The 117,175-nt window shown below is 40.9% G+C and overlaps 3 protein-coding genes across 7 annotated transcripts; 1 reads left to right on the forward strand and 2 right to left on the reverse strand.

The window, feature by feature from the left end:
- Positions 1–1,964: 1,964 nt before the first annotated feature.
- CPA2 (carboxypeptidase A2) lies at positions 1,965–23,323 on the reverse strand. The gene is given in 15 exon segments (XM_057732549.1): positions 1,965–2,152; positions 8,897–8,981; positions 11,028–11,066; positions 11,068–11,228; positions 12,799–12,889; positions 14,492–14,561; positions 14,563–14,600; positions 15,928–16,018; positions 17,952–18,061; positions 19,770–19,825; positions 19,828–19,861; positions 20,464–20,603; positions 21,268–21,338; positions 23,255–23,298; positions 23,300–23,323. Coding segments are annotated over 15 exon segments (1,242 nt in total).
- Positions 23,324–43,592: 20,269 nt separating this feature from the next.
- On the reverse strand, positions 43,593–50,187 carry SSMEM1 (serine rich single-pass membrane protein 1). The gene is made up of 3 exons (XM_057733697.1): positions 49,960–50,187; positions 46,032–46,086; positions 43,593–44,432 (listed from the first exon to the last, which is right to left on the reverse strand). Exons 1-3 carry the CDS (start codon positions 50,140–50,142, stop codon positions 43,936–43,938), a joined length of 735 nt encoding a protein of 244 aa, XP_057589680.1. The 5' UTR covers positions 50,143–50,187; the 3' UTR covers positions 43,593–43,935.
- Positions 50,188–52,605: 2,418 nt separating this feature from the next.
- Positions 52,606–89,426, forward strand: TMEM209 (transmembrane protein 209). 5 transcript variants are annotated; one of them, XM_057733423.1, is made up of 15 exons: positions 52,606–52,696; positions 53,621–53,757; positions 53,913–53,971; positions 54,805–54,936; positions 55,391–55,632; positions 61,215–61,416; positions 66,978–67,153; positions 67,770–67,841; positions 69,915–70,011; positions 74,228–74,353; positions 79,577–79,674; positions 80,686–80,800; positions 80,909–81,006; positions 82,685–82,758; positions 87,353–89,426. In XM_057733423.1, exons 2-15 carry the CDS (start codon positions 53,621–53,623, stop codon positions 87,405–87,407), a joined length of 1,683 nt encoding a protein of 560 aa, XP_057589406.1. In that variant the 5' UTR covers positions 52,606–52,696; the 3' UTR covers positions 87,408–89,426. The 5 variants fall into 5 exon arrangements, with proteins under 5 accessions (XP_057589406.1, XP_057589409.1, XP_057589403.1 ...); XM_057733426.1 differs by lacking the exons at positions 52,606–52,696; positions 87,353–89,426 and adding exons at positions 52,713–52,860; positions 83,530–87,344; XM_057733420.1 differs by lacking the exon at positions 52,606–52,696 and adding an exon at positions 52,714–52,860.
- Positions 89,427–117,175: the final 27,749 nt, after the last annotated feature.

The raw sequence follows: 117,175 nt of genomic DNA on the forward strand, positions 1-117,175 counted from the left end.
TTGAAGAGACCAGATTATAAACCTGAGATGAAGTTACCTCTAGAGTAAAAATAAATAAATAAAGACTATCAAAGAAGCCCCAAGCCAACTCTAAGACCACATACTTCACACACTTGACAAGCCCTTCTCTGGTGAGAGCAAGTCATGATGAAAGTTTGTGGCTTCTGTTATGAATTTGACACCTAATTCTTATGACTCCACTAAAAAGGCAGAAATATATGAGGCAAATGGTATAGGAGGAATGTGCTAGTCTGAATAAATGATCAGATTTCTTTGGAATCTGAGCTAAAGATAAGCTTTAATGGTATTGTTAATAATAAGACTTTCTTACATTTACTAGATTCTGAGTCTGGTGTCCTTTCCACCAAGTCAAAAGGAAGACACTCATGATCTCCACGACTTCTTCAAGGAGTCTGGGGCCTTTCAGTCTGTCCTAGGTGCCCCAAATCCCACAAGACTCCTCCCTCTTACTGTCCCCACCATCCACATACTCTCTGAACTTTCTCAATAGGAGTGGATTCAACCAAGGGTCACAGTTGAGAGTATTAAAGAGATGTTATTCTGACACTTGTTACAACTGTAAGGAAGACTTTATTCAAGATTATTACAATAGGGGTCATACAATAGGAGAGAGTAATTGTGCTCAACTTCAAATACAGTAAAGATAGCAGAGCAGGGGGATCGGTGGGTGGAAAATTGTTAAGAGGAGACATCAGGATGGGGGGGATTCTTGCTTAACTGGCCTAATAGGACTCTTGCTAAAGATAGGTCAGGAATTAGACATCAATGGTGGAGGATAAGGAACTTCATTAGATGTCAAGGATTGCAGGATGACTTAGCTGGATTTTTTGCTAAGAATGACTTAGGGCCCAAGGACAACTCTAGTAGAAAAGAGGGCTCAGGGAAGGCTGTCTAAGGTTTGGTCAAGAAGAGTCTTTGTCAGGAGTTGTGGAGCTCTATCAGGGCTCTTTGGTCCTTCCAACATTGAAACTGAACTCCTAGGCCCACCTTGGTCTATCACAAAGGCTGGGCTCTACTTCACCAGGATAGATTGCAGATTTGAAATTAGTAACAAGAGAAGCTGAGGCCTGAATCTGCAACAAATGTGAACTAAAGAATCACGTACCCAGAATTCCAGGCAAGCTGAAATTCACTTCCCACCCTTTTCTCCCAGGGAAAGCCATCAACATGAAGAAAATGTAAATCTCTACTTCCATCAGTGGAAGTCAATGTCTAAAGAGAAACCGAATGGAATCTGAGACCCAGACTTGATGGAGCGGCCTGGAGGAAGGAGTGTCATTGGTCTTATAATGCAGCATACCAGAAATGGAAAAGCAAAAAGCAACATTGAACCAGAGGCTACAGCACCTAACATGATACTTAGCACAATGCGGTTGCTTAATTAGTATTTACTGAGTAAATAAACTCGAGAGTCCCTTTCTAGCTCTAAAATGCTACTCTATTAAAATGAAGGGACTTACATATGCCACAACATGGGTGAATCTTGAAAACATTATGCTAAGTGAAATAAAATAAGCCAGTCACAAAAGGACAAATACTATACGATTCCATTTACGTGTGGTACCTAGAACAGGCAAATTCATAGAGACAGAAAGTAGAATAGAATTACCATGGGCTGGTGAGAGAGAAAACATGGAGTTATTGCTTAATGGATACAGAGTTTTAGTTTGGGATGGTGGAAAATTTCTGGAAAAGGATGGTGGTGATGACTGTACAACACTGTGAATGTACTTAATGCCACTGAATTGTACACTCAATGTTGGTAGCATTTTGCTTAAAATGGGATTAAAAAAGATAAAGGGGTACAGCTCAGTGTTGCTGTGTTTAAGGGCAACATAAATCAAAGATACAATGCTCCTATATTAGGATTAGAAAAAGGAATAATTACAACCCAACTTGGCTTCAAACCAAAGAGCTTTTAATGGTGTTTATTCCCCAGAGCCCTAACAGGGGTGGTCTTGCACATGCTCCACGATTGTCTTCAAGCCGTGCCAGGTCTCTTTCACTGTGGGTAAGATCTGATTGGCCGGCAGGAGGATGTCATATCGACCTGTGTCTCTCAGTTCAAATGCAAATGAGTATCTGATGCCAGAGTCATAGGACCAGTCAATGCTTCCTCCACTGGCTTGGTCTGAAGGGTAAATGAGAATAAGTCTGGTTATACTATTCCCCTGGCCTCTCACAGCTATGTAACCTCTACATTAAGTTCCACCACTAACAAAAATAGGTCAGGCCCCTATCTGCACAGACCTTGAGGACAGGGATAGAGGGCCACGCTTATGAAAAAATACAAGGTGTTATTCAAAAGGACACTATACTTAGCCCTCCTTTGGTGTTCTTAGGAGCCTCTGGCTTCACCTACCCATTTGGAACCCATTTGGAATCCTGCCTGCTCTCCTACGGGCACCTTCTACAGCTTAGGGAGGCTACATCACTTCCTTCTTTAGTTGGGTGCTAGGTGTAAACATTGTTTTCTCTGGTGGGAGGAGAGGAATTACAAATAGAGGAAGATATTTGGTCCCTGCCCTCAGGGGACTCTCAGCATAATGATGGAACAGGCTTTGTTCTAATATCAAATAACATGCCCAGCACCTATATGTGTAGGTAAAACCAACAACGTGCACCTGTGTAATATGTGGCCACTGACGTGACAAGTGATAAAGGAAGGTAGCATTACCCTACAAAGACTTCTGGCAATCATGACTCAGAAGAGCTGAGCAATGGGCCAGCTCTGAGGCCCGACCGAGGGAGGGTGGGTGGAGATCAAATGGAGGAGATGGCTGGGATAGAGATGGGGGAAGTCACCTAGTCCCTAAGAATGGGGCTGGGCAACGGGGAAGACCAGGGAGGTTATACCAGGGAAAAGCAGGACTAGTGGTTAATACTGGGAAATAATACTATAAACTCTTGTGTCTTGTGTCTTTGCAGCTGTGGTAGCACCTGGTAAATAACAAATACGAAGTGGTTGCTGACTTGAATTGAATCTTCCTGGGTACCAAAATTGCTAACTTATACCTTTGGTGTGGCCACTGGCCACATGACACAGATGATCCCACTAAGAGGTCCACAGCGGCCTGGCTTCAGATTGAATCCTGATTCTGCAAATCATTAGCTGGGTGACCTAAGGCAGTCACTTATCTGAGTCCCAAATGCTTCTTCTGTCAAATAGGGATAATAATACTACTTACTTCACAGGGCAGTGAGAATTCAATGGGATAATATAATGTTTAAGATTCTATCACTTGTTGAGTGCTTATTAAATGTGTTGGACATTATGCTAAATTGGTTTATTTAATCTTCACCTGCGTCACAAAGTATATATTAGTATTAGTCCCATTTTACAGGTGAGGAAACTGATTTCCTCTGTCTGAGGGAAAGTGAAGGAGGTGGGATAAGGTGTGCAGAAGCGGCACTCAATAAGTGTCAGTTGTGCTTACGATCATCGTTGCCAGTAAGTGACTAAGATCCCATCCAAAAAGCTGGACCACATTAAGGATCAGAGGTGTCTGGAGGAGAGCAGTTCACCAGGAAACTAACAAGCAACATGTATATAGTGCCTTCGAGTTAGTAAGCTCTTTTATTCTACATTCTAAATTTAGAGCTTCTCGACAATCCATTTCACAGATGAAGAAACCAAGGGAACTTGGTTTGAGTGACCAGGCTTGAGTGACCTGCCCAAGGTTACTTGATTCCAAAGTGATGGAACTATAACTCAAACCCAGACCTCTCTCGCCAAGGTCTGTGTTTCCCCCCGCCCACACACACACCTCTCTGAGAAAGACTCAGCAGCAGCTTCTCTTGGACCAAAGACCTGTTGTAGTGCAGCTCCTCACAGCCCTTTGCAGATGAGAAAGGGCCACGTCTTGGGTGGAGTGAAGCAGGTATTCAGCCCAGAGCTGCATACCAATGCAGGGCAGGAGGCAAAAAGTACTTAATTGGGACTCGTTCTTAGAGGCAGTGTACTTGTCCAAGCTGGAATGAGGCCAGAATCGAGGATGACAGAGTCAGCTCTGGACAGAGATGCAGCCAGAACTTGCTTGACCATTAATGGTCACATTACCAAAGATCAGACACCAAACCCTATACTTGTATGACATTTGCTTACTAGAAATATCTTCAACATCTGTGACTTTACCAAGAAAAACACACTAAATGTCAGTCTTTCAAGGTCTACAGTACTTTTTTTTTTCTTAATTTATTGATTGATTGAATTTATTTATTGGCTGAGTTGGGTCCTTGTTGCTGCACACAGGCTATCTCTAGTTGTGGCGAGCCGGGGCCACTCTTCATTGCGGTGTGCAGGCTTCTCATTGCGGCTGCTTCTTTTGTTGCGGAGCACAGGCTTCAGTAATTGGGGCACACGGGCTCAATAGCCCTGGCTCATGGGCTCCAGAGCACAGGCTCAGTAGCTGTGGCACACGCGCCCAGCCGCTCCGTGGCATGTGGGATCCTCCTGGAGCAGGGATCGAACCTGTGTCCCCTACACTGGCAGGTGGACTCCCAACCACTGTGCCACCTAGGAAGTCCCTACAGTACTTATAAATACCTCAGTTAAGGAAGGTGGAAAGCTAGATTCCTTGTAATAAAATGGCTGAGACCCCATGTGCATGGGGGCAAATGATGCCATTCTACTGACATTCTGAACTCCAGCCTCCACTCAGAGGCAGCCAATCAGAGAAAACATGCATTCCTTAGCCTCAAGTGGCCATCACGGCCTTCTACCCCACTGCCACCACTCAGAGGGCCCTCCTCCATGGAGGCTCCCCCACCTAAGGGGAGGACAATCCCACGTGGAACACAATTTAAAAGGCCTTGGCAACTGTAAGCAGCTCAGTCTTTCCAGAGCATAGCCTAAAAAATATGTAGCTAGAGCTCCAAAGCTGTTCATTACATTTGACTTAGGAACCATCTAAAAGAAAAGGGAGTTTGTGCCAACATGTTCAGAGTAGCACTATTTAGCAAAAAGCTGAAACAATCCAAAGGCCCAATAACTGGAATATAGCAGTATAATGGAATAACAAATACCCAGAGTGAGAATACATAAAACTATGTAGGAAATGTACAATGGAATACTACTCAGCCATAAAAAAGAATGAAATAATGCAATTTGCAGCAACATGGATGGACCTAGAGATCATCATACCAAGTGAAGTAAGTCAGAAAGAGAAAGACAAATGCTATATATCACTTATATTGGAATCTAAAATGTGACACAAATGAACTTATCTACGAAACAGAAACAGACTCACAGACATAGAGAACAGACTTGTGGTTGCCAAAGGGGGTAGGGAAGGGATGGATTGGGAATTCAGGATTAGCAGATACAAACTATTATATAGAGAATGGATAAACAACAAGGTCCTACTGTACAGCACAGGGAACTGTATTCAATATCCTGTGAGAAACCATAATAGAAAAGAATATGAAAAACATTATATACATATGTATAACTGAATCACTTTGCTACACAGTAGAAATTAACACAACATTGAAAACAATTATACTTCAATAAAATACATTTTTTACAGAACTATACAGGAGGGTTTCCCTGGTGGCACAGTGGTAAAGAATCCACCTGCCAATGCAGGGGACACAGGTTTGATCCCTAGGCTGGGACAATCCCACATGCCACAGAGCAACAAAGCCCATGCACTGCAACTACTGAGCCTGAGCTCTGGAGCCCATGAGCCACAACTCTTGAGCCCATGTGCCACAACTACTGAAGCCTGTGTGCCTAGAGCCTGTGCTCCTCAACAAGAGAAGCCACTGCAATGAGAAGCCCGTGCACCACAACAAAGAGTAGGCCCCACTCACCACTAGAGAAAGGCCATATGCAGCAGTAAAGACCCAACACAGCCAAAAAAAGAAATGAATTTTAAAAAAAGAACTATATAGGAAATGATGTTAAATGAAAAAAGTTGAACACAGACATTGATTACAGGTAGATAAATATATTTTGTGTTCATTGACAAAACATTAATGAAATTGAAACTGATAATGAAGCATGATCATTATTAGACTTTTTTCTATGAAGTTTTAAAAATACATCATAATAGCAAAAAAGAGAGAGAGAGAAAACCACAATCTGGGAAAAAGAAAAAACAGAAACTTTCATGATCTGAAACATTACCAGATCAATAGTTTTGGGACTTCCACTAAGTGTTGTAGATATGGTGAGTAAACTATTACTCCTCTGCTCTCCAAGATTCCCATTAAGAAAACCATGACTGGGACTTCCCTGGTGGCCACAGTGGTTGAGAATCCGCCTGCCAATGCAGGGGGCACGGGTTTGATCCCTGGCCCAGGAAGATCCCACATGCTGAGTAGCAACTCAGCCCATGCACCACAACTAATGAGCCTGCAGTCTGGAGCCTGTGAGCCACAACTACTGAAGCCCGCACACCTAGAACCCATGCTCCGCAACAAGAGAAGCCACCATGATGAGAAGCCCACACATCACAACAAAGAATAGCCCCCACTTGCAATAGCGAGAGAAAGCCTGCACGCAGCAACGAAGACCCACTGCAGCCAAATAATTAATAAATAAATAAATAATCCTGAAAAGATAAGAGAAAACCATGACTAACAAGTGTGCACTCCCTCCTACAGATAGAGCTATGTCGGTGCCCCAGCATGCCTGCAGACACTCTCCTCTCGTTCAAGCCTCATCTGCCCACCTCTGCTCATCCCCTTCTTGTCCCTCTTCTCCCCCTCTTTGGAACAGCACTACGTTGGTCACGTCTTCTCTCTCCAATATCTTCCACCTCTCCCTCTCTATTGTTCCTTTTCCCACAGTCAATGAACAAATCTCTTATCTCAAAAACACAACCCTCCATTCCTCTCTCTCCTTCCCTTCTCATCCAGGCTCCCCCAAAGAGTAGTCTCCTGACTCAGCCTCCCTTTTCCCCCATCCCCCATCCCATGTACTCCTCCAGTTACCCTCACTCTTCTGAAACTGCTCTTACAGTCACCATAATCTAGTAATGAAAACCCAATGGTAAATGTTCTGTCCTTGTCACATTTGACTTTTTTGCGATCTTTTTGTCAGTTAACCACTGCCTCCTTCCCAACAATTGCTCCTTCCCTGGTTTCTGAAATGCAAGGTGTGTGACCTCTCTGCCCAGCCCTGCTGCATGCCCTCCATCATTGCTAACCCCTTCTGCTGCCCAGCGATTTCCCCCTTCACATGATCTCCTTGCTCTCCTGTTCCAACCATCCTCTCTATGTCAACGACCCCTAAATCTCTCTCTCTCTCACGAATCCCAAAGCCTACAGGACATCTCCACTTGAAGACACTACAGTTATCTCAACCTCAACATGTCCAGAGCTGAACTCATTATCTTTACAACCCCACCCCTCCTTCACCTTCCTGGATGCCTCCCTCAATTAATGGCACCATTCAATGACATCAGTGAGAAACTCTCCACTTACAAAATGACAAAGCCTTTCGATTTTACCTTGTAAATGTCTCCCTTCCATCCTCACTGGCACTGCTGTAGTGTGGGCCATCATCTCTCCTCTGAACTCTTGCAGCTCTTCTTGTGGGATGTTCCCACTTTTAGTCCATCATCACCCCACCCTCCATGCTGCTGCTAATGTGCTTTATCCCAAACACGATGCCTCAGTGTGCTTACTGCCCTGCTGAAAACTATCCAGTGGCTTCCAGAATCCTTTGGGTTAAAACCTAAATTCTTTAATATGGCACACAAAAACCCCCCACTCCTCATGTTACCACTTTCATTCCTCCCTGTAGTTCACAGAGCCCGTCATGCAGTTTCACACATCTGTGCCTTTGCATGTGCTGTAAATGAGCCAGAATGTCCCATTCCTCTTCCCCTTCTCTAGCCTTCAAAATCCTGCCCTCTTCCTAGATGAAATCAAATCCCCCCCAACTTTCTAATACTTTTGTACCATGTATAGCCTACTATTGCACATGTTATACTAAAGTTTGTTTGTCTTCCCATTCATCTCCCATATTAAACAGTGAGTTCTCTGTGGGTTCGCTGTGTCTCCAGTACCTGAAGACATATATATATAATCATATACAATGATTAGCACTTAGTACATGCTCAATAAAACTGTATTGAACATGGTGGGTACCTACAAGAGCCATTTGTTTCCAAAGGATCCATGGGCATGGGAGCACTAGGGAATTCCTGGGCATTCAGCTGTGGGGTCCTGCTTTTCTGGCTTTGTCCATAAGGAAGTGAGGACATTCCTTTAGGGAACTAAGAATCTGCATGAGGGTGCATTAGGATTTCCAACAGCACTGCATTCATTTCTTGTTCTTATCTCGATTTACTATGGGAAAGAGGAGCATCAGAAAGTCTGACAGGGGCTCCCAAGCTTCATTCCTGCCACTGCTCTTATTCTTGACTTGTCCTCCTCTTTGTTTTCCCAAACTCTGCATGGACAAATGGCTGCAGCAGAGTATATCCATTGAAACCTCTGGGTCCTCGTAAAGGGTTGTACCCATTCTGTCCCCTCACACAGTCCATAGGTTTATTTAGGGTGTGAGCCTCTCTTAGCCAAGAAATGGGTAATTAATAAAAGTGATATCTTAGGTCTGAGTCTTGATAAATGCCCATTTTCAGGCAAAGAAATTCCACACAATGAGAGCAAGCTGTTAAAGATTAGGACAAGCAGAGCAGAGAACACACAACTCAAATATTCAGGAAGTTCTTTGCTCTGAATACCGGGTAGTAAGTATCTCACGGAGGAGACCTAGCCTCACTGAGAAAAATTAGAAAAGTCTGGTTTTCCATGCATGTTTTAAGGCCTATCCATTTCACATCAGGGCATTTAAAGGATTTGACCCCAAATCACATGCCTGCTATCTTAGTGGGTCACTTGTAGAAACGCATTCGATACTTACAGATGACTGAGCAGAGAGGTCCCACTTTGTACTCGGTGCTGTACAGGCTTGTCAGACATTGGGCACCCTTCTGGGCCACATTACTCTAGAGTGAGAGAACCAAGGAAAGGTGGGTGGATAGTGCTTGTCTCTTGGAAGAACAGATGCCCAATAGCAGAATGTAGAGTGGGACAGTCTGATGAACTGGACTCTCTGGTTAATTAAGCCCAACACCCTTTCAGTTTCAACCATTTTCACTGGGAAGTAAACACAAGTTCACTTCTGTTGGCTCTGAAAATACAACAGACCCTCATTGTTTATCCGATCACCCAGGGTTTTGCAATAAATACACCAGAGTCATTATTTTGCCACCAGCTCTCCTTGTTCAGGAGGGTGGATGGAAATAGGGCGGGAGTAAGGGGCTAAAAAGAATGTGTACTGACCCAAGGATGTATCCAGGAATTTGGTGTGTGTGTTTTTTTTAAACTAGATCCCTACATTGGCTTATTTCCCTATGATTGTCTCTTCTTCCAAGAAGTAGAGCTCAACAAAGTATTTTCCATTATTTGAGGGTTCCAATTTTGACTGATTGAGGCTTTACTGTCCTTGCTAGGGATAAATGTAAGGTCCTGAACTTGGGTCCAGGAAAACAACTGTACAATTACCAGATGGGGGAAACCTGGCTCGGCAGAATCCTCAGAGAGCCTGGGGGGTTCAGTTGTCAATGAGCCCAGCATGAGTCAACGGCACGACGCCACTGCCAAAAAACTAATGTGACCCTCGACTACATAAGCTGGATGTGGGCAGTTATGGTCATGCTCTGCTCTGTGCTTGTTAACCCACAACACAAGTTTTACATTCCCTTCTGGGAGCTGCCCTTAAAGAACACAGACAAACCAAAGCACATTCGTAAAATAGCAACCACAAGGGTGAGGGAAGTTGGGAACATATTCCGAGTGCTTGAAGGACAGGGGTACTTAGGAAGGATAAGGAAAAACCTAGGAGAAGCAGGTTAGTAATCTTCAAGTAATTAATGAACTTGTCTTTCGGAGGGAAATAAACTTGCTCTCTGAAGCAAGACAATTAACCAGGGCTGGTACATGAAGACTGTAAGCAGAAGGTTTGAGCTCAGACAATCAAATCTCCCCCAACGTGGAACAGGCTCCCTTGGAGGCAGGGAGCTATCCAATTATAGGTTTGATGACTATGTGGTAGAGATTTAAGTACCAGGTTTAGATAACGTAAGGTTGTCAAGAGCTACTAAAAGTACCTTTGATATTCAACCCTGACATTCTTTTTCCCCTGATTCAACCTTGAGTGATGATATTCACCATCAAAACCCTGAAAACTGCCTTATAGGGGCTAAAATGCAGCTAATGAAATGAACAATGCAGCTGAATTGGAATACTCTATTCCATTTCTGCCAGCTGCTGACAAAAATCTACTTGAAAGTAAATTGACCAAAAGGTCCCATCTCAGGGCTTACCTGTAATATATGGGTTTCAAATACCAAGCCTAAAAGCCAAATTGGAAATATCTGCATGTTCTCTTCAGCTGGGGATAGCACTTGCTCAATTATAAGCAGCCCCCTGAGATGTCATCATCTGACTTAAGGTTGCCACCAGTTTGCTCATTCCTGAAACAGGAAAGATGATGGAGGGTATCACGTGATACCTTAGGGAAGAGTTTTATGCCCAACATACACCAGTGCAGCATGATGGCAGATCATAGAGCCAAAGACACCAGGAACGCATAAGGCAAAGAGCTGGGAAACAGCACTGCTTAGCACAGAGCAACAGACTACAGATCCAAGAGCCTCAGGTCCGAATCCAAGTGGTTATTTCCTAAGCAACAGAAAACACATCCTGGGAATTTATAGTCAAATCAGGGTCCTGCTCATCTAGAGTAAGGCAACAATAATTTCATGAATTCTACTTTCGAAGGAAACTTAATTTAGGCAAGTCCATAACCAGTCTTTCAAACCTTTGCCTGTATCACAGTCTTCTCAGTGGTTGGACATATTATGTCTCATTCATGTTTGTAACCTGTTACTAGCACACCCCCGTCTCAATACCTATCGTTATGACTGCAACTTATTTGTCCACACCATGGATGTTTGTGTCCAAGCCAAAACGAAGTTTCAGAAACTCACCAGCTCATCAAAGTTACGTGACTTGGCACATGTGAACCCAATAGTGGAACATCAGCAGCTGGGAATGGCTGTGGAAGGTAATGAAGGCTTTGACTTTTTCAAGACTCTTGATGAAGTCCACTATGGATTTCACTTCAACTTCAGAGTTGGCACTGGGTCCATGGTATGAATTGGAGCAAAGGTTGTTGCTGGCTCCAGGTTCTGATGGGATGCAGAAGAAGCCAAGTGAGAACAGTGAGCTTTAAGGAAACAGTGTATGGAGGCAGTTACCATGCATCACTCAGTTCCTCCTCTGGAAATCGGAGCAAGATTGTCTTTGTATTAGATTGAGTTACTACCTAAAGACACAGGCAGGAGACCTAATTTAAGAGATTCTGGACACATCTCTCTTCTTTAAAAACATGGTTCCTCTGTATGGCAGAAAAAGATATCAAATTAAATTATCTCCTCTCTGTGGGAGTTATTGGAAGAAAAGCTAGATTTAATATTATAGATGGAATTCCTGCATCAGCTGGGAGTTGAGCAAGCTCATTTTCTGGGATTTCTTCCAATTCTTAGAGTCCCAGGAGTAGAAGATTCTATGCATCTTTACTTCTAAGTCACAAAGCCACAAACGCAAGGACCCTCTGATACCCTTTCTGTGGTGAGGAAGTCACAACTACCTTTGACGAAATGGCTACTTTGGGCCTCATTTTCTCAGCTACTGGAGTTACTCCTGACCACTGTAGTGGGCCCACTGTGGCCTGGCCAGGGCTCTGAATACTAGAGAAACTCTGAGGGGACAGGTAGAGGCTGGGACTCCCCAGAGTCTCTAAACGATACAGACAAAGTATATGTACAACCTGTCACCTCATTTTGAGATTATTTAATAAGAACAACATCCCAGGAAAATTTTTGAATTGCTGGACATCGTTCAATATTTTAGATCTGATGCTTTGATTTTTTTTCTTTCCTACACTAAAAGAAAATTGTAAATGTGATGAATGAAGTTGCCACTTGTCCACATCCTGTCACAGTTCCTTAGTGTATCCTTTCTTGGTTCAATCATTCTCGTTGATTCATTTGTCTTACAAGTCCTTAGTGATCGCCTTCTGTGTGCCAGACACCGTGCTAGGTGTTAGGAACACTGCAGTGGGAAAAAGACAGTTTGTAACTTCACTGTTATCATACCCAGTGAGGAAACACCAAACACATTTTAACTCTGTGATTAGAGAAACATAAGGGGTTTTTAACTGGTGCCTGAAAGCAAAAAGGACCCCCCCCCCGATCAGCCTGGCATTGGACACCGAAAAATTAGAGCTGCAAGTCAACAAAGAGCAGGAAACGAGTATTTTCTCTTTGAATCTATTTTGAAAATCAATTTCTTAATCTTATTTGTACTTCATTTTAGTTTTTCTTTCTCGAAGCCTCCATAGATGATACACTGCTTCTTCTGTGACTAGATCCCAACCCCCTCTAGTGGTTGGTTCAGGGCTTCCTGAGGCTTCCCGCCACCACACAAAGTCTTGCTCTGGAAGCTCAGAAGCTGAGCCCGGATACAGCGTATGGGAAAACCAAGATGTGACACAAAATATATTAAATGCTCCTCCGAGCTCAGTGACAGTGTTGTGCACCCATGAAGGGAATTTAGTGAAGTGTTTTTCAAATAGGTTTTTAAATAGCTTCAATCCTGAATGGGCTTAGCAGGCTGACAGCACTGCAGAGCCATATGCAAATAGCTAGTTGGCCAGACAACATCTGACTGCCCCTGGGGGCAAGTCCCTGGGCTCACCTCCGAAACCTGAGTCCCAGTTCTGGTTAGGATCAACACCAACAATGAGGGTTCCAGATACCTTGAACCGGGGCTTCTGCCACATAGGATTCTCGAGGTATGGGAGGGGGTGGGGGGTGAAGGGGAAACTGAGACGAAGCGAGAGAGTAGCACAGACATATATATACTACCAACTGTAAAATAGATAGTCAGTGGGAAGTTGTTGTATAACAAAGGGAATCCAACTCGAGGACAGGACGGAAGATGCCTTAGAGGACTGAGGCGGGGAGGGTGGGGGGGGACTCGGGGGGGGGAGTCAAGGAAGGGAGGGAATACGGGGATATGTGTATAAAAACAGATGATTGAACTTGGTGTACCCCCCAAAAAATAATAAATAAATAAATTTAAAAAAATATATATATATAATGGGGAAAAAAAACTGGTATTTCTGACTCCTGGGAAAAGAATAGACACTCAATAAATTGTGTTGGAAACATTGGCTTTCTATGTAAAATAAATGATATCCCCTTATCACAAAAAAAAAAAAGCCAATGGAAAGAGAAAACAGTAAAAAAAAAAAAAAAAAAAAAAGGTGGTCATTCTAATGAGACAGTTCCTTTAGAATTCTGGTAATTTCTCTCGTTCCCTCCCGGGAAGGCCCCTTTGGAATTGTGCCCATTTCCCTTGCCCACAGACGTGACCAGTTGTCCTCACACAGGGTTCTGCTTGGAGCTTCCCGGCCGTCTCACGGAGGCAAGAAGTAAATAATCCCCCATCTCCTCAAATGAATGCCTGCCAAACCATGTTCCGTAGAACTGCAGTCCTGTCAAATGTTAACAATACAACAAACAAGAACAACAAAAAACAAAAATTAAAAAACAAACAAAAAAGGTCGGGAGAGAGCAAGGGTTCTGTGATAGAACATTTGGGGAAAACATAGGGTTAAATTGGCTAATTTACTTCAGAACTTCTAAAGGCTTTTTTGGTTTTTGGTTTTTAGTTTTCTTAAATGCTTTAATGTTTTTCATGAAGCTCCAAGAGAGGGATACAGTGGGCGGTATTTCCCAAACTTGACTGTGAAACCCTTTTTTCATAGGGTATCTCATGAGATGAGTACAAGTGTTTGTACAAGTTCCTTTTGAACAGGCATTGAAAAACGCTATCGTAGTCAGCTCTCTCCAAAAATAAACTTGAAGCTCTGATTCATTTTGAGTATACGTGGGGTCACAGTTGCCATAATGGTGTTTTATAATGAGATTTTTAAAGGGAAAAATAAAACTACATAACTCCTTTTCGTGATATAACAGAGGATTTCTTCTAAGTAAAATGCCAGATGCATTGCACTGCCTACCTAAATCCCACAGCAATCTAATTGTCAGCAGGTAACATCCGCCTCCTCTTTTCTATCAATCCTACCACAAAAACACAGAGATAATTGGAACAAATCTCCTAGGTGACTCACGGTGAATACTGAACTCTAATAGCCCAGACTAACAGCTGAAATGGGCTCTGACCAAGGCAATATGGAAAGATATCACGTGTTGGAAAAAGAAATTATTATAAACATTAGTAGATGCCTCAATTCACAGCCACTACTGAGAGATGAGGCATTCCGTTTAGGGTAAATCAAGAACAGAAAGATGATTTTTATTTTGTTTTGAAGTTCCCACACATCTCCTTAGACTCTTGTTGAAGAGAACAAGTCCAGGCTTACTTTGGTTTAAGAGAACACACAGCCATCGGGGTTGGTGGCCGGCAGCGGGAAGATATCCATCGTATCCAATCAAAGTGATGGATGGGTCACTTCCATAATCAGAAGCAATCTGAGCAGAGACAACAACACATATGTTAATCTCACACTCTCCTTTCACCAGGGAACAGAGGCGAGACTATTAAGGTAATGTTTTTTCTAAACATGAACTATTACTGCTGGTCAACAAGAGTCTTCCAGGACCACAGCCCAATCTCCTGTTAATGTGTTTAATATGCCAGTGTCGATACTTTTATTGCCAGTCAGAATAATTTCCTTACAGTAAACAAAAATCAGGTATCACATCCATTCTCTCTCAAAAACAGAATTCTTCCAATTAATTTTGGTGAGGCATTTCGCAATGGTGGGCAACAGTGTATGTAGCTTATAGGAATCTATGAACCAAAGAAATTTTTTCAGTTTCCTTAATCATCACACAGGCTATAGCTTCCCAAAAGTACTCACAACCAACATCAGATTATTTAAATATGCAGAGACTTTTCTAAAGATCCAGAGAACCGGTTAAATTCCATTTGGGGAATTACATTTCTACTTGTGATCAATTGCAGTAGAGCTGAAGTTTCTGCTGGATTAAAATTTATTCATTTCCTGTGCTTAGCCATCCTAAGGCATTATTATTCAACTGTTAAATATCCATTTCATAATACCCTAAAGGTAACCGCATTTTAATTGAAGGGAAAAATGTATCAGCCAGTATGCACGTGGTTGCACATGCTTGAATGAGCTGATGTGGATTGATTTCCTTTGCTCATGAATTAACATTCTGATTTATAGCATGTCATTTTTGAATTACTTAAGAAACACCAGACTAGGTCACACCCAGCACGGTGTCCTGACTGTAATTCCTATGAACATGTGGAAGAGAGGTATCACTACACCCTAACTTTAAATCAGATTTGGAAATTTTTCAGAACAACCCAAAAACCCTTAACAAGTTCCACTTTGGATATGTAAGTCAAAGTAAACTCTTCCAGCATCTGAGCTCCTTTTGTGATTTTATAGATTTCTAGTACATCGTGCCACAACCCTAGCAGCTCCAGGCAGCAAAGCAATTTTCTCTAGTCTGTTCTTATGCTGAAATCTGACTCCTGGGGTCCTTACTTGCCACCCTCTTAATCACTTCTAGCTCTCACAATCTTTTAACAGAGCACACAGTGACCAGCAGGCTTGGGGAGGACGGGGCGGGGGGAGGGGTGCATGCCAGGGTGCTGGATGGGGCAATACCAAATTAAGCTTGAATGGGTCTGTTTCCTGCCTGTGTGACAAGAGAAGGGCTTGGGATGAGACTGTCAGACATAGGGCCACAGTGACCGCTGTGAGAGTGGGTAGGGCCTGACCCCAGAAAGACAAAATAACTGGAGAATTTTGGGTAAAATGACATTATTTGCAGTCCACAGCGCAGTAGCTTGTGTAACCCACTCTCCCGCATGGAGCCCGGCCTCTAGCCAGATGGCCGACTTGTCTCTGGTGCTGAACTACAAAACAAACATGGAAATGTGAATGGCTCCACTGCCTCAGACTCCTTGTCTGTTCCTCTTTCTGTACTTGATGTGGTGAGAAGGAGGGGGTGTAGACAGAGATGCTGTCGATTAACTTTTCATTTAACGTGGGGTTTTTTGGTCACCTTCCTTTAATGTAAACTTAAATGAAGGCTAACAAAGAAGTGCATCCTTTGATGTCTGTAAAAAATCATTGCCAATAATGGGATGACATGAAAATATGTTCATCATATGTTGTAAATTTTTTAAAACAAAGTACCAAATAGTATGATGCCGTTTTTATTTTGTAAAAGGCTAGCTCGTATGTATGTATACACACATACACACACAAACATAGGAGAAAAAGGGAAGGGGGGAAGAAAAGAGAAGAAGAAATAGAAAGACACACGACAAAATGTTAATAGTTATCAATCCCATAGTTTTGGAATTAGTAAAATAGGCATGTTTTTCACTTTTTGTTTGTTTCTCTGTTCTCCATTTTTTGCAGTGATTGTTATTTTTGTAATAAAAATGCTTCTGATAACTTTCAAGTCCTTCATAAAAACAGGGTGGTAGACTCTGGAGGTGCTTTCCAGAGTTTAAATTTTATGATCTAAGTGACTCAGTTTTATTTGGAACAGTGGCTTTGCCAATTGGATCAGTAAATGGGGAGGAAAAGATTATTTTTGCACCATCAACTTCTATCTTCGTTCAGCATTCTAAACATCACAGATAAGGTAAATGAGAAATGCAAATCCTTGCTAAAAATTACTTTTCACGCGTTTTGAGAGTTTTAGTTTAAAATGTTTCATGCTTTTTCCTCCAAAGAGCTCAAATGTAAAAAATGGGGAACTTTGGAAAACAACATTCTCAACCACGAACCGCCAAACCACTGTGGAGAAGGAAAGGCCAGGAAAATTCAAGAGGGAGAAGAATCCTGGGTTTACTGACCCAGTTGTGGAAAAAACAGGGAAAAGGAAATAAAGAGAAAATAAGGTAGTAAATATGAATAAATGTGCCACGGTATCATAAAGTAGGCAAACCACTCCTCCCAGGCCTGCTTTGGGAAAGCCGCTCCAGAGAAATCCATCTGTCCCAGTGAGGCCATTGGTTCTCAGCCATAACGTTTCCAAATTTAGCAGGGAGTTGTGACATTATCTTTTTTTTTTTTCCCCTTAACAAACTCTTTCTAGGAAATCTGGGGAAATAATTTTCACTCTTTTTCGAGGCAAGGCGAAAAAGCTTGAAATTATCACCACTAAGACTGTTGTCAGCGCTTACAGGTTGGAGTAAAACCATAACCTTTTCCGGCTAGCAACTAAAACATGCCTGCGTTTCTGGGCATTTGCCTCTGCCGTTTCGTTGCCCGTCATTCTGCACACCACAAGAACTCCTTTGGTGTTAAATGCGCTCTGGCAAGTACTTGGAGATTTTCTTTCTTTCTCTTTTTTTTTTTTTAACTCCCGGTTTAACAAAAAAAAAAAAAAAAAAAAAAAGGAAAGAAAAGAGGAAAAGAAAAACAAGGCACAGCACTGCTACCTTGATTAATTACAGAGTACCTCCCCCATTCACCCTCGCTCTGCGGCCCCGCACCACCTCCCGCCTCCCCCGCTTACCCAGGGGCCCACCCCACCTCCCCCTTCCTCTATTCCTATTGGCGCTTACGCCTCTGTTTCCCTGAGAGCAAATCTATCAAGACGAGAACAATAATTCACTCCTGCAGACCTGCGTCAGCTTGTGCAGTTAAGAGAAAAGGAAAAGAAAGGAGGGTGGGGATCGCGGGGAGGTGGATACTCAAAACCAGCAAGGGCCGGTTAGGAGGGGGGAAAAATAAAAAAAGAACAGTTTTGCAGGCAAAGGCGAGACTGACTGCCCGCCCGCCTTGGAGGAGCGAGATTCTGGAAGCATCAAAATCGCCAGTGCACCTGTGTATCTTGAGCACGTTCATGGGCTGTTTTTTGAAAGAATAGCCAGTGTTCACTTTGTTCACTAGACCAGGGTGCTCAGCAAGGAGGTTATCCATGTCTTGGAAAACCTGAAAAGTTTAAGATGAAGAAATAGGCATTTGCAAATGAATAATCTGATGCATCTGTTAGTGACTTTTGTCTCCACCGTTTCCATTCCCTCAGGGAATGGAGAGGGCAGCGTGACAGATGCTGTGGGACTGGGGACGCTGGAATCAAAGCTAAGAGATGATGAGTCACTGGGCCTCTGCAGGGGCTGGGAAAGGGGAAGCCATTTTGCTGCTGGGAAGCCAGCTCTTTCCACCTTTGTTCTTCAAACAAAATGGCACTGCTCTGGTTTGCCTGTGGTTTGCCTCAGCCCAGCTCTGAGGTGGAACTTCCCCAGCCAGAATGCTTCTTGCCCTCACTAGCAGAAGAACACAAATGGTAGCAGTACCAAAAAAAAAAAAAAAAAAAAAGGTGGATTTAGAGGCAGCCAGGCTGGTTCAGGCCAGGGGGCAACAGGGGTGCCTGCCTCAGACGCACTTCTGCCACCAGCTACTTCGGCTCCTATTTGCAGGGCTGATTGCAATTCTGTACACCTGGGGCACCCACGCGGTGTCCATTGCTGCGATTGAGACATGCCTTGGCGTGTCTCGATTGAGACCAGCATGAAAACGTCTCCTCCAGCTGTTGCCAGCATTTGCTCTCCATAGGACACAGACTCCAATTTGTGAGACCAGGCAAAGGAGAGAGCACATCCTGTTAAGGTCACTCCCTTTTCTTCCTCACTCTTTGTACTGGTCCAAAGCCCCTACTCTGAAACCCTTAGGGGCCACACATATTCCAAATTAAGAATTGGGGGGGGCGGGGAGGGGGAGTGCATTTTTAGAAAGGTAGGGAGATGTATTTTACACGTGGCAGTGCTCTACAGTCAAGCACATTAATATTTCTGGCAGTGAAACAAATGAGTAGCAAGTCAGTTCAGGTCAGATTTTGCCCCTAAATGAGTTTAGGTCAGGGCAGGGTTTGCCACCAAATAAATTCCAAGGGAAAATTTGTTTTCTGAGTTACTTGCATTTTAGAATTGCCAATTTGGGGAACCAGTACCTACCAGATATCTCCTCTCTGGCTCTTTCCTTCTCCCCCACCTGTCCCCTGAATCTCCTAACCCCCATCTCCTCATCCCCTCCCCCCACCTCCCAAATCAGCTAGTGCAAACAGATCCCTGTGCCCCCTGAGAAAAGCTTTGTGTGGCAAAGAGGCAGATGTAGCACTGTCCAGGTGATCCGGGTGAAAGAAGGAGGCATTCTTCACACCAACAAAACTCAGGAAAGACAGCAGAGAGATTGCACAAGACTTTGCTGCAGTAAGGTCTAGGAGCATTTGGCAGGTTGGGAGACCTTACCACTGGCTGGAAGTCAGGGGTATCAGGGTGTTCCCTGATTCCATCATCAGTGGCAGCCATGAAGCATAGCTCTCAAATGGCTTGTGGGCAGCACGGGTCAGAAATCAGCAAGGGGGCCTTGAGGGGAGTATGAGCATGAGAGGCTGTCTTGTGCTCACTTAAGCCATTCCTGCACACTTCTAAATAATGCAGTGGCTGCTGAGATGGGCAGGTGGGCTTCAGGTTCCAACTGAAGGCAGTGACACTGAAGCTGGCTGTGAAATCCTAGGGAAGCTTGGAGACGTTAGGAGATAATATAAGAATAATTTCCAATTATATCACCAAGTGGAAGCACAGGCCTTATCAGAGGAGAGCATGGCCCATTTCTCTGATGGTCATTTTGAAATACCTACCTCTTCCAAGGTATGATAAGCCTCAAAGTTGAAGTTACCTTTCCATTCTCTTCTCTAAGTAACATTTCTTCATTCTCCTTGTCCAACAGAACCTAGCATAAATCAGTTGCACCCATGATTAGTTTGTAGCAATGCATTTGAATCTACAATTGTGAAGGAAGTGGTGACTCTCAGGTCCCTAGTCCCAAGCATTCTTCTTTCTGTCCTATAGGCTTTGTGGTCATGCCTTTCCCTAATTCTGGCAGCACCCTGAAAGAGAATAGGGCATTAACAGGACTTTGGGCCAGACAAATACTGCAAATATAGGATGATAGTCAGGTGGTTGTCTTATGGCTCATTCTCCCTTCTGGGAACCCAGGGTCGGAGGTTACCTCCAATTAAAAACTAAATGAGTAACATTTTACTTTTACCTACTTTGACTCACTCTTCAGTTTGTACTTTGTATCTCATGCCAGAGACTCTTTTCTGCCCTTTCCATTACATTTTTTATTACCATATCCCACTTGTACCAAATGCAAAAAAGAGAGGGATAGAATCTTCCTACCCACTGCAAGCATAGCCCAGACTCCAGAAAGGCCCTAGTGGCACCCACAGGTTCCTTCCCTGGCAGAGGGTACCCAAAGATAAAAGAGGATGGGGCTTCAGTTCATATGAACCAGCAAGTCTCTGGAAGAGTGGGCTGTGGGATGGTTACTTGAACATCTTCAATCATGAAGGAATAAGCAATTCCCTAAGACTCTAAGGAAACTTTGACTGCCTAGATGCTGACAAAGGGGACATGGGTTGTCTCTCCTGGGACAGTGGGTGATTTCCAGAAATCAAGCTGAAAGGGATAAAAGACCAAGGCAGTGACTGGGTCAGTCCAGGGAAATGGACAGCTCAGCATGGATAGATTTCAAGAAATCAATTCATATCTATTTTACCTCAAGTCTCCAAGACTAGAATCGTTATAGAATCACTATGATGTTGCAAGAAGTTATTTTAAATATCCAAGCATCAGCATATGTGTATATTGTTTTTCCCCCCATATGGTTAGATATTAAAACTGGCAGAAGGTAAAGACTATTTAAGGCAGTTTTTTTAACAGTTGACATTCAAGTGATCCAATTCATTTCATAACAGAATATTAATAGTGTAAATTATTTAGGAGGAAAATAACGTATTAAAGGTGTTCAAAATTTTTTCAAAATAACTTTCACCTTTGATTTCTCTTTTCATTCTTACAAACTACGTGTGAGGTAGAAGAATGGTATATTTATCCTCATTATACTGAACGGGAAAATGAGATGCAGAGAAGGTAGGTGACTTGCCCAATGTCATACAGTTGGGACTAGAGCCCAAGTGTTCTGGATCCCAGCTGCATGAGTTAGCATTCCACACTTCATATCAGAGAAGACAAGAAACAATCCAAAGTAAGAGGTCTCAATCATTGTGTCTAACTGTGGAGTATTCACTCCAGGAAACAGGAGCCCCCTCCAGGACAGATACCTGAAGATATCTTCAGCCTCCAGTTCCACCAGATTTTTTATTTGTTCTTCATTCCTTGGTATGATCTCAAGAACTTGGTCTCTGAAAAATATCAACCACAGACATGACCTTAAAAACAAAACCTGGACTCTGTTTCCTGTTGCCTTCTGCTCCTCTTCGTCTCCACATATGATAGATTAATGCAGCAGTCAGTCATCTCCTTGACAATCGAGAAACTAATAAATAGTATACTGATCCACATCCCCAGAATGAGTTGATACGATGACTTCACTTCCCTCAAGGAAATGTTATATAAATAATAAAGAGCTGTACCTACTCCTAGCAGGAAGTTTGCCAATAAAGTTACCTTTCCTTTAGCTAATGATTATCAAGTAACACCTGCTGCTCATAAAGCATTGGCTTTTAAAACTTGCCTGTTCCTGTTTTTCAGAAATGTTTTTAAAAGGTAGAATAATTAATTTGGTGCTTGTAAGTGCTCAAAAGAGGAATCAAATTTATGTCTCAGTAGACCTACAGTGGTGGTGGTGTTAACTGAAATGTGTCAGAGTTCCATCTCCAAACCCCATTCATTTGGCCCAAACTTGGGGTATTGCTAGAGACAATTGAGACCCAGACAAATCATGGTGTGTGTGTGTATGTCTCTCTCTGCATGCGCGCATGCACGCGCGCGCGCACACACACACACACACACACACAAACACACACACACACACTGAGGAGTGAAGGATAGCAAGGACACCTTGGCAGCAAAGAGAAGTTGCAAAAGAAGCAGACATATACCCTTAAAAAAAACTGCAGTAGTAGAGCTGGATTTCTTATAGCCCTTCCTTGATGACAGAGGTTTTTCCTCTCTCCCTTTCTCTGAGTAGGCTGACTTCCTGAGTCACTGCCCTGCTTATGTGCAGCGGGGAAGGGATTGGTACAGAGTCATAGTAAGGGACCAGAGTCCAGACCCTCTGAAACCAAGCACCATCCAATGTACTCCAGCGGAATATATAAGTGATAGAATGTGAGCTCTTCAAGGCTCTGCGGCCTCCCTGTACCCACTGACCATAGATGATCTGAAAATCTTTCATTTGAGTCTCATTCCTTTTGGTTAATGTATAGACTCCCAGGAGTCCTCCTTTTAAATGGAAAGGCACTGGGAAAAGTAATACATTGGGCTAATATTTCCTGGTGTGTGTTGTAAGGAATAATAGCCCTTTGAGTTGTTTGGTATAATAAACAAACAAACAAATAAATAAAGATGGGGAGGAGTTTGATAATCAAAAAAAAAAAAAAAAAAAACAGGATAGCTGCAGTAACCTAGATCCCCTCATACAGATTTACAATACACACTAATTTAGTAAAAGTAATTTATTTGACTACCCACTTTTTCGGGCCAAATTTATTTGGCCACTTCATTAGTTCCCTGGAACACTCTTCAAGAAATGCTGTCTAAAGCTCTTCATAGAGTCTTGAAACCAAAGTACTTTGGAGCAAAGATGGATCCTACAAAGCTATAAGAGTTGGATTTGGGCTGAAGTCTGCAACTCTGGTCCTCCCGCTTAATGAGATCCCACTGCCTAGACACTAGATCTGAAGATAGGGAGGACTTCAGCTGACATGGAGGATGATGTTCAGAAAGGTAGGGAGGAGGATGGGAGAGCAGCCCATCACTTACTGAGATGACACTGAGAGAAATGACCAAACAGCTTTACTTTCACTGATGTCTGTCATCCCCACATTCTGATCATCAGTGGGGGGAATGATTAAGAACAGAGAGAAATACGGTGCATGTGCTCTGTTTTCACTTTGGGGTGTTTTTTTTTTCCCTTTAAATTCATTCATCTCTTTTTTTTTTAATCATTTCTATTCTTTCCACTACCCCCCTCTTCAAATATAAAAGAACTCTGAAAATGTCGAACACTGACATTCATTATTCTGCAACAATCCAGTGAGATACTCTGTGAATCAGGTAAGCAAAATTCAGATAGGCACCAGAAAGCATAACTTACCCCACAAATGTTTCTTGATGGTAGATATTCCCCCACAAAGGGCACCAAAAAAAATAGGATCAATCTCATAGTCAAGGATCTTCCAAGAGTCCAGAATTTGGTGTCACTCCTGAACTTTATTTATAGGGACCACGGCTGAGGCTGATCTGTTGGCAGTCTAAGAACTCAAGTGAATTCCCACATGGTAAAATTCCCAGCTGCATGTCACATTCTCAAGGTTGTAGACACCCACCTGTGTGATATCACCAATCCATACATTTTACATTCCTACAATGAGATAACAAACTTTGATGGAAAGAAAACAAAATTGCTAGAGCATACCAAGGGCAAACCATGCATTTATGATTTAGAACATAAAGTGCCACTAACTCGGACCAGTGATAGAAGCCAGATTAATAGACCTAGAGGTTAAAGTCTTTTCTGGGTCTCAGACAAAAAAATAGGCACAGCATTTATTGTAATTACTCAGGCATCCTGTCTATCACATTCCATTAGATGGCTCATTTGTTTATTTTTATAATGTTTACCCTGAAACACTGCAATCACTTAGTCCACATCTGCTGAATCTCCCTGTAGATATGGCCCATTCCAGTCCTCACTCTACATTAAAACAAAACAGAAGGCCTTTTAATATTCAATTTTGAACTGTTTCTAAAGTGATCCATCTGCATTTGTACCAAATTGATGTCCCTGTTTCTGTGCTTTTTCCCAAAATGAAAATGTCTTTCTAATTATGACAATGAAATTGCTTGTTACGGAAAGTTTAGATTAAAAGGAAGTGTTTTATTTAATCACCAATAATTCCTCCACCCAAAGAAAATCATTTAGTGTATATCTTTCCAAACTTCTTTCCATGTTTTAGAGCTTTTTCTTAAACAAAGATTAGACCATAATAATTAGACCATTTTTAAACAAAGGTTTTTTTAAACAAAGGTGATCTGTCCTTGTCTATAAACATACATCTACATTGATCTGACTTTGTTCTTCATTGCAAAAGGAGAAAGAAACACCTTTCTATTTTTAGGAATCATATTTTATTATATCTTAGTCTTCACACATTATTTTCAGCCTAGCAAGTATCAACCAACAGACACAAGGAAATTTTCATCTGTCCTCTTGTAACTGAAAGTGGGATCCAGCTGCTCGCCACTCAAAAACCAATAAAGAGGCCAGGTTGGTGGAAAGGAAAGTTTGCTTTGTTTTGGAAGCCGGCACCCGGGGTTGGGGGGAGGGGTGGTTGCCTATCCAAAGGCTGACACTCTCCCCACCCAGCCCTAGACCATCAGGGAGCAAGAGCTTTCATAGGCTGACAGAGGGGGCTACATGCAGAAACAGCACAGTCAGCTCTGACAGTCATCTTGAAATTGGTCATAAGGTGGTCTGATGAGTGTCATCTTGATTGTTTTAAGTACAGTTAATCTTCAGTTCCAGGGTCGGTTTGTTTCCATTTCTTTGAGGCCAGTTCTCGGAATTGTGGCAGCTTATATCATGGCCACAGTCTGGTCATCACGTAGTTAACTTCTTCCACCTGGTGGAGGTTTCAGTATCTATAAGACAGCTCACAGGATATGGCTCAGGATACTCTCTATAGCCCTTGAGAAGGAACTAAATGTCCTTGACTTTGCTTAATGACTAAACTATTATTATTTGGTCTCCTTTGACTATTTTCCTTTGTTTATGCATGTTCTCACTTCTCTGATTAAACTTATTTTTTGGCTAAAGTTTTTCCACAGACAAAAAGCTGGCAGAGGACATGGGGGACAAGGACCACAGGGTCCTGCTCCATTTCACTCTATGTGTCAAATTCTTTATCTGCACACACTCTAAATCCCTGGGTTAGAACTTTCAAGTACCTACTTTAAGGGTGTTTATGGTTTTTTTTCATTCTCTTGGGTGTTGGGGAGAAGAAAGAAACCAAGAGGCAAAGGCCATAATTCATCCTCATGTTCCCAGCACCTATCAAGTAGACAGTAGTCATATGAATTGAAATTAGCGTACTTGTAGAATCAGTAAAAGCTTCCTGGAAAAGCTGGGGCCTTAGCTGAGTCTTAGGGCAGAATAGGATTTGCTGAGGAGAGTATGGATTTCCGGTTGTTGGGAAACATGAGAAAGGTAGAGAACTGGGGGGAAATGGTACATGATAGAGTCGGGAGGAAATTTGCCCCACTGGGGAAGACCTGCCCCTGGGCATGGTGGAGAAGGTAGAATATGAGAAGAAGACACAAGATGGGCTAGGTGGTAGAGGGCATCACAGTCCAAACAAAAGACTTTACACCTGATGAAAGGGGCAAATGAAGAGCCTTGGGAGGTTTCTGAGCCAGTAAGTGACTGCAGTCTTAGGAATGATGAATCCTGCAGGATGGTTGCAGGGCAGAGATACTTTTATCAGGTAGCCAAGCAAGGAGCTTCCTGGAGAAATCCAGATTTTAAAATGCTGCATCTGAGCTGCATGGTGGCTGAGGGAATGCATGAGATGTGCTCAAAGAGGTATTTCAGTGGAAGGATCAGAGTCCCTGGTGAGTGACTGGTGCCTGACTGGGTATAGGAGAAGTCAGGAAAAGGGTACTACATACTAGCGGGTGGGAAAGGAGGGGCACAGAGCAAGCCACCTCCATACCAGCCTCTGAGCATTTCCTCACCCACGTGTCACCGTGTGTGAAGTTCCACTGTAAGAATCTGTTTTATCTCCCTTACAATACAATTTCAAAGAGGAATTTTTGCTGAGAGGTACTACCCAATGAGATGAGTTCACTGTAAGTGTTAGGGACATGATAGCTCTCTTCTCTTCCTGAAAAAGATAGTGGGGATGAGGCTAGAGCCACAATGGGGATCCAGCTGAAGCTTGAACCCCTCGCTCCTGAACTTGGGGCATTCCAAAAAAGAGTGAGGACTCAAGGTTGATGCCTGAGGTAGAAAATGAACATTGCCTGGAGTGGATGAAAACAGTAATTTTTAAAAATGAATAGAAGTTAGAGGAGAAAGCACAAGCCATAGTAGGAAGCTGTAGGGGAAACTCCAGAAATCACTGCTGTTTCTCTCTGTTCCTGACAGTATAAACAGATGCTTATCAGCATAGAGGATCATCCTTTCCACCACCTCATCATTCTAAAAGCTGGATAAAATAAGGTTTTTTAGATAGCTGTACTGACATATACATGACATAAAATAAACTGCATATATTTAAAATTTGCCACTTGAATAACTTTGACATATGTATACACCCATGAAACCATAATTGTAATCCACATCATGAACCTATCCATCAATCGCAATAAAATCTGCTTTTGAGAATCACCGAGAAAATCTCCAGATGGAAAGAGGACATTGAAGCCCCCTTGCTTTGCAGACGGGGAAATGAAAATGAGATCCCAAAAGGGGAAGTGACTTACACAAAGCCCCAGGAGTGATCAAGGGTAGAGCGGGCATCCTCAGACCGTGGGTCACTGCTCCAACACTCTGGGCTGTCCAGTTATCCAAGGTATTTCCACTCAGCTCTAAGAAAAGACCGTTTTAGACCAAACACCTCTTTTTCAACCTGTCCCTGGGGAAGCTATAATTCAGAAAGAGAAAGATGATAGTTGTCTTTAGCAAAGTGCTCTCCTGGCATGATACTTCTTATTAAGGATGATGTTAGGCACACTTCTCATTTTTGCCCTTTAACCCCGGAAAGTGAGTAGCCTAATAGTAGGGAGAGTAAGACACTAAATGGAACCATCGGAGACAGGACTACAAACTAAATCCTTCAGTAGAGTTACCAGACTCCAAGGCACTTCAGATTCAAAACTCTGAGTGCCTTTGCACATAGAAACATTACGATTCATAGTAAAAGAGTTCTACAGCTCTGTTAGTAAACTACTAATGATATATTTCAGAACATTATGGATCACATAGACTTCTGTGTTCCGACTGGAGAATGCACAAAATCACAGTGTCTGACAAAAATGTGCTCCAGGTTTCAATCAACCAGACTTTAAACTTTTGACAAATATTTCATGGTTATGTACATTAGTCCCCTCTTATCTACAGTTGTGCTTTCCAAGGTTTCAGTTACCCAAGGTCAACCAAGGCACAGAAATATTAAATGGAAATTGGCAATTGGGATATGCCAATGGTGAGCCGTAAAGTGCTTCCTTTAGGTGAAAAGTGAAAGTTCTAGACCTAATCAGGAAAGAAAAAAATTATATGCTGAGTTTGCTAAGGCCTACAGTAAGAACAAATCTTCTATCCATGAAATTGTGAAGGAGGAAAAAGAAATTCATGTAGAGAATTGACAATAACAAAAATAGGCAGGTCAACCAAACACACAGACACACAAACACAAATATTTGTGGATTAAAAAAAAAACCTTAATATTCTGTAAAAATTCTTAAATTCCAACATCTGTAGTAACCAAAGAAATGCTATTTTAAAAAATGAGAGTAGCATAGACATATATATACTACCAACTGTAAAATAGATAGCCAGTGGGAAATTGCTGTATAACAATGGGAGTTCAACTCGAGGATGGATGATGCCTTAGAGGACTGGGACTGGGAGGGTGGGGGGGAGTCGAGGGAGGGAGGGAATATGGGGATATGTGTATAAAAACAGATGATTGAACTTGGTGTACCCCCCAAAAAATAAATAAATAAATAAAATGAAGAAAAGAAAAAAAAAATGAGATGCCATTTTTTTTCACCAAATTGGCCAAGTTGTTGAGTTTTTGGCTATAGTAGATGCTGTTTGTTTGCTTGTTTTTAACATTACCCAGAATTGCTGAGGGTTTGCGAAAATGGGCACTAGTGGAAGAGTGTACACTGTTATAGCCTTAAAGGGAAGGATTTAGCAATTCAAATCCAAAAACTTACAAATATGAACCTCTCACCTACTATTCTTAGGAATTTATTGTAAGGAGATCATCATGGATATACACAAAGGTTTACCTAGTATTTATATTGTTTCAAATGGTGAAAAATTAGAAAAATCCTAGTGTCTTCTAATTGGCAATTGGTTAAATCAAACAGAACAAATCCACGCCAACCAAAGATAAGGAGACCATTAAAAATGATGTATAAGAATACTAAGAATATGTTAAAGATGTGGAAAGTTGTTTACAGAATATTAAGGTTTTTTTTCTTAATCCACTTACAAAACAAAACATGCATTCAAAATAATAATTACATAGGAAGGAAATACACCAAAAATTTTAACCAGTGTTTTGGCTATACACTTCTGTGTGGTTAACAGTAACTTTAATTTTCTTCAATTTGCTTATAGTTTACATAAAAAGAAAGAAAAGACCAAACCTTCCTCTAAAGTAGGATGGGAAACCACAAATCCTGGCATCTTTCCTTATACCTTGGTCCCAACTGGGTCTGGCATCCTTCCTGATGCTGTACTTTGTAGCCTTGGCTTTTCCTTTTGGTCTGTGAGTTCCTGATTTGGGTTCACCTTAATACTTCATTTTCCCATCTACGCATTCTTTGGGGCTCCGCAGAGCTCACCACCCTGGCAGCTCTCTGCTGCCCTCACCAGCCACCAGCAGACAACCACCATGCCAATCCAGTGTGACCCAGTTTACATTGGGCCCTGGCCTTCTTCCAAAGACAGCCTTTTCAATTACTTAGGTCTAAAAGTCCATTACACAAATTCTTGTTTATATTAAGTCAGTTGGGAAAAACAAATAGAATTCATAGATCATTTGCTGTTTGCAACATCAAGCTCAAAAACCTCTAGTACAATAATTATTTGTCCTTCCTCAGCTGGAAGATAACCACTCAACACCATATTGTGAAGATCTGTCTTCTCATCCTTCTCTGTCTGCATTAGGTTCCCATTTATGACCACCCCAGCTCAGGTTCCATGAATGGATCCCTCATTTATGGAATACCTACTGTGTAACAGGCACTGTTAAGTTGTAGGACTCCAAAGATGAATAAGATTTTATCATCAAGAGCTCAGTGTCTAGACTAGCACTGTTCAGTAGAACTTTCTGCAGTGATGGAAATGTTCTATATCCGCAGTTTCAAGAATATAGCCACCAGCCACATGTGGTTATTAACCACTTGAAATATGGCTAGTGTGACTGGGGGACTGAACTTTTTAATTTTTAATTAATTTTAACTCAAATTTAAAAACTGAAGCAGTGTAAAATATTCTTCCTTTAAAAACAATGTAATAGGGGCTTCCTAGGTGGCGCAGTGGTTGGGAGTCTGCCTGCCAATGCGGAGGACATGAGTTCGATCCCTGCTCCAGGAAGATCCCACATGCCGCGGAGCAACTAAGCCCATGTGCCAAAAAATAAAATAAAATAAATAAATAAAAACAATGTAATATTTTGGTAGGACATTTTAACTGTTGAAAATTTTAGCAACCAAATTGAGATATGCTGCAAGTGTAAGAATACACACCAGATTTCAAAGACTTAGTATGAAAATTAGAATGTAAAATATGTCATTAGTAAATTTTATAGGACTTCCCTGGTGGTACAGTGGTTAAGAATCTACCTGCCAATGCAAGGGACACAGGTTCAATCCCTGGTCTGGGAAAATCCCACATGCCGCAGAGCAACTAAGTCCACGTGCCACAACTACTGAGCCTGCGCTCTAGAGCCTGTGCACCTAGAGCTCATGCTCAACAAGAGAAGCCACCGCAATGAGAGGCCTGCATACCCCAATGAGGAGTAGCCCCTGCTCACCTCAACTAGAGGAAGCCCAGACACAGCAACAAAGACCCAACGCAGCCAATAAACAAATTAATTAAAATACTAATAATAATTTTTACATTCATTACACATCAAAATGATAGTATCTTAGATATATTGGGTTAATAACATATTATTAAAATTAATTGCACCTGTTTCCTTTTACTTTTTTTTTGATGTTGTTACTAGATAATTTAAAATGACAGGACTTCCTAGGTGGCGCAGTGGGTAAGAATCCGCCTGCCAGTTCAGGGGACATGGGTTCGAGCCCTGCCCCAGGAAGATACCACATGCCGCGGAGCAACTAAGCCCGTGCACCACAACTATTGAGCCCATGTGCCACAACTACTGAAGCCCATGCACCTAGAGCCCATGCTCTGCAACAAGAAAGGCCACCGCAATGAGAAGCCTATGCACCACAATGAAGAGTAGCCCCCGCTCACCACAACTAGAGAAAGCTCGTGTGCAGCAACGAAGATCCAACACAGCCAATTAAATAAATAAATAAATAAAATTTTTAAAATAAATAAATAAAATAAAATGACATATGTGGCTTGCATTAAATTTCTATTTGATAGCACTAATCTAGAGGAAAAAAGAAAGTGATATCTAAACAAAGTCTTCAACTAAAATACATTAAACATTCCTGGAAATGTATATAAAAGTCTAATGGATAAAAGTTAAACAACAGACTTACCTGGTATAACAGGGTGGGGTAGTTAATTCTCAAGGGCTAAGAAATATGATAAAATCCCTAATTTTAATATGCATTAAATAATAGTCCTCTATTCCAATTGCAAAAAAAAAAATTCGTGTTGCTTATTAAGAATTAAAACATTACAGAAATAACTCAGAAGGTTAAGGTATCCCTAGAGATAATTAACAGTTTGAGCTATATAAAAACATACTGTTATTATCGGTTATTTTTGTAAGTGTGAGATGATGCCATACTTGGGGGACAGCTAAACTGTATTCCATGATATGGATATAGTATAATTTACTTAACCAATCTCTTATTTATGACATCTAATTTTTCACTATTTCAAAGCATATCATAAGGAACACTCCTATAATACCTTTGTATACTATTTATTTTTCTGCTTCTACAATAATATTCTCATAGTAAAAACATTCACATATTGCTGAAAATTATTGCAAAAAAGTGACTACGTCGCATGTCACCCCCTGCCCTGTCCCAATCTGTATCTCTGATGATTATTACCAGTTGGGTATACACATCTTATCAGAATTTTTTTCCTGTGTATATATTAATCAGCTTATTTTTTTCTTTTACAAGCCTTTAGAGACTATATATACTGTCCAACTTAAAAATATATTTAGTAAGCAACACGGATATACTGTACAGCACAGGCAATTATACCCATTATGTTGTAATAACTTATAATGGAGTTTAATCTGTAAAAATACCGAATCACTATGCTGTACATATGAAACAAACACAATACTGTAAACCAACTATACTTCAGTTTAAAAATGAGAAAAAAAACACATACATTTGCACACACATGAAGGTGAAATCATTATTTTTCTCAACTCATAGGGAATATCAAGGGTTGAAACCTCAGAGCGCAGGCTTGGCCTTTATAAATCCCTGGGCTTAGTGTCCAATCTACCCTCAGACATAGGTTCTAAAGGTTTCACTAAAACAAATACTTGCTACATTTACTTTTCTACACTTCTTCCTGTCATATGTGGAGAAGATCAGGCTCAGGGGAGATGCCATATATGCTCAAACAGAAGATGCAATGTTGTACTCTATTTCCCTTGAGAAAATCCAAATCCAAAAAGATGTGTTTTTAATTTTTTGGCTAAGCTCTCATCTATACTTTCTCGATGAGATTGTCAAATGATGGTAATAGGTATGTAATTTTTAAAGCTGTGAAATGTAAAGTTTAAATTCATTTGTATATTAAGTTTACAGAATCAAAAATTTTTAAAAAATGGCAGTGACATTACTTACAATTAGAAATTTCCTTTCAAGATCTTCATCAAGATTTTATTTTAAATATCAAGAAAGTTTATTTGAGGAATAAAAAACCTCCTGATTTGCTCAAAAAAATATTATTTGGGTGAAGGGGGTCAAAAGGTAAAAAAGACAAAGAAATTTTGAATCATATTCAAAATTTAAATTTAATGAATTAAGTACGTAAAAGAGTGGATTGCTGGGTCAGAGGGTAACTCTATGTTTAACTTTTTTAGGATCTGCCAAACTGTTTTCCAAAATGAGTGCTGAACATTTTATAGGCATTCTGGAAAGCATAGAAGTGAAGATAATCCCTCATTCCAAAGAGCTCACAATTTATAATAGATGGAGACCTGCAATTAACATGTATACATTAAAAGCATAATTATAATATAGCTTATAATTAAGAGCCAAACCATGCAACTCTTAGTTAAAAGTGGATCTACACACAGTTATACATTCTTAGAGCTGGAAGGGAAGAGAAAAGAAATATATATACATTCTATGTACATATATGTATCTCATTTGGACACCTTTCCATGTCAGTACATATACTTAGGCTACCAATAAATGCTCATCAATAAGAAACTCATTCAATAAGTTATGATACAGCTACACAATGGAATATTGTGTGACTATTAAAAAGATATGAGATAGGTCTTTATGAAATTACATGTAAGATGTCAAAAATATTTTTATAAACAAAAAAGGCAAGTTGTTGAATAGTGTATATCAACATTTTTTTTTGGCCATGCCACATGGCATGTGGGATCTTAGTTCCCCCACCAGGGATCAAACCCACGCCCCTTGCATTGAAGCCTGGAGTCTTAACCACTGGACCACCAGAGAAGTCCCAAATAATGTATATTAAAATTCAACTTTTGAAAAAAAAATTGTACAATTGTCCCTGGCTATCCAAATTTATTTATTTCTAAATTCAGACAGCAAGAGTTAGAGTTTGAGTAGTAAATTCAGATAGTGAAGGATATTAAGTTTTCTGAATGTATTCAGCTCCTACGTTTCAGATGGCACCTAAGAGTTCAGATGAGGAAAAATATATCTCAAAATATTTATCTGAATCCATCCAGTTCCTAGGTTTAAAGAAAGCAAGAGTTCAGCTTATTATATGTGTTTATGCACAAAAATGGTCTGGTAATAATATGCATTGAACTGCTAGCAGTAATCATATTTGGGCTAGAATTTTCTCTCCATTTTAACAAAATTGTGTTATTTGAATTTCTTACAATGCACATGAGTACTTCTAATAGGAAAACAACACAATAAAAATGTCATTTTTAAAAAGCAGATTCTGGAAGGTGGCAACCTAAGCAGATAAAGTACTTCAGCGAATATTCTTATGTATGTATCTACAGGGTTTTTTTGTACACCTGAAAGGATATTTCTTTTGGTCCAATTCTTAATAATGGAGCAGCTAGGTCACAAAGTATGATCTTTTTTTATATTCCCAGTTTGCCCTCCAAAGAAATTATACCAATTTTCTTTCCCACCAACATTGCTTTGAAAGAGCCTGCTTCCCACAGCTTCCCAATACTGGTATCATCAGACACTGGACCTATGCCAATCTAAAATAAAAATATTTCATTGTTTTATTTTGTATTTCTTTAGTTATTTGTGAGATTGAACACCTTTTTATGTTTGTTTGTTTGTTTTGTCATTTGGCATTCCTCTTCTGTGAACTTTCTATTCACATACTCTGACCATTTTTCGACTAACTTGTCCGACTTTAAATTTTTTATATATTGGGGATATTAGGGTTTGCCCTAATTTTCTTACAAAAATTTTCCCAGTTTGTCTTTTCACTTTATTTACTGATATTTTTTTTATCCTCTCTCTCTACAAAAGTTTAAATATTTTTATTCATTCCAAGTATCGGTCTTCTGCTTTAAGGCTTCTGGATTTTATTTGTATTGTGCTTGGAAAAGTCTTCCCTACTTGAGATTAGGAAACTTTTTACTGGTGCATTTTTCTAGTACTTTTATGCTTTCCTCATTTTATCTTTCAATTTTGTTCCATCTGGAATTAATTTTTATTTAAGGAATTAGTTCATATCACCTTTCAGATATATTCTTCAGGAATATATTTTCCAGCATTTTATGTGTGTTCTTTAATTTTAATGTTTTTTTTCCTACAAATAAGCAGAGTCAACAGTCTTAAGTCCAAGAATGTAATTGATACTAAAATATACCCCTTCCAGCATGTCTAATGATTTCCAGCTTTGTCTCAAGTGAACTAAATTTACAAAATCTACTCTTATCACTAACATCAACACATTCATGTTTCCATGTATAAATGTCAAGGACTAACTATTCAAATATTTGTACAAACACCAGTACAAAAAGATATTGATGCCACTGAAACTAAACAATGCAGTCATTTGAAATGTTCATTCATGAGCTCAAGTACAAAAATCCAAGTTCTGGGGTTTAGGAGTGTCAATGCATAATGTCCAAAAATTCCATTTTTTGAACATCAAACCTATGAGAGGAAAGATTGGGGGCTCATGACAGCAAGATATGATGGGCTACAACAGGGGTCTCAACTGCGGGAACTCAACTTTTCTGGGAGATCCATACAAAATGTTAGAGGGCTGATCTTTGAGATTGGTCTTAAAATTGAGGAGCAGTTCAACATTTGAAGATTTGGTGACTGGTGTTTCAGGCAGAGGAATCAAGTGTGGGAAGGTAGCTAGGCTTGGAAGGGGCTTCTTAAAGTCCTGATACCATCTTTCTCCACCCCTCCCAACTTCCCCTCTTCAAGAGGAGGGAAGGATCTGATGACAGACTTACTGATTGATTATTTGACTTCATTCACAATAAACGAATCACTCCAACAATGCATATACATTTTATACCTTCTTATCTTATCTTTAATTGTGTAATAAAAGGCTTTTCCTTCTTTAAAGGAACTTCAGACAAAAGCAAAGCAGGTCAGGAGATTTTACAGGCGATGCCAAATGACCTAATTTAGTCCTTTGTTGGTGTGGTGGCCTGGGATACCAGGTAGCCTTGGCTTCTCACCCTTAGAATGCCTGTCCTCACCTGCAGAAGGTGGTATTCTCCTTTTTGTCAAGGCCTGGACCCTGCTCTCACACAAGCCACGTTCTTCCACATCTTTCCAGCCTCTGTGCCTTCCTCAGTCCAAATTCACTACCTCCCACAAAGTCCCAATACACCCAAATCATTAGAATACTTTTAAAAGTATTTTTTCACTATTTAAAAACTTAATCCTACTTCCTCTACTCCCTGAGTCCCAAGACTCTGCACATTTAAAATTAATTAAAAGATTGTAATACCAGAATTCCCAGCTTAGCAGCCATCAATGTATATCCCTGAACCTCCCATTTAACATGGATTTTCTGAAAAGCATGCTGTGTGTTGTATTCTTTAGGCAGTGGTGTGCTGGAGCTGTCTCAGACCAGCTCACCAGAGCCAATGTGCTCATCTCTTCCCAACTCCACGTTCACTGATGTCACTTTGGTAACGTGAAATAAGCAACAGTGGGAGTATTTATATCATAGAAATCAGCAAGTGCTACAAAATCAGGGCCTTTAACAATCTGAGCCGATTGTTAAACATTTACCAGCATACAACTGTTTTAAGGATTCTTTTGGCTTCCAGTAATAGAAATTCACTTGAGCTAGCATAAGCAAAAAGGGGAACTTATAAGAGCCAGCTAGTGAAGTATCATGATGCCTATGAGTGGGTAAACAGGTTGGCCTTAGGAATTAACTGGAACCAGAGACTTGAACTGAAAACCATCAGAACTTTCCATTGCATCTCTCTGCCCTTCTCTGCTTCATTCTTTTGTTCTTGTTACAACCTGCTTTCCCTGGTTTCCAATCTACATGAAAGGAAATGTGAAAACCTGCTCTAAGTCCAGTCACCTAAAAAAACTGATGTCTTTCGTGGTCCCAATTCCAAACTCTCAGGAAGGAATTTTGACTGGAAGAAAGTCCTACTGATATCAGTGCCTGGACAGGGTGAAGGGATGGAAACAGGCAGGATCACACTGTAACAACATGCATGAGAACCAGGGAAAAAAAAGAGGCTCCTAGAAAAGAAAAGGGTTGAGGCAGTCAACCCAAAAAGTCCATGACATTTATAAAGACCTCTTCTCAGATATCAACAGCTCTCACTATCACCACCATAGGCTCCATCAAAGGAGTACATGTACTTATTTTAGTATTTATTTAACATCTGAGTACCTGATAACAGACAAAAGGAGCTGCTCTAGAAATTATAGGGGATAAAAGATGACTAAGATCCCGTAACAGCTGCAAGTAAAAGAAAGGCCTCCTTCAAACAAGGGAAATTTTCTTGCCCAACAAGAGGTCCAAAAGTAGGATGGTTCCAGAATTTGTTAATTCAGCAGCTTAAGACCTAGACTTTTCCATATTTTCACTCTGATATATTTAGTCTAACATCGTTATGGACGCAGGTAGCTATCACAGTTGAAGTTGTCAATATCATCCACCAAATGAAAAGGGACCCTTTCATCCTGGTGCAGGTCTTTCTTAAGACTGAAGAAACTTTGCTCAGAATGCCCCCACCAGCAAACTTCCCTTTCCAGAATTAGGTTGCATGTCCGTGCATGAACTACTCACTGACAAGGGGAAGGGCACCACCCTGGTTGACTTAGACCAACTGGGACCTAAGTCCTATAAGGCAAGGGGAACAATGGAACAAAACAGGGAGTTGCTGGAACAGAAGGAAAACAATCAATGGAGGCTACCACAGACCCTTGCTGCATCCAAAGGGGTGCAATCAGAGAAAAGAGACAAAAAGACTCTGGCCCTAAGTTGCATTTCTCCAAGCCCTTTTGTCTCATTCACCTCTCTGACTGCTTTTACTAATGCTCCTTTTTACTAACCCTGGTTGCAGACCCTTCCACAGGGACCTGGTTTTTATCTCCCTGCTTCCCCCTTTTGATTTACACTAATTAGTAGCAGAGTTGGCTGCCTGCCTGATGTTCTCACTGCTAAATCAAGATTTTGAACACATGAAACTTCATAGTGACAGAGGACCCTAATAAACAAAGACAATTATAGACAACAGGCCCCTGTAATCAGGCAGCTTGAGGATCTGCCTGTGAAAGAGGCCAAGCTCAGAAGATAAAAGATAAGACCTAGCAAACAGCATCGCCTAGGATTATAATATTTTTGTTTTTAAGTATTTCATGCATTTCCTTTTGTGCACTGAGTGGAAATCTGCAGTGAGAAATAAATTATGCAAAAAACAACAAGTATAATTTTTTTTGTAAGATGTCTTTTTTCTGCCAACTTCTCTGGGCCTCTCTAATAACTTCCATTCTACATAGGAAAAAGTTCAGTTTTCTATTTCCATCTGTAGCTTTGTTAAATTTAGATATAAAGTGCAACTCTTCTTTACACTAAAAAGTGCCTATAAATGTACACTTCAGTTGGTAAGTATTAGATACTAAAAAAAAAAGAGGAGGGTCATTTTCTCTCTTTTGTCTCCTTCACTAACCCCTGCATGTTTGTGCCTGATTTGTATTTCCTCTTACCCTCCAATGCACCTCTGTGACCACATGTTCCTGACAGATAGAGAATATCCAGGTGGCCTGGTACTTGGAAACTTGTCAGATGTTATTCAAAGCAATAAAGAACACATCATACAAGTCTTTGGTATATTGTTACAGGGAAACCATGTTTAGAATTCACTAATTGGGAATTTGTGATAATTTGAGGAAGGGCTGGCTGAAGTTAACCTTTGTACTATCTATGGAAAAAAAAAAAGAGTTCACTGCAATTCTGAACAGGGTAAACAAGATTGGAAAGGGAATAATTATCTACTTAAAAGAACCAGTTGTTTTGAAAAGCTTTAGAAGTATCCTTTTACATACAAACAGGGTAATTATGATTTAAACAAAGGCTGGCCTGTTTCTAAGGCTTCTTTGAAATGTCAATTACGAATTACTCTTGTTTATTCACCAAGGCAAAACCCACCCCTGTGTACCAGGCAACAGTTAGTTAGCTTGCTTTCACTTACTCTATTTGAAAATAATAAATCTAAAGTTCTTTTAAAGTTGTATCATTTAATTCAAGCTTTTCACTAATCTAGACAGTTAGTCCATCCTTTAGTGTGCGTGAACATCTACTAATTACTAGCATACAACAATCACAAATGCATAGGGTGACACCTGCCTTCACTAACTTCGCAGGATAGCTGGCAAATACAGAAAACGGACAAAGAAAACTACTCCAGAGCAGTGGCTTTTATTTTCTATCCTACCATAGTAAGAAACACATATTGCATTGATATGCTCAGTACACACACACACAAAACAAAAACAATACTTATCATGTGAGACACTGTTATTTTCTATTTATTTTTTAATAAATGCGAGTCACTACCCACTAAGTGATTTCACAATCTATTAATGGCTTGCTGTTTTGGAAAGCACTACCCTAGAATCTGTTGGGAGACAGCATCCTTTTGTGAGAGAAAGGGGTGGCGGTCGTGTCACCAGCAAAGCCCATTAAAAATTCCCAGGAAATAAAAGTAGAATCAGGGTAATAAAGTCTAACCTTTGTTTGTTTCTTTCTTTTCCTTTGTGCTTAGTCTAGCTTCAATCATTCATGGCATGCTGCATGCAGAATCCTCGCACCAGGCACTTCAGCCCGGAGCTCCTCGTACAAAATGGCTGCTCGGACACCTCCGCTTGGAGGGCCGTGTGCAGAAGCTCTGGGCACAACACTGCAATTCAAGATGGCGGCGGCAGCGGGCCGTGTGCAGAGATGCTGCGCCCAGCCCTGCAATGTGGAGGTTCGAGCCGAGCAGCTGTGCCCGTCCCGCAAGATCTCCGCCTCCCTCCCTGCTGACAAGATCCCTATAGCAACCCTGCCCAGGACCTGGTGAGAAGATTGTGGACTCTGGAGGGTGAGCTCACACCGCTCCATTCTTTAATCAGAGAATAAAGCTTTCCTTTACTTCTGAACCAAATTCAGTCTCGTTTTGTTGGCTCCAATGACACGAGGCAGGAGGACCCTTTTGAGGGCCCTAGACAGGAGGGTCAGTCACAGTGGAAGGAGCTGTAGGTATTTGGTTTTCTTGATGGTGTCGTCCCCCGGTTCTCCTCTCAAATCCTCGGCCATCAACCTCACTGCTCTAGTCACTATTCCTCCTATCCCTCAACATTCAGTACAAAGCTCATTCCTACCTTCACCAACACTTTCAACTGTTTCCATTTCCTTCTTTTTTCAAAAGCCCACCCTGAGTTTCTGCCTGACCTACTAACAGTTGTCCCGCCTTCGTTGTCCACTGCAGATGCGGCAAGATGATGCTATAAAGCCCTCTCTGTTCAACAGCGTGAGCCCTCCCCTGCTTTACTTAACTGCTCCCATCTCTGCCCAGTTTCCTGCTCTTGGCTCCATTTTCCATGAACAGTCCTTCTCTAATGTCTGGACTCGGTTTGGTATTTGGTGTCTGGTCTCTCAAGTTCTTATCTAATCGCTTTCCATTAAGAACATGAATAGGGGGACTTCCTAGGTGGTGCAGTGGGTAAGAATCCACCTGCCAATGCAGGGGACACAGGCTCGAGCCCTGCCCCAGGAAGATACCACATGCCACGGAGCAACTAAGCCCATACGCCACAACTATTGAGCCTGCGCTGTAGAGCCCATGAGCCACAACTATTGAGCCCATGTGCCGCAGCTACTGAAGCCCACACACCTAGAGCCCATGCTCTGCAACAAGAAAGGCCACCTCAATGATAAGCCCAGGCACCACAATGAGGAGTAGCCCCCGCTCACCGCAACTAGGGGAAGCCTGTGTGCAGCAACAAAGACCCAACACAGCCAATAAAATAAATAAATAAATAAATTTATTAAAAAAAAAAAAAAAAAAGAACATGAATAGGGATTTCCTTGATGGCACAGGGGTTAAGAATCCTCCTGCCAATGCAGGGGACAAGGGTTCAATCCCTGGTCCGGGAAGATCCTACATGCTGCGGAGCAACTAAGCCCGTGCACCACAAACACTGAGCCTGTGCTCTAGAGCCTGCATGCCACAACTACTGAAGCCTGCATGCCTAGAGGCCATGCTCCACAACAAAAGAAGCCACTGCCATGAGAAGCCCATGCACCACAACAGAGTAGCCCCCACTCACTGCAACTAGAGAAAGCCCATGTGCAGCAATGAAGACTCAATGCAGCAAGAAAGAAAGAAAGAAAGAAAGAAAGAAAGAAAGAAAGAAAGAAAGAAAGAAAGAAAGAAAGAAAGAAAGAAAGAGGGAGGGAGGGAGGGAGGGAGGGAGGGAGGAAGGAAGGAAGGAAGGAAGGAAGGAAAGAAAGAAACATGGATAATCATCACAGTAAAAACAAAATCTTTGTGATCAGACAAAACCCAAGACCCAGCTCCCCAACACTCACCAGCTATATGAACTTGGATATATCATTTAATTTCCCTGAGCCTCGGTTTCATCATAAAATTGGATGCAGGCTTGTGAAGGGTAAATTAATCCTTATAAAATGTTTACTTCGGTGCCTGGCATATAGCAAGCACTCTCCAAATGTCGTCTATTATCAGTATTATTATTATTGCTGTTATTATTGGTTTAAATTTAACCTACTGGCTTGTCTCTCCTCCCACCAAAACCACACCACCCAGTCTTGGAGGGCAGAGGTTCAGAGTTTGAGACTATCTACTGTGTAGCCATAGTTTCCAGCTCCCCTATTCCCTAACCCCTCTCCAAACACTTCCTATGTGTATACTCTCATTTTTTTGCCTCACCCATCTCAGTTAAAACCTGACCTGCATACCATAGTTCCCTCCTTCACAGTTCCTGACAAGAGTTATGATGCTTGATGTAGGTAGACATTGTCACAAAGGTCAGTTCTGATCATTTAGATGGACCACAGAGTTGGACCACAGATATGAAGCAAGCCCAAGAATTCCATACCTCCCCACAAGTAAGCTATCCAAACAGGTTACAACCTTCTACCATAAAAACCAGAGGTGGCCAAGTTTATTCCATTCAGCAAGGACAGATTGAAGAAGGCACTGTTATGCAGCCGAGGGACCCCACCCTGACAGCTCACACAGGCTCTGCATACAATCAACACCAAGCCACAACTAGTGTTTGCAGCCCTAGTTTCACAATCTCCCACATCATGTGTTCCTTACCTCACTCATTCAGTTCCAATGAGCCTGGCCATGCTTTTGCTCCTCCTCCTACCTTGTTCTTGCCTTATTTCTCTGATTCACTGTATTTCTCCCCTTGGCTTTGACTGTCCTCCCAGCTGTGTTTGGTCTCGGCTTCTGGTTTAATGTACTTACAAATTACCCTAATTAATCCCTTCATATTTATAGCCCCTGGTTTAACTCATTCAGTGATTCCTTCTTCCAATGGACAGCTATCTCCCACCTCCCAACTCTGATCTGTGATAGCCCCATAGATGAGACCATGAAAAGTAGAAGTCTTTGGCATAAATGACTTTTCAGGTAATAGTCCATTGGTTATATTTTTAGATTGACAATCAAAACATTTGGGGCATGGTCCCTTACTCTGTTATCTGGAAAACAGTCATTGTCATCCTTTTCCTGATGAGATTATACCAGCTTGGATATCACTTATGGTTGTGTGGGAGGTGCTAATTGACTTACCTTGAAATCAGGATTTTCCACCTTCAGAGAATAATGGCTAAGATCACAGTAAGAGCGCAAACTCTGAAGTCAGATGACTTGGGTCTAAATCACGCCCCTGCAACTTTCTACTATATTTTGAGCTTGCTGTGTGTGTGTGTGTGTGTGTGTGTGTGTGTGTGTGTGTGTGTGTGTGTGTGTGTGTGTGTCTTGGTATTTGGGTTTTGTTTTTGTGCTATTTAAGTAAACAAGATAACAAGCATCTTGATCATATCAAGTTAGAAACATCACAATCATTCACTAAATTTTAGACGTTTGCCTCTGCCCTGCTTTCTCTGCCTCTGCTTTTCTCAGCTCCTCCCTTTTGCATTCATGAATCCTTTTGCATATTGATTCAACCGCATTATTTATCTGCCATGTTGTCCAGCACTGTGCTGGGTCACAGGGATGCAGATAAGTCATGGACTCTACCTTTTAGGGTGGAGATAGATTAGATAGATAGATACACACACATATACAGGACAGAGAGACTTGCAAACAAATACATGCATTAAAATGTTAAGGGTGCTGAGATAGAACTTCAAGATACACTGGAGCACAAGGGAGGGAACAGTGAGTTCTGCCTGAGGGGACAAAGTGGAGGGTATCAAGAAGTAAAGGAAGTCTTTGTGGAAAAGGTTGATGCTTGAGTCTAATCTTGAAGTTGTCTTGCTTTTCACTTGCAGCCTCAGATATATTCCAATCCTGAGGAAATATGAATAAGACAGTCTCCACAAATAAGCTCAGAAATGTCACCCTGTGTCCTGGATTCTAGTGGCCTAGTTCCAATGACTGGGGCTCCCACATTGCCTCCAGGGTCTCTTTGTTGCCATCAGTTAAGGAGCTTGATATTATCAGGAGTAACTCCTAAGCCCACGGTCATAGCTCTGTTGTATCTCTCCAAATACCCTCATAAAAGGCTCAGTTCTTAGTATTAAGCTGCAGTCTTTATCAATGGAGTATCCAAATCCTTCCGCAACACTTAAACCCTTCTTTGAACTCCAGCCCAGTGACCAGAGCCCCTGCTGCTTATCTTGTCTTTGTCAGCCCTCTTCTCTGGGATCTGGGCCTTGTTTTACATCCCAGTTGGGGTTCTGCCATCCTCCAGGTTGGCCACCCATGTACTAGGCCTGCTTGAATTCCCCACCACTGGTGTCCCCACCTAACTGGAAAACTCAGCCCCGACTATGTCTGGATTGCGGCTAACTTTCAATAAAGACTTTTCCTTTGACAAATTTTAGTTAGGCTCCTCTGAGCCCTCTTCTCAACCAGATCTCAACCTTGGCGCCCATCCTGTCTTTGGCTACCCAGCCCAGTTTTAGCGAGAATTCTGCTAAGTAGATTTAGTGAGAGTCCCCCACCCTTGATATCCGATCACCCTTGACATCTGATCAAGTTCCTCATCCTCCACCTTTGCTGTACAAGTCCTTGGTCTGCCTTTAGCAAGAATCATGCTAGGTTGGTTTAGCAGAAATTCCCCTACCCTTGATGGCTCCTCTTAGTAATTTTCCATCCCCTGACACCCTTACCCTGCTCCTTGGCTATAAATCCCCACTTGAACTTGCTGCATTTGGAGTTGAGTTTGATTTCTCTCCCTAGCTGCAATAGATTGGACCCCTACTACAAACAGTCTTTGAATAAAGTCTTCCTTACCGTTTTAACACATCAGAATAATTTTTTCTTTAACACTTGTCATGCCCTTTGGACAATAACCATGGACAGCCCATGGCCCAGCTGTCCTTCCAGTCTAATCTAGGAATCAGGTCTCATTCCAGCTCCTCCTCACCAACCCCAAGCTGACACATGTGCATCGATATAGCTCAGGCAGGGAATTCCCTGGAGGTCCAGCAGTTAGGGCTCCACATTGTCACTGCCGAGGGCCCAGGTTCAATCCCTGGTCGGGGAACTAAGATCCCACAAGCCACATGGCCAAAAAAAAAAAAATACAACTCAGGCACCTAATTCATTCAGTCAATCAGATAATCAAAACATATGAATAAATTTAAATAGTTTCTAAACATAAATATATTTTCAAAGAGCCTCCTTATTTGTATTATAGACAGAAACAAGATATATACACTCAAGGCATAAAATATCTGTCTTGTGCTCTTTTGAATAAAAAAATCACAGCAGATGCAGATCTTTGATGCTCCAGTGGTGTCATAAACCAATTCGCTGGCCTGTGTTTGGACAAAGAATTATCTGAAATTTTACATCTTGGGTTCCAAGAATGTTTTTGTTGTTAGTAGAGAAACTTTATTGTAAAAGCCTCTACATCTAGAGCTCTGGTGATTTTTCGTGTTTTCTTCATTTCTTTCATTTGGCTCCCGGTAAGGTGAGAACTTAATAAAATTTAAAAGTTACTGAATTTTGTGTTACTATCAGGTCCAGAATTTTCTTCCTGAATATCTCCCTTCATTGGGGTTATTACTGAAGTGTTTTGAAGGAAATGGCGGGTCAGCCATTCGTTGGTTCTCATGGCTTTGCAGTGGAGGCAGGGCCTTTCCCTGATTTGGTAACCTGCCACATTCCTTGGCCTCTGAGCTGTTTTCCTCTTCTTAATACTGGCTGGCGAGGGGTGGTGTTCACTCTCACTCTCCTTCCAGGAGGAGGCTCCCGAGTTAGATTCTTCAGTGTCACCCTCAGTAGCATCGCTGTCATGTTGGGTCTGAGTCACCTGGCTGAATTCAGAATGGCGCCTTGCTCGTCTTTGTTCAAGACAGGCGTTGACCAAAGCCACTTCTGAGTTAGTTACAGGGGTAAGTTGATTCTGCTTTGGTTTTTTCATCATTTGCAAAGAATCCCAGGCACCATCTTTGCTTTGCCGCTTATCGGAAGTATCTTTGCTTCCTAGCAATAATGAAACAAATCAACAAGCGAGGCACATTGTTGGTTACTATAACCTCATCTTACCTAAAAAGGAAGCCTATGGTGTGTGCTCACTCTTTGCTGCCATTTGCCAAGCCACCGCTTTTCCCCACTCATTTGCAAGTGTTGGCAGCTGACTTCATTTTCCAGTACCATACCAAAACTCCTAAAAACCAGAAGGGTCAAATAGATGCTTGATGTATTACTTTTGAAGTTTTGTGGACCCTTGATATAACATCAAGGGAAAGGTCGCCAAACTTTTCCAGAGAAGGACCCTTTTTACCTCTGCCTTGACATCTTAAAGATTCAAGGGTGTATATGAATGTGATTTTGGTAGCAAAAAACTAAAAAGGATCTTCTCTTTACACATTGGTGTGCTGGATTTGTCTAATACCAGCCAGTTCACAAGAAATGATAAACTTTCAGGAATTTTGCAAGATGGCTGTTAAACACAGCCATTAGTAAAAATTAAATTATATAAACTTACCACTAAATCAATTTGTTACAAATAAATACTCAAAACTCATCACTTCCTAAATTATTTTACTACATTTTATTATGAGGTTTGCTCTTGAAGCTCCTGTTTATGTCTGTCGTCTCTGGATATTGGAAATACTATGTAATGATGTGCTACTGTGCCTCTCTTCCTAAGTCCTATGTTCAGTGACACCATGTTGGTAACCTGAAATTATGTTGGTGGGATAAAAATCAACAAGCACTAAGAATCAGGTCTTCATTTACAGTTTTGTTGATTGTCTAGACTTAAAGTAATGGAGAACATTTACTGACATAGATTACATTTAAAGGTGTCATGCCTATAGCTGCTATATTGTAAATAGCACCCAAAAATGAGGAAATATTCTTTCAGAGTATTCTAAAACTATCACCCCACTCAGCAAAGAAGTCATTCACATCATTAACAACCAAGTTAAGTTTTAACATACATCTTTGTTTCTTTCATCTTACTCTTTAAAGGAAAGTATCAACAACATTCATATTGGAACTACATTTGTTCATCTGTTGCAGCTATAGGTTGACTAAGGCCGAAAGGGTGTGGCAAAAATCAAAGAAAGTATTTTGTTAGAATCAGTGGTCTGTATGGAGTTTACCATAAAGTGTATTATATGTTTTATTATTTGCAAATTGTCTGATATACATCCTTTATATTAGTAAAAAATTTTAAATGACATATACACACATACATACACATTTTTGGAGAGCCAGTTGTTAGACAGCACACCACTGCTTATAGGTTATTGAAAAAGATGTCATATACAGCTCATAGTCCTGTGGTAACATTAGCAATAAAAGTGTGCGAAAGGCAAGCTGTGTGACAGGAGAATGCTAAGGAATGAAAAGACAGCTTGAGCTCTACCTACCAGTGATGCATAGCCTCTAGCAGCCCTGCTGAAGTAGCTAAGCTGTACATCTGCACCAAAGCAAGGTGCTCATCCAATGGGCCACCACAGGTCTGGGGAGGCTCTATAACACTCTTGGCTGTTTACCTCTGTTGTTTGCTTTCCACAAGCAATGCATATTTCTCTCATCATAGTCCAATATCAAATATGCACTGGCTCTCACCTTTACTTAGTGAAGTGCTTGTCCCATTGTCCTCATCCTTTTTCTTCTCAGACATCTGTTTCAGAAATATGGGTTAGTAATAATGATCTTGGTTGTTTTTCACTCATGTTTGCTTATGAAAAAAACACTATTGCCTTGGGCCCTTTGACAATGTCTAATTTTTAACAGTGCAGTTCAATAAATACTTATTGAGTTCCTATTATAGTGATCCTACTTCTGCTGTCCATTAAGAAGACCATGCTTTGACAGCAGGATCTACCAAAATGTTTTGAACCCAGCAAAACAGAACAAAGAATGAGAGAAAATAATACTGATGAGAAGCTATAAGTTATAAAGTTTTCTTGTACTCACTGACATTATATAGAAATATTGTTTAAATGTCATTTAAAAACAGATATGATAGTACTAGGATTAGTTTTAAATTACTTTTTTTTTTGTTTTTTGGCTGTGCTGTGCAGCTTGTGGGATCTTAGTTCCCTGACCAGGGACTGAACCTGTGCCCTCTGCAGGAGAAGCACGGAGTCTTAACCACTGGACTACCAGGGAAGTCCCAGTTTTAAATTATTTTCTTAAAGGACATTTTATCAAGTCACATTGTTATAATTCTTTAAGATCTTTATATGAATTCATAGACTTACTATCTCCTAAATCCTTCAGAAACTTTCCTCCAAAATGAAGCCATAATATATTACCTGTGAATATAGCAACTAGAAGAAACTGATTTCTTTGGATAGCTCCAATTTCAAATATTTTGCCCCAATACTCCATAAATATATTTGTCCCATTTTTCAGACCAGTGTCCCACTTTTTGATGCTGAAAATGGTTTTGCCAAAAGACACACATACAAAGCAACTCTTTCAAAATATATCAAGTACTTTAGAAATACTCATAACACTTTTGGCACATAATAATTCTGGGAATCTATCACCAGGAAATAAACTCCAAAAGAAAGTTTTGTGTACAGAAATATTCATCCCAATGTAATTAGGCTAATATAAATACAAAATTCAAAAGTAGGCAATAGTTAAGTAAATTATGATATCATCATACAATTGTATAATATATAGTTGTAAACCATAATAAAAGTATGTCATAACATGAGGAAATAAATGTTATATTAATTTAAAAATCAAGATGCAAATTTGTATATTCAATATAATCACAAGTTAGCTAAAAATATGAAAAGAAAAAAGACTAAGGGATGTACACAAGTGTTACCAATAGTGGCTTTGAGTGTTGAAAGTGATTTTTTTTTCCTTCTAATTCTTCAAATTGTCTACAATTAAGGAAAAAAATGAATTTATGTAGAAAGTCATACTGCCTTTGGGTTGAAAGTACCATACTTGGGTATTCATAACTGCAATCTAAGGTCTTTGGTCCATTCCTTTCTTAACATCTGATCTCCACAATGGTAGACAAGTTTCTCTAATGAGGTACCTCTTTGTTTTTTGGGTTACTGAAATCATTCTCTGAAAACTTTGAGTGAAATCCTCTTTTAAGATACCTCTTTTTTAAAAATGTTTTTGGGTGGTCTTATTTTAAATTTAAAATGTATAGAGATGATTATTAAAAGATTAGAAGTTTATGGACTTTAAAAAGTTAATAGTGGTTGATTATTTCTATATAATCTGGAGTGGTTTTTATTTCATTTTTTCTACTTTCCTATAACGTCCACATTTTCTATAATGGGTACTTTTATAATTGAGGGGGAAAGTGTTTTAAAACACTCATTAGGTTTATATCTTTTTCATGGAAAGCTTCCATATTTGACGATGTCAAATCAAAATATAATCATAAAATCAAAAGATTTTACATCAAGCTAAGTGGAATCATATGAACTGTGGTTACCAAAAGCATTTTATTAAATGTCTTTGTGTGTGACTCAGTTGAGTGAAAACAGCAGAAGTGCCTGCCCTGAAGTGTAGGGTAGGACAGTAGAGAGATCTGGGCTATGGCTTTGCCTTTCTTCCACTGTGATTTTACCAAGCCACTTAACTCCTCCTAAGCTCAGTTTCCACATATGCAAAAAGAGAAGACTGGACTGGTATTGTTTGGAAAAATTCCAGCACTGGCAGTCTGAATAAGCACTGAACAAATATATAAACTAAATATAGCATATACAGTCTCTGAGAGCAAAAGGGTAAGTGCATCTTAAAAAGCGCCAAATCCAGAGGAGGTCAGTGTGCTTCATGTTTGAGGATAATTACCACCATATTTTCATCACGCTTCAAGGTTTGTAAATAAAGGTTCATAATTTAGCAGAGAAAATGAAGTTCAAAAGTGAAGGAAAAAATTCCATCCTTTTTGACTAGCTCTCATGTGGTTCTCAGATTTCAAATCTGGGACCCTTTAGAAGAAGCAGTTGAGTGGATTATAGCTGCCATAAGTGTACAAAATGAAAGACAAAACTTCTAAGATGATTAAGGTTTTAATCAGCACTGAATAGATATAATTCAACATTTCAACTATGCTATGAAACAAACAAATGAAGTGGCAGGAAACCTGGGTCTATTCTCCTCTCTGTCATAACCATTCATGTGACATTGGACAAGTCACTTAATTTCTTTGGGCTTTATCAGTAAAAACTCAAAGGAGGGATACTGATATCTTATATGCCTATAAACAGGAGGCTGGACCATATGCTCTCTTGAGGTCCTTGAAGCTCAGGGGCTCTATGACTCCAAAAAGCTGATGCAAGCAAGGGAGCAGAGAAACAGCTTAGACCTCTCAAGTGGTCTTCATGATGAAATTGCCAAGAATCAATTGCAATTTTTTGTTAATTTTCTAAAGTAGCTTTTCTTGCCAGGCTAGACAAATTCAATGTACTTAGCTAGGGAGTCTAAGACATGTATAAGCTATCACTATTCTAAATATTCTTTTGGCAAAGTATCTACCTTAAGCATTTAGACTTTAGATGAAACTTCTTTTTAGGGGGAGGAGGTGATGAGGGGAAGTCTTTGATTATTATAATGGAATCCAGCTGGCATAGACATAACAAGCCTCCTCCTTTCCATCTAGAGCTGATACAGCACTTAGTCTAGCTGACCATTGCCAGCCCAGTGCTCTGGTTGTAATGCTAAATGGTGGTGGTTTTATTAATCATCAGCCTGGTAATAATGGCCAGCAAGGATTCCATGTCAGCAATTTATAAGAGCTCTGTTATTGATAATATGTGGGAGCATCACAGCCCTGATGAAGTAGGCTATCTTAGAGGATGGCATTTTCTTCTGCTAGTAGATGGTCTAAAGTGGTGACTTCAGTGAGCGATTTAGTTCTGTATCTCATTCTATGTGGAGAATGCACTGTCTTTGTTTTAAACACCCAAAATCCTACAACGTGTGTCCTATAAATACAACTATTTCTGTATCTTTGATTAGAATTACAGAGCTACAAAAGGAATTTAGAGGTCATTAACCAGTAGGAAAGTTTATACCAGCATTACTTAGCAGATGGACAAACTGAGAACAACCTAAATGTCTCAAAATTGCAGATTTGTTACGGTGCAACCATAAGACAAAATTATGCAGCCATTAAGAGTGCTGCTGTGTGAATGTAATTTGAGGAATGGTTACAATATAATATTAAGTTTAAAGAAGCAGGTTATGAAAATATATACAACATAATGCCAACCATCTAAGATCAAAGAAAGAGAGATGAAGAGAGATATACTGTGATACAGAAAAAAGAAAAACTAGAACATACTCCAAAATGTTAACGGTGGTTATCTCTAGGAAAGACGATTACAGTAGTTTAAAATTCCTTCTTCATCCTTTCCTATATTCCTGGCTTCTCTAGAATGATGCTACATTATTTTTAAAACTAGAAGTCAAACTTTTAAAAAGTAGTTTCACCAATGTAAAATGAATTTATGGAAAATCCCCTAGTATACAGTAACTATGTTATTTAAAATGAAAAAGGGTACCCTACCCAGACAGAAGCCCGAGAGAAGAACATCAGCACCATTATAATGACAAAATACCAAAGCAAGAAGTTTCCTATTGCCCCACAAGACTCGTCCTTCCGGCATTCATAATCTTGATTTGGAATGGTAAAACTTATAGGTATGGGGGGAGGATCCACCTCCCAAAATAAAGAAAAAAGGTCTCCCATGATGGCTTCTTGCTTTGAAAATAAAACATGCTCAAAGGGATGAATATGACTGGGAAGTACTTCACTCCATGTGTATGACAACTTCCTTGGCAACCTATTATGACATATACTTCAGTAACTGTGACAGGAACTGACAAATTTTTTGGATTGCTAAGTTTTTGGAAGATTTGTCTAAATCAATTATATGAAAGTTAAGGTATCTTCTTCATACCTCATTTGGCGTAAATCTTTTTTTTTTTTTTCTTCTGAAACTTGTATGCATGGTATTTTCTTTAAATATAGTATTTTAATGTCTTTTTTTTTTCTTTTCTGGCCGCATCACACAGCATGCAGAACTTCCCCGACCAGGGATCAAACCCACTCCCCCTGCAATGGAAGCACAAAGTCTTAACCACTGGACCACCAGGGAAGTCCTAATGTTTTTAAAATCTAAGTCTCTGAAGCATCCATTCATTTTTCAGTCTCTTTGATATGTATCATATCACTGTAAATTAACATACACAGTTCTAATATGTTATTGACTGTATGTGTTCCCCAAAATGCCTTTGTTGAAGCCACAAGCCCCAATTTGACTCTAATTGGAGATAGGGCCTTTAAAGAGGTAATTAAGTTTAAATGAAGTCGTAAGGATGGCGCCCTAATCCAAAATGACAGGTGTTCTTATGAGAAAATGAAGAGACATCAGGGATGTGCAAGCACAGGAAAAAAAAAAAAAAGGCCATGTAAGGACAGAGAGAAGAGGGCCATCTGTAAGCCAAAGACACAAGGCTCAGGAGAAATCAATCCTGCTGGCACCTTGATCTTAGATTTCCAACCTCTACAACTGTGAGAAAGCTAATTTCTGTTGTTTAAGCCAGAAGTCGCAACCTGGCTGGGGGGAGGGGAGGGAGGGGGGGAGGGTTCAAGCAGTAATGTGAGTGCTGGTTCAAGAGGTAATTCCACCCATGGGAATGATGGGGAGCAGTAGATGAAGCTTCATTCACCCTGCAGCTCAACCTCTTGCTGTGCAGTCTGGTTCCTAACAGGGGGTTAGGGACCCCTGGTTGAAGCCACCCAGTCTGTGGTATTTTGCTATGGCAACCCTAGCAAACTAATACATAATGCCAACAATATATCTAATTTAGGTAGTAGTAGTGTTCCTTTTTAAGCCTTGAATAAATGCACAGTAATTCACAGATTACGTTAAGAGGGAAAACATAGACGTCTCTGTTGTGTATTACATCAAATGTACAATTTCCTCTTATGAAAGAGACACGGGTTGGGGAGGAAACTGGTATTCTAATTTTGACTGTACATTTGCACAATTTTCAAGTGAGTTCATCTCTAAATCTAAAACTAGAGCAAAACACCATTGCTGCTAAGGCAATCTAAAAATTATAACAACACCACTGTAAAAAAAAATCAGTTAGATCTTCAAGAGCACAGCATACCTGCAGATTTTCATTAGCATGCAATACCACGAGGAAACTTCATTTTCTTCTATTGGATCTTAGGAGCATTTTAGGAAAAATTTTGGCCATCGGGACGTACATGATGTAACAATCCGCTAGCTTATTATGACATGGGGTGATGATTTTATTCGAGGCGCAATTTGCATCCCCACGAGCAAGTCTCCAGACCCTGCGCATCCTGGACCTTGCCTGTCTGCTTTAGGCCTGCGTTGCCTCCTCCAGGAAGCTCGCGGCGACCCCGGGCTGGGCCCGCCGCGCCTCCTTGGGGGCTCACTGCGCCCCACCTCACCTGCCTTTTCTAGTGAACCTGCTGGCCTCCCCCTATCCCCCACCCCCCACCCCCAGGTGAGCTCCTTCAGGCGGTAACCAGGCAAGGTTTTATTTTCACATCCCCGCGCGTGCTTCAGCCGCACACTTGGGGCGTTTCGTATTTGTTAAGTAAAAGCAAACTGAACTCCCTGATGAACCTTTTCTTCAGGATTAGAAGTTCTTCCAAAGAATATGCAGGAAAAGTAAATATATATTTTTTTAAACCTCAAAACCACTAACAACTTTAACAAAACAATTTGGTTTTTCTTGTTACTGCTGCACCCACGTTACACAGATATTTAAGAATTTACAACGGGTCACAACACTTTTTTTTTTTCTTTTTTTTTAACCACAGACGTGTGAGAAATGCTTTGTCACTGCTGACGGTGTCTGGCCACATTAGCAAGTACTCTGTATATTAGCCACCCTGCTTAATAAAATCCGCTTAAAATTTTGAGTCCATAAACGCCTAAGGAAGCTAAAATTATACTAATATATAGAAATTCAGCTTGTTATAGTTATTACTTTTTACTGCGGGTTCAGAACCTGGTCTGAATTTTTGCTGCTCAGCTGTCTCCCCGCACCTGAGTGTGAGCCACAAAACCGAGGGCTGTTTCCCTGGTAACGCTCCTAGCCCCCGTCCCTCCCCTACTCTTCTCTTCTCGCGAGAGGAGACTGTCCCGTCTTTCCGGTAACTGTAGCTCCCCAAGCCGGTCGCATTCACCGCACTGCTTGGCTTCGCGCATGTGCAGTGGAGAGTGGCGCGAGCCAGCCGCTTCCGGGCGAAGAGCACGGTGCGTTTTCGGGGTCATCTTTGTGCTTCCTGGGCTCGGAGTCCACGCGGGCCGTGGGAGTTCCGCGCCTGCGAACCTAGCGAGGGTTCAGCCAAAGGGGGATATGGCCAGACCTCCCACTACCCATAGTGGAAGAGAGGAAAGAAGCCGTAGGGATTGCTAAAGTTTGTGCTGGGAGCCAGGGAGGGAAGCTCTCCGCACTGGAGAGTGTTGACTCCGGGTCAGAGTGGCGGGAAGGGTACTACTCTATGGGCTGCGACTCCGTATAGCTGGAACAAGTCTTAACACTTGCCGGCAAGAGATGAGGCCTGGGAAATAATAAATCTTAATGTTGATCGAAACTGCTCACTTTTCCCACTCACCCGTATCCCCTTCACACCATGAGTACTCGCCCTTCTAAAACTTAAATACTTGTACTTTATTAGCAACACAAAACGGAGATCTCTGGCGTGCGTCGGTCCGAGTGCAGAGTTGTTAAAGATCGCAGGCAGTTAATGACTTCTGCACAAGCATGTAGGAGGAGAGTAATGACATCTTATTTGGAATACGTTCTACCAAAACTTGGTATTTTGAATTTCTTATCGCCCTTGGCCTAGTCCTTGTGACATATTCCAACAGAGCGTAATTGCAAACATAACCACTAACCTTTGATTACAAAATAAGATTTTTCTTTATTGGAAATGTTAGATTATTCTCTGAAGGAACCAGCCAGTTCTCGATTACAGTGTGGTGCCAATGAAGCTGTAATTTAGGGTTCCCTTTTCATATACTAATATTAAAGTTAGAAAAAGTTTGGAAAGACATTTGAAAGATGGGTAAAAATATATGCACTTTTTAGTTACCTTATAGTGGACACAAGTTTGATTTCTTAAATGGAGAAGTAGTTTCTTTCAATTAATTCTCGTGCTTTTTGATTTTGAACAGATGCAAGGGGAGCCAAACCCTAGTGCTTCCCTTATTGACAGAACCATCAAAATGAGGAAAGAAACAGAAGCTAGAAAAGTGGTTTTAGCCTGGGGACTCCTAAATGTATCTATGGCTGGAATGATATATACTGAAATGTAAGTTAATTAGCCAATAAAAGGGGGGAAAAGTGAAAATTTAAGAGGCCAATGGTTGGTTCTACAGGTTTTGTGTTTGTTTTGATTTTTGGTGTGGGTTTTGTTTTTTTGTTTTTGTTTTGTTAATATTAAAAAGACTTTCTAATTTTTTTCAGGACTGGGAAACTGATTAGTTCATATTATAATGTGACATACTGGCCCCTCTGGTATATAGGTAAGTAATTAATTTTCTCTGCGATTTAGAGTTACTCCCAATGAAAAATTGCACTCAAGTTTAATTCAACTTAGTATTCATTCCTTTATTCAACAAGTATTTGAGTGCCTGATATGTTCCCAAAACTGGGAATACACCAGGAAGAAAACAAGGTCCCTGCCTTCATGGAAGGAGTATTCTAGTAGAAGAGATAATCAAATTAATAAACAATACAATTCCAGATAATCATGAGTTCTGTGAAGAAAAATAAACTTTGGTGCTGATAAGATTTGTATTTGTATTTGTCTCCCTGAATTGCCTTCCCTACTTCTCTACCTTTTCACCTTTCAAGACCATCCAAATTTATACTCCATTGATGCCTTCCTCAGTTTCTTCATCCTTCCTCTCTGTCTGCTCTTCAGTAGTCCTTGGGTATAAAGGGTCCTTATGGCCATTAAAGTAAATTCCAAAGGCTAATACATACTTAATCTAAAGTCTGCGATAGGGAGTTGGTATGGCTAGTGGAAGAGCAAGAGTTTTGGAATCTGCATACCTGAGTTAGAATCATGGCTTCAATAACTAGCTATGTGCTATTGCGAAAGTCACTTAACTTCTTTACAACTGTTGGTTGATCTTTAAAATGAAGGTGCAGATGTTTATTGTAAAAGGTTATAAGAATTAGTGATAATATTTTGAAACTCGCTGATAAATGCCCTACACATAATGGACATTCATTAAGTGGTAACTTATGAAGAATAAGAAGATAGCTTTCAACTTTTGTTGTTGTTGATTTGCTAAAGTATGCATGGTTTTGTTTCCCCCTTTTAAAAAATAAATAAATTGTTCTCTTCCAGAGCTTGCCCTTGCATCTCTCTTCAGCCTAAACGCTTTATTTGATTTTTGGAGATATTTCAAATACACTGTGGCACCAACAAGTTTGGTTGTTAGCCCTGGACAGCAAACACTTTTAGGGTTGAAAACAGGTGGTAAGTGTTTTATATCTTTTGCAGAGGTGGGGGAAATGTTGGCAATAAATCTTTCTCAATTTAATTTTCTCTTCTCATAGACTCAGCCAGAAGGGACTTCTAAGGCCATCTGGTTCAGCTATATTAGCGGTTCTACAATAAATGGTCTTAAGAGCAATGATTATCATTCCTATTTATATAAATTAAGTAACATTCACAGCCTCATGGAAGTTTGTTCCATTGTTTAATTATAGTTAAAATTAAATTACTAATTTTTGTTGCATTAAAGCCAATTCCTTTTTTGAACTCTATGGAAATGGTTAACCACTTGTGTCCTTTGGTAATAATACTTTATATAATTTAACAACCAAGTCACTGTTATTTGCCCTTTTCCTGATGAAAAAGATTCAGTTCATTAAATCTGTTTGCATAGAAGTTTTATTTATACTTACACACAGTTATTTGTTCCTTCTAGTGGTACAGACTACTCCTCCACGTGATCTGGCAGCAACCCAGATCCCTCCCTCTCCACCTTCTCCTTCAATTCAGGGTCAGAGTGTGTTAAGTTACAGCCCATCTCGCTCACCCAGTACCAGCCCCAAGTTCACCACCAGCTGTATAACTGGATACAGCCCTCAGCTGCAAGGTCTGTCGTCAGGTGGTAGTGGTTCTTATAGCCCTGGAGTGACCTACTCACCCATCAGTGGTTATAACAAGGTAATGACTCTTTTCTCTTGGCCAATCACATTACTATTTTAGAACTGGGAGGTTTGAATTGAAAATCATCTAGTGAATTGAAACTCCTTGTTTTATCAATGAAGAAACCCAGGACCAGTGGGTAATTGATTTACCCAAATTGCCCATTTAAGAGCTAAGAACAGAAGCCAGGTTTCCTGACACCATTTAGAAGTTCTTTATATCACATCTTAAAAGCAAAGATGTCGCTTTTGAAAAGATAATGAACTGAGGTGCACCACCTGAGATCTTTCTGCAGAGTCTTTAAAACAAATTGAAATTATGTTGATTTTTTACTTTACTCATGGTTTCCCTCTTTGCTCTTTTATGTGAAACTTTTGTATATCTTTATAGAATATTAGTGCTTTTCATCATATTGGAATATCTTCTAAGCTGAAAATTGGGATTGTCATGTAACTTGACACCTGAGTATGGACACTCTCCATAGGATGATTACAAACCTTCATTCTGTCTCCCATGGTAGAGTAGACTTTTGTTCTAATTTTTAGGCTTGATAAAAACAAACTGACAAATTTGAAATTGTGACTCCTGCCTGATGCAGAAGACCATAAGAAAGGCATTAAAAGGGGGATGGTCACATTTTCAAATACTTTTTTTTTTTGGCCACACTACATGACTTGCAGGATCTTACTTCCCTGACCAGGGATTGAACCCATGCCCGCTGCAGTGGAAGCATGGAGTCCTAACCACTGGACAACCAGGGAATTCCTGGGATGGTCACATTTTCAGATACTCTCACTAGTTAGACTAATATCTCTATAGTTAAATGAGCAATGTCTGGAAATGAAATCAATCCACTGTCTGCCCTTACCCTTTTACATAATATTTCTTTGTAATGAAATTCCATAGTACTGGTTACCTAATAATAATTTTGGCAAGTAACAGAATTTAGAAAATTTTTTATAAGTTAAATATTATGAGGAAAAATTATGAAATATTATGGTAATTCATAACTCATAGGTAAATATGACTTTTAAAAATAATTTTAGTTTGTTTTCATGGGAAAAGTACCATATGATCATTATAGAAAGTTAGGAAGTTAGTAGAAAAGTCACTCCTCATCCTATCACCCAAAGATAATTTCTGTTTTATGGCTACTTAATACTCATCTAGTAAATATACCCTAGTTTACTATTGAATAAATATTTTTATTTCTTAAAAACTATTATTAATCTCTACTAATTACCTCTGTATATAAAGTTCGTAACATTGCTTAAGTATATTTTTTTCCTCCTAGATTATAATCTTGAGCACAAGGTTATGTTTTTTTATTCATCTTTGTTTCCTTAGCACAGTGTATGGAATATAGATGCTATATAAGTGTCTGTTGAACCAAAGTAATACTTTGGAAAAGTTAATGAGATGAATAATTATTTTTCTGGGGAAAAAAATGCTAAAATTGATGAAGTAGTAGAAAACCTAAATAAATCAAGGAAGGAAATTTAAAAACCATTAATCAAATACAACCACAGAATACATTAGGGCCCAGAAGTTTTACCATTGAGTTCTTTTAAATTTTCAAGAAAATTACTTTTTAAACTTTTGATTATGGAAATTTTCAAACATACACAAAAATGAAGGGACCAGTACAGTGAAATCCTATGTATCTATTACCCATCTTCAACAGTTGTCAACATTTTGCTATTGTATGAACAGATCATTCTGATCTAATAAAACATGTTAGCAGTGTAGGCTCTAGAGTCCAAAAATTGGAGGAGATTGGTTCAAGATGGCAGAGTAGAAGGACGTGCGCTCACCTCCTCTTGCAAGAGCAACGAAATCACAGCTAACTGTTGAACAACCATGGACAGGAAGATGCTGGAACCTACCAAAAAAGATAGCCCACATCCAAAGACAAAAGAGAAGCCACAGTGAGATGGTAGGAGGGGCACAATCACAATAAAATCAAATCCCATACCTGCCAGGTGGGTGGCCCACAAACTGGAGAACAATTATACCACAGAAGTTCTCCCACTGGCATGAGAATGCTGAGCCCCATGTCAGGCTCCCTAGCCTGGGGGTCCAGCAACGGGAATAGGAATCCCCAGAAAATCTGACTTTGAAGGCTAGCAGGATTGGATTGCAGGACTTCCATAGGACTGGGGGAAACAGAGACTCCGCTCTTGGAGAGCATGTACAAGGTCTTGTGCATACTGGGACCCAAGGGAAAGGAGCAGTGACCCCATAAGAGACTGAACCAACCTACCTGCTAGTGTTGGAGGGTCTTCTGCAGAGGTGGGGGTGGTGGCTGAGGCTCACTGCAGCTGAGGCTCACTGTGGGGACAAAGGCACTGGCAGCAGAAGTTCTGGGAAGTACTCATTGACGTGAGCCCTCCCAGAGACCACTATTAGCCCCACCATACAGCCTGTAGGCTCCAGTGCTGGGTTGTCTCAGGCCAAACAACTAACAGGGAGGGAACACAGCCCCACCCATCAGCAGACAATTGAATTAAAGTTTTACTGAGCATGGCCCTGCCCACCAGATCAAGATCCAGTCCCTCTTAGATAGCCTCATCCACCAGAAGGCAGACAGGAGAAGCAAGAAGAACTACAGTCTTGCAGCCTGCAGAATGAAAACCACAATCACAGAAAGTTAGACACAATGAAAAGGCAGAGGATTGTGTCGCAGATGAAAGAATAAGGTAAAACCCCAGAAAAACAACTAAATGAAGTGGAGATAGGCAATCTTCCAGAAAAAAAGAATTCAGAATGATGATAGTGAAGATGATCCAGGATCTCGGGAAAAGAACGGAGGCAAAGATTGAGAAAATGCAAGAAGTGTTTAACGAAGACCTAGAAGAACTAAAGAACAAACGGATGAACGATACAATAACTGAAATGAAAAATACACTAGAAGGAATCAATAGCAGAATAACTGAGGCAGAAAAATGGATAAGTGACCTGGAAGAGAGAATGGTAGAAATCAATGCTGCAGAACAGAATAGAGTCAGAAAAATGGAATGATGTCCTGGTATGATCTTGAGCAAGTTACCTAACCTCTTACATCTAAAATTAATACAGTAATAATACCTATCTCTTATTGAGAGGATGAAATAAGATAAGGTAAATGAAGCATAAAATATTATGCCCCTTGAGCAAGATTAAACCAACTGATGAGACAGTAGCCCAAATATAGTCATAATATATATAAGGATTTAATATGTTAATTGAAATAAAAGGAAAATCAATGTGGAAGAGGATTCACATTTTTATTTTCAAACAGCATTAAACAATTATAGAATTTGTTAACCCTTAATTTATCATAAACTACTATATATTGATCATGAAACACCAGTAGATAAAAATTGTCAATGTACTGAAGTAAATAGTTAATGAAATAGGTAATACTACTGACCAGTAATTGTGTTTTTCTTAGGCTCCTTATTAGAATATAATTGCTTTACACTGTTGTACCAGTTTTTGAGGTACACCAAAGTGAATCAGCTGTATTTATACATATATCCCCATATCAGCTCCCTCCCACCCTCCCAATCCCAGCCCTCTAAGTCACCACCCATCATCAAGTTGATCTCCCTGTGTTATGCAGCAGCTTCCCACTAGCTATCTATTTTACAGTTGGTAGTGTATCTATGTCTATGCTACTCTCACTTCATCCCAGCTTCCCCTTTGCCCCCCCACCCCATGTTCTCAAGTCTGTTCTCTACATCTGCATCTTTATTCTTGCCCTGTCACTGGGTTCATCAGTACCATTTTTTTAGATTCCATATATGTGTTAGCATATGGTGTTTGTTTTTCCCTTTCTGGCTTACTTCGCTCTGTATGACAGACTCTAGGTCCATCCACCTCACTACAGATAACTCAATTTCATTCCTTTTATGGCTGAGTATTATTCCATTGTGTATATGTGCCACATCTTCTTTATCCATTCATCTGTTGATGGGCATTTAGGGTGCTTCCAACCTCCTGGCTAATGTAAATAGTGCTGCAGTGAACATTGTGGTACATGTTTCTTTTTGGATTATGGTTTTCTCTGGGTATGTGCCCAGGAGTGGGATTACTGGGTCATATGGTAGTTCCATTTTTAGTTTTCTAAGGAACCTCCATATTGTTTTCCATAGTGGCGGTACCAATTTATATTCCCACCAACAGTGCAGGAGGGTTCCCTTTTCTCCGCACCCTCTCCAACATTTATTGTTTCTAGATTTTTTGATGATGGCCATTCTGACTGGTGTGAGGTGATACGTCATTAGTAATTGTATTTTTAAAGTGTTTGATAAGTATAAGGAAAATGCAAATTATACATTTTTTTAATTCTTGTATATCATAAATATTTTAAAATAGTAATGCTGATGGACACATACCAAAAGAGGTACTCCTGTCTATTTTCTTCTGATAGTATAACTTAGTATAACATTTTCATTTAATAGAATGGAAATGTGTATTAAAATGTTCATATGCTTTGATCAAGTCATTTCAGTTCCAAGGATCTCCTCAAGGAAGTCATCAGAATTAGCAAAGATGCGAATCATAACATTATTTACAGTAACCAAAAATTTTAGACAATCCAAATGTCTAGAATATGAGAATGTAAAAATAAATTATGGTAGATTTGTATAATGAAGTATTATACAGCTAGTAAGAATATTTACAAAGGATTTTTTATAGAAAAATGCTTATTAACTTTAAAAAAAAACTATGAAGCTAAAGGGTATTACCTCAATTATAAAAACAAAAATATATTGACATCCATATGTACATTTAAAAAGTTGAAAATACATAAAATGTGAAAACGGATTATAGTATCTCTAGGTGGTAGAGTTACAAGTGTGGCTTATTCTCTTCATTTTAAAAAATACACATATTACTTTTTTTAGAAAATAGACTTTATTTTTAGAACAGTTTTAGGTTCATAGCAGAATTGAGAGGAATGGAAAAGAGATTTTCTGTGTACCCCCTGTCTTCCCACAGGCACAGTCTCCCCTGCTATCAACATCTTGCTCCAGAGTGGTACGAATAGATAAACCTACACTGACATGTCATTATCACCCAGAGTCCATAGTTTACATTAGCATTCACTCTTGGTCGTGTACATTCTGTGGGTTTGGACAAACATGTGACATATATCCATCATTATGGTTTCATACAGAGTAATTTCATTGCCCTAAAAATCTTTTGTGTTCCACTCGTTCGTCCTCCCCCACCCCAACCTCTGGCAACCTTTTCCAGAATCATACAGTATGTAGCCTTTTCACGTTGGCTTCTTTCACTTAGTAATATGCGTTTAGGTTTCCTCCATGTCTTTTCATGGCTTGATAGCTCATTTCCTTTAGTGCTGAATAACAGTCCATTGTCTGGATGTACCACAGTTTATCCATAGACCTAGTGAAGGACATCTTGGTTGCTTCCTCTTATAAACATCTGTGTACAGGAAATTCCTGTTACTCTACATCCTCACCAGCATTTGGTATTGTCAGTGCTCTGAATTTTGGCCATTCTGATTGGTGTGTTACTTTTTGAAAGTCAAAAACCAAAACAAATTTCAATGAAAGAGAAATAAAATAAAGTTCTTTTATTTTGTATAGTTGGCAAGCTATAGTCCCTCTCCTTCTTCTCCATACCCTACCACTGTTGGACCAGTGGAGAACAGTGGATTGAGATCTCGCTACCGTTCTTCACCCACTGTCTACAACTCCCCTACTGACAAAGAAGACTATATGACAGACCTCCGAACCTTGGATACTTTTCTTAGAAGTGAAGAGGAGAAACAGCATAGAGTTAAGCTGGGTACATATTTATTTTATTTAGATCAAATGTACATATTTTTGTGTCATTTTACGTTATCGCTAACCTATTATTTTTGTTAGTTTGATCCCATACATAAATGTTTAAGTCTTTTACTAGTACACCTTGTGTAGCTTTGGAGAGAAATGTATTTTGTTTTTGTATTTTGTGCAGTTATGTAAAATATAGCTGAGCTAACAGAAATCTTGAACCTTTGGTCTACATTATAGTTGAAAGCTTTTTTCATATAATGGAAGTTATAATTTGTTTACGTGTCAAGGTTATAAAATGTTCTTGAAGCAGTGCATAGCAGAGCTTAGTGAAGTGACGGTTGTCTCCTTTCACGTAGTCCTTGGGAAGGTTGGTGTGACAGGGAGGCTGGAGAGAGCCTGGATTTACTCCAGAAGTGTTGTTGTTTTTCAGAACATTTTTTAACTTGTCTCTAGTTTACCTTAGGAAATAATGTTAGCAAATCTTAATCTTTTTGGGGTGGATTTGATTATTACAAAGTCAATTATTTGAAACCAAATTAGGTTATTGAGCCAAGTAATGATTTTTCCCCCTCAGGAACTTTCACAGAAAGCGCATTAGGTGCTAAAGCATGGCCACAATGAGGAAGCCAGTTATTGGACCATGGCTCTTTGTGTCACTTGAAATCTCTCTATTGATTTTTAATTTGATTTTGCCTGAAAGTGCCACAAATGTCAAAGAAACAAATCAATATTACCTTGTTATTTGTTGATAACATGCTTTTCCTTCTTTTTAAATTTTGAAATATTTCAAGGATACCAAAAATTATAGAGTAGAATACAGAGAACCCTATGTACCCTCTACATATTTTTGTCACATCCAGATGTTTTCTGACTTCCATTTTTATTTCTTCTTTGACGTATAGGAGTTATTTAGAAATATTATTTGGAAGTATTATTGATGATTGGTGTTGCTTTTAATTTCCAAACATGTGTCATGAAAGGCTTTGTTATCTTCTTTTTTTTCCCTAAGTTAATTGTACTGTGGCTAGAGATTTTGATCTGTATCCTATTAATTTTTTGATATTTTTTGAGATTTGTATTTAGGCCTGTTATTTATGACCACTTTTTGTGAGTGGTTCTTGGTGTATTGAAAAGAAGTCATAGTCCCTAAATATTGGGCTTTTATGTTTGTTCATTGAGTCAGGTTTCAAGATGGTGTTCTTAAATTCTTTATCTTATTAATTTTTATCTGCTTGATTTATTAGTTACTAAGTGTGTTTTGTCTGACATTTGCACAGCTATACTAGTTTTCTTTTGGTTAGTATTTGCCTTGTATATCTATGTCTGTCTATATACTTTCAACCCTTCTGTGCCTGTAGATTTTAGGTAAGTAATATTTTGTACAAATTAATTGGTAAATAATAGTTATTTTGTAGGGAACTGCTTTGAGACTATAAATATCCTGTTCCTCGTCAGTTTTTGCTTAATAGTTTTAAAACCCTTTTAAGAATCTTTTCAAAGTTAATTACGACTGTGTTGGTTGTCATAGTGCCTTTCTAATTCCATCATTTCCTTCTTTATCCCTTTTATGTGTTTTAAACTTTTCCTGTGTGTGTGGTAAAATATACATAAGATTTACCATTTTAAACACATTAAAGTGTATCATTTAGTGGTATTAAGTACATTCACTTCATTGTGCAACCACCTTTTACATTTATTTGTTGGCATTCTACTGTAAGATAGAGCTTTTTCTTCTCTCTAGGTCATTTATTTAATGGTTAGATTGTCTCAGATATTGCTGGTGCAGCTGTCTAGCTTCTGTGTTCTTTTGACTGATGGTTTCATTCTTTGAACACTCCTCCCACCCCATGCTCCACCTTCCTCAAGATATTCCAGGCTTCTCTTATACTTTCTCTAGTAACTAACTCTGGAGTTAGTCTGTTTCTTCAAGAGGCCATGATTGCTTTGAGTGGAGAAAGATATTTAGAAATTAATGTCTGGGCACTGGATGTGCCATGGTTAATCTAGGTCCACTAAGCAGACAGCTAAAGAAATACATGTGGAAACACACACACACACACACACACACACACACACACACACACACCCCTTTGTATATTTCTCCATCCATCCATCTATATATATTAAAAACCATGAGTTCCTATGATACCTCCAATTCCAGTCCAACTATACAGGGTTTGTTCTAGCCTTCTCCCTTTACATATTTCTAGCTCCTTTCTCCAACAGTGAGAAACCAGGCACTCACATATACTCTCTCACACACACTTTTTTGCTGAATGGCCACGTCATCCCTAAATATTTCACATGCATCTCCTAAGAACAAGGACATTTTCCTTTCTAATTACAGTATGATTATCATATTTAAGTTACTACTATTCTTCATATTTACATTTCTTCCGGTTGACCCAGTAATGACCTTTGTAGCTATTTTTTCTTTTACTGATGCAGGATCCCATGAAGGATCGTGTATTGCATTTAATTGTCATGCTTCTTTTGTCTCCTTTAATCTAGAACATTTGTGAGTTTCTGTTTTCTTTTTTGTCTTTTATGACAAAAAAGGCTAGTTTTGCAAAATGTATTTGTGTGATCATTTTCTCATAATTAGATTCAGTTTAAATATTTTTTTGGCAAGAATACAACTTAGGTGGTGGTGTGTTCCTTTCAATGTATCACATCAGGGGACACGTGATATCATTTTGTCCCTTTATTGGTAAAGTTAAATTGGGTCACTTGGTCAAAGTGATGGCCTGATTTCTTCATAAGAGCTTTTCCCTTCTGTAATTAATAAACAGTCTATATTATGAAGCTTTTAAGACTTGTGACTACCCTGTTCCCCCAACAGTCTTTCACCCAGCGGCTTTAGCATCCATTGATGATCCTCTCCCAAGTGAGTTAATACAGTAGTGGTTGCAAAATGGAGACTTTTTAATACTCTCATTTATTCTACATATAGTGGTTTGGCACTCTCCTATAAAGAAGAGCTTTCTGTTTTACTCATCACCCCACATTTGTTTTAGCCAGTTTGGACTGATGGTTCTTTCTTGAGCCACAGTGTCTGAACAAACTCATTGAGTTTTTCAATTTGTCTTTTTTCTTTTCTTTTTTGTTTTCAAAGTTATATTTGGTTCTCTTTCAAATATGCCTGTTTTAGAGTATCTTGTTTTGTTCTTATGTTTTCAGTTCTTTTTCCTGTTCTTTTTCCTATCTCAATCGCTTTCAACATACTTAGTAAAAGTCTCTGTCCAGTAGTTCAGTGATCTACAGTTCTTGGAGATTACTTACTAACATTTTTTCTTGTTGACTCATTTGTTTGGAGACATGTTTCCCTGTAATTTATGTAATTTTTGTTTGTTTTTGGTAAGGTCATCTTCAGTAGTTTTATCTGTGCTTTTTCTATCCTGGGAAGGCTGGATGGAAGAAACCTTGTTTCCTTCTAGCAGTTTTATATTTGCCTCTACCAGGTGCCTAAGGAATATCATTGACCTTGAACTAATTGATATAATTTTGGGACTTGGAGGTTCCTGGACCTCACAGGGAGTGTAAACAGGCAAATCTAAACCTATGTGAAGATGGATCTGTAACTTTTAAATCTCTGGGGGTTTCTTTTTAAACAACCTAAGAGAGACAAGCTTTCTTGTTATCTCCTGGTGTCAGTGGACAGATGTATCTTTCTTATCCACTGAGAATGCAGCCCTTTGAGGTTCCTGCCTCTATGCTGGGTGCAGGGAATAGAGATAAAAGAAGGTCTCAATCCAGCTCTCTACCTCTCCTGGACCTGTATCCACATTTCCAGTTCCCAGGCACTGAAATCCAAGCTGATAGGCTTCCCAAAGCCTACACAGTTCTCCAGAGCAAGCACGGCATCAGCTCACACACAGGCTACTGGCCACTCTGACTTTCAATTCCCTGTTCATTTTTAGCCACTGACTCTTCCTCTTACATTTTTGCAAGCTCCATTATTCATTTAAATTATATATTTTATTTGATAAATAAATATATGTATATATTTGGAGATGTTCAGGTTACCCAATTTATGTTGCCAGAATTCCAAATCTCTGTGTGCTTTGATTCTCAGGTCTTTGTGGTTCTCCAGCTACAGGTTTTGTGCTATTTTTTTGGTGGTGGTCATTATAGAGAGGCCCTATTGTGTCACTTGCCAAATATATTTTCCTTGTACTTTGGCTAATGTACAACAGATATTAAAAACGTATTTCTGTCATCTATATAAAACTTCTTTTGTCATCTAAAGCCAGTCTTCATTGAAATTTTTTAAGTTCAAGTTTTCTCTCAGAAAGCTCAATTATCAATTTTAAGTCAATAGTCAAAATAATTAATCAAAATAGGATAAACTTTGTGCTCTATCATGACCATGTCTCTTATCTTCCTTTCTTATTCTCTATTTATTAAACCTTTTGTGCTTGTTTAATAAAACTTCTTTTCTTGACATTAATTCATTCCTCTAAGTCAGTGTTGCCAGAAGTCCCGCCTGAAATTTTTTTACACCAAGTGTGATATTTCTGTATTATATATAATTATTTATTTTTATGCCAGCATGAAACATACTTTCCCCAGCGCTACTAGCACAAGACTGGCTAACCTTCAAGGTTTTGATGCTGTTACTTGAAATACTGCCACATATCCCTTTCATGATTTCTCATCCTTTGTGCCTGTAAACATCACAAGGAAGCGTTTTATTATTTTACAATCATTCCTTTAAAAAATTCTGCTAAGATTAAAAAAAAAAACCTAGTTTCTATTTGTGATTTTTGTGTGGGTGATGAAATATCAGTTGATATTTTTGATATCAATTAAACTCTGAAAAAATAAACTCTTCATAAGTATCATAGAATTGTCATTGCAGATGTGCTGTTTTTTCAGGTACTGTCCTAGATGCTATATTCCCTGCCCTCGAGGAGCTCAGGTTTTATTTGGGAAAAGAGACAAACCTTAAAGTGTGATTAAGTACTGTGGTAGAGTCCTCTGTAATATTAAGTCCCTAAATGTGACTATTTATATTTCCTACAAGTAAATTTATAAATTTAGAAGTGTAATCAGCAGATGGTCTCTTTTAATACAACACAGGAATTGCTCCAGGCTATAAATAGGACCCAGCATAGTGCAGGGAAGAGTGAGTTTAGCTGCTAGCCAAAAGTCTAGTTTATTAATAAGAGGCTGTAAGTATCCCATTCAGAAAGAGCTTCTCAAAATTCAAGCAAGAACTCCTTAGCCTGTTTATTTCCTGAAGAAATTTGTCTTTTGTTTCTGTCTGCATCACTTGAAGGTCTTAGAGAATGAAACAAGCTTAATTTTACAACAAAAATAAACAGATACTTTTGACCACTTAGAGATCTTCTGGCTCTTAAAATGATACTACTCAGAAAATGTTCTTTTTCATTTTCAGCACCAGCAGTCCATTTCTCTAAAGAAAAGATAAGGTCAGGAGGAGGGAGGAGAGAAGGCTTTGTCTCTGATTGCCATTGCCTAGGTTCCTGGATACCCAGAGTTCATATACCAACTCCAGACACCAAAATTAGGACAGCACACTGATACTCTTTAAATGTATCATTGTAGGAAGCCCAGATTCTACTTCGCCTTCCACCAGTCCTACTTTCTGGAACTACAGTCGTTCTGTGGGGGATTATGCACAGACTTTAAAGAAGTTTCAGTATCAGCTTGCATGTAGGTCTCAGGCCCCATGTGCTAACAAAGACGAAGCCGATCTCAGTTCTAAACAAGCTGCAGAGGAGGTAAATGGAAGATAAAAGTGACTTGATGTTTATGATTTACAGATTGTTAGAAAGTCTTCTCTTCTACTTCTGGATTTTTTTTTTTCTGTAACCTCCACTTTTACTGGCTAGAAACATAAATCTGGCACACATTAAATGGTAGAAAGACTCCGATCTAACTTTGTGTACCTAAAACTGAATTATATTGTACGTTTTACTCTTTATGACACATAGTTAACATTGGTGTCCTACCTAAAACATTTTTCTGCACTCATTTATATTAAAAAGGTATCTCAAGTATCTATTTGTACTTAACGTATGGGAGACCCTTGCTCTTAAAATACATGTAGATTAGACTGTTTGATACTCTATAAGTTCATCAGTTTAATAGCAAATAAGGGATTTGAATTTTGTTCTTAAAAGCAAGAAGAATTTTTTTTAAACATACAAATGTAAGGAATTTTAAATATATATGTGTGCATGAATACCAACTACTGCATGTTAATTAGATCAGTACTGATGTTCATGAAGTTTTTTCCAAAGTATCCCAAATATTTCTGAGGGTGGGGGAAGGAATGATTGATATCTGGCAAGATTTTTCCTTACTGATTGTTTGTTTTAAATGCATTTTTAATAGGTGTGGGCAAGAGTGACTATGAATCGACAACTTCTTGATCACATGGATTCGTGGACAGCTAAGTTCAGAAATGTGAGTTCTTACTCTTTGGACAGTATTAGGGCCTCAATATACAAAGCATGTTATTAGAATATCAATTCAAGATATTAATTATTAGAATATCAGAATTAAGTATTATTAAAAGTGCAATATGGATGGCAAATATATATAAGAATAAACAAGACGTTTACCATATGATGTCCGTATTCTTGGGATTTTTTTTCCCCTCCACATGTAGCAAATCGGTGTATTTTGAGTGGACAAAGGAACAGTGTATTTAGTTGCTAAGATCTTCCCTTTCCCAACATCTGAATTTTACTTTTCAAAGAGCTTTCCTGTCAGAGCCTGTTATGTGTCTAGAAATGTGTGGGAAGCAAAAATGAGGTCCTTACCCTCAGAAAACTTCAATGTTAGAGAACAACATATGCTTTGAAACTACTTCAGAATATATCAATTTCTTCGATTTTTCTAAAGAAGAACCTTCTAATCTTTGGCCTGGAGGTTGGTAAGGCCAGTTCTTCCATATACAGAGTGAGTTAGTTCCCTGATTTCAACCCTGCCTCTTTCTGTTGTTCTCTGTACTGGAAATGGGGGGATGGGGGGTAGCAAGTTGGCCTCTCCTCCACTGCAGGAAGCTCCACTTACATTCTGTAGAGGCTGCCACTTCTTCCATTGTTTCATCCTTCAGCACTCGTCCACCCGCACCCAGCTCTACAGCTTCTAGAAATATGTTGAAATCACTCATACTCCTTTTTTATTCTTGTACTATAATTTCAGTAGGGTATTAAGAGAGTGGTGAAAATAGTAGCCTACTTTCTTAAACCAGAAGCATGGTTGGCTTTTTTTGAATAAAAATTCCAGAACCAGCCCTAGAACTACTCAATCAGAGTATTGAGGGAATGAGGCCTAGATCTCTCTCCTGGACCTGGTAGATAATTTTGTTGCAGCCTAAGAGTGGCTGCAAGTAGGATACACTTAATAAATGTTGGAAGAATGAACAAGTGAAATGATGTCCTAGAACTGTACTTTCTTTTATTTCTACTCATAGGCTTATCTAGAAATGTTAATATATTTATAAAGTCTTGGTCAGGAGTGTTCGCTTAGAAGAAATACAAACACAATCCTTTATCTGAATTCCTTAGGCTACAATGTTCTGAAATTTAGGTTTTTTTGTAGTTTTTTTGTTTTTAAAAGCAGTATATGCATATACTGTATATTTTGTAATACACTAGCAGGGTCTTGTTAGTACTCAGTAATCAGCTACATTAATGTTTCTGCAGCAAAGCATATGAGCAGTCACATTATGTAGGATAAAGTCTAAAAATAGCCTCACAGGCATTCAGTTCAGGTCTTGCCAGTATGTCAAATTTTCTTGCTAAAAAAATTATAAAAACACTTCATTTTCAGAGGTTAATTCAGAATTTTTATAATGAATTTCATAGACTTATATTTGATCTGAAACTTGTTTTCATCCTTCTACTTTATGGTTAAACAGAAGTGTGGAAACATAAATGGTGGTATTTCCTTGGGCAATCCTTTTCACATCCCAGAATGAGTTTGCTGTCAGTCATTCAAAATGGAATTTGAAATTCCTAGGCCTAAAGTGAATATTGTAATATTCACAGACTAGTTTCAAATACAGTAAAATCTGTTTTCCACATGGTTAGGGAATTGAGTGAGCCTGCTGAGAGGTAATCAGTCATGTTAGTTATTTTACTAACCGCAAACCAGTATAAATGCTACATGTGTAAATGTGTGAATAATTACCCTAGAAATGTAGACTGAAGATGATCCTTTTAGCTAAGTATAATGATCATAGAAAGAAGAATTTAGGAAAAACTTAACATGTAACTGAAAGTTTTATATCTTCAAAAAAAATCAGGGAAACAGGCATATGTGATTTAAGGATATAACTTAGTCAACTTATACTACATTAGCATATTTTCTTAACTTTCTCTAGACTTCAGGTAGCTACTACTTCCATTCTCTTTCACTATACTCAATTGATACTCAAGTACAAGACAGTAGAAACAGTTTCATGAAAATAATTATTTGAGAAATGCTTTAAAATTGTATATGTAAAATCTTTACCTCATTTCTTCCTAGTGGATCAATGAGACAATATTAGTGCCACTTGTACAAGAGATTGAGTCTGTCAGCACACAGATGAGGCGAATGGGTTGTCCAGAGCTGCAAATAGGAGGTATGTGAAAATAGATCCCAGCATTTGAGTTCCTTCAGTGAATCCGCCAAGTGGAAAATTTCTTAATGTAATGGGCTATATAACAGCTTTCTTTGTTATCTTGAGGTGAAGAAAAAAATTAAATGTCTATAATATCACTTTTTAAAAAATATAACAGTTTTATTGAGATACATGCAACTCACCCATTTAAAGTCTACTCTTCTTAGGTTTGGGTTGTGCAACCATCGGCACAGTCAAATTTAGAATATTTCATCACCCAAAAAAGAAACCCCACAAACCATTTTCCCACCACCACCCCAGCCCTAGACAACTACAAGCCTACTTTCTATCTCTTTAGATAGGCCTGTTTTGGATATTTCATCTAAATGGGATCATACAACATGGTGTCCTTTGTGACTGGCTTCTTCATTTAACATGGTGTTTTCAAGGTTCATCCATGTTGTAGCGTTTATCAGTACTTCATTTCTTTCTATTGCCAAATAATATTGCATCGTTTGGATCTGCCACATTTTATTTACCCATTCGTCAGTTGATTGACTTTTGGTTTGTTTTCACTTTTTGGTTATTATGAATAATGCTGCTATGAACAGTTGTGTACAAGTGTTTGGGTGAATAATTGTTTTCATTTCTCTTGGGTATTACTGAGAAGTGGAATTGCTGAACCATATGGTAAATCCATGTTTAACCTTTTGAGGCATAGCCCAACTGTTTTCTAAAGCGGATGCACCATTTTACATCCCCATCTGCAGAGTACGCGGGCTCCAGTTTCTCGCATCCTTGCCAATACTTGTTATTGTCTGTCTTCTTTAGTTATCCTCATGGATGTGAAATGGTATCACATTTGCATTTCCCTGATGGCTAGTGATGTTGAGCATCTTTCATGTGCTGGTCCATTCCTATATCTTTGTAGGAGAAATATCTTTTCAGATCCTTTACCCATTTTGTTCCCTTTTACTCATTTTTAAATTGGGTTGTCTTTTTATTATTGAGTTGTAGGTGTTCTTTATATATTCAAGATACAAGTCTCTTATTAGATATTAATTACAAAGTTGTACAAAGCATAAAAAATGTTAGGCAAATAATTTAACACTAAATAAGTAACTATATATTATTTAGTGTTAAGTAATTAGATTTCAAAATAAAGGAATAAATTTCTCTTTGAAATATGTAAGAGCTGTGGATTGCACATTAACTTTCCACTTGCTTTGGGTATCTTCTTTCCTTAAGATTTATTTTTTATTTATTCATTTATTCATTTTTGGCTGCCATGGGTCCCCACCGCTGAGCGAGGGCTACTCTCACAGGCCTCTCAATCCGGTGGCCTCTCCTGTTGCAGAGCACGGGCCCTCAGGCCTTGAGCTTCAGTAGTTGTGGCAGACAGGCTCAGTAGCTGTAGCACATGGGTCCAGCCGCTCTGCGGCATGTGGGATCCTCCAGGATCAAAGATCCAACCCATGTCCCCTGCACTGGCAGGCAGACTCCCAACCACTGTGCCACCAGGGAAGTCCCTGATTATGTTTTAATCATTCTTTATTCTCTGGACTAAATATAGATTTGTACATCACTAGTACCCATTTATTGAGTATCCAAATATTTTATATATAATGTATACAACACTCACATTAACCTTGAAAGCTAGCTTTTAGTGCCCCATTTTATGGGTCAGGCTACTAAGACTCAGAGAGGTTAAGTAACTTGCCCAGTGTCACAGAGCAGTGATTTGAGGCCAGAGCTCTCTGACTCCAAAGTCAGAAGGATTACTTTCTAGGTCTTGGTAATATTTTTTGAACTTATGCTTATTGTTTTTGAGCTTTTTTATAAGCTGTAAAAATATGTATCATAACATATATACACTACCAAATGTAAAATAGCTAGTGGGAAGCTGCTGCATGGCACAGGGAGATCAACTCGATGATGGGTGATGACCTAGATAGGTGGGATAGGGAGGGTAGGAGGGAGGCTCAAGAGGGAGGGGATATGGGGATATATGTATAAATACAGCTGAGTCACTTTGTTGTACAGCAGAAACTTTTACAACAGTGTAAGGCAATTATACTTCAATAAAGATATGAAAAAAAAATATATCTTTCACAACATTTTTACCAGCGTGATGTGCTTTTTAAAAAGGATCGGGACTTCCCTGGTGGTCCAGTGGCTAAGACTCCGAGCTCCCAATGCAGGGGGACCTGGTTCGATCCCTGGTCAGGGAACTAGAATCCCACGTATTGCAACTAAAGATCCTGCATGCCGCAACTAAGACTCAGCACAGCCAAATAAATAAATAAATAAATTTTTAAAAAATGAAAAAGAATAACATTGTTTTATCACTACAAAAGCAACATGCATATGTTCATTGTAGAAAATTTGGAAAGTACAGAAATACACAAAGAATATTACCTATGATTTTGCTTCAGGAAATAACCACAGTCAATCAATTTTAAGTCACCATGACTTATTCTTTTTTGGAGAAAAATATTGTGATACTATATATATCAATTATAAGTTATACCATAATTTAAGAACATTAAAATGTGAAAAGTATATATTTAGGAGTTGAGCAAATAGTACATATGTATGTATATATTTTCAATTAAATTGGGGTCATACTGTTTTGTTACCTGCTTTTTTCCCTTCACTTTTTCTGTTTTGTTACTTATTCTCCAGTACTATTTTTATGGCTAGTTTGTATTTCTTCTTTATGTATGTAATATGTTGTACTTAACTGATCTTTATTATTTAAACTTTAGAAGATTTTTCCCTTTACTGTTATTAATAATGCTGTGAGTAAATGTCCTTTTTACCTAAATATTTGTGTACATTTATAATTATTTCCATAGGATAATTTCTTAGAGATGAAGTTGTAAGTTCAATAGGTATAAATATTTTAAGGCTTTTAATGTACATAGCCCTTCAAAAAGCTTACACCAGTTTATATTCTAGCAATAATGTCACATATAAGAAAGCCTTTTTCCCAACATTGGGTATTACTAGTATGGTTGGACATTTTGAAACTTTGTGTTAGTTTATTAATTTCTTTGGATACGGTCTTTCATGAAGTGATGAGAGAAATCACTCATAAAAGTTTTCACTTGTCACTGGCATAATGGACAACCTTTTTTTTTTTTTTTTTTTTTTTACATTTTTAAATAGGTTTATTGAGGTATATTTGACATAGGCTAAACTGCATTTTTAGAGTGAACAGTTTTGGTTTTTTGGGGTTTTTTTTTTTCCTTTGGCTGCACTGGGTCTTCGTTGCTGCATGCAGGCTTTCTCTAGTTGTGGCGAGTGGGGGCTACTCTTCATTGTGGTGTGTGGGCTTCTCACTGAGGCGGCTTCTCGTTGCTGGAGCACAAGCTCTAGGCGCGTGGGCTTCAGTAGTTGTAGCGCAAGGGCTTAGTTGCTCCGCAGTATGTGGGATCTTCCCAGACCAGGGCTCAAACCCGTGTCCCCTGTATAGGCACCACCAAGGAAGTCATAGAGTGAACAGTTTTGACATATGTATGCCATGCATGAAACCATCACAGCCATCAAGGTAATGAACATACCCATCACCTCCAAAAGTTTCCCCAGGCCCTTGTGTAATCCCTGTATGCATCACTCTACCCCTACACTCACTCCCTCTCCAAGCAACCACAATCTTCTTTCTATTACTGTACATTAGTTTGCATTTTCCAGAATTTTAAACAAATGGGATCATACAGTATGTATTACTTTCTTTGTACAGCTTCTTCTACTCAGCATAATTATTTTGAAATTATCCTGTTGTTGATTATTCAGTTGTCTGTCAATAGTTGTTGCCCTTTTATTGCTGAGTTACTACTCAGGTATACCATAATTTGTTTATCTAGTCACCTTGTGATGACATTTAGATTATTTCCAGTTTTTGCCCACGTAATGGACAATTTTTAATTCAACCTGATTTTGAAAGCTAGTGTGTATCTTCTTATATATACCCCACAAAAATCTTCTATGTATATAGAACTGCCAAAATGGATTTGGCTGTTTTTGGAGTGTGCGTGTGTTTGTGTGTGTAAATCTGGCTACCTTGCCAGAAATGAGCAAATAAATTGTAGGTAAAGTAGATAATGCAGATTGTTAAGATAACTATCGTTCCTTTGTTTACTCTTTCAACATCTATTGAAGGAAGAGCATTTGAAGTTTTTTCAAAGATCCACATGAAGAATAATCTGTGTTCTGTGTGTTTTAATTTTAACAGAAGCTAGTATTACTAGCTTGAAACAGGCTGCTCTGGTCAAAGCTCCACTCATTCCAACTCTGAATACAATCGTGCAGTATCTAGACCTCACGCCAAATCAGGAATACTTGTTTGAAAGGATCAAAGGTAATTATTGATTTGAAGAGAGAAAAAAATGAGAGCTTTTTCACTACTTTGAAATTTTATAAATAAAGACAACATGGAAAAAATTTTTTGAAAAAATTAAAAGTATCACTAAAGTATGATCTTATTTTATAAATATGTATTTAACTATGGCTTTATTAAGGCTTATACTTGAACAACTTTTGGGTTTTATATTTTATATGCTTAAAAATGGTCAAAATAACATAGTTAACCTTGAATGCATTAATTAACAATTTTGTTCTATATAGGGAAACTTAAATATGAGCTAAATGGGCTCACATGAATATTTCACTCATTTTCTATTCTTAAACTACCAAGAATGGATGCCACAGTGACATTCTTTATAATTTCAGCATGCTGATCCTATTTCTTTCCATTTTTATGTTATATGTAACATGTTGCGTCTTTATATTTCTGTTATATTCTCTATTTTTAAGAACTTTTGATATAATCGACATATAATAAACTGTGTGTATTTAAAGTGTACAATTTGAATTTTTTTTCTTATTAGTAATGTATATATGGCAATCCCAGTCTCCCAATTCATCCCACCCTCACCCCCCTCCCCCTGCCCTGGTTTCCATATGTTTGTTCTCTACATCTGTGTCTCTATTGCTGCCTTGCAAACCAGTTGATCTGTACCATTTTTCTAGATTCCACATATATGCATTAATATACAATATTTGTTTTTCTCTGTCTGACTTACTTCACTCTGTATGACAGTCTCTAGGTCCATCCATGTCTCTACAAATGTCCCAATTTCGTTCCTTTTTACGGCTGAGTAATACTCCATTGTATATACGTACCACATCTTCTTTATCAATTCATCTGTTGATGGACATTTAGGTTGCTTCCATGTCCTCGCTGTTGTAAATAGTGCTGCAACTGGGGTGCATGTGTCTTTTTGAATTATGGTGTTCTCTGGGTATATGCCCAGCAGTGGGATTGCTGGGTCATATGGTAATTCTATTTTTAGTTTTTCAAGGAACCTCCATACTGTTCTCCATAGTGGCTGTATCAATTTACATTCCCACCAACAGTGCAAGAGCATTCCCTTTTCTCCACACCCTCTCCAGCATTTACTGTTTGTAGATTTTCTGATGATGTCCATTCTAACCTGTGTGAGGTGATACCTCATTGTCGTTTTGATTTGCATTTCTATCATAATTAGTGATGTTGAGCAGCTTTTCATGTGCCTCTTGGTCATCTTTATGTCTTCTTTGGAGAAATGCCTGTTTAGGTCTTCTGCCCATTTTTTGATTGGGTTGTTTATTTTTTTTGATATTGAGCTGGATGAACTGTTTATATATTTTGGAGATTAATCCTTTGTCTGTTGATTCATTTGCAAATTTTTTCTCCCATTCTGAGAGTTGTCTTTTCATCTTGTTTATATTTCCCTTTGCTGTGCAAAGCTTTTTTTTTTTTTTTTTAGCTCTTTATTGGAATATAATTGCTTTACACTCTTGAACCAGTTTTTGAGGTACACCAAAGTGAATCGGCTGTATTTATACACATATCCCCATATTCCCTCCCTCCCGCAACACCCCCAACCTTCCCTGTCCCGGCCATCTAAGGCATCATCCATCATCAAGTTGATCTCCCTTTGTTATACAGCAACTTCCCACTGGCTATCTGTTTTACAGTTGGCAGTATATATATGTCTATGCTACTCTCTCACTTCGTCCCAGCTTCCCCTTCGCCCCCTGCCGCCCTCCAACCTCGTGTCCTCCAGTCCATTCTCTGCATCTGCATCCTTATTCTTGTATTGTCACTGGGTTCATCAGTACCTTTTTTTTTTTTTTTTTAGGTTCTGTATATATGAGTTAGCATACAATATTTGTTTTTCTCTTTCTGGCTTACTTCACTCTGTATGACAGACTCTAGGTCTATCCACCTCATTACATATAGCTCCATCTCATTCCTTTTTATAGCTGAGTAATATTCCATTGTATATATATGCCACATCTTCTTTATCCATTCATTTGTTGATGGGCATTTAGGTTGCTTCCATGTCCTGGCTATTGTAAATAGTGCTGCAATAAACATTACAGTACATGTTTCTTTTGGGATTATGGTTTTCTTTGGGTATATGCCCAGTAGTGGGATTACTGGATCATATGGTAGTTCTATTTTTAGTTTTTTAAGGAACCTCGAAGCTGTTTTCCACAGTGGCTGTACCAACTTACATTCCCACCAACAGTGAAGGAGAGTTCCCTTTTCTCCACACACTGTCCAACATTTGTTGTTTCTAGATTTTTTTGATGATGATCATTTTGACCAGTGTGAGGTGATACCTCATTTTGGCTTTGACTTGCATTTCTCTGATGATGAGTGATGTTGAGCATCTTTTCATGTGTTTGTTGGCCATCTGTATGTCTTCTTTGGAGAAATGTCTATTTAGGTCTTCCGCCCATTTGTGGATTGGGTTATTTGCTTTTTTGGTATTAAGCTGCATGAAGTGCTTGTATATTTTGGAGATTAATCCTTTGTCTGTTGCTTTGTTGGCAAGTATTTTCTCCCATTCTGCGGGTTGCCTTCTTGTCTTGTTTATGGTTTCTTTTGCTGTGCAAAAGCTTTTAAGTTTCATTAGGTCCCACTTATATATTTTTGTTTTTATTTCCATTACTCTAGGAGATGGATCAAAAAAGATCTTGCTGTGACTTATGTAAAAGAGTGTTCTTCCTATGTTTTCTTCTGGGAGTTTTATAGTATCTGGCCTTACATTTAGCTCTTTAATCCATTTTGAATTTATTTTTGTGTATGGCGTTAGGAAGTGTTCTAATTTGGTTCTTTTACATGTAGCTGTCCAGTTTTCCCAGCACCACTTACTGAAGAGGCTGTCTTTTCTCCATTGTATATCCTTGCTTCCATTGTCATGGATTAGTTGACCATAGTTTATCTCTTGGCTCTGTTATATTCTGATTATTTGGGCAAAATATGATCTGCTAAGGAGACTGACTTGATGTGGGAAGACATTCTGGAACCTTTTTGATGTGGGCCGAGCGATGGGATTCTTGAGCAGTGGAGGAGCTGAGGGTGCGGGGCGTGGAGACTAATATCACCCTGTTTGGTCCTGAGGGATGGCTGGTTAGCCAAAGACGGGTAAGATTCCTCAGAGGAGGAACAACCTAAGACAGGCACAGCCACAGAGGGGCCAACAGGGGTGGTGCATCCTTATATCACCGTGTTTGGCCCCGGAGGATGACTGGTTAGCCAGAGACGGGTAAGATTCCTCAAGGGAGGAACAACCTAAGACAGGCACAGTCGCAGAGGGGCCAACACGGGTGGGGCACAGACCCCTAATATCTGAGCGAGGTCTCCTGCCCCCAGGGCTGTTTTGCTCTCCACCCCCAGCTCAAATCCACACCTGCTCAACTCAGGCCCAGGAAGTAAACAAAGATAATTGCCTCAATCATGTGAGGCCTTTGATTGTTTATGAGTGTAACCTGAGAATGTTAGCCCACGAACTCAATAAAAGCAGCCTGGGATGAGTCAGTGGGGCTCTTGATCCGAGAGGTCTTGAGCCCCCCGGTCCCACTTTTCTCTTCAGTCTGTGTCTGTGTCTTCTTCAAGCTTGCGGCACCCGTCACTCACCTCGAGTCGCCGAGCTGGTCTCGGCAACTTGAGAATCAGGAAATTTAGCCTCCCTGATACTCCCACATACTCTCTTTATGCCTCCCTACATTTATTTGGATAAACTCTGTAAATAGTTCTCATCACTAAAACAAATTTTAGAAATAGTATTTCACTCTTTAGATTTATCATAAATATTAACTTGAAAATGTTATGGTGCCCCTATTTTACGTTTGGACTGGGGTTCAGGAATAAACATCTGTCGTGACTTTTTAAAAACGTTTTGTATAAGGAGAATTCAAGCATATGTAAAACTAGATACAACAATATGCTCAACCTTCTTGTACATAACGCCCAGTCCCAACAACCAGCAGCCCCTGGGCAACCCCTGCCCTATCCACATCCCCAGCTACCTCCTCCCTTCCTGTATTATTTGAAGCCAGTCATATATATCATTATCACTTCATCTGCAGTTATCTTTGTATGTATCTGTAGAAATAAGACCTTTTAAAAAGATAACCACAATACAGTTATCACACCTAATATTTTTATATCATGAAATATATAGCTTATGTACAAATTTCCAACCATCTCATAAAATGTATAATTACTGTTTTTGTTGTTTGAGTTGGGGTTAAAATATTATCACATGTTATGATTGATATATATGTTTCTTTTAAGCTGTAGATTTCTCATGCATCCTTTTTTTTTCTTTGCAACTTATTTGTTGAAAGAACTGGGTTGTTTGTCCTGTAGAGTTTCCCATGATGTGGATTTTGTTGAATGTATCCCCGTGGTGTATTTCTACATGATCCTCTGTCCTATGTATTTCCTGTAAATTCAGGTGGCAGTTTTTGGCAAGATTGCCTTATAGATAGCAGGATATTTATACATCCAAAACAAGCGTGTTTGTGTGCACATATATACAAAGTGTAATTATATAAAGTTTTATATAGCAAATATACAAAAAAAAAGTTTAAATACAGTGAACACTGTATGGGGCTTCTAGATTGAACAGTTACCATCATTTTGCCATATTTGATTCTCTCTCTCTCCATATATACATACACACATGCATTTTACATACACACACAGACATTTTTTTGCTCCGCCATTGTGGACATTATTACTTTTTGGCACACAAATTCTTAAAAATGAGAACATTCTCCTGCATAACCATAATCCAATTATCAAGCCTTAACAATTAATGTTTCTATAATATCATCTGGTATACAGTTTATATTCAAATATAAATCCAAAGAATGCTATATACCCTTTTTCTTTTTCCTAACCAGCCAGGATAGAAAGAGTTTATGGTCACACATTACATTGTGTTGTTTTATTTTTATTTATTTACTTTTTTTGGTCTCTTTGTCTAGAACAGTTCTGCCACCTTTTTTTTTCCCCACATTACACTGACTTTTTTAAGAATCCAGAATAGTAATCTTGTCTCACATTTTGGATTTATCTGATTCTTTCTTCATGGTGCTATTTAATCTTTTATATCTTGTATTTCTTTGTATGTTTTGATCAGGTTTTTATGCTATGCTTTCCTTATTGTAACCCCTTAGCCTGTTTTTCCTCCTTTCTTGTATATTCCTAGCTTTTTTAATTTCACCTTTGTTGCTCCAGAACTTTCTCAAGGAGGCTGTATGAGCTCGTTTCGTTGGAATAGAGGTGGAGACTTCAAAGGTCGCAAGTGGGATACAGACCTGCCCACTGATTCTGCTGTAAGTCCTCAGTTTTATTTTGTTTTTTCATTTTGACATTTTTGTTATTGGGTTTATTTTTCCATTATGAAAGTGATCATTAAAAAGAACTTAGAGGGAATTCCCCAGTGGTCCAATGGTTAGGACCAGCGCTATCACTGCCATGGGCCTGGGTTCAGTCGCTGGTTGGGGAACTAAGATCCCGCAGGCCGTCCAGTGCAGCCAGAAAAGAAAGTAAATGAATGAATAAATAATAATAATAAATAAAAAGAACTTAGCAACTAAGTAGAAATAAAAAACTAAAATTGTACCAGCATCTTAACCCAACCACTGTTCATATATTTTGGTGTATTTTTTTTCTTTACTTAGACTGTGCTATTTTTAATGTTTTTATCGATATAAATATAGTAATCCCATATGTAAAATTTTGTATCCTGCTGTTTTTCACTTTTCAGTGTTTTAAGTATTTGCAGTATTACACACTGTCATTTAACTGTTCTCCTATATTGGACCTAAAAGTTTGGGAAACGTAGTAGGGGAGGGATTTTTGTTTTTCTATCTTAAATAATACTGCCAGGAGTAACATAATGCATATTTCTTTCTTATTTGGGGTTGTGACTTTAAGAAAGATTCCTAGAATTGGATTTATGAGATCAAAGAGTATAAAGTTTTTGAGCATTTAAGAGTTTTTCAAAATTATGGTTTTTTTATGACTATTATGCATGGAAATGAAGTTCTAAATGCTGATACTCAAAATGAGAATTGAATGTATGTGTATTTTATTTTGATTTTGCTGTTAGTTACCTATATGGGTGTGAATGATCCACTTGACAGAAAACTATGAATGTCTTACTTTTATCTTTTCATTTTATAAATTTCATCTTACAAATATAATAACTTGAAAGCATTTTTGCTAATTCTTTCTTTGGGGAAAATTTAAGAATTGGAGTCATTATAAACAGATGTTTGTAGACTACCACATACTTGATAGATTTTCATACTGACTTTGAAAACTTATTTCCTCGTCTTCAGATCATCATGCACGTATTTTGCACCTACCTCGATTCCAGATTACCTCCACATCCTAAATACCCTGATGGAAAAACATTTACTTCTCAGCACTTTGTTCAGACACCAAATAAACCAGGTATAAACAACCTCCCCTAAAAGAATGAGTTGAGCTTTTCACATGAAATATGTCTAGTGGTTTAGCGGTTTTGTTTTGTTTTTTTAATGTAGCATATTTCCTTTACAGATGTGACAAATGAGAATGTTTTTTGCATTTATCAGAGTGCTATCAACCCTCCCCATTATGAGCTAATCTACCAGCGTCATGTCTACAATCTTCCAAAGGTACTTCTAAATGTAGCAGTTGCTATTACTGATGTCATGGATGACTTGCTTCGATAATGTTTTTTAAATTAGATTCTCTTGTTTATGGAATAGGTAAACTTTTTAAATTAGGGGAAAAGAGTTACTTTTATATCCTTTTTTTTTTAAACTCTAAAAGTAATATGTGCTTAATTTGGAAAAGTATGAAGAAAAGGAAGAAAAATTCATTATTCCATTATTTAGAGGAAGCTATTGTTAACATTTGGTATAATTTTTTTGGTAAATTTCATTTTGGTCTTTCTTTGTACTTTTTAATAGGTTGAAATCATTATTTATGTAGTTTTATAACCTTTTAAAAATTAACGTTATAATTTTCCATGCCTTTAAGTGTCTTCATTAAAACACTTTTTAATGGCTATTTTAAAACTTCATAATAAAATTATAACATAATTTATTCAACCATTCTGCTATAGTTGGATATTTTGGATGTTTCCAAGTCTTTATGATCATAAATACCTTTATGCCTATAGCTGTCTGCATTTTGGATAATTTTTTTAGCCCAAAGTCCAAAAGTACAATTCTAGGTCATAGAATATTTTCAAGGCTGTTAAAATACATTTATCAAATTACTTTATAAAAAAGGTGATTGTACCAGTTTACACTTCTATCCAGGTGTTTTACTCTTGATTATAGACATCAGTTCTGTTGATGACCTTTGCAGTTATTTTTGTTACCAGCATCTTTACTAAGAAATTTTACAAAGACTATAATCATAAACTGTATTCTTCACTCCATCAGATACCCAGGAGAGAATATTTCATTTTTTTTAAGTTTACTATTTCAGCTTTGTAAGTGTAAATATTTAAGTTCCATGCAAATCTTTTTTAAAGAAACACTGTCTTTAAAAATCATATATCCTAAGATTTTTTTAGTAAAAACACTAACTCAGAGTAAGCAGGTATAAGTTAATCAGTAAATTGAAAGTCTAAATTAGGAGCTATTTCACAGACCAGAAATTACATATAATAGTTTGACTTTAGTGCTAGCAAAATGCTGCCTTGTAGTCCCATGTAGGTAAAATAAATTTACATTTAATATGTTACGTACCCCGTTAACATATATCATAATGTATTTTGAAGTGTGATTAAAGGCTTTTTAATCCCAACACTGTTGTTTATGCTGTTAATTTTGGGAATAGAGTGTTTTTTGTGTAGGATACAGGGGTACCGGGGTACCAGCTTCAGAATAGCTCCCATCTAGACCTTCATAAATGCTGCTCCCCATGTATGGGAACTTCCCAGTGTCTTTACTTCTGCTCATCTTTCAGGTCGCAACTTCATCTCTCTCTCAGGGAGGCATTGCTTGCCTCACCACTCTGGGTTTAATGCATATGTCCCATGGCACCCTACACCTCCTCCTTTCTCATAACATTTATCACACTGGATTGTAATTCTGAGTTTCCTGTCTGCCTTTCCTATTAGACTTTAAGCTCCTTGACTACATGCATTCTCTCTGTCTTAGTCACCATAATATTCCCACTTCCTAGCACGAAAGTAGGCACTTTAATGAATGAATGAAAGGCTAAATTACATGGAATTCTGAGTTAGTGGAGTACAAATTGATAAGATCTGAATTTACCTATCAAGCTGAATGGTTTGATTTGGTTTAAATCTTGCTGTATTTTTTGTCTTTGTTCCAGGGCCGAAATAATATGTTTCATACGTTGTTAATGTTCCTCTACATCATAAAGACCAAAGAGTCAGGAATGCTTGGGTAGGTATGTTTTAGAAATACAGGTACTTAATTTATATACTGTTTTTCTTATGTCCAGTTTCTGCAGAAAGCAGCATCATATACTGAAAAGATTTGTGGACTGAACAGTAAGAGATATGGCTTCTAGTACTAGCTCAGCCCTGTCACGACCCAGTTCTGCCATCTTGAGCAAGTCCATTACAGTAATTCCTTGGAACCTCCATTTCTCTACTGATAAAAAAGCAGTTTGACCACATCATTGGCTTTACAGCTGTGTCCCCCAGAGGAACAACTGTAATGTATCAGGCTCTTGCCACTTTAAAATAAAAAAAAAAAAAAAAAAAAAAAACAGCTGGAGTCCTATTTATTCAAGCTATCCCATTTCAGACACAAAGTCTTCTGCAAAATGTTTATACTTCCAGAGAGACTGAGTCAGCACCCATTCCATTGTATTGTTAATTGGGATGGAAAAATGGTCAGTTGAAATTGTTTACTTTGTTTATTCTAAATACTTAGTAATGAAGTTCACATACTATTACAGTAAACTCAAAATTGTTATCTTGTCATTTTGGTGATTTGAAATTTTAGTCCTTCAAATAATATTTGAAGTAAATGGACCCCAGCTAATGCTGGGTAAATCTGTTAATGCAAAGACTGAAAGTCTGAAAATCTGGGTTCTGGGTCCATCTATGCCTGCACTAAGTAACCTGAGGCTAAAAAAATGTAAAGGGAAGGACTGAGTAGAAAACATCAGGGGTCTGTTCCATTTCTGATATGCATGCTTCTTTTCAGTTTTATTTAGGTGTCCTGTTTTATACAGGTTCTAGTACTGCACTGTCCAATACAGCAGCTGCCAGCCACATGTGGCATTAAGCATTTGAAACATGCCTAGTCCAAATTGAGATGGGCTGTCAATGTAAAATACATAGACTGGAATTTGAAGACCTAGTACCAAAAAAGAAAAAGTAAAATATCTCATTAATAATTTTGTATATTGATTACATGTTGAAATAATATGTTGGATATACTGAGTTAAATGAAATGTTATTACAATTATTTTCACCTGTTTCTTTTTACTGTTTAACTTTTTAAGGTTATATATTTTAATGTAAGAAAGATTAAATAGGAAACTCTTTTGTCAGGCGTCTATGGTACCATGGCTCTTTTTTCTTTATTTTTTTAATTACAAAAATAATGTATGCTCAATATAGAAATATTTAAACAATGTCACAGTGTATAAACTAGAAATTGAAAACGCCCCTCTGATTAACTCTTTCTCATTCCCACTCCCTCGAGATATCCAGTGTGTTAACAGTTTCAGGTGTATGTTTTTAGACTACTTTCTGGGGAAAGTTGATTTTGTTTTTATTTTTCATTTTGTTTAAAAATATATTGTACCCAAACGTACTATTCTGTGACCTACCTTTCAGTCTTATGGTGTATCTTAGATATTCTTCTGTCAGTAAATATAGACTTTTTCCCTAGATTTTCTAGCAGTATTTAGAAATATATAGATATATGAAAGAGGGAATGTGCTATAAATATATTGTTTTGTAATTCTTCACTTAACAGTGTTTCTGGATGGCTGTCTTGAAGTGAGGAATTAATTTAGAAGTATTTTAAATAAATAATGAATTTTGGGTTTTAATTGAAAATTTATCTTTTCCTCTAAAAATCTAAATTGATACTCAATACATAAGTAATTTGTGATGATAGCATGAAGCTTGTGTTGAGTGCCATATATAGTTTGTCATATACGTAAAAATATAAAATCTTTAAAAGGTATTGGGTTGGCCAAAAAGTTTGTTTGGGTTTTCCATTAACCTCTTATGGAAAAGTCTAAACAAACTTTTTGGCCAACCAAGTACTTAGTAGGGCCAGTAATTTACTCAGAGGCCCAAAAGAATTTATATAATTTTTCAAGTGGTTATGTTCTCTGAATGAGCAACTTACATGTGGAAAATGAAATATTTTAGACTAAAAGTAATCCATGTTTTATTTATTTGGGATTTTTTTTAACCAAGGGAAAAAATCTTTGAAATTATTACTTTTAAAATATGGTTGATTAATCTTTTTTAATATGTTTTGGGACAATCAAATGTTAAAAACTTCTCTCCTGTACCTTAAAGGAAATAAGCAAGTGGCTCAAATACAGTCCATTTGGAATCATGCCTATAACACAGCAGATTGATACAAATAGATTATCAATTCAGTGCCCCATAGTTGTGCGGTTACTGGAATGAGATGAATGTTTTACATCCAAAAAGGAAAAAAAAATCTAGACAGAATGGGCTGCACAGTAATTTGTGTCCTGTTTAGCAAAAGATACCATAAATAAACTTTAAAACTAAATAACAAAGTGAGACAAAACATTATAATTGCAACACTTAGAGCAAAGCCAAGTTAATATCCATCATGTATAAAGAGCATATATGTTAATTAGAAAAGAAAAATATAGAAAATGGTCAAAGACACGGGAAAGACGTTTTCATAGAAGAGTGTGCAAATGGTTAATAAACATGAAAAGATGCTTAGCCTCATATACAAGCAAGCCAAAATTAAAACATTTTTTTCTATCAAATTTGAGTTCCTCATTTGCAATGTTGGTGAGAGTATGGAAAAATGGGAAAACACAGTTGATGAAATGACCTTTTTTGAAGGGCATTTTTGGTAACATACTTCTAAATTTTTTTATCAAAATTAATAGATACTCATAATTTTAAAAGTCACATTATGCTAAAATTTCATGACAGAAATGAGCAGTTCCCAGTATTCCCCAAGCCCAAGCCCGAAAGCAGCTACTTGAAACTCTTGTAGCTTTTTTTTTGTGATATTACTCCCATAGTTCCAGATAATAGAGGTATGTGGTTCTTCTTGGACGTTGTAGATTATTTTGTTAGATGAGTAATATTTCTCTCTTACGGCCCTCTTCTCCTCCCCTCTTACTGTGAATACAGTTGTATTATTCTGTGGAGTAGTTTTTTTCTTTTTATTATGCGCAGCATGGTATACTTTAAGCTATATTAATACAGTAAAACCTTGGTTTGCAAGCATAATTCATTCTGGAAACATGCTTGTAATCCAAAGCACTTGTATATCAAAGCGAATTTCCCTGTAAGAAATAATGGAAACTCAGATGATTCGTTCCACAACCCAAAAATATTCGTATAAAAATTATTACAATACAGTAATATAATACAAAATAATAAAGAAAATACAAAATATAAAGAAAAACAAATTAACCTGCACTTACCTTTTAAAACCTTCGTGGCTGGTGTGAGGAAGACAAGAGAGAGGAGGGTTGTTGTGTACGACGACTTTCACTATCACTAATGGAATCACTGCTATCTGTTGGCTCAGTGGAATCTTTTTCTTTTCGCGCAAGTTTAACAAGGAACCTATCGAATGACACTTGCTTCTGCCTCCTTTTGAGGATTTCACGGAAATGTAACATTGCATTGTCGTTAAACAGATTCATTGCTCGCACTGCTACAGCCTTATTCGGGTGGTGCTTTTCTATAAAATTTTGCACTGTTTTCCACGTTTTACACATCTCCCTAATCTCATTTGAAGTGAGGGATTCCTCCTCCTTTTCCTCCTCCTCTTCTGCAGACGAGATCTCCTCCATAACCTCTTGCTGTCGCTCGCGATGCAGATCCATCATTTCGTAGGTGGTCAGCTCCTTTGGCACAGTTGTGATCATGTGACATTCGGCATCACGTACTACTCGTATTGCAAGACATCGCTTGTATATCAAATTTAAATTTATTAGAAATGTTTGCTCTTCTTGCGGAACACTCACAAAACAAGTTACTCGAATTCAGGGTTTTACTGTACTACCTATATGCAGATTTACTAAAACGTCCCTAATTATTAGAAGACTCCTAATTAAAATCAAATAGGTGAAATTCTCTAAGAGGCCTAGCATCTCTAAATCCTCCATTTTTAAAAATTTAATTGACACTTAAATCCTACTTGCTAAAATTGTCCTGTTAACTGTATCTGTTGTAATAATTCTTTTTTTTCCTTTTTAATTTATTTATTTTTTGGGTGCGTTGGGTCTTTGTTGCTGCACGCGAGCTTCCTCTAGCTGCGGCAAGCAGGAGCTACTCTTAATTGCAGTGCGCGGGCTTCTTATTGCAGTGGCTTCTTTTGTGGAGCATGGGCTCTAGGTGCTCGGGCTTCAGTAGTTGTGGCACACAGGCTTAGTTGCTCTGCAGCATGTGGGATCTTCCTGAACCAGGGATCAAACTCGTGTCCCCTGCATTGGCAGGCAGATTCTCAACCACTGCGCCACCAGGGAAGTCCTGTTGTAATAATTCTTGAGGTCCACTGAAAAATTAGTTTTCAACACTCCATAAATCTATTTATTCTAGATTTGTGTTTTAAGCACAGTTAAGAAAGTAATTACTGTTACTAGAATTCACCTGATAAATCATGTGTAACATCTTATTGCAGAAAAGCACTAAATGTCAATTAAACATGTATCCCTTGCAAAGACTTCTGTTTTAGTTATTTGAAAAAAGACCTTAAAACACACACACACACACACAGAAAAAATACCTTAAATGCTTGGCAATCAATTCCACTAAAACTTTTTTTTTTCTCTTTATAGGAGAGTTAATCTTGGTCTATCTGGTGTGAATATTTTGTGGATTTTTGGCGAGTAGCGGGTCGTTTAATTCAAAATATTTGGACTTTATTTGACTGAATCAGAAGTTGAATCTAAGCATCTCTGAGTCACTGCCTCTTCTGAAACAAGATACATATGTGTATGTTACAGACTCTTTAGATTTAACAAAAAATTAGCTATTATGAAACTTCTTTGTGAAAGTGTGCCATATATCTTCTACACCAAGAAATACTCAATTTTTTTTATCATTTCAGAAAAAAATACAACCCTTGAGATTTTTTGTTGACCCAAAAGAATGCAGTTCCCCCTTGAGTCCTTCTTCATTGTAACCCCCAAATAAGAATTATCCATCTGATTCTTCCCCACAAAAATTGTTTTTTCAATTGAATTATTTAATATAAATAATTTTTTTTTAAAAAGCAAATTGCTGATTTTTTTTAAATGTCTATATTACCCCAGTGTTCAGCAAATCAGCCCAAGGCCTATCTTCAAAGAAATGAGATAAACTTGTAAATAATATATTAGTTCATGTGTATTTTTTAAATATTATTGAAAGAGATTTGACAGTATTAATGTTTAAAAAATCAACTCTTAATGAAGTTCACAGTCTTGAACATGGTTTGAAAGATGCTGCATGATCTTTCCTCTGCCCCACTCACCCCTACCTTCCACTCCAGTCTTGCCTTGCCCCTCTCCTTCCCTGTCTCAGCCAGACAAACCCTCTCTCAACTCTCATCCTAGGGCCTCCATGCACTCCCGCTGTCCAAGACATTCCTGCCCCACTCTTGGTCTATCTAACCCTCCTCAGCATCCTTCTAGGCTCTGCCTAAATGTTGGTTTTCCAAAGAGGCTATCCTTCTCCCCACTCCTTCGATTCGCACCTCCACCACCCACCTCCCGCAGATCCCTTGACTGTTTTCTCTCCTGGTACTTTTCAACTTTGCATGGTTTGAAATCACATATGCAACATGCATTTCTTTATATGTCTCTCTAAATCTGTGCTGTTCAATACAGCAGCCACCTGAGGCTATTATTAAGCACTTGAAACACACCTAGTCCAAATTGCAATGCTCTGTAAGTGTAAAATCACACCTGTTTCAAAGACTTGGCATGAATAAAAGACTGTAAATTAAAAAGTAAACCTAAAAATAAGTCAACTCAGATTAAATTTAGCTGATAGAATTAAACTATTTAGGTCTTAGTTAATAGGCTGAAGACATCAAGAAAACAATTGCCGCAGTTTTAATAACTCAGTTTCACTATTCCATAATATTGTATTGAATTCCCTTCTTTAAGATCATATCTGTTTAAATTTTTAGGTATGTTAAAAATATCTTGAGAGTAAGAAATTACCAAGTTTGTAAGTTTTGCTTGATTCTCCATCTTGATTTTCTTACATGTGTATGTAGTATATCCAAGGCTAGCTAGCTAGCAATTGCATATATTTTCCAGGTTGACATATTGTTAGAAACAACTAAAACCAGTATATTCTTTGTAACTCCATGTCAGTATTACATGTGCAGCTCATTTTGTATAATTTGTAAATCCTGTTCCTGATTTTTAAAAGATGTCCAAAGGAAAGGAAGTTTCTATCTTTTAACTGCTTTTGATATATGTTAAATTTGTTATGATAAAATACCAATTAAACATGTTAAATATAAGAACAAGTTTAAATCTACTATTTCAAAAGTTTGTGTCTACTTCACAATTACAAAAAAATAAAAAATGATGTGTCATTTCTTATATTAAAAAAAGTTTGTGTGTCAAAATTGCAACATACAGTAAATGTTTCATGTAAAAAGACTAGGGGTAACATTAAAAAAGAAGATATTTTGTTTGCATACTAAGGGTGGTGTGGGTTACTGTACTCTGGGTAGCTTTCATGTGTTAACTTGTCTTCACAAATGTTTGAGCCAGCATATACTTACTATAGCTTTTATTAAAAATATTTTGATGAATTAGTTTGAATTCATACTTCAGGAAGACAGTGCACTGCAAATATGGTAAATTTTTTGATCCTTGTGTTAAATTGAGTAAATACCTACTTTTCTCTAATTAAATGTTATGTATAGTATATTTCTCACAAATTTTTCTTTTCTTTGTTTGACTTACCCTTGTGGGATCAGATCTTCTAGATTAAGTTCACTGTATCACTTATTCTTTTTTTCTCTGTGAATATCAGCCTTTTCTTCAGCCAAATTTGTTTTAGAGGTATGTTTAGGTGTTTATAATTTAGTTCCTACTGTGACATAAAAATGCTATATTGCTTGGCTTTCTCTTTTACACTTTAAACTGATTTTAGTGGTGAAGACATGCAGCATGTAGGTGGGACTTCTAAACTCAACTTTGTAATATAAATCCTTCAAATGTGGGCATTCCTCAAATGTCAGGCTTTGGTCCTCTCTCTCACTGTTTATGCTTTTCCTTAGAGATCTTGTTCATTCTGCTACTTCATTTATCATCTCTGCATTTGATTCCCAAGTTCATCACCAACCATACTGTCTTCCTGAGCTCTGGTGTTAAATTTCCTGTGACCTGTCAGACATTTCCACTTGGATATCGTGTGCGTTCTTCATGTGTGGAACTGAATTCACATCTGCTGAAACAGCTCCCTCTTCTAACATCCCTTTTTCTGTTCATTGTACTACCAGTCACCCACACTCAAAACTCTACTGTCATGATTCCTTGAGCTCCGTGGGTCCCCAATCCAATCAGGCAGCAATCTCATCCATTCTTTCTTAACAATGTCTCTTGCAGCTGTCCCTTTCCATTTCTGCTGCCACTATGCTCATTTACACCCTTATCGACTCACACAGGACTACTACAACAGCCCCATTAATCTCACAGCTTCTTAATTGTTGCCATGTTTCCAGATTTTCCAATTCATCCTGTAGATTCTCTTCAAATTCATCTTCCTAAAACACCTGTTTGATCATTTTATTCTCCTGATAAATTCCTTGGCCTGACATTTAAAGCCTTCCCCAGTCTGGTCCCAAGCTAGTTTTATCCACCTGGATCCTTGGCTTCAGCCAGTGTAGGCTGCTCCGCGCTGGGCTCTCTGCATGTACCTCCTGCCCCTCCTGATCACTCTCTGGGGATGTTCCTTCCCCCCTCTACAGTCTACCCTTCCCTTGAGACTTTGCTCTAATTAAACCTGCTATTTTTGGGAGCTGATCCTGACCACTGCAGCTGGCAGTCATTTCTTCCCCAGGATAATTAGGTCTGTACCCCTTTTTTGGCACTCAGCAGCCATACGAATGAATTCAGAAATGACTTTTAGTCTCTGAGAGTGGGTCCTCATAGCTTGTCTCATCCTCATGAAAGACCTGAGTTTTTTACTAGTCTGAGCTGTGCTGCTCAGTTCAGGAAGACTTTGATGATGGCTAAAGCTACCTTTTGGGAAAGGCTTGAGTTCTCTTCAAAGGACACCTTTTGAGCAGCCAGGTGCACTGACTTTCTGTTTGTGGCTAGGAAACATTCCTTCAAGGAGAAGGAAACATTCCCAGGCCTGAAGAGCTGCAGCAGGGACACTGCCTAAGAAGTGTAGGCGTTAGGAAAATACACAACCAATTCCTGGTACTCTTGGGGGTCTTCCTTAGTGACCTGGGGTGAGGCCATTGAACTTACCAGCAGCACGTTGTCCCAGATGCTACAGGGGCCACTGTGAGGGGCCGCGAGAGGCTAGCTGGCCCACCCATCCCTCTAGGTGGCTTCAGTCATAGCATTCCCCAGGTTGTAGGTAGGGCCAAAAGTACATGAGGATAAGCAGCAGAGGGCTGAAATCTCTGGCAAGAAGGCTTTGGAGAAGGATCCTTGGGTGGGTGGGGTGGGGGGTGTCTGCCCACTTAGAGTGGGAGGGGTTTGCACAATCAGCACCTGTGCTTCTTATGTCCCGGTGACATTGCCACATCTCACTGTGTGTGCCAGTGGCTTTGTGCTGAGCCTGCAGGGTTGTTAGGCATTAGCTCTGAGCCACATCTCTAATTTGATCCCCGAATTGTCAACAGTAAATTCCATTTCCACAAATGAACTGCACTGACCTAGGGGACAGGTTATGGATTCTACAGAGGGTGGCACTTCATTCGGGAGAAGAATCCAATACAGCAGGATGAATATGGAGAACAGCCTTATGTGTGCCCAGAATCCTGTCCCTAGAACAGCAGTGACCCCAAAGATATTCCATACCAAAGTCACATGCAAACAATGCCAGGCACTGCTGTGGATGAAATGTAAAGCTATAACTAAATCCTTTCATGCCCCCAAAACAAATTGAATATTCCACCGTCAGTCTAGCTAGAAGAGCCTTGAGAGGACTGAGCTCTGTCACTGTTGGGGCAAGGCAATTAACACAATTAACCTTTCACACTGATTTCTGGGTATAAGAAAGATATTGTTCATACTTCAGAGGTCATTGAGAAGCTGAATGAAAATAATGGGTGTGCTTTTGGGTAAGAAAAAATGGCTTTAAAAAAGTCTTTCAGAAAAACATTAGATGGGATGAATTGGGAGATTGGGATTGCCATATATACATTATTAATAAGAAAAAATCAAATTGTACACTTTATATGCAGTTTATTGTATGTCAATTATAGCTCAATAAAAGTTCTTAAAAAAATAACGTTAGAACAAAACTAGGAAATGGCACTTTTGGCATTGAAAATCAACTCTCTCACTCTTAGATCGTTTGAGATGTATACAGATCTTCATGCCTTGACACACACACACCCGCCCCAACTGTCATAGCCCAGCTGTATCTGTCTCTTGCTCCCTCTTTCCTTCCCCCACCCCAGACCTGGCCATTCCCCAATCAGAAACAGTATTGCCCTTGTATCTTGAAGGCTAGGCTTTCTGGTCTACCAAGAAAACACTTTCTCCTTCCTTTCCCATTTCCAAACTAGAAGGAAAAAATAACAACCCTGAATCAGACTGTGCTTTCATGAACTGCATCCCATAGGAGGAAAGTCAGAAGGTGGTGATCTGCTCTGTTGGGGGCAAAACTTGTTTTTTCAGGAGCCACAACCAGGCATGATTCTTCCTCAAACACATGGTGTGTAGACTGGAATCAGGCAGCTCTGTGATGGTTTTGGCCCAGAATACAGGCATTAGCTTACTGAGCTCCAACTCCAAAGAAAAGCCCCTTTTGTTCCTAATGGGGAGGGTATCATCCCCTGGACAGCCTGAGGAGCAGAGGAGTAGTCCTGCTAACTCATGAAAATGAGACTTGGCAGAAGGAAGTCTGAACTAAAGCCATCAGCCCCCAAACCTGGTGGTTTGAAAAGGTGTTCTATGGCTTCCATCTCAAGTTAGTTAACCACCCTTAAAAATAAATTCAGTACAATGCTCTGCTTCCAGTTAAATGTTCTGCATGAATTCTTTAGTTTTTTTTATGCCATCTTGAAAATTCCTGGAGTTTACCTTAAAGTGGTGGTTAGACTCCACTTAGACCAAGTGCCTTGGCTAGAACCTGGAGGCAAAGTCCACATCCTAGAATACAGTGTCTCTTAAATAAAACACAGATATTTTTTCTGTGTAGCCAGAGAAATGATCTTTCATTTAAACTACTGTATCTCTCTGAGTAAGTACTTTTTCCCACCTCACAACTCTATTTCCCCACACATACCCCCTTCTCCACTCAACCACCCCCAGGCTGGCTTGCCCTCCTGACCCTATTCTGGCAGGTGTAGTAGTAGGGCCATGCTAGAACAAATACTCAAGGAAAACTGCATGTCTCTCGGGTGGACAGAACTCCTGGTAAATGATGGAGCTTCTGTTAGACTGCAGTTGAGGGCAGGTGCATGTTAGGTGTTCAGTAAATATTTGTTAAATTAATAATTGGGTTAAGTACACAGAATTCACTTGAAAAGCAATCCTTTACTTTTTTTGGACTGTAATTTTTGATGAGTGTGCTTTCCATGCTAAAGAGCATGGAAGGCTCTCTGGCCACTCTACATTTCCATGCATTCCTCTTTGTTGGGCTGTATGAAAATTGATTCAGTAGTAAAGAGTATGTACATGGCTGGGGGAGAAAAGCCATCTAGATACGTATCTGCCAGGATTTCTCAGTAGAATGCAAAATGGGTGGCATCTTGCAGTCCCTCACAGCTGGAGCTGTATTGGGGGTGGGTGCAAAGTATGAGGGCTGGGAGCACTCTCATCCAGTTATAGGAGACCATTATCCTATTCCCTGACACACTGTACAGTTTCCTCCAAGTTTGTGTGTAATCAGACTAGAGGATGTGTTTTCTGAGCTGCTTCTCTGAAATCTGCTTTCTCTGATGAGGAAACCAAGATAGCTTCAGTCTACTACACGGTCAGAGTCTGCACTTCCTGGCCAGGACAATGTATACCCTAGTTATGTACACTTTTAACAAATGTACAAATGCAGAAGCATTTACCAAGTGCCTGCTAAGAACTGTGAACAAAAATGGAGTGATGTGTCCCCTCAAGGAGCTTATAGTTGAGAAGTAGAGATGCGATTTGCAGACTTTGGGGTAAACGCCCACAAAGAGACCACACTCCAGGGCTCACGAGTTTATAGTCTATCTGCCACACCCCTCCACTGCTGATGGCACTGCAAACTGGTACAACCCTTTTGGAACACAACATGGGACTGACTGGGTGTTTCAGTCACTCCTGCTGCACAACAAGTTGCCCCAAAACAATAATCATGTAGTTTCTCTCTCCATGGGTCAGGAATTCAGAGAGGGTACAATGGGGATGACTTCTCTCTGCTCCACGATGTGTGGGGCTGGACAACTGAATCATCTTAAGGCTGTTCATTCCCACATCTAGTGGTTGATGCTGGCTATTAACTGGGGACCTAACTGGCATTGTGGGCAGAAGGCCCACATGTGGCCTCACATGTGGCCTGGGCTTCCTCATAACATAGTGGCTGAATTCCAAGGGCAAGTATCTAGAGAAAGAGGTAGAGACAGAGCATATTACCTTTTATAACCTGGGCTTGAAAATTTCATGTTTCTTCCACTGCATTCTGTTAATCAAGACACTACAAAGAACTGACCAGGGGACTTCTCTGGGGGCGCAGTGGTTAAGAATCTGCCTGTCAATGCAGGGAACATGGGTTCTATCCCTGTTCCAGGAAGATCCCACATGCCATGGAGCAACTAAGCCCGTGTGCCACAACTGAGCCTGCGCTCTAGGGCCCGCGTGCCTCAGCTACTGAGCCCGCGTGCTGCAACAAAGAGTAGCCCCCGCTACTCTTTTGTTAACTCAATTTATTAAAAGTGTATACTGAAGCCCATAGGCCTAGAGCCCATGCACCGCAACAAAGAGTAGCCCCTGCTCGCCACAATTAGAGAAAGCCCACGAGCAGCAACAAAGACCCAATGCAGCCAAAAAATGAAAAAATAAGCAAACAAGCAAAAAAGGGAGAGAACACCACTCAATGGAGGGATGTCCCACATCACAGGGCGTGGAATGGGACATATATTGATGTGGCCATTTTTTAAAAATACAATCTGTCACAGTGCAAAGCCCACCAAAATGTTAATTTTTATATTAAAATATTAATATTTTTATAGAAAATATTAATGCTCTTTTAATACTCTTTGCCTAGGAAAATGTTAATCAGAAAAAAATTATGTCTAAGGATGTCCATTATATGCATTTGTTCATTTATTTATCTATCCATGCAATAAATATTGATTGAAACATTTGCTAAGTGCTGGGAATACAGAGAAGGCTTAAGATATCCTTTCTTCTCTCAAATAGCTTCTAGTCTATAATAGCTAGACTATAACAAAACCCATCCAATGTTCAGTGATAGATGGTCTAATAAATTATAGTACATCAACTCTGTGAGATACATCCTTGAATGAGACACTTGGAGACTTATTTTTGACCTCTTTTTAAAATGCCTACGGCTTTGAAAAGACTGTGGAAAGATGGGGGAAATGTTGGGTAGAAGTACAAACAAATCAAAGTTGTATGTCTACTATGATTACAATTATGTAAAAATATGCATGCAGATTGCCAAGGACTAGGAATAATATCCAAATGTGAATTTACTTGTTGAAGTAGGAATATGAATTGTTTTTCCATTTTCAACTCTTTTCTCAATGTTGCATTCCTTTTACAATTGAAAAGGTCCAGAACAAAAGTGATGCAAATAGGATTTTATAGGTCAAAGGAGAAAAAGCTCTGCTGAGCAAGAAGATGAGGAGAGACTTCATGGGCGAGGTGGCAATCAAATCTCAGCAGGAGGAGGAAGCAGCAGGAATCAAGACATGAAGACAGGAGAGGAAGAGCTGTCCTTGGAAAACTGAAAAGAACCCAAACCAACATGTATTTAGAAGAGAATGGGGGACTTCCCTGGTGGTCTCTGCACGGTAAGACTCCACGGTCCCAATGCAGGGGGCCCTGGGTTCAATCCCTGGTCAGAGAACTAGATCCCACATGCCAAAACTGAAGATCCTGCGCTAGATCCCACATGCTGCAACTGACGATCCCGCACGCTGCAACTGAAGATCCCACACATTGCAACAAAGATCCCACGTGCTACAACGAAGACCCAGCACAGCCAAATAAATAAATATTTATTTATTTAAAAAAAAAGAAAAAGAAGAGCATGGGAAGATGGAACTGGAAGGAAAGGTGGACCTTAGTTACTGGGCTAAGGACTGCAGACTTTACTTGTAGAGACTCTAAAGCTTTTTGAGCAGAGGAAGTCAAAGCAGTGCTTAAGGAAGATGACCAAACACGGTCCTGAAGATGGACAGAAGCTGGAGCGGCTGGAGCCACAGAGACCTCTGAGGCTGCTGCTGCAGTAATCCAGGGCCTGGACTCCAGAGGTGGCAGAAAAGATTGGAGAGCATTTGTAGAAGAAAAATGGTCACAACTTGGTAATTTGGTGCACACAACTCCAATATTTCAGTTTAGGTCATTATGATATGATGATAGTGGCACTAACAAAAATAGAGGAAGAGGAACTGGTTTTGAGCCAAAGAGAAATTTTAAACACGTTGAGTTGGAGCTGCTGTTGGGACATCCAGATGGAGATGACAACAGATAGTTGAAAATAAAAGTCTGAATCTTATGAGATTCTCACTTTTGGCAAAACAATTTGACTGTATCCCTCTTCCCTGAATGTTCTTCCCCTGGCTATCTGTAACACCTCCTTCCTGTCTTCACTAAGCTCTCTGCTCAAACATCATCTCCTCAGACCTTTTCATGCTACCCTTAAAAGGACACCCGTCACTCACCATGCCCTGTACCCTGCCCGCTCAGTTCTTCTTCATTGCACATACCTGAGATTTTATTATCTGCTCCCCTCACTAAACTTTAAAGAACTAAACTTTAAAGGGCACCTATGTGTCAATTCACTCAAATTTCTGTTGTGAAATGGTAACAACTAATAGCCTATGTTTTTCTGACTCCTTCAAATCCTAGTCTAAAGGTTTAAAACTTTTCTGCTATGTTATAGATCAAAAATACAACTCAGAAGAAAGGGCACACACCAGTGGGGTGGTGGCAGACACTTCCAGGTACATCCCACTGGCCAGCACTTAATCACATGGACACATCTAGCTGCAAAGGAACCTGGGAAAAGTTGTTTTGGGGGCCATGGCCAGCTAATAATCCTAGCACTACAAAAGAAGCAGAGAACGGAAACAGCAGTAGTCTCTCCTTGCAGGAGATGTCTGAATCAATACTCAAAGCCCTGGATATGCCTGACTCCAAGAACAGTAACTGTGGATATGGAACTCCTCGTCCCCTTGAACAATTTAATTCTCACCAAGTGCTTCCTTGATTGGCTCACCCTCTCCCCCTTCCCCAGGCACTGAAAATGAGGTAATGTTCATCATTTTCGTATTCCAGATGGCAAAATTCTATAGAGCAAAACATTGCAGGCACATCCACCCTGCTTCTCCTTGACCAATGTTCTAAGTATCTGTAGCCAGCACCAGCTTCTACAGGACCCAGTGCAAAAGGAAAATGTGGAGTCCTTGTTCAAAAATTATCAAGACTTTTAAGACAGCCACAGCAGAGCATCAAATCCAGCACAGGGCCCTTCTAAGCATGGGGTTCTGTATGACTACCCAGGTCACAGGCCGGTGAAGCCCTTTCTGTATTTAGCCTTAAAAACAGAAAGGAGCTGTTATACATCATGAAACCTATGGGCAAGTAATGTTGGCTTTTCAGCCCACTTCAGCTTTTAGGTGAGTTTTCTTTTTTTGCTTGTCATGGCTCAGAAAATGTAGAAGTGGTCTTGGGGATCAAACAGCTGGATTGACTCATTTTACAGAAGCCCAGGAAGCCCAGAGTGGGCCTGTGAGTGCCCAGGGTCCAGCCTGGTGCTGGTACCAGAGCCCACTCTAGAAGTCTTGCCTCTACACTGTGTTCCCTGGGAGCCCTGGCTGCACAGCAGGAGGGGGTCATTTACCCCATCAGGCAGGCCCTCTGACGTCAGGTCACAGGCATCCTGGAATCTTGGGACCTCCCATTGCTTACCTAGGCTAGTCAAAGCAGAGGCAAAACCAGAAGTCACCCTGTTCTTGGCTCCCTTAAGGGGAGGTGTCACTTGTCATGGAAAGGCTGAGTGGTGGCCTGAAAAGGAAAAGCATGGCCACTGTGCTCTGACGCTTCCTCCTCAGATGCATCCAGGCTGTGGGTCTGTGCCCCTCTGTGTGGAGATGGGCAGAGAGGTTACAGGAGGGCTGCTGGACACAGCCTGCCTGCCAGGTGCTGAGGGCTCACCATGACGGAGATTTGACAGGGTGAGGGAATGGGCACACAGACAGTCATCCTGGCGGAGGCTGGAGCAGGAGGCAACAGGCTGGGGAGGGAGGTGTTGGGGTTGCAGAGAGCAGGGGCAGCAGCAAAGACAGATGAATATGTCACAGAGAGCAGGCAGGCGACATGTCAGATGGGCACGCTTTTCTCCGGGGGAGGGAAGGCTGTGCAAGACGCGAGCCAGAGGAGAGGGGAGTGATTAGCAAGCAGGGAGTGAGTCACGCATCCAGTCCCCAGGGCAGCATGCGTGCATGGGCTGCAGGCTCTCCTGGGTGCAGACTTGATGGCAGGTGGCGCAGCTGGCACTGGGAAAGGTGCCAGGCTTCATGCAGGGGGCCTCAGGAGGTGGGGCCAGGAGCCTGGGGTCTGATGGCCACCTGCTCCTGGCTGGAATCCAGAGTCCACAGGCATTTCTGCCTCTGGGCCTCGCTGGCCTCAGACACCTTCCCAGCGAGCAGGCGTAATGTCCCCAACACCTGTGCCCTCCAGCCCTCCCTCCTCCCGTTCCCTCCCCCTCCCTCACCACACACTGAGGACTTGGGGTTTCTGAAGAGCTGGAGGGAAGCAGAATTTGCCCCAGTCTCCCTCCCTGCACCGCTCTCCCTCGGAGGACAGAACCGGAGCCCCACGGGGATAGAAAGGGCGCCCAGGCCTAACGCCCCCTGAGGTGCTGGCGGTCACGGCCACACCACCGCGGGCCGTCCCTGCCTCTCCACCACTCCTAGGCTGGTGCCCACTAGTTTTCTGGCGCCCTGGGGAGTTATGGGCAAAAGAAAGCCTACTCTTTCTCCTCGCCCGCCTGGCTGATGAGCTGTGCGTGGCTCCCTGCTCTGCCAGGCCCCTCATCCCGCAGGCTCCTGGGTCCCCAGGAGCCCTGGAAGATGCACACCCTGCAGCCCTGTTTCTAGAAGACCCTTTTCAGAGACGACGGCCCCTCCCTGTCCCGCCCCCTCGTGGCCCCTCGTGGGCACCTCTTCACTGGGCTCCGTTTCTCGGTGGTTCATCAGAGCTGGGGGGTGGGCGGGGGGTGACAGGGAGCCTGCGGGGAGGGACCGTTCAGAAACACACTTCTCGGGCAGGAGCCGGCGAGCTTCTGCCCCTGATATTTGCCCTCCACGCGGGCCTTCGCTGCCGCCCGGCTCGGGCAGGGGGAGGAGGAAGGGCAACAGGGGCCTCTCTCCCCTCCCGGGCCCTGGAGGTATGCAAGCACCAGCTCCTCCCTGGATCCAGGAGGTCACCCGGCGGCCACGCGCCAGAGGTCGGCCTCCCCACAGCTGTGCCAATGGCTCCCGAGGCCGAGGGAGTTTTTCACACCCTGCGCTGGTCACTGATGCTCGCCTCTCTCCTGCCAGAAGCTTCTCCGCCCTGGCTGGGGGGGGGGGGGGGGGGGGGGGGAGGGGGCGCGGGCAGGCGTCCAGGAGGAGGAGGCCACTCGGCTCCGGCCCTGGACAGGCCGGGGCCAGGCTTGCCGACCTCTGCCCCCCGCCCAGCCCCGCACAGGGCCTTCAGTGTCCTCGCCCTCCTCGCATACTTCCGCGGGGTAGGGACCCCGGAGGCGCAGGGCCTCGCTGCTTTCACCTTCTGGTCACTTTCCTTCCCCGCCTCCATGTTCTCCGTCGGCAAAATGCGATCACTACATCTCGGCGCTGAGGTCGGAGGCTCTCGGCCGGCAGAGCTGGGGAGGGAACAATCGCCGGGGGCCTTCGCCTTCCTCGCGGCCCCGTGAGGCAAGGACGCATCCTCTCGCCAATGGCGAAAGCAAACGGAGCGAGCGTCGTCCTGCCGCTGCCTGCGTCACCGCGTGGGCAGCCAGCACGCCCTACCTCGCCTCATACGTCGGGGGCGCGGGCCAGGGGTGACGGGCCCAGGGCATACTCGGGGGTGTGCGTGCGTGCGTGTCGTGTGTATCTTGTGTGGGGTGTGTGGGGTGTGTGTGTGGTGTGGTGTGTGGGGTGTGTGTCGTGTGTGTGGGGTGGGGTGTGGTGTGTGTAGAGTGTGTGTGGTGTGCTGTGTTGTGTGTGTGTGATGTGGTGTGTGTGTGTGTTGTGGTGTGTGGGGTGTGTGTGGTGTGCTGTGTTGTGTGTGTGGGGTGGGGTGTGTGTGTTGTGTGGTGTGGTGTGTGGGGTGTGTGTAGTGTGTGTGGGGTGGAGTGTGGGGTGTGTGGAGTGTGTGTGGTGTGTTGTGTGTGTGGTGTGGGGTGTGTGTGGTATGTGTGGGGGGGTGTGGTGTGTGTGGAGTGTGTGTGGTGTGTGTGTGTGGAGGGTGTGTGGTGTGTGTGTGGTGTGGTGCATGTGGGATGTGTGTGGCGTGGTGTGTGGTGTGGCTTGTGTGTGGTAGGGGAGCAGCACTGATGCTGAGGGCGCTGCCTGCAGAGGAGGCTTACACAGTTGACAGGCCCCTCCTTAATGTTTCCTTCCAGAGGCTGTTACAGGAAAGGGCCTCGGTCTGAGTTCCTAAAAGAGTGATTCTCAAAGTATGGTTCACAGCGGATCCTACAGCAGAATCCCAATTTACAGAAGCAGAACCGCTAGGGTTGATGCCTCACATTCTGCACTTTTTCACACATCCTCAAATAATCCTTCAGCCGCCTCAAGTCTGAGAGCCGCTGATCCAGCCGGGAGAGGACGCAGAACCCCCCGCCTGCAGGGGGCGCTGGTGCGCAGGCTTCCTGCAAGCCTGCGGGGGCGCTGGAAGGTGTGGCCCATCCTTAGCTTGGTAGCACACGTTTCCCTTGGCCGCAGTCATTCCCTTGGCCGCAGTCATTCCCTGCGCACAAATGTTCTTCAACTTTTTAAAAAGTTCTTCTGACTAGCCCTCTCGGCCCCATCTTTTGAAACCTCCTGATTTCATAAATATGCACTGACCCTGGGTTAGTTTTGTTCTCAGGCCCTTTGGTGGTAGATTTGTGTTTCTTGACCATTTTAGAATATCCTTAGGAGCAGACACGTTCCTGTCTCTTTTGTTTCCTTTTTGCTCCCCAGGGTCTAACGTGGGGTTCTGTACTCAGCTGGTGCTAAACCGTTTGTGAAATAAAATGACGACACTGTAGAGAGGGCAGGAGAGACTCTAAGAGGCTGGTGGGAGTTACTGCGGTTTGGCGGGCCCCTCTCTATCAAGCCCTCTTCCCTGCGGCTGCCTCCTCAGCACCCTGGCCTGGCCTGCCCTCCCTCACCCTCTTCATTAGATGAACGCGGGGATGAGGCAACCCTTGGCAGACCTAGAGCAGATGTGGGCAGCTGGGGCAGCGCAGCAGGTGGCCGTCCTTATCTAGCATTCCCTTGGTTGAGAGCTGGGTTGGGTGGGCGTGGGCCCTTGCAGCCCAGCAGGACTGGGAGTGCCCCACTGCTGGTGATCTGCTTGAAGCTCTTCTGCAGGAAGCAGAACCTGAAGCTGTACCCCACCATCAGTCCCCAGGCAGCAGGATGTGGGGGAGGGCACAGCACATCCTCAATGCCCCCCTCCGTGATTTTATGCCAAGCAGCCCCTGGGTAGAGCAGGAGGAATTCCGGGTTTTCAGGGTCAAATGTCTTGACAGGCCTCTTAGCCTCCCACTCCCCAAGCTGAGTCAAATTTTAATTGAAGCCTGTGACGTGCAAAGTCCTACAGAAACTATTATGAGAGCTTTCTGGAAAATAGAGACTGAAAACACTCCCTGCAGGGAAGAGGATGAAAGTAATTCACGGCTCACCAAGCCCTCTGGGCAGCGAGCCCCAGGGCACCCAGCAGACTGCTTCTCCATCTCTGTCCTATCCCAGTCCTCTCCCAATCCTGATCTCATTAAAAGGAAACCAAAAGGGCTATATTACTTGGCTTCCATCTGGCCTCTTGAGATTTAAGGACTTTAATCAGTAGAACATTAAAGAATAAAATAACTCTACAATAACAAGAAAGCTGCCAGCTGGCCCTTCCAGTGACCTTGCCAGAGTGCATGGGAAATGGATCACACCAGCTGGGCTTGACCTCCCTCCCGGGGAAGAGTGAATGACTGTAACACTTTAGGATCCAAGTTTACACAAATTAAGAAAAGCGGTGCCCCCAAACAGCTTATATCTAAAGTATCATCTGCTTCCTGCATCCCACCGCCCTCACCCCAACCCAGCCCTCCTCGTGCCCTGTTCCAGGTCCACAATTCCAACATGGCATCCTTGGGAAGGGTTCACAGCACCACAGAAGGCTCCCAGGGAAGAAATGTGGAAAAAATTTTTTTAAAAAGCAGGAAATAAATGACACTGGTTGAAAAGACAAGAAAAGGGGTGGAATTCTTCCCTCAAGTCCAAGTCTAGGATTTCCCAGTCCTCTTCCCAAGTCCATCCTGCTCTCATGGGGGAACTTACACCTAAATCTGTGAAGGAAAGACAGAGCGAGCAAGCTGCCCAGCAGTGACCGTGGAGGAGGGAGGTGGGAGGAATGTTTGTGGTTCATGCTGACCTTCCCTTTTACGAGGAGACACTGAGGGGAAGCCTGAGTTTCTAGACTGGGAGGCAGCCCCTAAATTCCCACGCACACCCCTGTTGCAATGGCTGACTAGCCCCGGCCCCACCTGATGTGTCCCCAAGGGAGCAGAGGCTAAAGGAACAAGAAGACTCCTCAGGAGGCAGGATTGAAACTGGGGCTGAGGCTCGGGCTTTGCTCTCTGGAGTGACACTGAGGAAGGGGCTGGGCTCCTCTTCCTCGAAAGGCATGCAGAAGATGAGGCGGTTTGGGGTAAATCTCCCCACTGAAGGACGCACTGCAGCCTTGAGCCACTTGGCCAACTCCCCACTCTCGCCTCACTGTTCCTCAGGCTCCTTTCCACAGCCTGTGGAAGCTTTGCCCCCTTTGACTGGTAGGACACCACAAGCAGGCCCTGGAGGTCACTGGCATCTTGGCTACTGGTGCCCTTTCTGAAGGAACTGGCCGCCAGTCATCCTCCCAGGGAGCACCCTGGGGTGCAAATGTTGGGGTGGCCAAACTGTGGTGGGAAGAAGTGGTGGTGAGGAAGAGCTTGCTTCCTGAAGCACGAGAAGCAGACCCCGGAGAGAGATCCTCATGAGGTCAGCAAGAGCTTGAGGTGGGAACAGGGCTGACTGGGTGGCACCTGGGTGGGTGGTGCAGCTCCCAAGGCTGGGGCCCAAACTTCACCCAGGCTGTAAAGTGTGACATCAATCACAACAATCTAATCAGACACCTACCAACCATTCTGGCACTTTACAGGTCACTGTTTTTCTTATGCTTGATGCTCACAACCTTTCAAGGGCAGTTTTTCTCATTTTAGAGAGGAGGCAAGCGAGGTCCAGAAGATCACATTCTAAACAGAATCACTGAGACTCAAAGCCATGTATTGTTTAAAGCTCATGTAACTAAACCCCCTGGCCTGGCCAGCTGGGTCCAGGTGCACACAGGGCATCAGAGCCCACTTGCCCGCTGCCTTGTCTTTCTCCTCAGGCAGAAGTCATATGGCCCCAGGCTCAGAACCACCAACCCCAGTAAAAAGAAGCTGAGGTTTTTTTTTTAATCCTTTAAGAGAAAGTATAGAGAATACTCATACCTACTACTCAGATTCGTCTTATATCTACTACTCAACCCTGAGCTGGTGTTTAAAAAAGGTTTGGGTTTTTTTTTTTTTTTAGAAAAAAATTAGAAATAGATAAACTGTAGTATATTCAGACAGTGGAATATTATTCAGCACTTAAAAGAAATAAGCTATCAAACCATGAAAAGATGCTGAGGAAACCAAGTGAAAGAAGCCAATCTAAAAAGGCTACATACTTTATGATCCCGACTGTGACATTCTGGAAAAGGCAAAACCGTGTAGACAGTACAAAGATGAATGGTTGCCAGGGGTTGAGGGGAGGAGAGATGAATAGGCAAAGCACAAAGGATTTTTAGGGCAGTGAAATTATTTTTTATGATACCATAATGGTAGATGCATGTCATTATACATTTATCCAAAGAATGAACCCTAATGAAAACTATGGACTCTGCCTGCTTAAGATGTGTCATCTATTGCAACAAATGTACCCCTCTGGTGGGGGACGTTGATAATGGGGAAAGTTGTGCCTGTGAGGCGGCAGGGAGTACATGGAAAACTTCTGTACCTTCATCTCAATTTTGCTGTAAACCTTAAACTGCTCTAAAAAAGGTAATTTTGTAAAAAAACAAAAAGTACAGGACCATTAAGAACAATGGCACCCAAGTCTTGATGACACAAAATCTCCATGATGCCCCACAGAACTAATTCCATAGGTCAGTCATAACAATGTAGTACAAACCAGGTGGCTTGAAAAACAGACATTTATTGTCACACAGCTCTGAAGGCTAGAAATTCAAGATCGAGGTATTGACAGGGTTCCATGCCTCTCTCCTAGCTCTGGTGGTTGGCTGGCAATCTTTGGTGTTCCTTAGCTTGCAGATGTATTGCTCCGATTTCTGCCTTCAGTTTCACATGCTGTTCTCCGTGTATCTGTGTGTGTTCAAATTTCCCCTTTTTATAAGCACACCAGTCATATTGGATTAGGTAGGACCCATCCTAATGACCTCATTTTAATTTACCTCTGTAAAGGCCCTATCTCTGAATAAGGTCACATTCTGAGGTACTAGAGGTTAGAACTGCAACATACCTTTTTTTCAGGAACACAGTACAACCCATAATGCCTGCTGAGGACATAGCCTTGCCCCAACACGTGGCAGCTGATTGTTACGTTGCTACGGAATCACTCAGACTGTGTTTATAACCAGCCCTGGCCGAGCTGATTTTATTCCATCTCTGAGTCTCACAGGTAATTTCACAAACAGACTGCAGCTCACACCTGGCTCTCTCATCAGAGCAGCCTGTCAGCCCGCAGCGTGGCTAGACACATTTTCCAGGTGTCACAGGACAGTTCAACACGTGGCAGGTCAGCCTGCACTCAGCAGGTGCGCACAAGTCTCCACCAGTCACATCCAAAGGGTCTCAGGGAGACCTGGACGCTCCCAGAGCTTTTCTCTTTCTTATTTGTCTCCGTGCCACAGAACCCATGCCAGACATTCCACCAGCGAGAATTTTCTCAAGATCTGTTGCCCAAAACATACTTACTGCCTGACACAGTCATTTTTATATCTTTTAGCATCCCTTTTCGCACTGCTGACTCCAAGAAAGCTAATTAATTATTTTAGACACCACGATTAAATTGACACAGTGATTAATCTGATCATCCTTTTTATGAAATTACCTCTGAAATGCTAACTTCTCATCTTATGAAACTCACTGTGTAAATTACTCTGAAGATTACATTGTACCAGCTTTTGGCTCTGTAAATCTTAATGGCAGTTTTTTTTTTTTGCCAAAAGCAATAAAAGCTGTCCTGAATTTATCAGGTCAATCAGGAAAGAGGCAGGCAGCAGGAAATTGAAGGTGACTCACGCTGCAACTGGGGGTTTGACTGACAGATTGTTAGAACCTGCTGTTGCCTGTTAGCTACAGGGGACTTTGAGTCAGTGAGTGGTACAGTGGTAGCCTCATGAAGCAGAGGGACATGTGGAGCCCGCAGTCGCGGGTGTCAGGGCTCCCTGCCTGAGAGAAGAACTAGTGTGGTTCAAAGAGTGGTTCCTCCCCCCACTCCCACCGCCTTTCCCACATCTTCTCTCAATGCACCCACTGAGTCTTTTGGTGATGGAGACCTCCCAGCCTGTCCCATTTGGGCTCAAAGCCCACAGAAAGCTGCCTCATGGCTGCCCACCTTGAGCAATCCCCAAAAGTCCTCAGCATGGGGTAGGAGCAGGGAGCACACCTTGGCTATTGCCGTCCACTATGTTTTCCTCCACCCAGTGGGCAGGCTCCTGGACTCACCTTAGGCTCCAACCATGCTATCAGTGCTGTCCCACAGAAAGCAGTCTTAACCAGGCCTGGTAGAAATAGCAGAGTCCATCTTCATTCCTTTTTTTTTTAAGTTAGTTTTCTTTCTTTTTCTTTTTAATAGTAAGTCCTGTGCATCCCACGTGTGCCTTACCAGCAGAGTGTTAGGTCTCTTTGCCAGTCTCTTCTCAGGCTGCATGCAGAACACCCGAGAACAGGTGAAAGATAAAACCTATTGAATCTGTGGCCTAATTTATCTGTCCATCAGCCTATCTATCCATCTATCTCTCCATGCCTCCACCCATCCATACCTCCATCCATTCAGCAGTGCATACTGAGCAACCTACTGTGTGTCAGGCTGTGTTCTAGGCTCTCAGGGAAAACAGAACAAGATCATAGCAGAGATGATTCCTACCCTCATGACACTTCCATTCTAATAGAGAAGTTGGACAATAAATAAGATAAATACTAAGTGAGATGGTGTTCCATGCTTTGGGAAGAGGATAGGGACTACTAGTGGAGGTGGCAGTCTACAATTTCATTTTATTTATTTATTTATTTTAAAAATAAATTTATTTATTTATTGGCTGTGTTGGGTCTTCATTGCTGCACATGGGCTTTCTCTAGTTGGGGCGAGCAGAGGCTACTCTGCTGTGCGCGGGCTCCTCATTGCTGTGGCTTCTTTTGTTGCGGAGCACAGGCTCTAGGCATGTGGGCTTCAGTAGTTGCGGCACATGGGCTCAATAGTTGTGGTTCACGGGCTCTAAAGCACAGGCTCAATAGTTGTGGTGCACGGACTTAGCTGTTCTGTGGCATGTGGGATCTTCCTGGAGCAGGGATTGAATCCGTATCCCCTGCATTGGCAGGCAGATTCTTAACAACTGTGCCACCTAGGAAGCCCTACAATTTTAAATAGAGGGGTTAGAGAAGCCTGGGTTGCCTCACTCACCCCACCCTAGCCCTGGCTCTGCCTCATGGAGAAGATGATATTTGAATAAAGAATTGAAGGAGGTGAGAGATTGAGCCACATGGATACTGGAGGAAGAGGCTTCCAGACAGAGGCAACAGCCAGTGCCGAGGCCCTGACACAGGAGCATGCCTGACTGCTCAAGGGACAGTGAGGAGGTGCTGTGGCTGGAAGAGCATGGCAGGAGTTAAGGTTAGAGAAGTGTGGAATCTACAGGCCATCAAAAGAGCTGAGTAAACCTGACACTTCTGGGTGTTTTGCAAGGGAAGAGAGCATCTCTGTGCCTCGTTCCTGTGCTCCCCTGGTGTTCCCTTCCACCCCAGTTCTGTCCTGAAGGCGTCTATCCCCCAGGCAGACCGCAGCCTGAGGGCCCAGGCTAAGAGAAGGGTGTGGACTGGAGAGCATGCGGGTGAGCATTTCCTGAGAGCATGCGGGTGAGCATTTCCTAGGCTCTGAAGCCCCACTGCCAGGATTCTCTACGCAGCCTGGGGAAACTGAGGTTAGAGGGCACCTCCCTCCAGCTTCCCCTGTAGTGTCACTGCAGCTGCTTCTCCTCTGAGCAGGTTCCTTCTGCTTCGCTGGGGCAGGAAGTTTACCACCTACAAGCTCCCTCTGTCCCAGATTTTCTCCCATCCCTGCGCACACAGGTGAGATAAACAACAGAGAAAGGCCCTTCCCAGGAGCTGCTCAGCCAATTCCTCTGGTGGAACGAGATTCCAAACGAGTTTCTGATGAATCTACCATGAAGCCTTGAAACCAGAAGCGGTTAATGATGCCCTCACGTTGCTCCTGAGGGAAAACCGCAGTGTGAGGGAGGGTTCTGGGCAGCGGCCAGAGAGTGGCACAGTGAAAGTGAGATGTCCTTGTCCTCTGGAGGACTGAGGGGGACACTCCTCTGTGACCCCACACCCAAAATCCTGTGTGGAAGTTAGTCTGTTATTTCACCACATTCACCCCTTCAGCAAAAGGATGACTTTGCCAAAGTCATGACGCCACACTGGGGTGTCAGCCTTCCAGGGGTCTAAAGGAGGGACAGGATGAGCCCAGGAGGTCGCTGAGGGGTGCACAGAAGGGACAGCGGTGTTCCCTAGCTCACCCGCAGTTGTTTGTTCCAGACAAACCCCGTCTTTGGGCCCGGGGCTTTGGATCTAATCTGTGACTCCCCCTCCGCTGAGCTGCCCCGCGAAAAAATTTTCTGGAAAAGAACAGCCAGGTGTGAGTTTGGGGAGGCTCTGAGAGCTCTGGCATCTGTTTTTTGCTTCCCTGGGTGTGAGGAGGAGCGACAGGTTGATAACTGTCACAATAGCACTTCGGTGTGTCCCCAGCCCTTGGGCTCATCTGGCACTCTACTGAGAGTGCCTGACTTCTGCCTCCTCTTCTCCCTTCCTCCAGGCCCCAGAACAACCCCCCACAGGGCGCATGGTGGAGCGGCCTTCCTCCCTGGTGCTTTTCTAGCGAGCCTTTTCTTCCCCCTGAAGTCACAGTCACACACCCGAGAGAGAGCCATATCGACTGCCCTCTGGGTTGCCATGGAAACAGAGCATTCTTCCCTCCTCCCTCCTCTCTGTTTACCTTGGTCAGGGACTGCGGCAAAAATCAGCCTGTCGCGGAAGAAGGGAGGCGGAGGGGTGGGGGAGAGGGAGGAAGGAAAGCCAGCCGCTCTAAACCAGATCATTCTGGTTAAGAGTGGTGCCCCTCGCCCCTTTCAAATCCTCAGAAGTGCTCCGCTAGGCGTGGTGGGCTGCAGTGGGGAGGCTCTGGGCCCTGGGGCGGCATTAGTGCAGAGGGTCTGGGGCTCCTCTCTCCGACCTCCCCCTCCTCTTCCCTGCCGGGGCTGGGTGCTAGCAACCTCTTTGTGGTGCTGGCCCAGGTTGCTGGCCCTCCGCCGAGTTGGGCAGTTGTTCACTGCACAAGGGCGACCTGCTAAGGATGAGGAGGAGGAATGAGAGCTGAAATCCAGCCCTGTCCGGTGCCCCGGCCCAAAGCATCCTCACTCTGCCTGGACCACTGCCATGTCCTCCTAACAGGGTCCTGCTTCCTCTTGCACCCTCCCTGCGGCAGCCAGAAGCATCCTTTTGTGTTCTCCCTGACTGAAAGCTTCCCACTATTCTTAAAATAAAAGCCAAACTGTCTGCCCAGCTCTTCATGATCTGCCTGGCCTGCCTCTCCTTTCTCGCCTCCTGCACCTCTCCTTCCGGATACCTCTTGCTCCTTCCTTCTAGATTCTAGAATCTAGAAGACTCCAGGAGGCGGGTTCTGTGCATGTCTGAAATGCTCTGTTCCGTTATAATAACATTCTTCCTCACGGCGCTTTCTAGCTCTTCCTGCACATTTATTGGGTTCTTAAGCTTTATCTAACTTTTCTATGTAAAACATAAAATAGTTCATATTCACATCAGCCCCACCCCCACCCCACCCCCCAGATGGAAGCTCCCTGAAGGCAGGGCCTTGTTCCCTGCTTGCAGCCGCAAGCAACGGGCCGGCGTTCCGCGCGTACCAGGTGCTCAGCTAGTAACCGGCCTAGAGGTATGAGCGCCGAAGCCCCCTCCCGCACCACCACTTCTTTCCGGGTTCCGGCTGGGCGGCGGTTGGCCCCTCGGGGCGGAGCTCCGCCGACTCTATCCCGGCTAGGGGGAGGCAGGGGAGTCCCCGGGGCGGCTCTTCGTGACGCCTGAGTGCAGCACCAGTACAGCATCCTGCTGCGGACGGAGAAACTCGACTTTTGACTGCCTAGCCGTCTGTGCAGCGGGCTTCCAGCCCCCGGCCCAACCCGGCAAAAGCCGGGGCGGCAGGGTGCGGGGGTGTCTCACTCCAGGAGTGGAGGCGGCACATGGGGGATCCAGCGTCCCTGTAGCTGTAACCCCAGCGCATCCCGAAGATCCTCCCAGCACGGCCCTCCTCGCCCCCAGCCCAGGGCTTCACAGCCCGGAAAAGGCCACCCCCGGGAGGCTGGGGTGGGGGATGTGGTTCTCCAGACGCCCTTCGATAAGGGTTTTTCTCGCTAACGACCTACTTGCTGCCTGCAGCCAGTCCCCGCCCGGTGGATGACGGTTCTTACAGAAAACCTCTCGCAATTGTAGGCAGGGGACCCCTTTTCTGGGCTTTGCAGATCTGGGTATCTCAAATCACCTAACTTGACTTGTTTTGGCTTCGCAATCTGAGAAATGGGGTGAGGACCTCCGCCCCATCTTTTAACTCACCCAATCATTTACAGCCAGACTTGGTCCGAAGGGACTCAGATTTACAGTATCCTGAAGAAGAACTAAACTGAATGAGCTGCGAAGTTCTGCTTTATAAAGGGGAAACAAACAAACAAAAACCAAGAACATACTTGAAAAAACAGCAGCTCCTGCTGCAGCCCTTCGTACCTCCCAACCTGTCTTACAACTGTTAGCTGTTTTGTCTGTTTCTTTGAATACGTTTACATCTAGAATTAATATGCTTTCCTGGTTATTTGAGACATTCTATATATTTCCTTCCTGATATGGAAGATGAGGTTTTATCTCACTTCCATCACTCCATCTCTCCTGTCTCATTCTCTTATAGTTTCTATTGATTATTTTTATAATTTTAATAAGTAAAAGTACTTCACCTTTATTTCTCATTCCATGAAGTCTAGAAAGCAACCTAGTAATGCTTACTATGTGCCGAACATCGTTCTGAACGCTTTACATGTATCCACTCACCTTAAGCCACACAATAATGTCAAGAGACAGGGTATAGTTATCGGCCCCATTTTAGGGAAAAGGAAACTAAGGCCATTTTACTGTTATTACTAGTGGTTTTCCAAGAGGGAGAGGAGAGAAACGTGGGTGGCCAATCTGCCATTTTCACACTAAGTTCTAACAGGGCAAGTTTGGGGAAGCATTTATTCTGGCCTTTGCTCTAGTTCCCTCTTGGGCAATGAAGTACCATGGTGACAAGTAGCGTAGGGGGATCTCCTGGTCATCTCAGCCAGTACCACACAGTTAGCTTGGCTGTGGGACAGAGATTCCCAAATGTCGTAAACCAGCTAAATTGGAATCAACTGAGGAGTTTGTTAAAATGACTCACCTACGAAAACAGAATCTTTGGGATTTGGGCCCAGGAACCTCTGTTTTTAACAAGCCTGCCTCATGCTTGGAAACCAGTGGGTCATAGGTGGGTCTGACAGCTGGTCTTGTTCTATTCCATACTCCATTTTCATCACTCTTCCTTGGGGCCTGCATTGAGTAAGTGGGTACCCTTTACTGTGTCACTCACTAAGGAACTACTTGGCTTTTGCAGTAGACCTCCTGTCAAAGTAGGATCAATGATTTTAATATGAAGTTCAAGGCAAAGAGCTAATGCAAGTCCGATCCTAGCACTGATGCTCACGTATGATGCTCACCATTCTGCTCCAGGCCTTTGGTCATAATGACAGAATGTTAGATCTGAAAGGGACCTTGGAAATTATGTAGCCAACCTCCTCATTTGACAGATGAATAAACCAAGGTCCAAAGGAAAGCAAATTGCATACAGATCTGTTATGGACAGAGCCAAAAGCCGAGCCCTGGTCCCTCAACTCTCCAGGGCATCTCTTTCTAGAACTGCACTGTCTAGGTAGCCACTAGCCACATGTGGCTATTTACATTTAAGTAACCTAAAATTAAATCAAATTTAAAATTTAGTTTCTCAGTCACAGTAACCACATTTGAAGTGCTCAACAGCCGGCAGCTAGTGGCTACTACATATTGGACAGTGCAAACACAGAACATTTCCATCATCATGGAAAATTCTATAGTCTAGGGCTGGTCTGCAACCTGGGTCGTTCATCTGAAGGTAGTATGGGAATTGGATGGTTTTATCAATGTCTTCTCCCCTCAAACAATTACTGTAGAAGAGTAACTCAAAAGAATGTGGTTGTACTATTCAGTTATAATAGCTTAGTGATAGCATTTTGACAAGCTAGAATTTTATGCATGAAACTGGCAGAACAAACCCACCCAAACCAACTAAGCCACTGAAAACCCTCCCCCTAAGCTAAGACAGGTCTCATCTAAGAACCAAATCAGATACTAACATAAGTTCATTTTGAAGCTCTGACTGATTTAAAAGGTGTAAGGTCCATTTCTTACTCCTGGTAGGTCTGAGGGAAGTATACTTTAGAAGGGACAGGAGAAACAAACCAAAGGAAATAAAATTGCTCTGCATAATCAATGTAAAATGTTAAGTGTAAAGGTGAGCTGGGAAGGCTTATAAATTAAGTGGTAGAAACTGTATCTTTTCCTCCTTGTGGATTTATATTATAATATCTAAGATTATTCATCCCGGGAAGGTGTATTTGATCCAATAGTTTGTCAATGGAAACACTGGAAAACAAAAGGCACATGTGCAATTCTGGATGGGAGACCTCAAAAGTGACTTGGAGTGTCCACATGTACTCCGCACTTGAGACATGAAGAAAAGTACTACTGGGAGAGGGGATCTCATTAGAAGTGAAGCTACACAAAGCAGAGGTCTTGGAGAAGGAAGCATCCAGAAGACCACTGCCAGAACTAGGAACTGTGGTTTCATCCCCAAAGGATCCTGGTGAAGGGCTCAGATCCTCTTGGGGCTTTTTCTTGAATCATACAGGTAGTTGTGACTCTGTATGTGAAGGTTAACATCTTTCCTTTGAATACCCAATAGTTCCTCCAACCCTTCAGAAGTCTTGATACATCCATATGAACTTGTCTAGTGGTGGTCTGGTGAATATATGGGATAGTGCAGTAAAAGGGAGTATGACCTGCCCCACAGTTACTCCCTTACTGATGTCCTGGAGGGAGCTACGTTCTGTTGAGTGGACTAGGTGTGTCCAGGAGTTCCAGAGGGGAAGCAGAGAGAAGGCGCCAACACTGGGTGGGCATGAAAGGTGCACGACGCACAGATACTATAGAGAAAAGGGGATCCTGTGGGGTGGTAAAGAGAGTGGTGGAGGCGGGTGGGATTGATGCTTAGGTCATATAGGTGAGCTCCTGGACACAAATTACCATCAGACAGTCAAGGCGGCCTTGAACCAAACAGATCTGGATAAGATTTATTGATCAGATTGTTTTAGAAAACCAACAGCAAAACACTGACAAGATACATAAATACAGATTGGACATTTTAGGGTAAATTCACTATATTTCCTACCTGCTTGTAGGAAACCAGGTAAGGTGGAAAAGCTGTCCTGATCATATGGCATGCACACCAGACTGCAAAAGGACTTCCACACTATTTAACAGGACTGTGGCAAATAGCTTTAAAGTAAGGCAAGCATCGTGTGTGGCCTAAGCATACATACCCTGTACCAAGAGCCAAGCCCAGACTCATCCTCAGAGACTGCATGTGAGTGAGGTTTTCCTTTCTTGCCTAGGTTCTTCCAGTAAAATCCTCATTTACAGGGAGATGCCAGTGCTATCCCTGCTCAGACTCTGTGTACAAGGAAGTGGCTTTAGAGAAAGTCAGTGTGTTTCTGATGCCTCCTTTGTATTCTAAATGTGCAACTAGTAAAACAGCAATTACTACAGCTTGGTGAAACTGTCTCTGACTTGCCCTGTACAGTGACTAAGCAGGGCCTTTTAAAAACTTCTAAAAAGTGAAAAAAATAAAAGATAAAAACATGAAAATTATATTAAAAAGATGGTACCACTTTTGAAGCACAACTCAAAATTTCTTTTCGTAACACCAGACGAGGGAAGAGGTCGCTTTCCACCAAATCTAAAGATCTTAGAAGGGAAACGTCATTGCTGGGCATGATCTGGTGACGACAGACAAAGAGGGTACAGAACTCTACCAAGCCTACCTCAGGCCCTGCCAAAGCTCCGAGAGCCCCAAGGTATTTGGGGAGCCTAAGCAATTTAAGTGAATGGTGACCAGTTTTGGGAGCTTATGATCAAAGGACCACACACACTCATCCATTCCGGAGCTCAATGCTAGAACAATGAAGAATAAGGAAACTGGCTTTTTGTGCTATATCAGAGTGCTGGCAGGCAGACAATTCAGTAACCTATGCCACCTTCTAAACATCTGTAAGACCACAAAAAAACAAACTGGTTTTACAGAATTAAGACCAACGTAGTCTTAGAGGATAATTCGACCTTTCCTACAAGCCAATCTATATGGCTGGAAAAGGTATCTCCTAAGGAAAACTAAGGCTCCTTCAAGAATAGTGGAAAAGCAAGTATCTGCAAAGAGCCAAAGAAATGTATTCAAATGACGGGATTTCCTCTGCATCATACATAGCTTTTTCTTCCAATATGTGCTAAGAGTTCTTTGGTGGTTATAGGAGAGACAGCCTAGAACTCAGGGCAGGTGACTATGCCAAAGCAGAAGAGTGAAGAGTGACATCTAAACTCAACATTAACGGCTGTCATCAGGTTGGCCAACTACAGCTAATCGGGCTGCTTATGTGTTTGCTGGTTTCTAGCCCCTCCCTGCTGATTCCTGCTTTTTCAATTTCTAACTACACATTAGCCCCACTCCACTGAAAAGGAGGTGCTTGTGGGAAAGGGGTAGGGAGAAGGAAGAACTATAAATGAATCAACTGTTTGATAGAAAAGTTGAAACACTGATTATCTATGGATTTCAATTATCTGTGCTTTACTCTGGCTACCCTGGGTAACCAAAGGTCACTGTTAATATACCTTCTGCTTAGAAATGTTAATGTTCACTATTATATTTTTAAAATCTAGCTATGTAATAGACATGAATAGTTTAAAGCAAATTTTTACATCATGTCACCAGGGTCCTGAAAAAAGAAGATTCTGCCAGTAGAAAGGGTTTCAGTTTGGCCCCTGAAGAACAGTTAAAATTTTAATCTATTCTATATTGGCTTATAGATTTTCCAGAATATGGAAAATACCTTATTAAATGAAGAAGGCACCATTTTCTTCATTTAATAAAGTATTACATTCACAGATAAATTAATACATACATGGGAGAACTGACAGTATTAAATATCAGGTTTTAATTCTCCATTTAAAAAACTCCTTACAGGTAGACTTCCCTGTTCCTGGGCAAAGAAATGTAAGAAGATATACAAACATGAGATAGTATAAAGATGACTGGAGAAAATTCTCAATTCTAACAAACCCTAGAAACAATAAGTCTCTTAAGAGTTGCAGTAAGGAAACACTGGACTTGAAAGTCCAGCTTTACCAAGAGTTGGCCTAAGCCAGCCACTCACATCTCAAATTTTTGGTATAATTTGACTCTAAAGTAATGAGCTGGCTTCCCCAAGACAGATACAAGAAAGTAGTCTACCTGCTTCATAGTCACATCCTATATATAATCTGTATATATCCATATGTGTTTCTATATATTGCACTTAAACTTACAGGACTGCAGTAAGATGGCTGGGAGTACCTCAAAGAGGCAGAGAAGCAGCAGGCATAAACTTTCCTAAATCAAGTAACAGTGTCAGGAATTCAGAGTGCTGGTTTTGGATATACTAAAATGCCTGGTGACCCCCTATATAAAATTCTAGTTATCTACATTTAAGTCATCATACACACAGTCTCATTTGGCATCCAGAACATGTGCACATGTATGGTTCTACAGCACTCAGAGCTGATCATACTACATCATTTTCACTAGTGTTATATTAAAAGAAGACACTTTAGACCAAGGATATGTACTTTTATGAAAACGTCACACACAAGGTCTTGGATGTCAGGCCTCCAAAGTCTACCTCAAAGAAGACCACCTTCAGAAAGTTTTAAAAAGGATGCTAGCAAGTGTGGATTGAACCAGTCTCTCTTTCAGCTTGCTGGTGTCACAGAACTAGAGACCTGCTTATATCCCAAGGACTATGGAAGGATAAGCACAGAGGCTGAGCATTCAGTCTTTGGTCCCTATAAATCCATGACAAAGATCCTTTTGCCACCCTGGGTAGCGCAACTTGTTTAGTTATGGATAGTTTCCCCTCAAACATCCAGAGACTAGATTGGAGTCATGCAGCAAAGCTTTGTTTTGAACTAAAGGAGCTGCTCAGACTGACTTGCTTTGGAGAGAGCTCCTCACTGGAACAAGCCTAGCAGTGGGTGGTAAGAGGTTAAAGGCCAGACTTGTCATGGCAAAATGGGGGTGGGGCCTCGAGAGGAGTTGCTCCTTTTCTTGCCTCTCTCCTACCCCCTCACTCCCCCAAAAGGACCCAAACTCAAAGATGAAAGGTTATTACAAGACCTTGCAGGACACAGCCTCCATGAACTCAATCCCACATGGATGGGAGGTTATAATAAGGCCTGGAAGTTAGGAGTCCAAGTCTAGAGGCCACATTTTTCTCTTCCCCAGAACTGAACACTAGATGGTAACTTTTTAGCCGTAACTCAAAGGTGATTTTTAAATCCACACATGAGCCTAAGAGAATCCCTCCTGGGATGAAGGAAAAAGAATAATTTTAAAAGCTAAGCGAAAAAGAGGCACTTAAAGGAAAAATACATCCCTAGTCTCCCGTCTGAGTCTCCTGTTGTGACGTAACCAACTGGATGATCAGCACTGCGCCCTCTTGCATGCCTTTAGCAACTTTCATACACCTAAGGACTTCCAGCTACTCATGTCTCAGTGACCACTCTAGCAGCCTGATGGCAAAGCAAGTGAAAATTTAGGTCATTTCTTTTTTAGAATTAAAATACAACACAAAACAAACCAGAACTAAAATTTCACACCAAAAAATGAGTGATCCTCAGTTTCATTCCCTCCTCATGCTAGTTTTTAAAATGATACTTAGTTCTTCAGGAAGAATGACCTGTGGCTTTCCCCCAAGACCTTTTGTCCAATTAGTAGGCAATTACTCACAGCACCATGCACATTAAAGCAGACAGAAAATGAGGCAAAAAGCTAAGAGAAAGATCAAGGGCCAATTGGCTTTCTAGAGAGAAAACCCATTGCCTAAGAATACGGCAGGTGCATGGCCCAGAGTGAGAAAAGAAACACTTCTGAAAGGAAATGGCCAATATGACAGTCAGAGCTCATAGCCCAGAGCAGAAGCCCTCCCTGCCCTGCTCTTTTCTGGCCATCCCTGCCCTGCTCTTTTCTGGCCACTCACGAGCTTACACTCATGTCCCACGGCATTTATGCCACACACTTAGGCTCTGCAATTCCCCACGATGAAGTCAAAAAGATACCTGAAACCATTAATGAGCACAGGAGAATTTCAAAACTGCCCAGAACAAAGAACTCTGACCACCATAAACTTCTTGATTTGACATGTTCTCAGTGCCATAATTTCTAAGAGCAACAACAAACAGCACGACTACACCACACAATAAAATCTTTAGACAAGTCAACT

This window comes from Hippopotamus amphibius, chromosome 4, assembly GCF_030028045.1.
Source record: "Hippopotamus amphibius kiboko isolate mHipAmp2 chromosome 4, mHipAmp2.hap2, whole genome shotgun sequence".
Classification (NCBI taxonomy): Eukaryota; Metazoa; Chordata; class Mammalia; order Artiodactyla; family Hippopotamidae; genus Hippopotamus; species Hippopotamus amphibius.

Coding starts and splice junctions, on each gene's coding strand:
- SSMEM1 (XM_057733697.1), bottom strand. CDS start 50,142: ATGGGAGACCTTTTTTCTTTATTTTGGGAGGTGGATCCTCCCCCCATA. Junction 46,087..49,959: donor TCTCTCGGGCTTCTGTCTGG/GTAGGGTACCCT, acceptor TTTCTGAAACAG/ATGTCTGAGAAGAAAAAGGA. Junction 44,433..46,031: donor AAGCACTTCACTAAGTAAAG/GTGAGAGCCAGT, acceptor CATTATTGCTAG/GAAGCAAAGATACTTCCGAT.
- TMEM209 (XM_057733423.1), top strand. CDS start 53,621: ATGCAAGGGGAGCCAAACCCTAGTGCTTCCCTTATTGACAGAACCATC. Junction 81,007..82,684: donor ATGTCTACAATCTTCCAAAG/GTACTTCTAAAT, acceptor TCTTTGTTCCAG/GGCCGAAATAATATGTTTCA. Junction 82,759..87,352: donor AAAGAGTCAGGAATGCTTGG/GTAGGTATGTTT, acceptor TTCTCTTTATAG/GAGAGTTAATCTTGGTCTAT.